At 40.1% G+C, this 126,113-nt stretch overlaps 4 protein-coding genes across 13 annotated transcripts in view; 1 reads left to right on the forward strand and 3 right to left on the reverse strand.

The window, feature by feature from the left end:
- Window positions 1-22,225: 22,225 nt before the first annotated feature.
- Window positions 22,226-72,224, forward strand: kif13ba (kinesin family member 13Ba). 3 transcript variants are annotated; one of them, XM_037541917.1, is made up of 40 exons: window positions 22,226-23,511; window positions 27,705-27,798; window positions 40,105-40,117; window positions 40,277-40,337; window positions 40,759-40,851; window positions 41,030-41,210; window positions 42,281-42,368; window positions 42,978-43,112; window positions 45,361-45,473; window positions 45,918-46,029; window positions 46,996-47,208; window positions 47,663-47,773; window positions 47,948-48,082; window positions 48,620-48,750; window positions 49,089-49,175; window positions 49,348-49,541; window positions 49,710-49,959; window positions 50,447-50,609; window positions 50,725-50,871; window positions 50,958-51,107; window positions 51,296-51,421; window positions 51,985-52,158; window positions 52,573-52,730; window positions 53,018-53,150; window positions 53,311-53,457; window positions 53,619-53,648; window positions 53,787-53,886; window positions 54,270-54,396; window positions 54,700-54,755; window positions 54,879-55,003; window positions 57,456-57,632; window positions 57,780-57,872; window positions 58,620-58,772; window positions 58,908-58,985; window positions 61,312-61,365; window positions 61,521-61,659; window positions 62,245-62,378; window positions 65,381-65,446; window positions 66,095-66,851; window positions 68,270-72,224. In XM_037541917.1, the coding sequence occupies exons 1-40, from the start codon at window positions 23,442-23,444 to the stop codon at window positions 68,491-68,493; spliced, it is 5,592 nt and encodes a 1,863-aa protein (XP_037397814.1). In that variant the 5' UTR covers window positions 22,226-23,441; the 3' UTR covers window positions 68,494-72,224. The 3 variants fall into 3 exon arrangements, with proteins under 3 accessions (XP_037397814.1, XP_037397816.1, XP_037397815.1); XM_037541919.1 differs by having other exon boundaries at window positions 62,281-62,378; XM_037541918.1 differs by having other exon boundaries at window positions 42,284-42,368.
- A 3,295-nt stretch (window positions 72,225-75,519) lies between these two features.
- Window positions 75,520-94,216, reverse strand: hmbox1a (homeobox containing 1a). Of its 7 annotated transcripts, none has more exons than XM_037542057.1 (10): window positions 93,901-94,216; window positions 87,532-88,098; window positions 87,308-87,393; window positions 85,456-85,566; window positions 83,427-83,583; window positions 80,633-80,715; window positions 80,422-80,517; window positions 78,906-79,021; window positions 78,654-78,710; window positions 75,520-77,751 (listed from the first exon to the last, which is right to left on the reverse strand). In XM_037542057.1, exons 2-10 carry the CDS (start codon window positions 88,095-88,097, stop codon window positions 77,425-77,427), a joined length of 1,599 nt encoding a protein of 532 aa, XP_037397954.1. In that variant the 5' UTR covers window position 88,098; window positions 93,901-94,216; the 3' UTR covers window positions 75,520-77,424. The 7 variants fall into 7 exon arrangements, with proteins under 7 accessions (XP_037397954.1, XP_037397953.1, XP_037397955.1 ...); XM_037542056.1 differs by having other exon boundaries at window positions 78,906-79,024; XM_037542058.1 differs by having other exon boundaries at window positions 78,906-79,018; window positions 93,901-94,215.
- Window positions 94,217-97,281: 3,065 nt separating this feature from the next.
- Window positions 97,282-103,200, reverse strand: kcnk13a (potassium channel, subfamily K, member 13a). Its single transcript, XM_017715080.2, has 3 exons — window positions 103,081-103,200; window positions 101,672-102,101; window positions 97,282-100,234 (listed from the first exon to the last, which is right to left on the reverse strand). The coding sequence occupies exons 2-3, from the start codon at window positions 102,009-102,011 to the stop codon at window positions 99,333-99,335; spliced, it is 1,242 nt and encodes a 413-aa protein (XP_017570569.1). The 5' UTR covers window positions 102,012-102,101; window positions 103,081-103,200; the 3' UTR covers window positions 97,282-99,332.
- A 10,459-nt stretch (window positions 103,201-113,659) lies between these two features.
- Window positions 113,660-126,113, reverse strand: part of tdp1 (tyrosyl-DNA phosphodiesterase 1) — a 53,619-nt gene continuing 41,165 nt past the window's right edge. For both annotated transcript variants that reach the window (XM_037541717.1, XM_037541716.1), the window contains exon 16: window positions 113,660-114,724. In XM_037541717.1, coding sequence (XP_037397614.1) covers window positions 114,651-114,724 — 74 coding nt within the window. In that variant the 3' untranslated portion in view covers window positions 113,660-114,650. The remainder of the gene's footprint in view (window positions 114,725-126,113) is intronic.

Consider the following 126,113-nt stretch of genomic DNA (forward strand, 5'->3'; position numbering starts at 1 on the left):
AAAAAATGCACAGACTTTGGAAAAAGTCCCACTCCAGCCCTGAATGTGCTAAAAGAAATGAATATCATTACAGGGGTGTTTTTCCTCGTTTTTCCAGGTTTTGACATTTGCGGCCTCACTGAAGGCCTGGCCTGTTTCTAATAGTCATGGTCTGCTGCTTTTTATGGGTGCTCTGCTAGAGATCATTGGGTCTACCGAGGACCGTGCAGACTTGACTGCTTTCATTGTTGCCTAAAATTTGCGTTTCATATGAACTGTCCCCTGAAGCTGAATCAGACATTTGAAACGTGCTGTACGATGGGTCCCTCTTTCACAGAGGCAATCATCAGCTCACTGGAGCATAGGCTGCTCCACCCTCTACACTCTGCTCGTCCTCGCTTTACAGACAGGGACGTCACAAGATGACAAGGCACCGTGGGCATTCGCCCTGGACAGTGGGATGTTTTGACAGGCCTTCTAAAGATAGAAAGCACCCCATTATAAATATTCCCAATCGACTTAACACTGTACCGCTTGATAGGTCCCCAATGTACGTCTCTGGATTTAGCATTGCTGCAGTGCAGTGATGAGGAGACATTTCTGGAGATGATGTTCTTGTGAATGAGAGAGCTTTAATCAGCAATGAGAAATAAAATGAGTGGCAGCAAAAAAATTCTCAAGATGATTAGATGATGCTTATCACCTGATTAAAAAAACAAGGCAAAAATAATGCAATTAGCATCCATTCAGCCTTGTTTATGATTCCTTAGACTCAAAAAGCACTACTGGGGGAAAGGCCAATTTGACATCATGAAGCAAATATAATTTTATCATCATCATCAACATCATCATCATCATCGTCGTTAACCGCTTAATCCAGATATGGTCGTGGTGCAAATATAATTTGCGTATTTGAATTTAAATAATAATAATAATAATATTATGATGATGGTGATGATGATGCTTGTTTATACAACATCTTTCATGTGAAATGCACTTCAAAGTGTTAACAGCAACAGTCAAGTCAAAATGACCATAAAACAGTAAATACTATTGGATTAAAAATAAATATTAAGTGAAAAAATATATAGTGAACCATGTATTTTTACAACCTGATCAGTGTACATTATAAGACTGTAGGCACTTGCTTATTCAGTGTTTAATCTAAAATCAAAGGAGATTGCTCTTCTTTGCTGCAGTAACAGCATCTACTGTACTCTGGCTATGAGGATTTGATTGCATTCAGCCTCAAGAGCATTAGTAAGGTCAGGTACTGGCAGGCGCAAATCATCCATTTGTTTTTATGGGCACATGCCCAGAAGCCTGAGCCACCAGGGGGCCCCATGAGCAATTATAACAAAATCTAAACAGCTGTTTTGACTCCCAGTAGGGGACAAAACAGCTCCCTAATGTACGTAGTGTCTTTCCTAAATGTCCACTTCATTTTTACACCAACCATTGCTTAGTAACAGTTACTCTGTCCACCATTCATTTTGTTCAACCTTTCAAGTTTTTAGTAGTGAGCTAGTGTTCCTGTGAACGTGTTTTGAGTTTGAATCTCTAAATATTCAGTGGATGTGTCTGGGGACCCTGTAAAAGTAACACCTGAAACTTCAGCAGAGTAGAGGTGGCCAATTTTCAAAGCATATAAAATGTCAGCCAGAGTAAATAAAATGCATTGTCGTTGTTGGAAGGAATTTGCGAACTGTCATCAAAGGTCAGATAGAAATGAGAGAAAAAAAAACATTTTCCACACTCGTCATGGCAGTATGCTTTAGCTATGATACCTGATGGTTTAGCTTTTTAAGTTTGTCACTTTTTTTATGTGTTTATGTACATAAAGCTGTAGCTGCCTCATTTTAACCCATGCTGTATTCATTGTCATGTATGCTTTATAGGGAAATGTTGCATTAGTTGTTGGTTTTGTGGTAACCTGTGCTTTCATTACTGTGTGTAATCTTGTTATTTTTCGCCTCTATTAGAAACAAATATGTTGTGTATATCAATGACATGCCCAAGATTGTGGTTAGGTTGCTGCCATTGTCATTCTTCCTAGCCCTCATGTAACCTGCTGTGATGATATAAAAAATTCACAGAGGACCTAGAAAAAGTAGCCAGGTAGAGCCCACCAAATATTTGTGCTCTGGGGCTAATAATATGATGATCTATTCCTGGGTATTGATATTAGGTCACTCCAGATTATCTCAAAAGTGTTGAATGGAGCTCCATCACCACAGAGAATGCAGTTCCACAGTCCAGTGCTTATGGATTTATACCAGCCACAATTGGACATAGGCTCACCTGCAGCTGCTTCAGAGTGTCCCATTCTATTGGCCAATGCTTTTCTATTAAGGTGATACAGTTGAACACTTTTGTCAGCAATGGATGCATCATAAAGTAGCTGAAGGGGAGTCTAGACACATTTGGACGTAGGATGTAGGATAGGTAGGATAGGTGTGATATATATATATATATATATATATATATATATATATATATATAGCGTATAATATATTGTAATACATGTAGGATATTATATAGGATGTAAACCTTCTATAAAGGCAATACAGAAAACAATGCAAAACAGAGGAGATCAAATAAAACAGTAAATAATAAAAAACACAATTTTTAAAAAGATGACAGAATAAAATCAGAGAAAGACCTACTTTAAAAGTATGTTGGAAACTCATTCAGTAGAATGCATTCACATGTATACTTCCACTCCCATACTGGGTAAAAAAAAACCAAAAAAAAAACCTGGAAAACACATAAAGAGAGTTTTCCATTCACTTAAGTAAGTGATCCAAAACCGAGGAGTCTGTTCATTAACTGGCTTGGTGAACACGGTAATGGTGGACAGCTGGCCAGGTTCAAGGTCCAGAGTGAAAGTGTGGAAAGAGGAACAAACAAGAAGACTAACACACCACAGACTTGACATGACATGAGTAATGAATAATTCACCCAGTAGACTGACATGTCAAGTTTAAGTCATCCTGGTGCAATTTCCTTCACATAATCCACATGAGTGGCTTCAATGGCCTCAAAGGCTTTTTCAGCACAGGTAAGCAAAATGTGCACAGGTTGAAGTGATCGGTCTGGACATCAATACTGTACTTGACCTCACTTCATGCTTCAGGACACCTCAACTCTTCAGTGATGGTGAAGAAATGTAGATGATACAAAAAGAAGCAGGCCATTATTGCTCAGCGCAGAGCTGTGCATTGACTTGGCTTTAAAAATCTCTAATAGAGGCTGAAAGTCTTCAAGCACACAGTGTTGAAATATGACAGGCCTCCTTGGATGAGAGCGTATACCTGTTGGGTTAAATATAGTGCATTTGCAGAAAGTGCTTATAAGCAGCAAGGATCTGTCCTTATGTGGCTGTGGTGTGGACAGGACTGTCGCAGAGGTGATGGCCAGAGATGAGAGGAGCTAATTGGGGTCAAAAGCATTTCTGCTGGCTGTACAGATGGCAGCAGTCTGGGGCTCATGGGACTGAAGCATCATGGTGATAGTTTTGGGAAATGGCCTTGAATCTCCTTAGAATGTAAATTCTGCTTCAAAAACAGCTGGTTACGCTAGATATGGACTTACAGTCAAAGGCATATATATCAGACCTCTGTATATCAGAGAGAGAGCCACACAAATGGCACATACAATAATACACATTGTGTTATGCTCTGCCACAAACTGTCTCATAACCCCTTAAACCCTAAGGATCTGTATATGGACCCTCTCTTCAGTTCATCAGCAATTACATATTAATTTTGAATTCATAGTCAGATGCATTACTGAAAAATAAGTCTTAAAGAAGCCATATACATTTTCTCCCCTTGTCCACTTATGAGGCTTGTGTGGGTTTATGTACGAAAAACAGCAATAATTTAGTTTTAAGGCAACCATTTTCCGAAGTTCATTCAACTCCACAGATTTTTCAATATTTGTGCATAATTTAAGATTCAGAATGCTTTGATGTAAAATGGTTCACTCGTTCAAATCTTTCTGATAGGAACCAGTGGTCACAAATATACATATAGCCAACAGAGAAGGTAAAAACATATAGAAAAGGAAGGGAAATAAAAATGTAAAACAAATTGTGAAAATGAACATTTCCAAAAGTAATAATGATAAAAAATGAATACATATAAAAGATAATAATGAAGTGGGATGACAAAAAAAGAAAGACATTACAAAGAAACATTTAAAAATCAGTTTAAAAAGTATTATAAAAGGTCAAACGATACTGTAAAGGGTCACTTGACATCGGATTTAATTTATGTTGCCAATTACAGTTTAATATTTTGCTCTAAGTCCAATTGATCCAATAAGCAGTATTAATTTATAAGAAACTGTGGTTCATTCATTTAATTAATGACAATTAACATCAAGACAAGACAATCAATAGCACTTGTGTCATCAGGTACCACAAAGATGTGTGTCTTCTGCATAGCTGTGGAAGTTGACTCCATGTTCGCTGGTGACATGGGCAAGTGGTGGCCTAACTAATGAAATAGAAATGACCCAAGGATAGACCCTTGTGGTATTCCACAAGCAATGTCATGCTTTACAGATATAAATTCACCAAGGGTTGTGTACAACAACAACAACAAAAAAAAGGTCCAAAGGGACAAAGATTGGTTCTGGTAATAATTGTAAAATGGTTGTAAATCTGAAAGAATTTTTTTGGCACTATTGTGCCTTAAAGCACCCTGCATGTACCTCTCCATCTTTCATGTGTTTTAAAAAATACATTTAATCCAGAAGATTATTGCAAAGGCATCAGGCAATGTAATAACTCTATATGAGGGAGCTTTTAGAGGCATTAAACTGAGATGTTTAGTTCCTATCACCACTGCAGTGGAAAGTTCTGACTTGATATGTTTCTTAAGATAAGCATTTCACATCAATCTATAACTTTGTTTACATCTGAACAATTTAATTATGCAGAAATTCAGAAAGATTTAAATTCTCTTTTAAGGTTGGTGACTTCTTTTCTGATTGGCTACTCTGTATTGTGCCTCACATAAAACTTCACTGTGAATGGACAGGGCTAATTTGCCTTATTGTGGCAGTCATTCACAGTATTTTTATCTCAGCCCAGCTTTCTCTGTGGAGAGGAGTGAATCATTTTCACAGCAGGGGGTTCTCACCCTTCCCTTTCACCCCTCATTGCTCACTAGCAGGTCAACATTTCACACAGAGAGCTAACAGCGTCCTTAGGAAAATATTAAATTTGATTATTTTAATTAAAATTATCTGAATCAATTTCCATTCTGCTGGTCTTAATGGCCACTAGGGGGCCTAGCAGAAAGAGACTATGCTTACCCATCTTGCATTGTAACAGTTTAAAACATGCAAATAGTCTTTTTCAATTGATTTGTTTTAGTTTTCAAGGATGCTTCTGCCTGACAGTAAAGGGGAAGAAGCAGAAGGATAGACATCACAAACCTGACCACAGCATTTTCTCACATACTGTCCTGTCCTTATCAGGTTGACCACATGACTGGTCTACCACAGAGCAAGAGACGAAGGTCTTCTCTTATCTGCCTGCATTTCTCCAGCTGCAGGACAAGGCCCCGTTTCACTCTACTGCAGCTCTAAACTTCCTTATGTCACCCAGAATAGAAACGCAAATCGGTATGAATCCACATTAGAAATAATAGAGTTCAATCTTTCTAATGGAAGAAAAGGAGAGAGGAGTAAGTTAAAGAAAATAATCTGTAGAACAATAACAGTTTGTCTCATGAATGTTGAGATTAACATGCAAGATTTGCCTGCCACATAGACTGCACAGTGATAGCCGAGCATTGATCTTAAGACGTTTCGTCTAATTATCAAAGACCATTTCATTTAATTACCAAACATGAGTAAAGATTTGTTAAGCCACCCCCTGTCTCTCCATGGCTCTGAGCAGAAGCAGAAACACATGGACCGAGGGAGAGGACAGAGCTCCTCTCAGTGCATTTGACGCACAAGCAGACCGTTGAATCAATGGCTGAATCAATGAGACGTCACTGGTGTCTTATCATCGTCTGGTGCAGCCTGAATCCGTTTCCTTCCCTGCTGCTAGAGGTCATGCTGGGAGCTTCCTCTTCTTCTGCTGCAAACCCATCTATCTCACTGCTTCAGCTTTTACCAAGTTCAGAGTGTAAAATCTCACAAAACCGACATAAGTAAAATAAACTGTCCAGGAACATTACCTAACTGCCAGTTTACACCTTGCATTACATCACAGTCATCACAGCCATTATATCACAGTCATCACAGTCATCATATCACAGTCATCACAGTCTTTATATCACAGTCATCACAGTCATTATATCGCAGTCATCACAGTCATCATATCACAGTCATCACAGTCATCATATCACAGTCATCACAGTCTTTATATCACAGTCATCATATCACAGTCATCACAGTCTTTATATCACAGTCATCACAGTCATTATATCACAGTCATCACAGTCATTATATCACAGTCATCATATAACAGTCATCACAGTCTTTATATCACAGTCATCACAGTCATTATATCACAGTCATCACAGTCTTTATATCACAGTCATCACAGTCTTTATATCACAGTCATCACAGTCTTTATATCACAGTCATCACAGTCATTATATCACAGTCATCATATCAGTCATCACAGTCATTATATCGCCGTCATCACAGTCATTATATCGCAGTCATCACAGTCATTATATCACAGTCATCACAGTCATCATATCACAGTCATCACAGTCATTATATAACAGTCATCATATCACAGTCATCACAGTCATTATATCACAGTCATTATATCACAATCATCACAGTCATTATATCACAGTCATCACAGTCTTTATATCACAGTCATCTCAGTCGTTATATCACAGTCATCACAGTCATTATATCACAGTCATCACAGTCGTTATAACACAGTCATCACAGTCATTATATTACAATCATCACAGTCATTATATCACAGTCATCACAGCCATTATATCACAGTCATCACAGTCATCATATCACAGTCATCACAGTCTTTATATCACAGTCATCACAGTCATTATATCGCAGTCATCACAGTCATCATATCACAGTCATCACAGTCATCATATCACAGTCATCACAGTCTTTATATCACAGTCATCATATCACAGTCATCACAGTCTTTATATCACAGTCATCACAGTCATTATATCACAGTCATCACAGTCATTATATCACAGTCATCATATAACAGTCATCACAGTCTTTATATCACAGTCATCACAGTCATTATATCACAGTCATCACAGTCTTTATATCACAGTCATCACAGTCTTTATATCACAGTCATCACAGTCTTTATATCACAGTCATCACAGTCATTATATCACAGTCATCATATCAGTCATCACAGTCATTATATCGCCGTCATCACAGTCATTATATCGCAGTCATCACAGTCATTATATCACAGTCATCACAGTCATCATATCACAGTCATCACAGTCATTATATCACAGTCATCACAGTCATTATATCGCAGTCATCACAGTCATCATATCACAGTCATCACAGTCATCATATCACAGTCATCACAGTCTTTATATCACAGTCATCACAGTCATTATATCGCAGTCATCACAGTCATCATATCACAGTCATCACAGTCATCATATCACAGTCATCACAGTCTTTATATCACAGTCATCATATCACAGTCATCACAGTCTTTATATCACAGTCATCACAGTCATTATATCACAGTCATCACAGTCATTATATCACAGTCATCATATAACAGTCATCACAGTCTTTATATCACAGTCATCACAGTCATTATATCACAGTCATCACAGTCTTTATATCACAGTCATCACAGTCTTTATATCACAGTCATCACAGTCTTTATATCACAGTCATCACAGTCATTATATCACAGTCATCATATCAGTCATCACAGTCATTATATCGCCGTCATCACAGTCATTATATCGCAGTCATCACAGTCATTATATCACAGTCATCACAGTCATCATATCACAGTCATCACAGTCATTATATAACAGTCATCATATCACAGTCATCACAGTCATTATATCACAGTCATTATATCACAATCATCACAGTCATTATATCGCCGTCATCACAGTCATTATATCACAGTCATCACAGTCTTTATATCACAGTCATCACAGTCATTATATCACAGTCATCATATCACAGTCATCACAGTCATTATATCACAGTCATTATATCACAATCATCACAGTCATTATATCGCAGTCATCACAGTCATTATATCACAGTCATCACAGTCTTTATATCACAGTCATCATATCACAGTCATCACAGTCATTATATCACAGTCATCACAGTCATTATATCACAGTCATCACAGTCGTTATAACACAGTCATCACAGTCATTATATTACAATCATCACAGTCATTATATCGCAGTCATCACAGTCTTTATATCACAGTCATCACAGTCATTATATTATCACAGTCAAGACATAAACAAATTTCTCCAAAATTGTAACTTTACACAGGAAAGAAAAGACCTTCTTAACTTTGAATGGAACTTAATGGAACAGGATTTTCTCTAAGTAAATTTGGAGCATTGCTATTGGACGTATTCATGCCAGGATCATATCTGGATATACTTTGGAGCCTATACACCTTTCACTAAAAAGTATCCCTGTTGTGACTTGATTTTACTTTCCTGCATGAAAATCACATCAACATGGACAAATATCTTTAACTTTTGATGGATGTTACAGAAACAACATGTTACTTTAATAAAAACTGTATGTTAATAAATGCAAAATTCAAAAATGACATGCTAAACATACAATACAGCAGAAGTACTGTAAGTAAACAGTAAATTACGGGTGAAATGGCTGCCGGTAAAGTACTACAATTGCTCACTAAACTTTTTGTGCTGCTTTGAACCCATGGTGGCTCTTTAAAGAGAGATTTCCTGTTGCCAACAAACAGCAAAAAGGCTGAACTTTGGTCTATGTGTTATACAGGCTTTTAGTGGCCAGTGGATAATAGCAGCTTTCAAACAGAGTCAACGGTGCTTGCGCCGGGCTCATCTAAATCTATCATGCCTCTCTCTGTTTCCATGAAGAAATTTGTTTTCACTTACATTTTATGGGCACTTACGAATCTTTTTGTCTCTGCTGTGATTCACATTTCTTACATTTATTAGTGCACTGTCCTCTCGCTCACCTCACTTGGTACCGTGTGGGAAACCCACAAGCCTAGAGAAAGCCCTGAGGATGCTCTGATTTCAGCAGCGTCTGCATCATCCTCAGCCTAATCTGAGGTGTGAGTGGTAAAGCCATAGATTCTCCTTCATAAGCAATGAGTTCTTCTCATAAACTCCTTCAATTCATTTGTCCTGATAGAGTCTTCACCTAATGGTGAAACTATATTCTGCCGGCAGGCATGAGGGAAGCCCATAAAGCCCACCTGGCCCTGCTGAATAGATGATTCCCTCATTCATCCATACATAATCAGGCCATTACTACTTCAGATACTTGCTGCTGATGGAAATTGGTGTGAGTTATAATCATAGCCATGCAACACACCTGATACTTGCCTGCATGTATCCTTGTCCTCATGGGAAGTGTAAATAGACAAATTTATCTGCAGTGCTTTCTATTTTAGAGCCTAATCTTCATCCAAATTACAGTGAACACTGTTCGAGAAGATTCAGAAATAGATTTAATGATGTGTAGTACTATGTCTGGACAGTAAGCCTTTATTAGGAAAAAAGAACAAACAACAGGAGCGTCACTAGAGGTTCATGGATAGGGGGCTTAGCTTGTACTGTGTGTCTGGAGGCATCATCTCACAGGACAATATTTTTTATGGGCCCAAAATGTTCATAATGAACTTTTAGAGTATCAACAGCGAGAAACTGTATAAAAATGATCAAAATGGCCACAGTTGATCTGTCTTTTTGTAGTTTATATTAAACACATGGTATGGCTAAAACGCTATATCCATTCACTTATAACAGGCACCGATCAAGCAAAATCAAGCAATGCTACCTCCTCTCTAGTTAAGCTGCAAGGTCCTAAATATATTACTCAGATACACTGATTATAGTTGGTGCCACCAGAAAGAGCCTGATTTTGCTCTGTAGGCATGTTTAATAAGCTAGATGACAGCATTTTATGACCATAGTGACAAATATTATATATATTTAAGTTCAATTAAATTCAGTATTAATTTTCATTGAAAGCTTAAACAACTCTTCCTTGCTTACTTCTTGATCACTAACCTCGATCAGCTCTGCTTCTTCAGCCCTGTCAGCCTCCTTCAGCTTTTTTCTCTCCCTCTCTTTCTGTCTTTAGTATTGATTCTATTGAAGTCAGATTTACAACAATTCAAGCAAATAATGAGAGATAAATCAAAGACATTTTTTTGTTTTAACTGATAAAATCTTCTCAGTTGACTGGCCGTCAGCTTTCTCCGCTTAATTAAACATCTGTGTGATGACAAATTGAGGACGACCTCTTACTTACTGTAAACAACAATATATGGCAAATACTGACGCCATTGCTTTCACATACAGAAGTGAAATGTTTATACAAAGAATATAAAGAGCTGTCAATAATATTATTTAAATCTCTCTGTCATTCATTCAAAGTCTCATACTCACTATGAACTGTACCAAAATTATCAGAGAGTTGGGTTCGGTGGACATTCGGTGGACATTTTAAACAACCACTTCAGACATTCTTTTTTACAATCAAGCTTACAATTTTGCATTTTTAAAATTGTATCGATTGTTTTAATATATTCTTTTTACTTTAACCATTGTTCTAATTTTTTATTTGTATGTTAACTATCTTTTTTATTTTATTTTGTATTCCTTGTTCAAATGGCTTTGTTTTTTTATTCATATGACTTTCACTCTTTTATGCATTTTATGCCCCATTTCTAGTATGGCTTTAAATTGTTGGATTCGTTTTTTTCCTTTTAACTGTTCAGTTTTTTATTGTGTCTTTCTTTTCCTACTTATTTTTCTCTATGTTTTTATTTCTCTCTTTTGCTTTTATTATAAAGCACTGCATTTAATGTATGAAATGTGCTCTATAAATAAAGACATTATTATTATTATTATTATTATTATTATTAAACTAGTTGGCTTGCCAGCTACCAAGCTAACGTTAGTGTTAGCCTAACTGTAACATGGTGGAGCGAGGAGGTGGACACATATGCCGACTTTTATTAAGGGCAAAAATGAAGCAAATCCAAAATCGGGGTCTAGACGGTCCAGGTTCAGGTAGCCAACACAAAGATAAGGTGGGACGGATATAATGAAAATAAACAGGTCAAATAAACAACAGGGCCGGAAGATCAAACAACCTAAGACATCAAACCTAAAACATGAAACATATCAAACAAAGACCAGCCAACACAAGGGCCAAACACAGGGTTTAAATACAAACCAGGTTAACGAGGGACAGGTGGAAACACAGGTGGAGACAATCAGGGGTGGAGCCATGAAACAAGACGGCAGGACTGAAAACTAAAAAGCAACCGAGTGAAAACTCAACAGCTATACTGACCATAATTTACAACAAATCCATATTGTCGGTGGGTTTCTTCACTCTGTAATTTCTTGGCTCCTCTACTATGAAGCTATCATTGTCACATTGTGATGATCGTATGGTTGCAGTGGAGTCAGTCAGATTTTGTCTATTTGTCAATTTTTAAATAATAAATAAAATAATTTGCTTGGTTTGGAGGTGCTCAACATATTGAGGCCTATATCTCTTCACAGTCAGGGTTCCCTCTGACAGTATAATAATGAAGGATAACAGAGAGGACTTTGATCTTTTACCTTTCTGCAGGAGATTTTAAATTACTTAGATTTTCTGTTTTGGGTTTGGTTGTTATACAGTTTGGTTATTTTTGTACATTCTTTGGTAGATTCATGGGTTTTTTTAAAACACACTACCAACACAGGGTGTTCTCAAGGTGTTTCCATCTCCTGCCTATAATTACACCCATCCATGCGCAAATGTTTTTTCTGCAAATCCACTAATCCATAATCATGGATCAAAGCAAACCTTGCACAAAGCAAGAAAAAACTGTGGAGTAGCTGTATGAGCTGCCACAGGAGCGATCAAAAGAAAGTAGAGTAGAAGAGTGTAGAGGAAGCTGCAGCCAATGAAGTCAATGAAATTATAATGAATGAAATTAGTCCTTCATTGGTGGTCAAAGGACGCTGCCCAAAGGATTCTGTTGGCTGGATATTTCTGGTTGGTGGACTGGGTCTCAGTCCAGTAGTGACACTGAGGTGTTTAAAAGCTCCGGCAGCACTGCTGTGTCTGTAATTGTAGAACTACAAAGTGCACCTATATAGTAAGTGGAGTTGATAAAATGGACAATGAGCATAGAAACAAGGAGGTCACAATGTTATGCCTGATCAGTGTATGTACCAAAATAATGCTGTGGCAACAAATCAAAAAACACCTGTTATCAGCTTCTCCACTTTTTATTTGCTTGAACTAATGTCTCTTTTTCATCAAAATAAATGATTATTTATGTTTATTAAATGCTAAATAGATCAAATGAACTTGTTGATCAAATGAATCAAATGACTTGTTCAGAAGGGAAGATTAGGCAGGTGACAGGGATGTACAACACAGCCTTCCATTACTCTGGCTTTAAAGAAATAGTGTTGCAAAAAAATCTAATTTACAGAATTTTCCGCTTTATCCAGATGTAGTTGATCAGCCAAGGCATGTTTTGGGTCCAAATTTTGCATCTTTAGTTTTGAAATGGTGTTTGAAGATGCTGAGATTTTTGTTGGGAGTGACAAGGATGGACAAGATTAGAAATGAGCAGATCAGAGGGACAGTGAAGGTGGAGCAGTTTGGAGATAAAGCCAGAGAGGCCAGGTTGAGATGGTTTGGACATGTGTTGAGGAGGAATAGTGGGTATATAGGTCAAAGAATGTTGGAGATGTAGCTGCCGGGTAGAAGGAGAAGAGGTAGACCTCAGAGAAGGTTTATGGATGTAGTGAAGGTGGACATGGAGATGGTTGGTGTGAAAGTAGAGGAGGCAGTGGATAGGGCAAGATGGAGGCAGATGATCCGCTGTGGCGACCCCTAAAGGAAGCAGCCGAAAGAAGAAGAAGTTTTGAAATGGTGTTAAATGGCTAACATTGCTAACAAACACTAGAAGTCAGTATTCAAATCATTTTTTTCTGTGAATATGTCCAAAAACATCTCTCAACCCACATCTTTGTTAAAGCCACACTGACTTATTGATGGATTAGAACACAGAACAAAACTTCAATCGATGAAATTTTTTCTCAAATGACTACACCTGTTGTCCTAAATCACATTAACAAATCTAAGAGCCTTTAATGAAGACCTGGATGTGGTTTGAACTTTTGCTGTCCTCCTGCCAGGCTGTACAGAAGAGCTTTTTTGTGCTACTGCATCCACTGTCTTTGCTGCTGTTCCTCAATGCGCCATCTCTTCTTCCACTGTCTTTGGCCTTGCAGGCTTCTCAGCTGTCTGTTGACATTGGAATGGAAGCACCATTCCTTTCCAGTCTGCTGAAGTGGGCTGCTTATCCCACTTCTGACACCAGTGTGACATCAGCGCAGAATAAGATGCAGAAAATATTGTACTTAAAAGTCAAATGCTCTTTTATTGAACGGGCAGTAAGGGACAACAACTGCTTAGTGCCAGTTGACATTGCCAGGAAGCAGGCAGGCTACTTCTAGCCATACACTTTCATCTGAAGACATGCACTAACACTGAACCAACTACCCCATAGCCCAGTACAAAATAGCACAACAACACAAGTACGCATCATTCCTACGGGAAGCACATTGCCTAATAAGAGCCTGTGCACGTGGCCACTCTGTGAGCCAGTAGTGGAATACTAGTACATATAGATAGGCCAACTGAGTACAACTTGTACAATTTGATTTGCCTATTAGCAGAATACATCATCATATTAAAATTAAAAAACACCGTATTAAATTGTTTGTTACATTGTAGCACTAAAAAGCACAGAAATTGCAATACATTGTACAAAAGTTGTAGTTGAGGTAGGTTCACCCTCTTCATGATTGAACACCAATGAAGCAATGCAGTATTCTCTCACACCTTGATGAATGCAGATATATCTAATGAATCTAAAAAAAGCACTATAAAGGAGATGTGAGCACCAAATGCTGAGTGATGTTAGAGTTGTACTTGTCCTTACCCCATTATTCTTGCATGGGGAAATAGAGAGATAAATCTATTATGATGATCACACATTCAGTATGACATAGAACAAATGCAATGCTAACAAGAAATGCTCTCTTCCATTAAGAAGCCCACTAGCTCCTCAAGCTACTTTCAGAGAAGGAAGATGGACATTCACCTTTGATTCTCTGTCTTTTTCACCTCCCTGAAATCCACTAATCCTCCTTTCGGGCAGCATGACTCATCTCCAATCACACATGTTCGCGCACACGCCCTTCCTGCATTCTCCATGGGGTGAAAAGGCCAGACAACCCAAAGCATTTTCAGTTTTGCCTTTCCTTGAAATATTGCTGACGTCCACTATTGCATCATTTCCCTAAAGTCACCACTGTGCAGGCGGAAGAAACGACCCTCAGCTTCATATATTCAGTATGGATACATCTGTGTATGCTCAGAAATAAAAGCACCAAATTGTTTATTTGTTTTTCTGTAATTTAGTTGCGGACAATTTCCACCGGTAACTCGACTTCATCGGACAGCTCAACACACTTGGTGTAGAACAGTAAATGCCAATATTTCAACAAAGTGATGGGGATGCACTAATGCCTTCCTCCCCACCCAGACAGGATACGTACAAATATGCTCCCATGGACTTCCAGAAACGGATGGCTGTGACAGCAATGCTGGGAATTGAGCAACTTCCAGACAATAAGAACCTCCATATAATGTAAAGATTCTATCTTAACGTGAAAACGTCAACCTGAAATCAAACTTACTTATTTACCTTGTTAATTTATAATCATATCATCACAATCCCCAAAACTGAACTTTAGAGGAGACAGAAAAAATTTTCTTAGCTTTCCATATAAGTTAATGGAAAGATGTATTATCTGAAGGAATTTTGGAGCATTTCTGTCAGTCCAATCATAATAGTTTTTACACAGAGTAAAGGACAGTTGCTGAGAACGAATTATGCAGAAAACTAAAAACTGGAAAAAATTTAAATACTTGATTTTTGGACAGCGATGATATTAAGAGTGATTCATCATGTCACACTATTTAAAATTATTTTTACTATTTTTACTCATTTCATAATAGTTTACTAATTACTTACTAATTTTGAATGTTTATTGTTAATAATAATAATAATAATAATATGAAAAATGCATGAGGAAATTAACATTAGGAAAGGGAAAAGACATCAAAATGTTGGGTGAAGAGGAAAATTTTGCCAAGAGGCCAAAGCCAGAAGATCTCAGTGAACGGTCAAGAGTGTTGGTGAAGCAGGTCAGCTATATAGTGTCATATAATGCCCCCTCACCCCACTCCTACCACCCAACATTTTTCTTCATGAGAAAATTGCCCAAAATAGCTTAGACACCAAGTCTATATTCAACCCAAGAACCCTTTAGGAAGCTTCATGTTATATTTTGTGCTTGGTTCAGCTTATATAAAGTTGGTGTAAGACACATACAGAACAGATCTGTCAGACATTCGTCTAAGAAAAAGTTTACTCTTTATTGCCCAATGCATTGTAGCCTTGATGACCCCTCGAGACCCCCTACTTCTCAGCCCAAGGCAGAGCAAGTTGATTATCCCCCCCCGCCACACACACACACACACACACTCTCTCTCTCTCAGTTAAGATAAGTGTCGTCCCTGAAATCGAACTCATTCCTTGCCACTGTCTGATTAGCAGCCGGAACAATTACCCTAATCATGTCATCTTAACGAACCCCACGATAAGACGCACTGGGCCCAGTAATCCAGAAGACCTTCGCCTACACACAATATTGGCCCTTATCGGCCTTTATAATAAAGACGAATCACTTCAAAAAAAGCCTAAATCAAACATGTAAACATCCTGCCTTAATTAGGCTTGGTTCATTTGCAGTTTATCAAAGTGATGTTGGAACAATGGCCTATGAAGCCTATGTCTATGAAGTCCTGTTCGTTTGCATACTGTACTGTGCAAAAATCAGAGATCCCTCTTCATTTATGTAATTGCCAGTAAAACGTCTATTGGGTACAGGTTATTAATTCTTCAAGATATAGATAATAATCCATTTGCATATCAGTGCTGTTGGACCAGAACCTCGTATCTCCAAAATGGCAACTTTACAGGAGAAGGAAATGGAACCAAACAGTTTTCCAAGAAATTTTGCGCTGTTATTTTTGGTCCATTCATCTTAACATTTACACACAATGTAAAGGGCGACAGGTCATTTCAAATTATGTCAAAAGCTGAAAAACAACAAAAATGGAGACACAAGGATTTGGTAAGACAGCAGCGATACAGAAGAGAAAAGTTAATGAAAAACTGGAGTTAAAAACGTATGCAGTAAACATTATGGAGAAAATATGACTCCTGACAACCGTGCAAGACCTCGTAGGCCACCAGAACTCTCACCATCAATGACACAGCACTACAAGGTGTTTCTGTCCATCCCTCCATTGTGAGAAAATAGCTTCTTGAATCTGAAAGTATGTGTAGCTGTCAAGAATCCCTTACTGACAAAAGAAAACAGGCAAAAAAGAAAAACATTTGCAAATCGATGAATCTGCTTGTGTTCTCAGAGCTTGTGATAATTGTCAGAAGCATAAAATATAACCAGCTTCTAAGACTGAACTAGAAGTATTTCTGCAGACTTCTTAGAAAAACTGAAAGTAAGTCTCCTGAAAAGACCAGAAGCTGTAAAGAGAGCTAAATACTAAACACTTATGTAACTAGATGCTTGAATATACAGCATGAGATGAGAAGAGAGATTTTGGATGTGACATGGTTAAAATGACTGTTTCACTCATTCACCCCAAACTTTATGGGATATTTGATCATTTTGTACCTTCTAGTCAGTACCATCCACAACTCAGGATCACAGGCTACTTTGAAAAATGTTAAAACTCAGGAGCAGCAGTGAGGTCACAGATATATCCACGCATTGGTGCCGTGTGCTGATCAGCAGCTTTAAGTTGCTCGGGCTGATGGGTGCAGAACGCAGAACAGTGGGGTGGAGGCTAGCAGCGTCACAGGGTTCAAAGCAAATGCCCTTTCCTCAGGATGCCTCGGCTGAAAACATCATAGCGGCTTCCTCTAAAGCCCAGTAAGAGCCCAAACAGTGTAACATTTACACTAAATTAGCAAGCTTCAAAGAGAGCACTCTGTATCCAGAGACAAATGCACACAGTGTGAATCAGTCTGTTAGTGGCATTTATAACTGATGTATAGCAGAAAAGATAAGTTCTCTGAGTTACTCTGTACTCAGTGGAGCTTTCTGACGAACGCTTAATTTCAGCATGGTGAGATGATTGATGCTATGCTGCATCACGCTGATGTGAAACTGCGGCACAGTCTTTTCCTTCTTGTCTTCTTTTTCATTACTTTTTTAAACTTGCTGTCAGTCAACAAAACAGCTTTCTTTGTCCTGAGGACACATTCAGCTGTAAAGCTTTTCTGAAGACTGGTACGAGTGCCAGCACAACTTCAGCACTGTGACATTTCAGACAGTGAATCTGACTCTAGTAAGTGCAGTGGGAGGGACTCCAGCAGAACAGTGACTCGTGTTTATGCCTGCCTGGTTTTAACAGTGTTTGTTTGATGTTCAAAAATCACTCAGATGTCCTAACAAGTCAGCAGCCAAGTCAGTGTCATTCACCACTGCAGCTCTTCCTTTACAGAAGCTGAAAAACAGAAAGCTTAGTATTGCTCATGCACCATTCAGAGGAGGTGCTTCTTTAGTCTCTTTACCTTTAGTCCTGCATTTGTAAATTCATTTACATATTTAATGCACATACTTTACATATTTACTGCTTTGTTAGAATATGTCAGAATAAAACTGTGCTTTATGGAGTGTTGGACGCACAATATTCAGTATTAGAGGATATGGGAGGTGTTGGGCCAGTAGCATGTTTAAGAATCTAACGCCCTCTAGTGCAGAAACATACAATAGCTGTTTTGTTTTTGTAGGAAATAGGGATGATAGCAGAAACAAAACAGGCAACGCCTATTCTATTTTTTGTCTTTGTTTAGTTTTTTTGGCGCAGTAAAAATGAGTCAGTGTTTATTTTTAACATTAACTTTTAAGTAAAAGTAAATAAGCTGGTTTTCTTAAAATATTGAGTTAATTGAACTGTTAAAAAGTCAGTGAACTCAAATTTTTAGGTCAACGGGTTACTGACTTTTTAAAGTTAAAACATTTCTTTTTTTACAATGTAGTGTCTGTGAGCCCCCTCACCTTCGTCATAAGGGGGAGTGATACAGCCCACCCCATCCTGTTCAGTCATGACGTACGTTATTTAGTTTGAAATTACTAAACATTTTACACAAAATCAAGTAGACAACCTGCCATTGTAAGCTTTATAAATTAGAATGTTTAAAGGGGAATTCCACCAATATTTCAAACTTCCTGCATTATTGAGTGGTTGAGATGTAAACAAAGTCATTCAGAGTGGTTTGATTTAACACCATCTCTTCTGGGTGATAAGCTGACAATGATGCAAGTAGATGCCCCCCTCGTGTCCTGGATTGTTGACTACTAGACTGGCAGACCACAGTATGTACACCTGCAGCACTGTGTGTTGGACAGAGTGGTCAGCAACACTGGAGTTCCACAAGGAACTGTCCTCTCTCCCTTCCTCTTCACCCTCTACACCACGGACTTCAGCTACTGCACAGAGACTTGCCACCTTCAGAAGTTTTGTGATGACTCTGCAATAGTTGGATGTAACACCAACAGACTCAACAAACTGAAACGAGGCCGGTGATGTTTGTACTGTTTATATGTATAATAATAATAATAATAATAATATAATTATTTTTTTAATTATTAGTACAAAACCTCAGAGGTGCAATCATTTGAACTGCTTTATACAGTATGCTTCATAATTATTATCACAGTCACTGCCACTTTACTGTATTCATAAGAATTTAAACTTGTACATGAGAGCAAATTTTTCTTTTGTTTTAAATTATTAAAGTGTTTATTCTTTTACATAAACGGTTGCAACTGTAGTAACTGTTTCCCTCTGGGATGAATAAAGTATTCTGAATCTGAATCTGCATCTGAATCTGAATCTGAATTAATGTGATCAACTCTGCTGTAACAAATGCAATATCAAGTTTCTCTGCGCTGCTCTGAGATGAAAAGGGTTAAACTTTATTAATATTCCTCAAAGGGTAGGAAGCTACTTTAGTGTTTACATGCAGATAAAACAGAGTCTAAGAATAAAAGTCTAAAGATCTGAGCTCCACATGAAGCATTTGTCTCCGAGTTTGAGTACCAACCGTCATTGTTTCAGTTTTTTCATTGTTAAGTTGTAGGAAATTTTATGGTAAACCTGTCTACAGAGTCTTGATTGGGCTGAAGCAGTTTTGATCACTTGAAAATTAGAAGTAACTACACTCATAAAAAGATGTTTCTTCAATGGTTCTTTAGCAAATAAAATGTTTCTGTAGGACCATGAACACTCAAAGAATCTTTTGCATGATTTAAGGGTTTGTGCATCATGAAAAGGATCTTCAGATTGATGGAGAATGTGCTATAGATGTTTCTACATAGAACCTCTTTGAAAAGGACATAGAACATACAGCACCCAAAATGGTTCTTTTGTTATAAGCTTGACATTGTAACAGTAGAAGAATCCTTTTGGGTCCCTTTTGGGTTGCATGTAAGGGTTCTTTGAGTGTTCATGGTTCTATATAGAACTACTTACTTTACTAAAGAACCATTGAAGAACCACCTTTTTTAAAAGTGTTTAACTCAAATACAAGGCTATTAAGTAACTTTACTTACATTTTTTGAGGCAATAAGTTTGGTTGATTTTTTTAAGTCAGGGGGAACTAGAGGTACGAGTCCTCATCCTCTGGGACTTTGGAGCCCTGTCGATTGCTGAGGAGCAAGCTGAAGGGTATGAACGGTGAAGAATGCATTTTCTGCAGTGCCCACAGAACATGATAGACCATGTTTAAACCAATTATAGCCCAGTGTAAAAAGTACAGTCCTGGCTTGTCAGCTGAGAAGGAAAGGAAGTTTATTGCCACCAGATGTCGTCCCATCATTGCAGTTCCAGCTCTTTAGTTGTTCCATATTTTGTGTATATTAAAGAGCATAAACAAATGTGCTGTAAGTGTGAAGCATATTTTGTGAGGCCTTGAGAGGAAACAGAATGAATACAAAACAAGATTTGCCAAATGAATAGATAAAAATTCCATGTTAAATAAGGCTAAAGGTAACTTATTGTTTTTTAACTCCTTAAAATCCCAGACTTATTACTTGCTAACAGCTATTATTCAGTAACTACATGGAAAACAATGCAAACTGAATGAAAGATTCTTGATGAGGATTTTGATCTGCTGCATTCTGTTACATGCATTCCACCAATGCAGCATGGATTATGGATTATTAGTAATTAATCCATGAATTATTAGTCATTTCTATTTTTTACATATAATTTAAGGCGAGTGGGCCCAAATGGCTGTTCCTGTAAGCAGCGAATGACTTTTCTGTCCTGCCCTGAACTTTCCCTACAGGCACTTCTTAGCTTCTGTTAATTTAAAATCACAGACTGTAGGCTACCATTAGCATATTTATATAATCAGCTGTAAACAGGAATGGCCACTGGGGTAGGCTGTTCTTTAGCCTAATACAGTGTTTCCCTGCTCCAGTCCTGCAGTCCACCTGCACAGTTTCATGTTTTACAGCTCCACTATACTTAATTAAGCTCATAAAGAACTTGATCATTAGCTAATGATGTGCCAGGGACTGTGCAGCTGGAGCCTCCAGGAATGGAGAGTGTGGAGACACTGCTCTAATAAAGTTAATCAAATCATAATCAAAGCACTTGAGATGATCATTTTCAGCAATAACATGAGATCGTTTGACCCATGCTCTGGAGGGAACATTTCTGGGAGCAATGAATGGCGATTTTTGGTGGTCGCTTCCCTAAACATGCCCTTCAAGCGACTTCTTTGATTTTTTAAGCTTTCCCTCTAAGCATTTGTGGAGGTTTTCAGCAGGTCATTTAGTTGTAGTAGTGAATCTCCAGGGTCTGGAGTGGATACAGAGAGGCTGGAAATTGTCAAGTTAAATTGAATTATGACTATTATTGGTACATAAACATGCCTAAATGTCAACAATGGACCTCAGGGAAACAGAAATAAGAAAAAAGCAAAAAAAAAAAAAACCCTTTGCTTTTGCTGCCTTTCCTCCAGGGGCAAAAATATTACAGAAAAATTATAATCCTACTCAATTGAAAGTGCAGGTGTGAAGCAAAAATATACTCAGGTGAAAGTAAGAAAGAATAAACATTTATTTAGACAGAAAATAAAATAAGATATTCATGTGTATAAAAATAAATATTTTAACAGAATAACTAGAAGTTTGTTTGGTGATGAGTTGCACAGTGGTGCACGATCAGTGGTAGCAATCCTCCAACAAAGATGAATTAACAGTTCAGGACAGTATCATTTTACATTAACATGATTTTTTTTTTTAAAGAAAATGCACAGGAGCTCGACAATCTGCTGGTCAAGCTATCTTTTTATTTGGAAATGCAACCGAGTGAAACTGCAAGCATTTTCCACCCTTGCTTTCCCTACATAAGGGAGAATATATTTCTGACACTGACATTTTTTTATTTTGCATTTTATGTTTTATTGAAAGATTCATGTATGGGGGTAAGTGCATGGCTCCAATTATATCTTGGAAGAATAAAACATACAGATTTATATTGAACCTGTTCAAACATATGGACAATGCATACATCCACACATAAATAACAAAATAAAATAAAATAAAAATGGGTTATACATGAATATCATCTATGTTACTCAATGTAGTGCTTTACTAATTTCATTTAATGTATTTCCAGGCATTTTCAGCTCTTTTTGTTCTGCTATGTTAGTAATAAGGAATTATAGCCTTAAAGGCTGTCAGGCTAATGCAGAGTGAGGTCTTTTAGTCTTCGACCTCACGACAATGGCTAAAAAGCAGTTCCGGCTGTATTGGAGGAGGTGGGGCTACAGCGCCCTCGCCGAACTGGCTGGCTGAACGCAAGACCCCAAACTGGAATCCGCCTCAAATTTCGGTTTTTATTTGGTCATTCTTCTGATTTTTTTCCCTGTTAATATGACACAGCCAAGAAACACCATTCTGTTACCTTGGAAAACCTGGAAGATGAGTCACGGCGGCTGGAAGTCTTTGTCTTAATTGTTTTAATAATGGGAAGAAGAATGGATCCGTTAGTTAGCCAGGCAGTTTTTGTCGCTATGTAACGGCAGCTAGCGCTCTAAGCTAACTACTGCAACAATAATAACAGCAGCAACGGTTTTAGTCAAAATTTGTGTTCGTGTTTAACTTTGTCTTTCGAAGGCATCTGTAGCATATCATTGTTTTCGTTTAGTTAACTAATTTGGGCCGCGAAACTTTTGGGGGTTTGGGGTTTAGCGGCACATTAGCTAGCTAAACTGGCTAATACTGTTTTCTTATGCTTAAGTCAGTCGGTTTAGCAAAACAAGCTGAAATAGTTCACTGAGTTTAGCGACCTAAATAACGAGCTGACCGGCTTTAGGAGTGAACACACCCGGCCAGATAACTTGCTTTTGCTCAGCTGTGCATTAACAGCCGGTCTCGACTAGCTAGTGTTAGTTGGACGATTTATACCAGTTCACTTGTTACCAGTTGGTTATGTGAGGTGACTGTATGGCTTGACAGTTGATGTAAAACTTGGCCAAATAGTTAGTGGTAGCTGCTGGACCGTAAGGGCAATGAATAATTGAGGCCCTGCTTGGTTTTCAGTGGACTGGCTAAGATTTTCCTGAGCTCAGTTTAACATGGAGCAAACAGGGAGTTGGCTGTGTTAGTCCTCTGCTGGACTGGCTTTTGCTCAGGAGCAGCTTCTAAACAGACAGCAGGGACTTCATCTCTGAAGATATTCTTTTGCCTCCAGCCAAACCTTTTTTTTTTTTTTTTGAGTGTGTAGAGGAAAATGGATTTTGTTTCGAGTTCAAGATGTTGGAGACAAACAGTCCTCTCAGTCCTCTAAGGAAAATGCTGACAACGTCTTTTTGGGTGTTTTGCTGCTATGAATGCTGTCAGTGAGATGATACAGAAATAAATATTGACAGCAGACATTATTTAAAGGATTTCAAGGATTCTGGGTGTGTCTGGCCTAGATGCTTTGACTGAATATTTGTCATCCAGACCATCTTCGGTGGAGAGAGACGTGCTGAATTTGTCTGCAACTAAAAAGCAAACAACATGGGTGAAACCAACCTGAATGACTCTAATGTGAAAGTGGCAGTCAGGGTCCGTCCCATGAACCGGAGAGGTGAGCTATGGATGTTTTCACTTTTGCAAAACTACAACACAACGGGCGCCTCATTGTAAGTTCTGCCTCAGTATGAATGACTGCATGAATAACTGAAAGGCCAAAGTGTGGCTGTATCACTGGTATCACTGTCAAGACGGCTGGTAAATTATCTGTTAATCTCTGAAAAACTCATGTCTTCTTAGGTAGCACTGTGGTATTAATATACCAGTATGACAGTATAAGTTCAGTGCAAGTTCAGTATCCCAATATTTTCCAAATATTAACTGATATCAGTGGATTTAACAGTTATCAACAATAACATTGATGGCCCAGTGGTTCCTGAGTGCTGTTAATGTCTTACAAATCTGATGTAGCTTGTTTTGATTTTTGATTGAATTGTATTAATGTTTTCTTCTCTTAAAACAATTCTCATTCTTCTTCATCTTCTTCGTCTTTGTCTTCTTTTTTTATACCAAAAGGAATCTTACATGCTATTGTAAGTGTTAACCAGATACAAACCACATTTTCCAAAAGGAAACTTTCTGCTTATTTGAACTTTTATGTATTTTAAACAGTTCTTTTTAACAGTCTGAAGCCACATGACATTCACATCAACATTATATGCATTACAGTTAACGTTCAGCTCCTGGACACCTTTTAATAACCTGCACAAAATACAGTAAGAAAACAAGCAAAATTAAAAACAAACTGCTGACTAACAGTGACATTACTACTTTATAAGCATCATATCATGATCTCAGTGTTTGCTGTGTAGTACCAAAATTGGTTCTTTGACTTTTAACAATACTCTTGGAACCCTTTTTGCTGCCATAGAAGCACTTTTTACCTAGTTAGTGACCTAAAGGACCATATACAGCAGTTTCTTAGTCATGGAGAAGAACCATTTCACCCTGCAATGAACCCACTGGTTCTTCAAGTTGTCATGATTCTAGATATATAAATATAAATATCTGTTGGCTTCACTAAAGAACCAGTGAAGATCCCCCCTTTTTAAGGATGTCTAAATATTGCTAAAGCTGACAAGCCTGGTCACTGTACAAGTCGCAATGGACATAATATGTTGGACAGAACTGTTCTTGGAGCTTATTGCAACGTGGACTCTTCTTTTGAAAGTGGTGACATCATGCAAAAATAGTGTTTACTTAGGAAAAGACAGTCCAGTGTTCTGTTCCAGTGTTATGCCTGTAATCCTCAGCTCTCCGACAGTGATATGCCTGTAATCCTCAACTCTCTGACAGTGATGATACATAGTACAGTAGTTTATTTTATGAAGCCTAGACCTCTCAAATGCCAAAATGTAAGTTTTATAAAAGGCTGTGTAAATCCTACAGAAATGATGATCATTAAATTCTCTGTTCTGAGCTGCTGAACAGCCGCAGCTCTGAGGCTTCACAATGTGCTGTAGTGAAGACAGTGTTGTTATCCAAAAGCCTCAGTTGTATGGAAGTGCTGAAAATTGAGCTGTCACATGTGCTGTTTGGGCCTTTACAGCTCTTCTGAAAGTAGAACTTGTGCCTCTGAAATTGAAAGCTGTTGAAGCAGAAAATGTTTGTGTGCGATTTAGTCACGTGGCAGATTTGAGCGTAAAATTCGGTCACAAGACTTGTCGGCCACGATTTGTGGCTCAGCCACCCAGTCCATTTGAATGAATTGAAGCAATCAGCTGTGTTAGCTTTGGAGATCAACAATAATCTCTTTCAGTTTCCATTTTAATGTTTGGATCTGTGCAGACATTTAGTAGATCTGCATCTGAGTGATTTCCAAAGAGATTTTTTTGGTCACATGTTTAATTAGTTTAGTTGTACATGATGGTAGTGTGTTTTCTTTATTGAAGGGAAGCTGAAGACTTGGCTTATATACATTTGTAGAGCCCTTAAAGTGTAGGCTAGCTTACTGTCTCTGCCTTCACGCTCCCTCCATAGCTCTGCCCATTCTCAGTGTGTGTGAGTGCACTGGACAAAGGCAGGAAGGGAGTCTGAATGGACTATAATGGACTGTTTGCTAACGTTGCATAACAGAGCATGTTCCCATGGCCATCGGAGTTTCGGACCTTCGAAGAAAAAGTATGCATCCACACCTTTGTCTGAAGACCAGTGTGCCAAATTATTCGGACACACCATGGCAAGGAAGTGTCTAACTTGTTAATAATTTCCTGATGGTCCACATGAAAAGTAAAGCTATGACATCACCTTCTTATCTATTGTCATGTCGCCGTCAAGGGCCTGTACAGTTCGTGACTAATGAGGTGCTGCTTATGATTTCACTGTCTTTAATCAGATGCAATTAGAAATAAGAATTAGAATTTACTGACATTTCCTTTGTTTTCAGACCATATTAATTTTGCCACAGGTCACATGTGATTGCTGACCTTGAAACATGCTACAGAGTGTGCATTAAGCAATAAACATCAGCTTAATGAGTCACTTTTACCAGCCTTTTACCATGGAGTTCTCTCTTGCTCTGCTTCTCTCTTGTCCTCTGCAGCACTTTAAGAGAGTTGAAAAATGTCTTATTTTTTCCCCTGCTGTTATCCGTGCCTTGGCTGATGCTATTTAGCAGGCTTGAGCCACCAGTGGAGGGAGGAAGCCTGTGTTTCCTCTTTAAGCCTGAGGTGGTCAAAGGCACTTTGGTTTCATGGTGTATCCTCTCCAAGGATTTCTGAGTCAGCTATATATCCTCTTAGTTCTCCATTGGTTTCCAACAGTGGTGCTAAAACATTGGATGTTTTTGTTGAATTATGTTTACTTTCCATTCACTGTTCAAATCTGGTGGTTAACGTTATATAACCTTTTCTTTCCATTTACTTTGGCTAACATTTGGCTGTGCTGGCTACAGATGGTGTTGGTGTCTATGCCAGCTGCTTGAATGAACATGTGAACACACTGTTGCTGTCGTCTCCAAAAATTTTTCTTTCTTCCTTTTTTTTGTTTATGAAATTTTAAAATGCCATTAATTTTCTGTCAAAATTTTATGGTGAATGATCCAATTCAAATCCTGAAGGATTTAGAGACCTCTCTGGTGGAAATGTGTAATTGCAAGCAACGTAGAAGAATGTATTGTAGCATTGAGAAGTCGATCAAAATGCGGAGAAGAACGTGTCTTTAGAGGATGTTAGTGAATCGTCTATTATTGTCATCATATCTTCATCAGTAAAATGTTGATTTTGCATTTGAGACCAGAGCATCGAGTCAGACTTTCTATGAGAGCCTGCGCTCATGGTGTTAATATGTTTATTAATTAATTAATGCTGTATTCTTTTTCCTGCTTCAGTAATGTTACTTGTTTCAGTCCTAATTAAAAACTTACATAGTGCAACAAAAGTTAAGAATGTTAAGCATTTTACAGATGCAAGGTTTTGTTTAGATAGTGACCATGTGCCATGCAGTTGCACATGCTGCATACTAAGGTTGTGGCAATTTCAGTACAGCATTAAAAAAAAAAAGCTTTGCTGATGATTCACCCCTTGTGTCTTGTGAGGGTCTCATGTCGAGCCTTTCTCTAATACATAAAATATTGAAAATCTCGATTTGTTGAGAGTATTTTTCTTGATGATTCCATGAAAATGACTAACAGTTGTTAAGTGGACATGGGATGTGCCCATATTTAGCCTGGTTGTACAGCTGGAGAGCACAGTGATTAATGCTTTTGTTAATAAGATTTCCAAATGACAGTACCATTTGCATTTACCATGTGCAGACCGGCAGGCTTGCTCTAGTTAGACAGATTTTTGTAATTAATTGAGATGAATTTCTCTCTGCTAAGCCTTGTAATCACCATATCAAATGTGTTGTCCTAAAATGCACTTCAAAAAGCCGTTTAAGGACCCTTTTGTGTTTTATTTTTTCAGTGTGTTTTGCCTTTGGTATAACCTGTTTCAAGTATCTTCAGACACGGTCATTATAGTGGTCTTTTGTGTTTTCCCTCTTGTTTAGACCCCAGTTTTCTGACAAACCAATGTGTACTGCAATACGTTTTTCTGCTTTTGCTTCATTATTTTGTCTGTAAGAAGAGCAATGTACATGTCAGCAGGTCACAAAGGCATTTTATAACCATGTAAACAATGCAACATTGTGAGACAGCTTGCAAAACAGTAATAATAACTTTGATTAGTATATGGAAACTGTGTGCTGTGTATGTGATGCAGCAAATTGAATGAATCCCCTCCTTCTCTTCCTGTTTTGCCTTAACAGAGAAGGAACTCAACACGAAATGTGTCGTAGAAATGGAGGGCAACCAGACCTTCCTGCACCCAGCAAGTGGAAACCTGGGGAAAGCAGATTCGAGGTAAGCTCACATCTGAACGCCTTGGGTTTCTGTAAGGGTCTTTAGAGGTCAGATCATTTGGGTCATGCATCACCTGCTGCTGTTCATTTTGTTTGCAGGTGTTTCCTTTAACCCTTGGTGTTGTCATAGCCTTGGCCTTGGCTCTAGTACTGACAAAATCTGTTTATATTATGGACTATTCAAGTAATTGGATTGTTGGAATCATTTTAGTTAGGGTTAAATTAAATGGATATGTTAAAAATGTTGAATTAAGTGGATCTATGTGTATTAAGCGCTTAAATGCCCATGAGCTGCCTCTGGGTCCAGATTACCATTCTTCACCACTGCAACCCGAGAATAACTTAAGTTTGTTTTGTTTTCCATGTATTTACTTACAGATGTAATAAGTCTGGGAATATTAAGGGGTAAAATATTATAATGATATATTATTTGTTATTATTGTTATAATGTCCCAATAAATAAATATAACCATTTGTATAACACTCAGCTGGTTATATTAGTCGCTCAGATTTGTGTCCAGAAACAGTGAGTCTTTCCAAGTCATTTGACCAAGAGTGACTCTTACAGCATTTCCTGCTACAACTGGACCTCAGCAGAATAACCTTGACCCACATTTAATTGAAATGCCCTACAAGCTCAGGATCGTAGCCTTTCTAAATTCTTTCAAGGTTTTCAGCCTGTAGAAGATGTTGTGAAACACTTTGAAAGGTGGCTGTGAAGTAGTTACTTTTAAAAATGAGTCTGATGGAAATCTCATACTTTGTTGTTTATTTTTTCTCGAAGCTGATATAACATTTTGTTGGCCCAAGTAATAATCATTGTGTCTCAAACACGATAATGTTGCTTGTCTTAATAAATGATCAGTGAGGTTAGCAATCACATAAGGTGAAGGAAGTAACGAATGAGCGGCTTTTTGCATGATTTAGGCGTCATATAGAGAGTTGAAAAATTCAGTAGCCACATTGGTCCACCAGCTAAGCAACTCCAGAGGCCAACCCGTGTAACGTGACTGATGTTGATAGGTGGATTTCGGTTGGGAGATTGATGGGTCTTTTTAAATTAGGTTTGTGAAGTGCATTGCCTTGTGAACAGGGCTGTGTTTTTGAGCAAGTGATTGTGAATGGTATAGATGGCATGGTGGGGGCAGGGCAGCAGCAGTATAGGCATGCGGCCCTCCGTCCTGCCGTGTGTGAGAACATAACTCTCCTCTGTCTGACTTCCTCTCTTTATCTCTGCCCTCTGTCGCTATGGCAACGCAGAGGGAGGTTAACCCCAGGTCATCCACAGCTGAAGGACGGTTTTTCGGGAGAAGAGAGGGATGTACAAGTTAGCTTTAGCATCTGTCGGCCATAAACATTTTTTCTGACTTTTATGGGGGTAAACAAGAGAGCACAATTATTCCTTTCTCGCTCCCTTTCTCTTGCTGCAGTGCGCAGACAAAGGGCGAGGTGGAACAGGTTTTAAACTTGGAAGTGAATGGTCGTGCCGCCTGCTGCCTTCACACAAGAGACAGTTTAATAGCAGCTGAGTTCATGAGCTACAGTGCTGAATTGCTGGCCCCGTGGACGCCCCCATGCAGCCCAGATGCTTCAAATGGCATAGTTCACATGGGCAAAACACTGCTTCTGTCCTACTCACTGATTCATATTTATTAATAATCTACATGTTAGACAGCGTAAGATGCGCCTCATCAAAAAGGACGTGCCTCTTCCTTTTGTGATGCCATATTTGTATATGACATTGCATGCTTAGAAGTAGGCTTGCCATCCTTTGTGTGAGCATATTCTTCTCTACATAGCCTCAGGCAGCTGATACTAATGACTCATATGGGTCTTAGTACCTGCATTTTTACTGTTAAAAGAATAGGGCCCCTTGCACACTGAGCAATACACGAGTAGAGTAGTTTTATGCATGTCACGTGAGGGACTTAAATAAAGTAGGCAACCTTAATCCGATGGTTTACGCTGTAATGGCATAACACCTTATACATGCCTGTATTAATTTCAAACAATGGCCTAATTAGTTTCTCGTTCTTGTTGGTTTCACTGCAGGGCTGAACAGTTCTGAGCACCATTCAGTGGCATTTCCTCAAATGAGCTCAGTTTTTTTTTTTCTTCAACATGGTTGGTGTTTTGGGCTAAAGAACCGTTTGATTACTGCTCACTGATTGGTTCTATTTTTATGTCGACGCTGTGCCACGGCATCCTGAGTTATTTCAAACCTGAAAGCATTTCAATAAGTTCAGTCCGCTTACATAGGCGCTAAATAAATGAAAGCAGTGCGCGATTTTCAGTCCATGTTCAATAAATGCTAAATGTTGAACAGTGCTGCTAACTGGTTAGCTGGTTAGTATTAGCATAGCTGCATGTTGCCAGCTCAACTAAAGTACTGTTTAGTTGTATAGTATTAGAAGAAAAGAATGGCAAGATCTCACAGTGCAAGACGCAGTGCCTTCATAATAAGACATAAAACCAGTAAGACAGTTTGGCAATGCATGCAGGCCAGCAAGGAGTTGCAGTAGTTCAGTTGTGCTATTGTTTTAATATTATTTTATAGAGAAACATTGTTTGGCTCTATTTGAATTTCAGAAGCTGCTGTGGCATGACAGAGCTTTAAATCATGTGGTGTTTACAGTCTCTTCAGAGAAAAAAAACAAAGAAAAGCTGTGCTGTACTTGTCTTTTGGAGGTGTGATTCTTTGAGACATGCCCAGCAGTCCTAGTCGCTGACAGCTAAACTTACTAATCTCTCAACAGTGCCTGTACTGTCAGTGTCCTTATTTGCAGGGAGTTTATTTATTATTGTTTATTTATTCAGAGCTTTCAAAACATCCCAACATATGTTTACTCAGTCCTAAGTTTACAAAAAAATCAGTTATCAGCTTGTTGGTAAGAACTGAAAGTTTAGAGCAATCAGCTTTTACAGGTTTTACTCATTGTCCAATCATTTTAAAGCGAGAATCAGTTCTGTTTTTAAAAGATACACATCAGTGATCTCAATTGGGGTGTCATCACCAGTGTAGACTGTGTGGGTGTGTGTGTGGCTGTGTGGGAGGAAGGCAGAGAGACAGACCTGACACACCTCATTCTCAGTCATAATGAGCTCAAGGAACCGGATGCCATGCTGCACTTTGCCCTCCTGATAGAGTTCTGCAGTCTGAGCCTAGAGGACATCTAGGCTGCATCTGTGGCAGATAGTTTACATACAATAAACTTACTAAAATCTTTACAGTGAGTAGGCTACTAGAAGAGACAACAGAGAGTAATGGGTCTTCTAAGGCAATGAATGCTATAATTTTTTTGTGACGCTTTGAACTTCGACAGTCGTTGTTGAATTTTTTTCAAGCAACAGTGTGCTTACTGTCCTAGCAGGGACTTTCCTTTCTGTTTCTGTTGTTTTGCTTCATTCTGTGCGTTGAGTGTTCAGGGTGTCGTGTTTGAAAATATCAAACCTTTAGTGAAGAAGTTCTTGAGTGTCATAACCCCTCTTGATACTCGACATGAACAGAGATCATCAATCTCTTGTTTTACACTCTGCTGCTGATCAAGTGGTTTCAACATGTCTGCGCGGACCTGCGTGGTCCAACCAGCGTTTTCAGTCACTATTTTGAATGTTCATTTGTTTTTGTTCTTTTTTTTTTTTTTTTTTTTTTTAATTTTTGTCCATGTTTCTCAATTTTTAGTGGACAAAATTTTGGCGCATCTCTAGAAGATGTGTTTAAGAAAAGGTTTCACTGCCTCTTTGGCTTCTTAAGGCCACAGTAGGTCATGTTCTGCATATCTGTGAATGTTGTCTGCTTCAAATCAAAGCATAAGAGAGTTTAGTACTCTATATTGACCTCAACCTGTTCAAGAGCATCAAGTACAAATGAGACCCATTTCCCCTCCTATGTGTTAATTAAATAGGACATGTCTGGGTGATTGTAATTTAGGTCACGTGAATGTCATTTTTCCAGTCGTGGACTACGTATTTGTGAACAACTGAAGCGGAAACAAATTTTTTAAATGATGCTGATCTGACTGGAGGGAAGAAGGGGTGGATTAGTGTGTGTGTGAGTGAGTGAGTGAGCATGCAAGCACAGTAGTGGTCAGACTGTCTTTCTGTCATGTGGGTCCTGGTCATGAGGTGTAAGACAGAGTTTGGTGTGCCCTGTAATGACCTCACTGACTTGCACTGACAGCTGTCGCTATAGTGGATGTCTGTACACCCTGAGAATGCGACTAGGGGCCAGGCTTATGGTTCAGTTGACTCCCTTACAAGGCTGTAATGATAAAGAAATTTCACTATGTAATATGTATTGTATGTTTTGCTCAACAATATGATGCATTTTAAGTACAGAAGGAGAACAACTGCAGATATTAATCAAAGTCCAATTGTCAACTGAAGACCTTAATAACTTGTGAAAGCATAATTAACACGACAAGCACATTTAAATGCACAGTGTGCAGATGTTTGTTTCTGTGCAGGGGAGACTTTTTTTTCTTTATGGACTAAATGTGGAAGATTTTGTAACAAACCATTTCAACAGTTTGTAATAAAAGTATTTTTGTTGCATAAAATCTTGCTATATTCATTTCATAGCACATAGTGATTAATAAATTCATAAATAGTAATTAAAATAATTTAATATGCATTTAATACCCATACTCTTTTGCCTTTTGAGTTCTTTGCAGACCACAGGCAAAGACAGAGTTTTATGTGCCAGGACGAGGGTCTACACTATCCAGAAGTCATCAGTTCCGTGTGAGAGATTTAAATGATTCTCTATAGGAAATGCACTCTGCAGCTGAAAGAGACCATGCTTACTTAGAAGTGCTGTCAGTGCTATCGAGGCTGTGGATAAATCTCCTATCTTGCACAGCAGGGAGCTGCCAGCACGTTCTTCATTTTGTAATTGCTCTCTGTAAGAAAAGCTGAATCATGATGAAATTGAACATGCATTTGGAGTAATTCTGAGGTCCGTCATTTATTCCACCAGTCCTGGATTTACTTGGAGAAATTCTTACAAGGATTTCCTTTGGGACTGTATAATATATTGTCAACCAATATATTGTGTGCCAGTAAAGGGGAATAATTACGTCATCATTGAATTATTCAACGATATTTGCAGACAGATATTTTTCATGTGCAGTAGACTATTGTCCACCTCCTGGTCATAGCTAAATGATGACTGAAATGGCTTGGTAGGCATCATGGAAAGCAAACGAGAGCCACTTTACAACAAAGAAGCCTGTATAACTGTAAGGAGAAAAAATGCTTGTGTTTTTGGACAGAAACTTGTAGGTTAACTTATTTCTTGGTATGGATTGGTGGTTCTTGCTGTAGGTTTAATTAATCACTCTTTAACAGGCTCTAAATTGCTTCTTGTTAAAACAGTAATATAGGCTAAAATGTACGATGTTATCATATAGGTGACTTATTGTTATTGGGCTGAGCTGCATTAAATTGCTGCTTCTAACAGGCCTTTTTTCTGTTGAGAGATTTTTAAAATCACCTTTTTGCTGTTTTCTTCAGTTCTGTTTGAGTTGGATGGGACTTAATTTAACATAGGTAAAATCATATCTGGCAAAGTCCCAGTCAGAGTTAGAAGTAAGTATACGTCAAATTCTTCTCTTCCTCTCCTCATATAGTGACTGCTCTCCTGCTGCTCTGAGTCCCAGGTGTGGCACACAATAAGGCATGAGACATTTCTTCACAGTGTATGACTGTTCTGACTCGTAATAGGGTGCTTAAATGAAAACATGGAAGCAGTAGGCTTGCTCGCATAGGTTAGGGATATAAAGAACCACATTGGCCATGTTTACATACAAAAGGTTTTGCCAGTCCGACTGAGTATATTCCGATTATATTAAAGGGCTGAGGTGTTTAGATCCACACTGTCCTGAACAGTCTTCTGAAAATTTCCATTTACATACCCACTACAAGTAAGCTGAACTAAAATTACATCCATGCAGACTCCCATTTAGTATAGATGTTACCATCCAGTGAGTCCAGTCAGAGTGATTCGAGCAGCCCTTGTGTTTTAAATTACTTTGAAGTTACAGCAGTCTCAGGAAAATGTACTCCAATAAAGAAGGGTGAGAGGAGGACGCCATGCTCCGAGACACACAAGCAGGACGCCTGTCCCACTGCCGTCTTTTAAAGCTCAAAGCATAAACTTCATCTCCTCTGCAGTTAATGCTCCCACCATGTAACACACATGCACAGAACATACAGATACCTTGCGATTGGGAATGTAATGGGATACATGCATTTACCTGGCAGTTATTCTTCTATGTAATTGATTATTTACGGGAGTTCAATCAGATTGTATTCCAAATGGTCTCAATCGGACTAGTCTATTCTGATTGAAGTGTTTACATGGACGTGTTCTTTTCCGATTAAGCTATTAGTCGGATTATTGACGGTTTATGGGGCTACTTGTAAACGTGGCTGTTGATTGTCACGCCGCACACCACGATCCCTGAACCTGGGTTGTTTATGTTGCCAAGGAGATGGCACTGTCAGTCCACACATTATATTGTGTATTTCGGGTGGCATGACGGCACGGTGGGTAGCACTGTCGCCTCACAGCAAGGAGTTTGCATGTTCTCCCTGTGTCTGCGTGTGTTTCCTCCGGGTTCTCCGGTTTCCTCCCACAGTCCAAAGACATGCAGTCAGGTCAGGTCATATTGGATATGCTAAATTGCCCTTGGGTGTGAGTGTGGGAGTGACTGTGTGTCTGTCTGCCCTGCGATGGACTGGCGACCTGTCCAGGGTGTGTCCTGCCTTCTGCCCGATGACCACTGGGACAGCCTCCAGCACCCCCCCAAGCCCCCCACCCCCACGACCCTGAGGGAGAAGCGGCTTAGAAAATGGATGGATGGATGGATGGATGGATATTGTGTATTTCTTGTATGTAACACTTATAAATGCTAATTCCGCTGCATCTCTTTAAGCATGACAGGGGCTTTAACATGGTCATATTTTATTACGGAGTACATTCCATGCAAGGAAGGCTAATCCACAGCCTGTCTGTTTTGCAAGCCTGACCAGAATGCATAGCGTTATAGAATGATGTTTAGTTTGGGGGGGGCCCGTTGGGTGATAACTGGCTGTTAGTGAGGTCCTATGGATTTATCTGTATTGGTGAAATTGCAACCGATAAAACATCAAAGTGTCATTGTCTCGTGTTGTATATTGTAACAGTGTTTTTCGACTTTGCCAGCTCCAAATGCCTCTTTAAAGCTATGCAAGAGTGAAATTAATATTACGCGTGGGTGGGTGGGTGTGAGAGAAGGAAGGAACAACTGTGCATGTGCACTGTGCAGGAGATTAGCAGCTGTAGCTGCAAGCCTAACACTGTCAGTCTTCCTTCATATAAGAGCTCACCCAGAAACAAAGATGAAAGTGCTGTTCACTGAAGCTCAGAATGACTTGCACGGCTGCTAAGTGACATCATGAAAGAAATCCTGTAAGTAATAGACAGTAAAAAGCTCAAATGCACTAAAGTCTATGTAGTTACACTGATCCTCTAGCTTGGTTATCTCCTATGATTGGTCTCACCTGTCGCCAAGGCATTTTTTGGTAATAACAACCATATGCTTTGCTCTCAGGATCGACATAATTCATAAGTGCATCTTACAAAGCAGACAGACAGAGACACTTTAGAGGGCTGGAGTGCATATTTCATTTGAGCAGTTGGCACAGAGGCATTTTGATGCTGTGCAGATGCACACACTGCAGCTGTGTTGAGACAACACAGGCTGAAAGGCTGCGTTATGTGTCTAGCAGAGCAATGGGTGAAAGCTGATGGGACGGTGAACAGCTGAAACAGATTACTGAACTTGAGCAGGGAGTTTCATGCTTGCCATCAGTGGCTGACCTGACATAAATTTTGCAGTGTTCATAATCAGAGAGCTACAGTACAGTAAATATCAGCTGGTAATTTGTGTGGTAATGAGCCACACAAATATTGCAATAATTTTAAGTGTCTATTTAATGAAATTGAATGGTTTTCTCTTTCATGGGCCATGTCTCTCTCATTCATTCGTTCGTTCGTTCATTCATTCATTCATTCATTCATTTATTTACATTCTCTTTGTACAATCATTCTAATCTATGGTTAGTTAAAAACTGTAGGCTATACAAGCAGAACAGATTCTGTAACACATTTTCAGTCTCACAAAGACTGCTGGGGAACATTCAGATGAAACAAAGAAACTCCAGTACATGAGATCTACCATCCTGAAAAAGGAAATGGGCTAAATTGTCCAGAAGAAGGTAGGCAGTTTAGCTGTTTGGTAATATGTTGGCTTTCAGTCAAATTGACACAGTGATCCACTGGTTATAACAGTGTCTTGTGCCATCTGTGCAGAATATAGCTGTAATTATAAATAACATGAATTAATGTAGCCCTCTTTAAAACAACAAGCTGTTTGAACTGTTTAAGCATGTATGTACTTCAGGCTTTTTATGTAGTTAAGTGTATCCCCTTAGCAAATGTATTCAGGTATATGTACACGGTTATATGTTTGTTTTTATATGTGTATGATGTTTTGCTTAAATAAAAAAAATAACAAAACTAACCAAATCCAACAGAAAGAGCATTCACTTAAAGTGACAGCCTCTTGACATCATTAAAGTGTTTCTGCAAAATATTAAAATGCTTTTTGGTCTAGGGGTTATGGTAATAAAGCGGGTGCTAATTTCAGATGCATTGGGAGTGCATGCAGGCATGTGATGTAACCATGGCAATGCATTATTCCAAAGATTCAAACAGGCGTCGATACCAGCCCGAGAACGCGCTGTAGTGGCAGTAGTGGGTTTGTATCCCACTTCCTGTCGGCACTGCTCAACTATATGCTGGGTTAGCTTAGTTAACGTAGGACGCTGAACCGTTGCACATGGGTCCCAAATTAAATTCCAAGCATATATTAGCACAGGTTTAGTGTAGGTTGGCAGTGCCCTGTCCTAAGCTTCACACAGGAGGGGAAGGATGTTTTTTATTTTATTTAATTTTTTTTCATCATTTTTTTTAAATTATTTTATAAACTAAATATTTTAATTGTAAATAATTACTAAATCATTAGAATATTGTGGCACAGTTTAATTAATCAGTAGGGTTCGGTGATATGCCTTTATATCAGAATGGCCCATTCCAGCAAAGCTAAAACTCCCGATTGGTGTCTGCATTGGTTTGCATGATTATGTATAGTATATTTATTAAATGTTCAATATATTTAAAAATTAAACTTAGTATTGTTATTGTTATTAAATTAGTGTTGTGCTCTTTCAGACTGAAGCTGATTCTGACTGAATGAAAGAATCATGCAAACGATAACGGTTTATCTTGGCAGTGTAGCTCATTACAGAGAACCAGTATCTTATTTTCACAATTAATCTCAGTTTTATAAGGTTTTAAACGTACCAGAGGGATAAAAAGATTCTTCAGATGTGCTAGATTATTCATTTGTTTGGCTTCTTAAGGGCCGCCACAGTGGCACAGTGGGTTGGTCATTTATTCGTCTGGGTGTTAATGAAGGAATATTAGAAGTTAGCAGTGATGGTAATTGTGTGGTAATTACACCAGTAGGCATAAGGCTCTGTAATGCTCACATGTGGCATTTTGTAACTGAGTTGATCACAATGATATCATTTATCACAATAATTCTGCAGATGATAATGCCTGTCTAAATTTACCTTACATGGTTTTGTGAAAATTTTCTGTTCAATTTTTTCTTTATTCTGTTTTAGAAATATCTGATTATGTACTAAAAAGAGAGAATTTATAAGCAACTTCGGGAATAAAAGACCAGTCATTTGAGTGTTGGCCTGCTCCACTCTCCTGAGTTTAATAGGAAAGAGCCATTTGACTGACATGCAAAAATGACAAAATTCAGGAATTTTTAAAAACAGGATAACATGAATACCTTCCAGTATCTCGCTTTGAAAAGCTCATTGCAATACAGACATTTAGGTTGATAAATCATTTGTTTCCCATCGGACTGATGATTGTTTGGTCATAGAGGTACCACGGTTTTGGTGACTATGAGCTACAGTCGTAACTCCCTGAGATCTTTGTCTCTCACATACACATTCAGTTGTGCACCTGGCAGTAGTGGGTTTGAATCCCGCTTTGTGTCGGCACTGCTTTGCTGGGATGGTTTAGTTAGTATAGGACACTGGGCCATTTCACATGAGGCCCACATTAATTACCCAGCATATCTTAGTCTAGGTTTAGCATAGGTTGGCATTGCCCTGTCCTAAGCTTTTTAATGTACCGTGGTTTCAGTGACTGTAAGCTGCAGTCATAACTCCCTGAGAACTCCGTCTGTCACATACACATTCAGTTGCACACTGAACAGCAGGAAATCATCTGGCCTTCGGATGTTTGCCTGAAATAATTTAAGACCAAACACATGGAGACTATGGTTTAGAGACTGTGGTTTAGAAAGCTTTAAAGCTTTTGTAAACAGTCACTCAGTTTGATAGCCATTATAAGAGACAATAGAGAAAAAGAATGCAATGCATTCTTATTCTAAGAATAGGCAGGTCTCTGCCTCCTTCTTTGCTCAGTGTCAGAACTGAGGGTTTGTCTCTAAAAACGGACTTATTTTGTTGCAGTGAGTTTCTGCCTCCAGCCAGCTTCTAACATAGCGGCTCTGTCAGTCCTTCCCTGTGCCTGCCACCCAGCATACCTCCCTCGGCGCCCCAAGATGAAGTTCATCCTGACACTTCCTGCAGGGGGGCCGATTCTCTCCCAGCTATTTCTGCGATGTGACGGGAGACGTTGTTGTTCCGCTTATTATACAGTGAGAGAGCGTGGCGTGGCATGGCCTGATTTTAAACGACAAGCTGAGCCTGGGGTCATTGGAACTGAAGCAGGGCATATTTTTCCCCAGCATTCACTCGCTCTCTGCCCTGCTCTGCTGGCTGTGCCGTTCCTCCACATGCTTCACTGACTTCCATGCTCTTTCTCGGAATTGCACGCATCAGATTGGAGCAACAGAGATCGCTGCCACTGAACGTGGTCATTAAGGCTGTTTTTGAATATGGCGTGTACAGGAGGCAGAAATAAAGGGAGTGTAATTGCACTTCATTAGTGATAGGCAGTATAGCAGTAATGGGAGTTTTTTAATAAAAGGCAGAAGCAGACAATCTTAAGCAGAGCCTTTTTCATTATCTTGCAAACATTATAGTTGAAATAAGGTCTGGATGTGAACCCTCTCAGAGAGATTAGCTTCCTTCAGTTGTCCCCCACAGTCTGTCAGAACTGTTTATATAGGTCATTGTATTCGTGTGTTGCTGTGCAGAGCCATCGAGCTCTCCTTGACAGACAGCACAGCTCTGAGTCAGAGCTCTGAATGTGTATTTACTCTGTACTTCCAACCCTTTCTCACCGAGTGATGATCTGTTTGTGTTCAGGTCCACTGAGCAAAGTACAACTGATGACATGGACTCTCATGATTTTTGTGAATAGGAGCTCAGTTCCTGGGTCCTATTGCCCGTTCATGCATGTCACTGATAGTGTGCTAATTTGGTCCCCCTTGAGTCACTGGGTTCAAAGAATGGGTTTAATTAATATTTATTGACCATACTCATTTTTCTGCAACAATTAAATACACATTTATATACAATTTTTAGGAAAAATGTGCCTCATTTTTGTCTTTTATCTCTGAATGTCAGCTAGTGGTCCAGCACAGTCATGCATGAACAGTAGGTAATTCCAGAGTAATAATTATGCTTTAAAGGGGAATTGCACCAGTTTCTTAGATTTATATGAATGTTTACATCTTAACAATTTAATTAAAGTAAAATTCATGGTGGTTTGGTGTGAAATGCTCCTTTAAAGGGAAACTTCATAGTCAGAATTGTTCACAGTGGGCTGATGGGGATCAGACATTGTTTAATGCATCTAAAAGCTTCCTCCTAGAAAACGATTGCATGCAGTGCTTACCAATACGTTGCTTTATGTCTGAGACCTTGTTTATTATTGTTTTGCGATATTTAAAAAAAATTGAGATAAAAAAAAAAATTATTCCTGGTGGAAACACACAGATTTTTTTCCCTAGGATTTACCACTATTTTACTAATCGCCATTACATATAAAACCTCTGAATACATTACACAAAAAATAAAAAATGTACTAAATAGTAAATAAAATGGTTAATAAAAGCAAGTGTAGACATTGCAACACCCGGTTCCCATTTCACCATTGATAAGATGTCCATGTCGTCACGTTTTTCTACAATGAACCATTTCACCTCACTAAATATTTTTCTTCCCCTTATGTGCAACCGCTCCATGTTGGAATGTTCGGGAGCAGAAGTCAGCCCAAGGTAATCTGTCTCTTCGGAAAACTCTTGAAATGAAATGATTAAATTAATATATATATATATATATATATATATATTAATATTTCATAATAATAAAGTTAACAGACCATTATATAATTAGTGTATGTATAACACTATCTGTGCATTTCATGTGCATTTTAGGTCTTTGCCTATGACTACTGTTTCTGGTCTATGGATGAATCAGAAAAGGAGAAATATGCAGGTGAGCTCTGACTGTCCTTTGTACTATGTTTTCTTTCATAAGCTCTTAGCTTAGGGATCACAGTAAACACCCTGTGTTTCCGGTGTCTCAGCTCCCTGCTGGTGACAAGGTTATGTTTACAAATCAGAAGCTTAATGTGACAGATTAAGTTTTTTATGAGCAGTGCTGTGTCACCTAAAATTATCTATATTTAGATACTGTATCCAAGGGTTCTATACTCAAAAGTGAACAGCGTATTTTCCACATGAATTTACAGAGATGATAATGTCTTGTAATTCTTGTAAAAGCAAATGTAATAACTTTCTAAGAATGTGACTTTGATGTGTGTTACATAAACAAAGCTTTGTTGATGGTTTCCTCTGGTCTCTGCTGGTTTCTCTGACTGTGGAATTTTTTAAACTAACTTTAACCTGATTTACAGGTCAAGATGTAGTGTTCCAGTGCCTTGGGGAGAGTCTTTTGCACAATGCCTTCCAGGGTTACAATGCCTGCATCTTTGCATATGGGCAAACTGGTGAGACTGGCTCCTTATGCTGCATATAATGCATTACAAAGTCACACAATCAATATATAACCCATTTGTGTCCTTGTGATTGTGTTATTTATTGATTTATATTTTGTAAACGACACAAAAATGTCAATCTGTTTATTTATTACAGCATTTTAATATCATTTGTCTTTGCTGTATGTAGGCTCTGGGAAGTCGTATACCATGATGGGTTCAGTGGACCAGCCAGGTTTAATCCCCCGGCTCTGTAGTTCATTGTTTGAGCGCACAGTGCAGCAACAGAGAGAGGAGGAGAGCTTCACTGTAGAAGTCTCCTACATGGAGATCTACAATGAGAAAGTTCGAGACCTCCTGGACCCTAAAGGGTGAGGGTCATCATACATGATGTAATCGGTTAATAGTGACAGGCACTACTATGTTTAAAGAGATTATTTAGCTTTACTATGAAATTTGATTGCAGTGAATGCAATTTGGAAGAACTGACCCCAAAATCAACTGGCCCTTCACAGCTGAATAACATGACATTGTAATCTGTGGTGAGAGTAGAGGGCAGGTGGAAGAGAATCTGGAGAGGTGGAGGTTTGCACTGGAGAGGAGAGGAATGAAGGTCAGTAGAGATAAGACGGAATACGTGTGTGAATGAGAGGGAGGCAGGTGGAAAGGTGAAGATGCAAGGAGTAGAGGTTGTAAAGGTGGATGACTTCAAATATCTTGGGTCAACCATCCAGAGCAATGGACAGTGTAGAAAAGAGGTGAAGAAGGCAGATTGGAGTGGGTGGAGACGGATGTCAGGGCTGATGTGTGACAGAAGGATAGCAGCAAGAGTGAAAGGGAAGGTTTACAACACAGTAGTGCGTCCTGCTGTGATGTATGGTTTGGAGACTGTGGCTCTGTCTAAAAGACAGGAGGCTGAGCTGCAGGTGGCGGAGATGAAGATGCTGAGATTTTCGTTGGGAGTGACAAGGATGGACAAGATTAGAAATGAGCAGATCAGAGGGACAGTGAAGGTAGAGCAGTTTGGAGATAAAGCCAGAGAGGCCAGGTTGAGATGGTTTGGACATGTGTTGAGGAGGAATAGTGGATATATTGGTCAAAGAATGTTGGAGATGGAGCTGCCGGGCAGAAGGAGAAGAGGTAGACCTCAGAGAAGGTTTATGGATATAGTGAAGGTGGACATGGAGATGGTTGGTGTAAAAGTAGAGGAGGCAGTGGATAGGGCAAGATGGAGGCAGATGATCCTCTGTGGCGACCCCTAAAGGGAGCAGCCGAAAGAAGAAGAAGAAGATCTGACTACATCCATCAATTAATGAAAGTTGAAGTTGGCAGTTAGAATTATGCCATATAAGTAAATTGCTGTCCAAGGTGCAGGCTGGTGTGGACAGTAATTACGTTCCATCAGAGGTTCTGTTCCAATACTTGAGTGTTTTTTCCACAGAAGTCGGCAGGCTTTAAGAGTACGAGAACACAAAGTCCTTGGACCGTATGTGGATGGACTCTCTCGCCTTGCGGTGGCTAGCTATAAGGTAAACTGTGCCTAGTGTTGACAGACGACCAAAATCTTATACAAACTGATTGACCGCTTTACCATTTTTAGACTTTCACAGCTGTGATATTTTTATTTTGCAGACAAAAAACAATTAATCCATATTGAGTTATATTATATTAAATATATTTTTTATAGTATGAAATGTTATACAGTTGATGTTATTTTGAGTTTTTTTGCTAAAGACTAGCTGATGCCTGTCACCTTGCGTGATGAGAATTATTGATATAATGGCTCTTTGATGAAGTACTGCTGATGAAAATCATTCTCACGTGGTTACAGTTGGCAATTCTCTCACTAGCAGTGGTGATAATGGATCTCTAACATTATTGACTGTGGGACTGGCAATTGTGTGTGATGAATGTACCTTTCATCGCTACATTGCTTTGCAAATTAGGCATTTGCATGGTCCCTTATGCATTTTTATGTGAGAGCCAGTAGGATTCCCTGCGGTGTTGGTCTACAAATGGTACATTCTCTAATATTTGAAGATTTACGAAATACCATTCATAAGTAGAAGTACAGTGTGTGTACAAACACTAAGTATAAATGTGGAACTTAATCTGTCCCTGTCTTCATTTTCCTGAAGGACATTGAGTCATTGATGTCTGAGGGGAATAAATCTCGTACTGTGGCTGCCACCAACATGAATGAGGAGAGCAGTCGCTCCCACGCGGTTTTCAACATCATCCTCACACATACACTCAAAGACCTGCAGTCTGGGGTAAGGTCTAGCCTGTCATTGCTGCACTGCTGCTGATGTTTGGCTTTATCAGTGGCCCTGCATGCAAATGCATTTTAACTTTTTCCTTTCACCACCTTCTGTAGTGTGTAGTGTTGTGTCTTTTAGTTCCCGTTTCTCCTAATCCTGGTCATAGATCCCACATTCTTTGCACATTTTTTCTGTTTTCACTATTTAATGCAACTGGTTCAGGGCTATTAGAAAGTAAGGGAAGCAAGGGAAGCTCAATATACACATGAAAGGCCTTACTTTATCCACTCTGTATCACTCTAAGTCAAGAGGACTGGGACTTCAAAAAGCAGGAAAATCAATGAATAAGTTATGCGTTTTCCTTACTCAAGTTTCAGCTTATCTATAGCCCGTGTGGTTTTGTTGCTGCGTCCCTCTGCACTGCCTTTTTTGCTATGGTCACCTGATTCAGCTCACTTCCCTTCCAGATCAATAATTCAGCAGTGACTGAACCATGCCTCTTACTCAACAGGTGCACTGCACTCAAATGCAGATGTGGCTCTAAATATAGTAGCAGTCCCACCATTCAAACAGACTCAGAAATAAAGGCTAAGCATGTCTCTTAACTGCTTACATCTTTTTTACCCTGGTTGTGGATATTTGGATCTTTAGACAAGAAATGAGTGCAGAATGGCTTTACATGAAATTTCCCTATGCAAATTACACTCTGCCATTGTTGAACTTTGAGAGCAGGTGTGGCCCTCTGATTCATGTTTTCTTTGTCCTCGTCTGGTATTATAGTAGCTCAGCATTGTGTTTGCTAACCAATTTACCTGGTGAGTGAATAAAAGAGTAAATAAAAGGAAATATGGCCCCCACCTTTATATTTTACAGTACTGTGCAAAAGACAGAGACCATCTTTCGTTTATTTAATTTCAGTCAGAATGGCCATTAGGTAATTAATTTATTCATTTTTCAAATGATATGTCTGAAAAAGGTAGATCCAAGATAATGCACTTGCATTAGAGAGGAACATCAAAGAGGGGAAAAAATATTTAAAACTACAGGATAAACTACAGGAAACTACAGGAAAAATTTGACTTCTTACAATAGTGCAAACAACCAAAACTGTCCCCATCAGATAAACATCTCTTAAAGCTTTCATCTTTGAGAGGGGAAAATTAAGCTGCTTCAGATCTGAAAACTTCCACAGGTGTCCTGTCCAGCCTTCCACTGTGAGAAGATGACTCAGTCTGAAAGATGTGTAGCTGTAAAGAAGCTCTTACTGAGAAAAGGAAATTAGCAAAACTAGAGAAAATTTACTAATCAAACAAAGAAGCTGGATCAACAGATTGAGCACCCAAGAGCCCAGACTTCAGCATTAAGTGTGTTTGGGGTTACTTGGACTGTGAGAAGCAGAAAGTGCAACCAACTTCTAAGACTGAACTTTAGAGATGTGGAACAATATTCCTGCAGATTTCTTTGAAAAACTTAAAGCAAGTCTCTTGAGAAAAATGGAGTAAATGCACACAAAATACTGGAAAATGTGTGTTATTGATTTCTGCTTTTTTCTTGAGACTGAAAAATGAATAACTTGTACTTAGCCATTTTACTGAAACTTGCATAACTTGGTTGGGTGCTCTCACTGACTTTAGCACAGTGCTGTTGTGCTTTACTTTGAAAGACCAGGAGAAATGGTCTTTGGGAACATTACTTGGAATAAAATGTTATATTAAAGGTTAATTAAATTATATTAAAGATGCAAGGTTTGGTTACAACAGTGACAGTGTAAGGCTTTAACACTTTTAGTACAAATACTGTTGCACTGTGGTCTTTGTCTCCATCCCCTCCTTCCACTCCCCCAATTGACCCTCTTGTGTCCTGCCCCTCTCAGCGACACTTTTTTCGGATGGTAATGTGAGTAATGGTGTTTATGGTAAGGTCTGTGCTCGTCTGGCTGCTCTTCATACTGCAGCAGTGCGCTGGACAGAGGAGAACAATGGATACTTGTGTCCTTGTTGGCATGGCCTCATTTGCCTTTGTTCATGCTCTGTTTGACAGTTTAGCGCAGTTTGGGCAGCATGGTCATTCATACACAAATATTCAAACAGTCTCTCTATTTTGGGGAGGAAGGATGCAGGGAAAGCCTGACAGGCATGAAAATGCTTAAATAGTGAAGGCTGCATGAAGGTGAAGTTTTTCTGCTTTAATCAAATCACCCTGCAGCCTTGGATGTTTGAATGTAAGTAAATTTTCCATGTCTTTCTTTCTCTCTGTGCAGACCAGTGGGGAGAAGGTGAGTAAGCTGAGCTTAGTGGATCTGGCTGGAAGTGAGAGAGCAGCTAAGACTGGTGCGGCTGGCGAGAGACTGAAGGAAGGCAGCAACATTAACAAGTACATAACCATTACACTTCTCTGTCTCTTCGAACACAACACCGTAGTTAAGCTTTGATGTGCCACTTTCGCCATGATGCATTCGTCTATTTTTGTCCTGTTTTTTTTCTCACGTGGTTCACAGTTTCACTAATGGTCTGTGTTTTTGATCAACGGTGTAATTTTGCAGTTATGAGTGGTTATGGTATTTATTTCGGCTGCTCTTTTCTTTGGCTGAGAGGCAGCTCATTTTCTGGAAAGCCAGATATGTGAATGTTAAACTGTTGAGGCACAGTTTGTCCTGATGTTGATCATTAGGTGGTTAATAAATCCAGCTAAGAGGTTGGCTTTTGGTTTGTGTGCTCTGTGTGTTATGAAAGTGAGGAGGAGAATGTGTGTGGGCACAGAGGGGCACTGTATACTCTCTCTGGATCACTCTGTTTCTCCTTCTGGCACCCTGTGCAGGTCTCTAACCACTCTGGGGTTGGTGATCTCAGCGCTGGCCGACCAGGGTGCGGGGAAGAACAAGAGCAAGTTTGTGCCGTACCGAGACTCTGTGCTCACATGGCTGCTCAAGGTAACGCCAGCGAAGCTGCCACATCAACACAGGAAAAATTTCCACAGGGTTTCCCATTTTCCTCTTAGTCATTTTTGCCCCCTCTCTCTCTCTTGCTCTCTTTCTCTCTGTCTGTCTCTCTCTCTCTCATTCATTTTCTCTCTCTCTCTCTCTCTGTTTTCTTTCCCCTCTTGCTCTCTGGCTTTTCCTCTGGCTTTTCCTCTTTTTCTCTCCTCTCCTCTCTCTGTCTTTCTTGCTCTTTTTCTCTTTTGTCTCCCTCACTTGTACTGTCTCTTTTTCTCCCCAACTTCCTCTCTCGTTGTTGCCCCCCCCCCCCCCCCCCCCCCCGGCTCTGCGCTCTCTCGTGCTGTTAGGTTCTTTTGCAATCTCTCTCTTGTTCTATACACTTTCTCTCTCGTCCTCTCGCTCCCTTTTCTCTCTCCCCACCTTATACTCTCTATGTCTCTGTCTCTCGTTCTCTCTCTCTCTTTCTCTCTTTCCCTTTTGCTCTGTCTTTTCCTCTCTTCTCTCTCTTGCTTTTTTCTTTTCATCTGTTCTGTCTCTCTCTCTCTCTCTGTCATGCTGTTTCTTTTGCTCTTTCTTGTTCCCTGCACTCTTTCTCTCTTGTCCTCTTTCTCTCCTTTCTCTCGCTCTTTTTTTCTCTCTCTCCCCACCTCATGCACTCACTCTCCTTCTCATGCTGTTACTTTCTTTTGCTGTTTTTCTCTCTGCTTTCTCCCTTTTCTCTCACACCCTGTCCCTTGCTCTCTCGCTCTCTCTCTCTCTCTCTCTCTCTCTCTCGCTCTCTCGCTCTCTCGCTCTCTCGCTCTCACGCTCTCTCGCTCTCTCTCTCGCTCTCTCTCTGCAGTACATAGATACAGTCACACACAAAAACGTTAATGATGTATAAATCACGGAGTATTGTCTGGAAAGTGACCTCTATGCTTCTGTCCCCTAATCTGCACTCCTCCTTCCCTCTGACTGCAGGACAGTTTAGGAGGGAACAGCCGGACTGCCATGGTGGCCACAGTGAGCCCAGCAGCTGATAACTATGATGAGACCCTATCCACACTGCGCTATGCTGACAGAGCGAAAAGTATAGTCAACCACGCTGTGGTGAATGAGGACCCCAATGCCAGGATCATCCGAGAGCTGAGGGAAGAAGTGGAGAAGCTACGAGACCAGCTCACACAAGCAGAGGTACACCCTAACCAGACATGCCTCAGCAGGCAGTAAGGGTTTCTATATGCATGGATGCATTCAACCACAATCATTTTGGAATGTTATAAATAATGGATGATAAGAACATTTGATGAACTTTGTGCTCATCATTTGCCAATTATATTTTTCATTGTTAATATCCATACAAAAAGGATTCATGTAATGTTTTATGGACTCTCTTCTCCCTATACTCATATTGCATCCATGTCATTTACATATTTTTAATATATATATATATATTGTACCAAAAGAATTGAATCTAATAAAAACAAGAAATTACATGATGCACAGAAGAGCTTCTTAAAGAATTGTAATTAATTATAATTGCTATCTAAGGTCTGCACCTTTCGTAGGCAACATTTCAATTGGAATATTTAGTCCATGACCTGAAAACTTGTAGGCTGATGCTGTTTGATGTTTCGGTCTTCTTTAGTCCATGAAAGCTCCAGAGTTGAAGGAGAGATTGGAGGAGTCTGAGAAGCTGATCCAGGAGATGACAGTCACCTGGGAAGAGAAGCTTAGGAAGACTGAGGAGATTGCACAGGTAACGTTTGTCACAGTATGGCCCCTTCTTTGAAAAGTGAATCAGTCACAGCCTGATTGGGGTGGCTGTGATGTTACATAAAGATGTTATCATTCAAATTCTGTAACATTGTGTTTTATAAATGCAGACCTGGACTAAATTAAATCCTGACATGCTTCTCGCTTGCTTGTTCAGGAGAGGCAAAAACAGTTGGAGAGCCTGGGTATCTCTTTACAGTCGTCAGGGATCCGTGTGGGAGAGGACAAATGTTTCCTAGTGAACCTTAATGCTGACCCTGCCCTCAATGAACTGCTGGTTTACTACTTAAAGGTATGCTACTGTTTGCATAGCCGTTTTCTATAGACAGTCTATATCCAACTATTATCCAAATACACGGATGCTCTGTATTTCATATCTTCTTTGACATGTTATAAGTACTTAATACTGCTTACAAGATTTGTAAGTCATTGCATGTATACGGAATATTTAGATGAAATGACTTACAGAGTTACATTGCATGTTCTCCCCGTGTCTGCGTGGGTTTCCTCCGGGTTCTCTGGTTTCCTCCCGCAGTCCAAAGACATGCAGTCAGGCCAATTGGACATGCTATATTTGCCCCTAGGTGTGAGTGTGTGAGTGACTGTCTGTGTCTGTCTGTCTGCCCTGCGATGGACTGGCTCCAGCACCCCCCTGCGACCCTGAAGGAGAAGCGGCTTAGAAAATGGATGGATGGATGGATGGATGGATGGATGGATGGATGGATGGATGGATGGATGGATGGATGGATGGATGACTTACAGAGTAGTTTGTGTAGAAGTAGCTTTCAGTTCGTTGTTGGTAGATAGCTAATATGGGATTGTTTTGTAGGAGCATACCAAGGTGGGCTCAGCAGACTCCCAGGATATTCAGTTATGTGGGATGGGCATCCAGGCTGAGCATTGCGTGATCAACATCACTCCGGAGGGAGCTGTATTCCTCAATCCCTACAGAAACTCTAGGTAATTCAGCATTCAATCAGTAGGCTGCCTCATTCTTACAGTCATTTAACCAATTTGTCTTTGCTCAGTCAAACTGTGGGCCTTTTTTATTGTTTATTGTTGTGTTTTAGGTTAAGGATTGTACTGTCTGAAGAGCTGAAAAAAGACATTTTTATAACTGCACAACAAGCTTAGCCAGTGGTTTTTGGCAACTGAGAATTTTTAGAAACAGTTTCTAGAAGAGTTTTTTGAAACAGTGAACCAGTTCTGCTACTTACAGTTCTGCATACTTACAGCATTGAAATGGACTCAGTCAAGAAAACTGTTTTGTTTAAAATAACTCTTTTGTCATGTTGCAGGACATGTGTAAACGGATCTCCTGTCACAAGCCAGCAACAACTGCATCATGGTGACCGCATTTTGTGGGGCAACAACCACTTTTTTAGGTCAGTCTTTTTTTCAGTGAAGGACTGCTTCTGATAAGTGAGGTTAAAATATACTTTAATATAGGAGCCTAGTTCATTTTGGTTAAAGTCTTTTGATTTCTGGTCATTAGCTGTTGTAGTCATTTGCGTACACTAATGTGTCACCCTTTTGGCCCTGCTGTCTGTCCTTCAGGATAAACCTTCCAAAGCGACGTGCACGGCCTGCGGCTGAAGAAGAAGAGTGTGAAGGGGGCAACATGAAAAACAGCAACAGCAGTGAGCAGCTAGACGCAGATGGGGACACAGCCAGCGAAGTGTCTAGTGAGGTCAGCTTCAGCTATGAGTTTGCACAGACAGAGGTCATGATGAAGGCACTGGGAAGCAATGGTGAGTCCAAAGAAAGGAATGACTTCATTGAAAACAGTGTGCTAAGTTTAAGACTGGACTGATTAATCCAATTACTGTTTAATTATGTAAGTATTTTTGAACATGCATGCCTTTTGTGATTTCTGTGATGTTCTTTTTCTGATTTGATTTCTCCTTGTCTCTCTGCAGACCCCATGCAGGCAGTCCTGCAAAGTCTGGAGCGGCAGCATGAGGAGGAGAAGCGATCTGCTCTGGAACGCCAGCGGCTGATGTACGAGCAGGAGCTGCAGCAGCTGCGCAGACGACTGACTCCAGAAAGGCAAAGCACACAGGCCTTGCCCTCACAGCAGCACTACCGTAGTATGGAAAGGCTCAGCCTTGGTGGAGTGTCCTCTTCTTCCAGTGCCCAAAATCGCCTACGCCAGTGGAGCGAGGAGAGGTTGGAGCCCACCTTACTGAAAACAGACATGATGGGCTGCAGTACAAGCACATTTATGTCACTCTGTTATTGTTTATTTTAGTTGTGTTTATTAATTTTATTTGTTTTATAAATACATATCAGGGATATTGCACACTTAGTCAAAGTAAAAATACTGGTGTTTTTGTACCAACTGAATCATTTTCAACTGTAATTCCAGAGGCCTGATGTTATAAACCGTACACCATTCAAATAATGCAAATAAGACACAACATAAAGCACAGGCAAGACACCGCAACGACGTGTATGCAGTCAAGTCAGTATAGTAATATAAAAGATAGGCCTTGAGATAAATAAAACTTTTCCATAGGTCTGTTATGTTTATACGTTCTCCATGCAAGTAATTTGACATTTGACCACATTTATGATTAAGGAAAATGGTAGGGGGGCTTCCTCTATATTTTTATTGATATAACGAGTTGACCTGAAGACCTCTGTCTTGGTCTAGGGAGGCAGTGCTTACAAGAAGCTTACGGAAGCTTCGAGAGCAGATTGTAAAGGCCAATCTACTGGTACAAGAGGCAAACTTCATTGCTGAAGAACTGGACAAGAAAACTGAGTACAAAGTCACTCTTCAAATCCCTGCTGCCAACCTAAATGCCAACAGGAAGGTAACCTCATCTTCCTCATCCATGCCAAGTATATAGCAGCTTAGGCTCTCAGATGTTTTTACAATGTGATTATATACAACATCATGCAGTAAAACATTTGTTTCTGTTTGTGTAGCGCGATGCTGTGCTGAGTGAACCTGCCATTCAAGTGAGGCGAAAGGGCAAAGGCAAACAGATCTGGGCTTTGGAGAAGATGGAGAACAGATTGGTGGATATGAGAGAACTCTATCAGGAGTGGAAGGACTATGATGATGACAACCCTGTAAGTGCTGGAGCATTTCTGACATCTAGTGGAATATTACTCATAGCCAGCTGACAAATGATCCTAACAAACCCACTTCCTTCCAGGTGATGCGTTCATACTTAAAGAGAGCAGACCCCTTCTTTGATGAGCAAGTCAATCATAGCCTGATCGGAGTGGCTAATGTCTTCCTGTCCTGCCTGTTCTATGATGTCAAGCTGCAGTATGCTGTACCTATTATCAACCAGAAAGGAGAGGTACATTGAAATCGATAAATCTATCGTCACCATTTTTTTTTTCTGGAAAGCTACCTTCATGTTCAGGTTTCACCTTCAAAACAAGACTGCAGAGTCCATATTGTTTTGTGTGAAGGTGTGCAATCTAAGATGTCAGGACTCGATCTGATGGATCCTTGAGGTGTTACACTGGCTTGTGTTTGGTTCAGGTGGCAGGACGACTGCATGTGGAAGTGGTGCGTGTTGCTGGAGGGGTTGATGATAGCATGGCTGGAGGTGATGACAGTGATAGCAGCCCTGAGGGAGAGAATCAAGAGCGTAAGCTGGTCTGTATGGTAAGTACAGTAATGTTCTCTGGAGATAATCTAGATAATTCATCTGGATAATCCAGAAATCAGTGCTTACTGGCCACATTATGGGACAGATCTAACTTATTAGATCTTGCAGATGTACATTTAATGATTACAGCTCATCTTTTTTTTTGCAATGTCTTAGTCTTCCCTCTATAAGTTCACCAGTTTCTGACCACAGAATCTCTGTTGTTGGATGCAGCAGTAATGTTGAGGTGCTTGAAAAAATTGCTGTGCTGAGAATGGTCTACCACTCTAACGATGTCTGGTCGGTGGTGGAACTGTGGTGGTCCCTTTAAATTGATGGATGGGGTAGAGGGTAGCTGGCAATTGTGCATCAGGTGATTGGCTACAGCAGTAACTGTATACCTGCAAAATGCATGTAGAAGTATCTGAAAAGATTGTATGAGTGTAGGTACAAGATAAGTATATCCACTCAGCCAGCAAATCAGCATTTATTCCTTTTTAGTTTACGCTACCTTTGTTGATGCTTCACAAGTGTTTTTTTTTTTTTTTTTTTCCTCTTGACATCCATCTCGCTCTAACAGATTAAGATCCTGCAGGCTACAGGCCTTCCCCAGTACCTGTCCAACTTTGTCTTCTGCCAGTACTCTTTCTGGGACCAAGCTGAACCCATTATTGTGGCTCCGGAGGTGGATCCCTCTGCCTCTTCACCCAACAGCAAAGACCCCCACTGCATGGTGGTGTTTGACAGCTGTAAGGTAATAACCAGTCTTTATTAAAAGTTTTGCTGCAGAATATAAACATTGTTCTTTCAATATGTACCTTTTACTTTCTAGTCCATATATGGAAACTAAGCTTCAAAAACTGCCCATCTTGAATTCACAATTTCTGATGTCATGTAAAACCAGCACATTTTTATATATATTTGCCTACAACAACCTTCCATTCTTGCTGATGTTTTAAGCAGTGTTTCAGCCCAGGCTTCTTATTGATAGAGGCACAGTACCAGGCAGCCAAACACTGTTTAATTCTAAGAGATAAGGAGAGATTGGGAAATGGTTATGTAAAAATGAGTTTTGGCAGTTTTTTGGACATGACACATCATAAGTGGACCTTGGATGGGAAAAAGTGCAGGTTTTAAATTTTTTTTTTGCCTGTGTTGTGTGTGGTAGGAGCTGGCAGTGGCTGTGACAGAGGATTTCATTGAGTATCTAACAGAGGGTGCAGTGGCCATTGAAGTGTATGGTCACAGGCAGTCTGATCCAGGCAGAAACCCTGCCCTATGGGACCTCAGTATCATTCAGGCCAAGACTCGGACGCTGCGTGACAGGTGAGTGATGGGTGAAAATCCACCTGCACACCCGTCTTGTGTGGTTTTACATGTCTGCTGATCCTGTTTCTTGTTGTAAGTTCTTAATTCTGCTGGTTCGATTTTGCAGTGTCTGTGATAGCTTTTGTTGAGCCATTGTGAATACTTTACAAAGCAGTATACAGCAGTACAGTGCAACTTTATTAATCCCCTAGAGACAGTTTGTCTGTTTCTGTACCCGGTACATCAGAGTGGAGCATGGTGTTCTGTGTGCAACTGTACATGTGCTTCTTTCATTCTTTCTCCAGGTGGAGTGAGGTGACAAGGAAGCTGGAGATGTGGCTGCAGATTCTGGAGTTGAATGAGAATGGAGAGTACATGCCTGTGGAGGTCGTGCCAGCACGAGATGTTCGTACAGGAGGCATCTTTCAGCTCCGACAGGTGACTTTCACTCCCAATTATATCAATGCTTGTCTTGGGGCATTTTGAGCTTTATGATTCATATGGGTTATGATTAGAGATATGATAGAGATTAGGTGTATGGGAAAAGTACTGGATTGTGGTGTGGCTTGAAGGGTATGTGTGTACACGTGCTTTGCAGGGTCAGTCTCGGCGGATACAGGTGGATGTGCGTTCGGTGCAGGACTCTGGCACAATGCCTCTGATAGCTGAGATCATCCTGGGAGTGTCCATTGGGTGTGTGGAGATCAGACAAGCTCGCCCAGCTAAAGCCAGTGAATCACAGGAGGTGATAAACAAAACCTTGGAGATTATTATATATTTATTATATACACACACACACAGACACATATTTATTTATTTATTTATTTATTTACTTACTTACTTACTTACTTACTTACTTACTTACTTACTTACTATGTTGTAATGAAATGTTTTCTTATTTTGTAGCCGGAAGGTGATGAAATGGACAGCTATCAGGTATGTTTGTTTGCAGTATTGACCTCTTGAATTTTATAGATGTCCTCTATAAAAATGCTAACAGGTTGAATGTCAGCCATGTTATAGACAATGTTCCTCTAGTGGTGTAATATTTAGTTAGTTGTATTTCCATCACAGGAGCGAGACCTGGAGAGGCTGAGAAGGCAGTGGCTTGCAGCTCTTACTAAGAGACAGGAATACCTGGATGAGCATCTCCAAACCTTGGTCAGCAAAACAGGTATAAAATGATCACTCTTTTATGCATTCATTCACTTCAGCTGACAGACATTCTGCTCTGCTCATGTAAATGTGCCTCCACTACATGCAAAAAAATCAATAAAAATATTAAAGCTAAAGGAAATGGTAAAATTAGAGGTGAGGTGCACAGTGAAGTAGCTTACTGGCTACTACCTACAGCCTACAGTGTTCTGTTATCACCTGGGTATAAAACATTGTGTGGAATAGGCTGGATGCTGTTTATTAGGTTTCCAATATTCGTATGGTCTTTTCTGGGAATTGGTGAACCAAATGTTCTGACGGAGGAGGTTAGTTACATTAGACTACATGTTAACATGGTGTTATGTGACTGTAAAAGATCTAATCTTGCCTGTTTATGGTCAGATAAGTCAGAAGATGATGTGGAGCGTGAGGCTCAGCTGCTGGAGTGCCGCTTGACTTTGACTGAGGAGAGGAATGCAGTGATGGTGCCCTCTGCTGGTAGTGGCATCCCAGGAGCTCCTGCAGAGTGGTGAGACATTAGTGACTGACACTGCATCCTGGTTCTTAATACGTGATGTATTCTCCTATCATTATTCGAAATAGATAATGTACTCTGTTATTTATTTTTAGTTGATGAGTTCAGTTACACTATAAGAAATAACACGATATAAGGAATAAAACATGCTGTGGTCAGGGCAACTGTTCTTTGTATTCATTATGTGCAAGATGTTTTCATACTTAACTGGCTATATTTAGACACTAAAAAGAATTTTCATGCCTTAATGCTTTATTTCAATTGAGCATGTTTTGATATTTTGCCTGGTCTTGGCAGGGTACCGGTGTCTGGGATGGAAACTCACATTCCAGTCCTCTTTCTTGACCTGAGTGGTATGTTAACTCTTGCTGGCTACTTCTTTAATGTGAAATACCCATAAAAATCTCTGTCTCTCTGTTTATCTCTGCCTTTCTCTCCCCCTCCCTCTTCTCTCCCTCTCCCTCTCTCCCCACTAGCGGATGATTTTAGCTCTCAAGAAAACCTTGAGACACCTGAGGCTGGTGGCTGGGATGCCTCACTCAGTGGTGAGGATGAGGACGAGTTCTTTGACTTGCAGATCGTCAAACATTATGATGGAGAAGTAAGTGCATGACCGAATCAGTAGTGGGAGTCCCCATCTTACAGATAACACACATGCACACAGCGTTACCATATAGCCAACATGGTCCAGTCTCATCCGCATAGAGGTGGGAATCTCATGTAGGCACTATGCCATTATAAAATGGTCCTAGATTATAATGTAGGACATAAGCGCTTAAGATTTAACTGATTCAATGAAAAGTTTTAATAATGAAATTTTATATTAAATATATTGTTGAGAAATGTAGCATTTTTTTTGTTTTGAAAGTTAAAATTTGCGACTTTCTTCCATTTTAGATCGATGGATACTTTATTGATCCTGAAGGACATGTAGCAGCCAGTATCAGTAACACAAAACAGGACAGTAATAGTAATAAGGGTTTGAAAAATATAACAGGAAGAATAAATATAAAAAATCCTATCTATATATACAAATAGAAAAATACAAAAATCTGGAATACTGTCTGTAACCTGAGATGAAATGGCAGTGCAGTAATGACTGTACAAGGAGGCACAGGCAACAGCATATAATGACAATACTGAATAAATATGTGCAGATGTTGGTACCAAAATAAAGTGTCTAGTGTTGAGTGTGCAAATGACTTGCATGCTAGTAGAACCCAGTACTGGAAAAATGTCAGGCTGCTACACTTACTTTTGTGAGTTCCCAAGCTGTGTCCAGTCCATGACTTACATATTACAACCCCAACTCCAGTGAAGTTGGGACATTGTGTAAAACATAACTAAAAACCGAATATGATGATTTGCAAATCCCTTTTCAACCTATATTCAATTAAATACACTACACAGACAAGATGATTAATGTTCAAATGGATAAACTTTGTTTTTTGCAAATATTCACTCATTTTGAATTTGATGCCTGCAACATGTTCCAAAGAAGTTGGGACAGGGGCAACAAAAGACTGGGAAAGTTGAGGAATGTTCAAAAAACACCTGTTTGGAACATTCCACAGGTGAACAGGTTAATTGGAAACAGGTGAGTGTCATGACTGGGTATAAAGGGAGCATCCCTGAAAGGCTCAGTCGTTCACAAGCAAGGATGGGGCGAGGTTCACCACTTTGTGAACAACTGCGTGAGAAAATAGTCCAACAGCTAAGAACAATGTTTCTCAAAGTGCACTTACAAGGAATTTAGGGATTTCATCATCTACATTCCATAATATCATCAAAAGATTCAGAGAATCTGGAGAAATCTCTGCAAGTAAGCGGCAAGGCAGAAAACCAACATTGAATGCCCGTGACCTTCGGTCTGCATTAAACTGCATATCACTGCATTAAAAACCGACATCATTCTGTAACGGATATTCCCACATGGGCTCAGGAACACTTCAGAAAACCACTGTCAGTGAACACAGTTCGTCACTCCATCTACAAGTGCAAGTTAAAACTCTGCCATGCAAAGCGAAAGCCACATATCAACACCACCCAGAAATGCCGCCGGCTTCTCTGGGCCCGAGCTCATCTGAGATGGAATGACGCAAAGTGGAAAAGTGTCCTGTGGTCTGACGAGTCCACATTTCAAATTGTTTTTGGAAATCATGGATGTCGTGTCCTCCGGGCCAAAGAGGAAAAGGACTGTCCGGATTGTTATCAGCGCAAACTTCAAAAGCCAGCATCTCTGATGGTGTGGGGGTGTGTTAGTGCCCGTGGCAGGGTAACTTGCACATCTGTGAAGGCGCCATTAATGCTGAAAGGTACATACAGGTTTTGGAGCAACATCTGCTGCCATACAAGCAACGTCTTTTTCAGGGACATCCCTGCTTATTTCAGCAAGACAATGCCAAGCAATATTCTGCACGTGTTACAACAGCATGGCTTCGTAGTAAAAGAGCGTGGGTACTAGACTGGCCTGGCCTTCATTCAAAATGAGTGAATATTTGCCAAAAACAAAGTTTATTCATTTGAACATTAAATATCTTGTCTTTGTAGTGTATTCAATTGAATATAGGTTGAAAAAGATCTGCAAATCATCATATTCTGTTTTTATTTGTTTTACACAACGTCCCAACTTCATTGGAATTGGGGTTGTAAAACAACATGCAAAAATATATCTGTCTGTGGAGAGGACAGCATGGTGGCAGTGTGGGTAGCACTGTGGCCTCCCAGCAAGAAGGGCCTGTGTTCGCGGCTGGGTGACCAGGGTCCTTTCTGTGTGGAGTTTGTATGTTCTCCCCGTGTCTGCATGCATTTCTGCTGGGTGCTCTGGTTTCCTCCAACAGTCCAAAGACATGCCAGTCAGGCCAATTGGAGATGCTAAAATCTCCTGTGTGAGTGTGTGTGTCTCTGGGTGCTTGTTTTAAAGAAAATCAGATTGTGATGCTTTGTGAAATTATACTGATTCTTGTGATGCATCTAAGAATGAAGTTTTTTTCCCCCCCCACCCCTGTTAGCAAGCAAAATGTTAACACTGACTGTTTCTGATTTGTCCTCAGGTAAAGGCAGAAGCGTCCTGGGATTCCACGGTTCACGAGTGTCCTCAGCTAAGTCGAGGAGGAGCTCCAGACCAGAGGGTTTACCTGACTGTGCGGACTGTGGTGCAACTCAGCCATCCAGCAGAGATGCAGCTGGTCCTACGCAAGCGCATCTGTGTGAACCTTACTGGGAGACAGGTGAGCAGCGCTGTTCTTTCAACTGTCTTTTTGCTTTGTGCAAATATGGAACAGTGAATATAAATTGAATTCTTGGATCATTTATTCTTGTTATTATGAAGGGCAAACTACTATAATCTACTGTCTTTTTTGTCTCTGGGGCTGCAGGGTTTTGCTCAAAACTTCCTGAGGAGAATGTCCACACGGAGCACCATCCCTGGCTGTGGGGTGACCTTTGAGGTTGTGTCCAATATCCCAGGGGTAAGCATGTAGAGTTTAATGCTAAAACAAGCAATAAAAACATCTCCACTTACAGTGTAAGTTGTAGGCTAGTGTTTCTTAATAGTACAGTTCCAAATTGTCCTTTTTTTTCTACGTAAACACACCAGATTCAGCTGATTTATGAGCCTGATCAGGAGCTGGGAAAAAAATAAATATTTTTGTTCTGTTAAGTCTTCGTAGGTTTATAATGTAGGATATCAGAGGTGGGCGATATGGCAGAACTTCTTAGACTTTAACATGGTACTGAATTTTGTCATGATTTTTAGATTTTGACATTTGTGAACAAAAGAAAAAAGCTTAAAATAAAAACTTTGAGCACATTTAAGAAGGAAAAGGAGGAAAATTTTGGTCCAAAATTACATTGAATATGTTATATTTCAAAAAAGTATCACTTTTCGCTAATAAATCTTTTAAACAGTGATACAGAAGAGTTTCTGAGTTAAAAACGGCTAGGCAGGGTCTCTGTGCTTGTTGGCCATTTTCTCTCAGTGATTGGGTGGGAGGGTGGTCAGAGTGACATGATCAAAAATCGAATGACTTTTCGAGGCAGGCAGGCAGGCATTTTTGTCGAGATGACGAAAAAACAAGCATTTTGTCTTCTGAATGAAATGATGAATTGTGTTTATGACTAGAGACATAAAACTAGCAAGATAAAAAGGCTGACTTCAGAGAAAAATATGGAGTTTATGAATATGTGTAATCAAACCAAATGAATTTGCCCATCAGGATGCTCAGAGCTCAGAGGACAGGGAGATGCTGGCCCGGATGGCTACTAGCGCAGAAAACCCGAAGTCCTCAGACAACGAGGCAGCCATTGAAAAATATCTGCGCAGTGTTCTTGCAGTGGAGAACATCCTCACCCTCGACCGCCTACGGCAGGTACAAACTAATTCTCATTGTGATTCATTCGATGTTGTGTATTTGAATAAGTAATTGTGTTATTACAGATTTGTGATGGTTATTCTCCATGTCCTGTAATGTGTCTGTCTTCTTTTTCCCTGCGTTCATGTTCAGGAAGTGGCTGTAAAAGAACACTTGGCAGGCAAAGGGAAAGGAAGCAGACGGAGTCTCAGCTCCCCCAGTGTGCACAGGGTAAGCCCTCACAGCTGCTGTTGCTGAACATGCCTGCAGCGAATGCCCTACTCCAGGGATTAGAGTGAGAACAATCCTATCAGATTAACATGTTCACATGACCAGGGCCGGATTAAAAGAATGGGCTGAAAGGGCTGCAGTCCCGGGCCTCGCCACTAGGGGGGCCTCCGGTCGCTGAATGTCAAATGACAAAAATTAATAGAAAAAAAAAAAACGAAACAAGCGAAAATGTCGGGCCAAAGGAAACACGAGAGCGGAGCAAAAAAACGAAAATTACAATCAATAAAAAAGGAAAGAGCGACAGAATTATTACAGAAAACACCCAAATTAACCAACATGTGGAGTAGTCAGCCTGCTGTAGCAGCTACCACCAGCAAAGAGGCAACTGTCAGCAGGGCCGGATTAAAAGAATGGGCTGAAAGGGCTGCAGTCCCGGGCCTCGCCACTAGGGGGGCCTCCGGTCGCTGAATGTCAAATGACAAAAATTAATAGAAAAAAAAAAAACGAAACAAGCGAAAATGTCGGGCCAAAGGAAACACGAGAGCGGAGCAAAAAAACGAAAATTACAATCAATAAAAAAGGAAAGAGCGACAGAATTATTACAGAAAACACCCAAATTAACCAACATGTGGAGTAGTCAGCCTGCTGTAGCAGCTACCACCAGCAAAGAGGCAACTGTCAGTGATGGACAGCAGCCAACCACCGCTAGCCAACTAACCAGCCCAACTAGCCAGTCTGCTAGCAATAGTGCTACAATCTCTGAGGAAACAAGTGATGGAGAAGAACCAGTGGGTAATGTAGCAGATGAGCCTGTTGATTCTGAGGCAGGGGCGAAAATAGATATATCAACAGATATTGCATGCTGGGGAGAAGTTAATGAGGAGATGCGAAGCTATTGGGTCGGAAAGGGAATTGAAGCACCCACACAATGTCAACATAAAGATGCCGATTTTTCGGCTTCTGAAAGGAGCTATAAAAATCAGAAGCGATGTCTGAGCAAAACATTGTTCAGTCGCTCGCTCAGAAATGGAGAGAAGGTGGCAAGAGAATGGTTGTCTTACTCCCCATCTACTGGAAATGTGTTTTGTTTTTTTTGCAAACTATTCAGTAACGATTCAGTAATGATATTAAAGCTACCCTTGAATTGAAATGAATTGAATTGAAGTGAATTGAATTGAAATCATAATACCAGTTCACTTTAAACGGTAGTCTGTCATAGATTGGTACTGTGTACGCTGATGTGTCAGTGGGTTTGTGTGAGGTCATGCGTCAGAACATCATATGAAGGGCCTCATCCTGGTAATTAGCCCCGGGCCTCAGGAAGTGTTAATCTGGCCCTGCACATGACAGCATATTTGTGTGCAAATCACCTGGCCTTTCTCTGACTTTTGCTTGAGTCAGAAGTCCATTATTAATTTGAGTATTGCAGTAAGGCCTGTGAAAATAACAGTGTTTTGAAATGATTGGTTCATATGATTTTCTTATGGTGTAGAGTTGAAAGATGCAATATCCCTAATATGAATTTCCCCAGATGTATTGATGTAGTTTAACTGTGCTGTTTCTCCTGCATGTCTTACACCAATAGTTGGTTGAAACCAAGTGAAGTTAAAATTGTGTGAGAAAGTCTTTAACATTTAATACATTTAACACAATATACATTTAATAAAAAAAAATCAGTCAATTCTTTATGAATGTGAACTGTGAATAATTCTTTACACTTTGACTTGAAATAATTCTTTATTACTGAGTGAAATCTATCGTATTCACATTACTGAAACATAATATCTACTTCCTTTTATATCTCTCTCATTACCATTGTTCTTTAAAAATAATCAAATATTTGTCAAATTTCTATATTTTGTACATTCATAAGTATGGTTAATTAACAAAGGATGAGTCATTTTATGTTATTTATGTTTTTGCTAGATATAATAAACACACCTGACAGGTGACTTATGAGGTTTATCATGAGCAGCCTGCTGATAATAATGGTGCCTACGCTGGGTAACTGTTTCTATTGTGCCAAAGCCCTTTTAACATTCCTAAATGGATATGCTTTGGAAGTAATATGAACACATGCCCTGTTGTGAAGTGAATATTTAGTAAGTTAAACTCTTCTGAAAACTATTTTATTGTACTATTCTGGTCTTCTCATGTATCCGAATGTCTAAATGTGAATTGTTCAACGTTGTGGCGTTATGATAATTTGATAATTAATTATTTTAAAATATATAGTCTGTATTGTCACCTCATGTTTGATGACGTAGTGTTTGACATTACTTGGACATCGTTTTGTGAGATCACCCTTATGTAACTCTTTCCTTAGTTATCTGGGAGCAGACAGGATTTATCTCTAAACTCCAGCCTGGAGGACAACAAGGTAGGAGTCCTGTATGTTCTGTGTGCCTCATCAGCAGTAAAGGACAATGCTTTGAATTCTAATGTGGTGCTTTAAAAGGGACCTTGAAGGACCTCAGATTAACCTCACTTTAACTGTCTTTCTCCTTTTCTTTTTTTTTTTTTTTTTTTTTTAAGAATCGATGGGAAAGCCAGCAGGACATCTTCATGACGTCTCCTCAGTTCAGCCGCACACTACCTCGGCCCTCCAGGGAGCCGACGCCTCCACCACAGACCCAAACTCAAACCCAACCACAACCCCAGGATCCAGAGCAAGGTAAACCAGCCATGCTTCTGTTCTCAATGCTTTGAAATGGAGTGATGTCTGATTGTCTTCACTGCAGAATCTTCATCTGCCTTGGCCAGTCTGTCCGTGAACTCTTTGTCAGTCTACTGAACTATGCTAGTGACTTCTATGCATGTTACATAAAATTAATCTTGTTAATCCAGTCGTAAAATAGTGATCCTAAAATTATAAAATTGTGTAATTGCAATTTTTTGAGTATTTGTAATTGAGTAATTCACTTTTAATTACTTACGTGTACAGAGGTATTTGTAGAACCTCAAAATACAGTTCAAATCATTTAAACGGAATATAATAATCAAACTTCTGTTTCTAGACATATCACTGTTTTTTTCCATTGCTTCTATTTGTCTTGTCCAACTATTTATGTTGTTGTCGATGTGGCATTTATGTGTGCTTGCCTTCAATTTCTTGCACCCTTCCTGTCCACCTCCACCACGTCCGTCCTTGTTTCTCTGTCTCTGTCTGCCCTCTTCTTATTTTCTTTTCTCCACTTCTCTGTTGGCCTGTCCCTGGCTCCATTTGTCCTCCTCTGGCTCCTACCCGACCTACCCACAGGTCTTTCAGGGCTTGCTGCTTCTTATCTCTCCCCAGTCAAGGCCCTGGTCCCCCAGATGCCCAAGCTGCTTAAGTCCCTGTTCCCGGTTCGCGATGACAAGAAGGACCTCCGTCCCTCTCCTCACTCTCAGCAGGTGCGTCTGACTCTTCCTTTTTACTAACACAGTTTTCCATAGGGAGTGGCACAAGTTCTTCTCTTTCTTTGACCTCTTGGTCAACCCCAAGAAACTGCCGTTTTCATTGGCAATTACAAAAGTGTGGAGGAATTTGATGTTGATTTATTAGATTATTTAAGGGCTGGGACCACTTATTGATTTAGCGCTATATATCAATAACTGCCATTAAATTATTTTACCAGAATTTATCCAGGAAAATTACACCAGAAGCAATATTTTTTTCATGCTGAATTCTAGTTTTCATCATTGTGACGTCTTGTCACATCAAGGATTATTTATTTGTCACTGAGAACACGGGAAGAAGATGCAGAGGCAGAAGAAATGGATTTGTTTAGTAACAGGGACAAAGTCATAATTTTTCTTTTAGTGTGACTCAAGGATGCAGATGCTGGGTAAGAGCTCATTTTGTTCAACAAACATGAGATCTGATGTGAGAGATGGCATTGGACTTGGAGTTTTTTACATTTTAATAACTTTTTTCCATTTGCCAAACTTTGACTTGGTGTGAAAAGGCCTTAAACAGGCCTGATAGTTTTCAGGCGCCACGCCGGAATTCCGGTGTACCGACGTGTCTGCCAGAAAAAAAAAAGGTTCGCCTAGTGCAGGGGTCGGCAACCTTTTTGACTCGGAGCCATAAAAGCAGAATAATTGGAAATTTATTTCAGTGAGAGCCACATAATATATTAAAACGACGCCGACATGTGAGTCAAGCAAACCGAAACTAAATACCGGACGTTTGTGATATTCCGCCCCAAAATTTTTTTAAGTCTCAAAAATAATATACGTTAATTAAATTAATTATTTTCAAAAGCTGAGCCGCATCAGAGGGATCAAAGAGCCACATGCGGCTCCGGAGCCGCAAGGTTGCTGACCCCTGGCCTAGTGATCTGACCATAGGATCTGACACTTCTCTTGATCTGACATGCGCAGGTTTCACTGTAACCAACACCAAGGCCTAGCCTACTAGCCATTAAGCCAGTCAGAAACAGGGGGGCGGGACTTGCTTTGACCAAGCAAATTGATAGATTCAGTAGGAAATCCCGGGAAATACACGTGCGAATTTTTTTCCACTGTCAACGCGAAACGTATAAACTCAGCCTTGGAACACAACTATATTAAGCCTATATTAAGGGGAAAATGGAACTGAATAGTAATTTTAGGGCTGTAGTATTATTTGAGTTTGTTGCACTGTAACTGTTTCAAAATATTTAAAATAAATGCTGCATAGTTTGCTATTATATTTTTAAAAGAAATTAATGTGTCTTGTTCATGTCATTTAGTCAATGGTTAGGCTACTAATCAATTCCTAGTTTACTTTGGAGGATTGTTATTGCCACCTGCTGACCGTTCTTGGTATGGCTGTAGTATCTGTAGTCTCCTATGCTATAGAAGCAATAAGGTATGTGACTAGTTAAAAACGGGTATGGATTCCTGAACAGGCCTGCTAGTCCCAAGAGTTCTGGTAATCTGCACAAGCTTCTGAAATATAGGCTTATATTGGGTTTGTTTATCTCATGTCTGAATGTTGTTCATGTATTTCAACAAAATTCAACACAATCTATCATTGAAGGGACTAATTCAAAAGCAAAAATTCTTTGACAGTAATGAAGATCAGGGTTATACATAGACGTATATCTGCACCCAGGGGCCAACAAGTTATGTCTTAAGTGTGTCGCATACATAGCACCCCCCACCCTACTCACCTCCCGAGCAGAGAAAAAAAGTTCAGGCTCAGGAATTTTTCCCACCATCACCCCTGCTTAAAGCTTGCAGATCTGTATTTTTTGGATAATTTTATTTCCATCGATGTTTTAAAATTGCTTTTTGCCCCAGACCTAATTTACTGATTGATAGCTTATTGAAACAAGCAGAGGAATTCTTTTGAATGTGTAGATTGCCAGCTTACTTTCTATGTCACATTTGTGGTCATAAGTAGAAGAGATGATTCTGTTATGATTTAAATATAATAAAAATTTATTGTTTGACAGTTTTGCCATGTTTGTCATTTCTGGGCATTTGGAAAAAAAAAAGCCCTAAGTACAGACTCGTTTCCTGGCGATACAGAATATAAACTCAGTGTACATGTAATAACTGTCAATCATATTCATCTAATTATATTCTTTAATAACTTGCAACCTCTGCTTAAGCTCACTCACACAGAACTGGAGGCGCATATTATTTATCTTATACAGAGGAACAGCAGGTATAAGAAGAGCATACATTTTCAGAATAACTCAGTAGCAGCTGTCGGATGAATTGTGTAATCCATAAATTAATCTCAAGCATCTCTAATTAAATTCTAGCAGAATGATCTCCTCCTGTTCTGCCTGGATTTTAACTATGTACTATTTATTGGTGTTTCTTGTATGACCAATTTAATTTCACTTGACCATTTCAGTACTTGGGTATTGCTTCTCTGTGTTCCTATTACTTAATTTCCATATAGAGAGCTTTGGCTGCTGCTGTATTGCCACTATTTTTCAAGCATGGTGTTATTCTTCATAGACTATGGCAAATTAAGTAGTAAATGTAAGACTTACAGGCTCCAGTCATCTGTTTTTTTTTTTTATAGACAATGTTTTTATGAATTGTCTCTTTTATCTGTCATGTTAAAGGAACCTGCTTAGTATGCATGAGCACTAAAGGTCTAGTGAATAATTTCCTCAAGATTAATTTTCCTGTCATAATCTTTGATCATATTTGCTGCAGCACTGTGGGCTGACTATAGATAGATAAACATTTTTGGCAGTATTTGCACGCTCACACACACACACACACACACACACACACACACACACACACACACACACACACACACACACACACACACATTTCACACTCTTACATTTGATTTCTCAGTGTTGTAGATCAAGCTTATCCTGCAGTTTATTTGCAGCACTGTTCAAATCTAATTACTCCACAATTATAAAAATGTAAGCAAAGATTTTCCCTCTTTCCAGCATGTGCCCCGTATTATGATGCAAACCAGCAACAATCCTGATGAAAACAGAGTTCGAGTAGAGCCGGTAAGAGAATCTGAACCCTACATACCTTGCCTTCATCTAAATGAAATATCCCAGAGATAAATAAATGGGTCATGTTTTCAGGGAATCAAGGGCCCATATTATGGAAAGCTACATTATTTGGTTTGGAAATAATAATTGTGTTTGATGTAGTGTGTCACAATTTAGTAATGTAGTATTTAACAACTGAGAATTATTAAAGTCTCAAAATGTACTCATTTACATATATGGCAGTTAAGCTGCAAAAAAATGTTATTTGTGATGTCACAAAATTAGTACATTTACATATATACGCATATTAAGCCTTCAGCAGTTTATTCTGCCTATTCAGGTTAAACTTCTATGGAGTGTTTCAGGCCACACTGCTTTTTGAATGTGGCACAATACAGGGTCAGAACAAAGATCATTTACATATATCAGTAACAAAAACTGGTTGGTTAATTGTGAGGGATTAGTACAGGTTAGTAATTATCATAGAAATATGATAGAAAAATGTAGCATATGGGCCCTTTAACTGATTTAGTTGTCAAAAGCATGGTCTGCTTCTCCTGCATGTTTTCCACTGTGCATGCCTTGAGTCATTTAGTTTTCTAGCATGCTTTTGATCATCGAATTATAGATTAAGTTAGCTGTGGCCATGCCTTCCCTCAGGTGCAAGTAATAGGGAGAAATCCTGGCTCAGAGAAACCCTCAGACAGCCCTGATGCCATGCCCTCTTCCATGCATGATTCGCATGACCTGCCCCTCAGCCCCATCAGTGAAGCTTCCAGTGGCTATTTCTCCACCAGTGTCTCCACCGCAACCCTTTCTGAGGTCTCCACTGCTTGCGGGGAACTTACCCCCACCCCCATTACCCAGCTGGGATTAGAGACAGCCAGACAGGCAGCGGATGAGGGCGAAGATGGTTTAGGCACCCTGGTTAATGCCTCCATTACTCCTGCAGAAGCTGGGCTAAAGTGGGGCTCTGCTGATCTGCTTAGAAAAGAGGAGCCTCAGCAGACCCTACATCCCAAAGACCCTCAGGCTGCTTCAAGAAATGGGGTTCCCTCCTCTCACACTGAAGCAAAACTGACAGTCATCCCTCCTTTAGTACCCAAAGCTGCTACAGATCACCCTTTCTCCCTCCAGAGGGTCAAACCCTCAGACCTCAAGTCATTCAGTCGTATTCTGGTTGAGGAAGAGCGAGGAAGAAATGTTACACCTGGGAATACTCAGCAGGCGGACAGTATCGAAAAGCTGGAGATCACATCTGATGAAGAAACAGGCAGAGTTGCTGAGCTTCCTCACTGGTTGAAAGTTGGGGAGAGCGTCATGGTAGCCGGCAGTAAGTGCGGCACTGTGCGCTATGTTGGGCACACAGACTTCTCAGGCGGCATCTGGGTCGGTGTGGAACTCGACACACCTGCAGGTCAGTTGCAGTCATTTTCCTCCTGGGATTTAATTTGTTTTATTTCTTAAGCAACCGTTCAGCTAAAACTCAGACATATATAGAGTTCACTTCTTTAGTTTTGCCGGAGAGCTACATGGGCAATGCAGCGAATAAGTAATGGAAGCATATGGCCAAGTAAGCCCTAAGTTTTGCCTTATGCAAACTGTGCCTAAATCATCACATACTTGCCTCAAACCACTTCAGTAGTTACATAATCTCAAATAGACTTGCTTATGTGGTTTATGATAGTTTAACATACTGTTATAAAAATGGACAAAACATTACACCACATACTAAAACTGGAGATGCACTGATTTTTACAGCAAAACTGGCTTTTTTTTGCTTTTTATTTGACAAAATACTCACATTTTAAATTCTTGAACAAAAAGTCAGTTGCTTATTAAAATAGCATGAATCAAATAAAGTTCTGCATCAAAAGTAATCGTATGCCGGCCTGACACTAAATGAATTTTCAAGTGATTTCACTGTTGCAGACAAATTTGCAATGCCGTGCTACAGTTGCGTCACACTTGTCATCGTTTAATGTGAGTCTATTGAAGAATCATCTGTTTTTTTCCTTTTTTTGCTTTCCATTACAGTGGTTTCTTATTTAGTTTGTTTTTTATGGCTTTCGTTTCGTTAGTTCATAATGTCCAGCTGCATGTTTTGTTGATGTATAAATCCTTATTTTAAATAAAAAAGTAACTGCACATTTTACACTACAGTGAACTGGGCTGAGCACCAGATCTTTACACACCCTGCCAACTTATCTTCCCATGTATACCACTATAGAGAGGAGAAGGAAATGTGTTTCTTTTCTTGAAAATTTCCACCAGGTGCATGATGGAAAATAATCTCAAAAATCTAGTCTTGCAAATAGTGGCCCTGTAAGATCCCCAGTCTTTGCAAAATCTTAGTCTGTGACTAAAACTCAGTGACATTGCCTTTATGTGTGAGAGGCTGTCTGACTTGGAATTTTGAAGCCTCTTTTTACTTGTTAGCTACAGCTCCATTACAGAACTAAAGAATCACTTAAATTTTGGGGCAGTCATGGGCTGGAGGTTAGGGAACCAGCCTCGTGACCGGAAGGTCTCCGGTTCAATCCCCGGAGCCAACAGCACATGACTGAGGTGTCCTTGAGCAAGACACCTAACCCTCAACTGCTCCCCAGGCGCATGCAGGTTGGGCTGCCTACCGCTCTGGGCAAGTGTGCTCACTGCCTCCTAGTGTGTGTGTGCTCACTAGAGTGTATGTGGTGTTTCACTTCACAGATGGGTCAAATGCGGAGGTGAAATTTCCCTGTTGTGGGACTAATAAGGGTCACTTAATCTTAACATTTTGCTTTAACACACTTTCTAGTAAAACTTTTTTTTGTCTTTGTTTTTATTTCCCCCCAGGAAAGAATGATGGCTCGGTAGAAGGCCGTCAGTACTTCCGCTGTAACCCTGGTTATGGAGTGCTGGTGCGACCAGATCGAGTCAGTCGACGAGAGGGGTCCAAGCAGCATGGGGAGAACCGGCGCAGTGGAGAGTTCAGTCAGTCTGCCTTGTTACCCCAGATAAGGGGAGGTTCTGGCGCAACGATCCAGAAAGGACAGAACCGAAAATCCTGGAGCAGCTAAGCGCTGTCGTTCCAGACCAAGTGGAACCTCAGCTTATGTGTGCCTGCCTGAGGAAGACTTGTGTGCTCTGTGCTCTTCCTCAGTCTGCTGAGGCTGCAGTTCTGGTGCTCATGTGAGCTGGTACAGCATTACTTCACCCACACCTCAATGGCTCTACACCAGCTTAAGTGCTTTCAAGACGTGTAGCACCGAGGAACGGCAATACTGAATGAACTGTGGGAGTGTGATGGGTCACCTCAAGTTAAAAAGACCTTAAACTAACTTCAGAACTTTGACCGAATGAGGCTTCCAGATCTTTGGGGTCAAACCATCGTTCTTGTCCTGCCCATATCTTTTCCTCAAGAATCCTTTTGTAGACTTTTTTTTTTTAAGTGATTTATTCATGATTGACCTTCTCTGTTCAGTCAGAAATCCTCGATAAGTTTCCAGATTGTGCCTTTTGTGAATTCAGCTTTTATTTTTATAGACATCCCCTTATTCCTTCTTAACACTAGTGAGAATGCCTATTGTCAGCGCAAGGTCATCTCAGGGACTGGTCAGAGATATTGGTTGTGCCTGTCATAAGAGTCCGAAGGTTTTGCACCCTAAGCTGCCAACAGTATGACTGTAAGCAGGTATAATAAGTGATCCGGTTTTGAAGGTGGTTTTGTTCATATTTTGTCTTTATGTAATGGTAAAGTGGAGGCAGTTATTAGTGCTGTGTTGTTGTGAAGTACTACAGTTAGTGGATCAGTAAGAGAAAAGATGGAATTTTGGAGTGGCATTGGGATAAAAGTCTAGGAGTAGTTTACAGGGAAAAGGCCACTGGATGCCTCTGTCCAGCAGAGCTCCATGCATGTTGATTTAACTGTGATGTAGTGTGATGGCCTGTGTTTCTGATTCAAGTCAGTTTTGGACACACAGGCTATTAATGGTAACTGGAAAACTTTTAAAGGATTTTCAGTATGAAATGGTTAGATAAACTGAACTGAGCTGCCTTGCAAAGGTTTTAAAGTTGCACTGGAATAAGGTCCTTTATAGGGGCGTTTGTAATGATGCTGACAGAAAATGTACCTAATGAACCGTTTGAACAGTTACTGAAAAATTAGGATTTTAGTGGCTCATGAAGTTCAGTCTTCCATGAGAAATCTTCTGTTCTGATTAATGCATTTAGCAAGGACACTATAGAAGACAGTATGGACAAATTCCTGACAATACCTAAACTGTTTTTTATTTGTATCATCAAAAGTCATTTCCTGAAATATATCGAGCATTTTGCGCCACTACATAACAAAACATGCACACAATTTAATGCATAAGAAGCATGATTCTGTATAATTTCCTAAATAATCTTTGCACATCAGAGGGGACAAGAAGGATGGGTTATACCATTGCATTTTTATCCTTCAAGTCGTCATGTGATTTCTAATGCAATTTCAGATTATTGAAATATATTTTAATGATTATAGGTAGGTGTAATGATTTTCCTAAAAATGTAGAAATTCGTTGAATTAAAACTTAATTTGCACATTGGATTTATATTAGATGTGTGCCCACCCAGTGGGTATTTTATTTTCTAGCAAGTTAATCAAACCACAGAAACTCTGCATATTGTAGGACTTGGTGCTGAAGTATAAAGCCATTGCATTTTACTGTTAAACCTGACAAAATAAATATCCTGTCCCTAAAAAGGGGTACAGTTCCATTAAAGTAGTATTTATTTTCTTGATATTTTTCCATTTGATAAGCCCAGAGTCTTCTATTATAAGAAATATATGCACGCAATACATGTGTGCATCATCATTAGACACTGTTTCTTCCTCTCCTCATTGCAGAAAGAGACTTCGAGACTTTTGAAACTGTCTCAGTCCTGAAAACATATCCTTATTCATATCTGTGCCTCGTGCATCAATAAATTAAAACGCACAAGTAGCACAACTGAAACGCTGCTTTGATCAGACTGGTGTGCGGAGACATCAGACAAGGGAAACTAAAGTTTCTTCGTTATTCGTCGTTGTCTGTCTGGCCCATGGCTCTCACGTTACACTGGTGGAGTGTTGTATTAGGCGTCTTAACAGCTTTCAGTTGAAAGACCTAAAATATTTGTTTTTGTATGCAGTGAGTTATGAGGATATTTCATATCATCTTGAGTGCTGGCCACAGTGACCTTACATGCATACTGGTTATCATGAGAGGGGAAGTGACCTTAATGTTAACTGTTTGGTTCTCAGTAAAGGGATCCCCTTCCACATCTTTCATTTCAATGACCAACATGGGTATTACTGAGGCAAAATACTGTATTTTGCAAGGATAGCATGTTTTAATGTTCAAGTGCAATTTGATTTTTTTTTTATGATTTACTGTTGATTTATCTAACCCAGTGATCACGTGATTTCATGACCTTGCATTGAGGTTTTTCCTAGGGCTGGGTGTCGTTCAGTACTTCGATACCGATACAAATACAGATTCCTCAACTTTGATTACAAATTCCTGAACAATAGTTTTTATCGTTCAATACAAAACTATATTAAAAACTTCACATTTTCTAAATCTATAGCAAAGATGAAAAATTGTACACATACTTTTTTGTTTATTTTCTTTTTAATTATCTTTCAATTGGCAGCAAAAAATATACATTCCAACAGTTCCAGTGCCAGCGTGGTACCCAGCAGTCTCGGCTTGGAAGACTAGTGGGGAGTGTCCAGCAACACTGCTGTTTGTATTTATTCAGCAGACTGCTATACTGCAGGCATGTCAAACTGGGGACCTCCCGGGCCAGAGTGCTGCGGATTTAGCGTTTACCCCCCTCATCTTACGCTCTGAATTCAGTTCATGAAGGTCTGGCTAATTAGCTGATGAGCTGAATCAGGTCTGTTTAATGAGGCTGAAATCTGTGGTGTTTTGGCCCATGAGGACTGGATCCTGACACCTGTGATTTACTCTGCATTCCGCTTTATTGAAGTAATTTGGTCTGTGACTTTAAAGTATTGAATTTGGAGACCCAGCCCTAGTTTTACCTTGTTTGCAGTGGCGTATGTATATTAATAATCATGTGTTTTCATGCTATTAATATTCATGTCTGGCCTGCAGTTTCTCAAAGTGATTCAGAGCAATATTAAAGCGACCACAAAGTGGCCTTTCAGCTCCTCTCCTGCTGGGTCAGTGACTATGTTGGCGTCGTGCCAGCGTGGATAAAAGTGCTCTCTTCCGATTTAAAAATCACCCCACAGGGACTGTGGCGGAGAGAGTGGGCTTTTTGGGGAGAAAAGCGCTCTGCTGTCTCTGTTTACACAGATGTGCAACAGCGCTCTTTGCAGAAACTCTGCCCTTTTTGCTCTCTCTCACTCTCTCTCTCTCTCACTCTCTCTCGCTCGAGTGCGGTTCCCTGTACACTGCTATTGTTCTCCGACACTGGTCTGTGCCTCGTCCTGGAGTTTTCAGTGTTTTTTTTTTTTTTTTATAGTCATGAATCATTTCCTCACTTGTTGATTGTGTGAGTGTGTCTATTGCAGAGTATATGTTTGTGTGTGTGTGTGTGTGTGTGTGTGTGTGTGTGTGTGTGTGTGTGTGTGTATATAGGTGCATTCTGAGACTCCAATCTGAGCACAAGTTTGGGATTAATTTAATTATTTGTAATTCTATGCTGATATCCAAAGAATAATCATGTATAATTCATTTATAATTTCTTTTATATCAATTGTACAATAATCTCCCTGTAAAGGAAAAATAAAAAGTGAATTGAATTACCAATATTAATGTGCTTGACTCATTTAATTGGTCACAGTCTTTAGGTTACCAGGTTTGAGTGAAGTGGCACAAATTCAGTTGTTTTGCCTTAATGACACAGATCTGATGTTTTCAGAGCTGTGTGAATGTGAATCTTTTCAGGTGACCCATCAAAGCAGAAAGATTACACAGCAAAACGTTGGAATTGTGCAATAAGTCTTGTGAGTGTAGCCAGTAGCCAGGCTGGCCCCGGATCAAATTATGTTCTAAGTGAAAATAAGTTTACATCCTCAAATAACAGAGAGCAAACGTCTGGGGCACATTTTATACAAGTTGTGTAAAGGTTATGGCATATGTTTCCCAATATGTACATTTGTGCAAAAATATGCAGGAAAAAAGTCACATTTAAGTTGAATCTCTTTAAAAAACATTTTCACTCAGAAATAAACAAAACGTGATTTCACCAGGGCACCCAAACTTTTGCATATGACTATATCAATAATAGAGTTTTCACAACAGAAGTGCAAAATTCACAGACAGTCTCATTCGTCATTGATCAGTCTTTATTCTCTAGAAGATACAGTACTAAAATAAACACAAGTCTTAAAAAAAAAAGTCTTAAAAAAGTAATAAAGCATACATATACTACATATTAATTACTGAACAGTCTACTGTCCAAAAAAGGCACTAAATTCTGAAATAGGAGATACATGATTTAACTATTTTGAGTTGATACAACAGTATTTGTCATATAATTGTATATAATATTTATATATTTCTTAATATATTCACATATTGAACATGGACAGATTAACAGGACAATCAAACTCCCTCATGGTTTCCCTCGAACAGAAACAGTCAGTTACAGCCGATTCTGCCCCGAGCGGGCGTTCGGGTTCTTCTCCGCAAGCGAGGATTTAACCGTGGACGTCATGAAGGTTGGAGCATGATATCGATAGTAAGACGACAGAGTTATAATGAATAAAGGGATTACATTAAGAGAGGTCACTGATGTCAGATTTCCGCTGACAGTAGGCAAATGATATAAAAATCACACCGCGCCCTTCTGAGCACAAGGACAGGACCACGACAGACCCGCATCAAATAAAGTATTTAAGACGAACCGTTGGCACTTTCTGAAGACTCTTCGGTGACTCGGGCCTCTTCTCATCGTTCCTTCATTAAGGACAGATGGACTACAGCAATTAAATCTTCAATTTAGACCTGCTTGAGACTAAAACAGAAACGTGGTATAATCAGTTTGTCCTTTTTCCTCTTCTTTTTTTTTATCTTTTATTTTTTAAGTGGAACATGCTTGGAAATTGAGATTGATTGAGATTGTCAAATGCCACTTTCTGCTTCCACTTGTCTCATTTACTCAAGCAGTGGGAGGAGATTCGTAATCCTCACAGAGACTGCAAGTCCTACAGTGAAATGTGATTAGGTTCCATCTGATACTAATGACCCCTTGTGCGAAAAGAGCGCAATTTAGCTCTGAGAGTGTTTTATATTCCGAGAGAACGAAGAGAAATGAAACGCGAGGTTATGAAAAACGACACGAAATACATGCAAAAGCATTTCGCTCAGTCATAATTGACACTCCTGCTTTGCAGGATTGTTGCCTTAAGGTGAGAAATTCATTTTGTCATCATTTCTCTTTTGATTGCTTTCCAAAAATAACTCAAAAAGCCAGAAATTTACAAGCTTAGAAGCAGCCTGCATCTCAGATGTTAGACCTTATGCGATTCAATCGTTGCGTTTAAATCTAAAGAGCTTATCTTTGACCATCACTGTGTATTTCACATTGAAATTAGCATTTTAAGAGACTGAAGAGCGTTTAAAATAGCAGGCGGTGGGTATCGTTCTCTAACAGCACTGCACTTGATTCGCGAAGCGCAGCTGAGTCTCTTCTAAACTCTCCACTTCTCTCTCTGATTGGAAAAGTAGCAGATAGGAGAACAAAAATACATGATTATGAGGAGTAAGATCATTGAAATCATATTTCGATCCACTCGGGCCTTCGTCCCTAAAGTGACATTGCGAGAATCTCTACATCTACTCATGATGACACTTAAAGTGGATATAATTTAAATAAAGACTGAATTGGGAATTTATTAAAGTGGTTCATTCCACTGCAGTTCTCGATATCTATTAATTAAGAATGACACAATTGTAACCATTTACAATCATCTTCTCAAATCAAATAAGATCAACATTAATCGGTATGTACCTTAATATTACATTACCACAAAACTGTGGAGTCCATATTCCTGCTGAACATTCACCTAAGCTGCTGCTACATTCTCCAGTCCTGCGCTGCTCGATCCGTTCGCAGCTCCAAAGCTTCGCGCTCTTTAGTGTTCAGTACAGCACCCAACTATAGAATACTATGAGGTTACACATGGCGCAATTAACAGCATTTGTCCGATTGCTTTTTAAGAAGCCTGTAGAAGAGCCGACCTGACCCTGGTCAGGTGATGCTGAAGCACATGAGCAAGGCTCAGATCACTACAGAAGACATACATACGCATTCACAGGTAGCTGAAGTACAGGAGGCTACCATGACCAACAACCACAGGCCAGGAGGTGGTGGCAGCATCTAAGAGCAGTGTGTCCCGATCCCACTGCACGGTACATTTTAAAGGGTCCATATTGTGTATTTCTCTTATATTCCACTTTTTCTCAATAAAGCCAACCTATATGTGTGGGTTCATAACTCCGTTTTACATGACCTCTCTTTATCTGCTAGACTTAAAAACAGGCTGTTACTGCATCTAAGACACGTGTAACCGAACCTCAATTGAAAACGGGCCATTTATATAAATGCTTACTATATATATTTTCAAATAGTCAAAAACTGAAAAAACACAAAATTGATGCAACGTTGATTGATCATTGACTTCAAAGCACCATATTTTCACAACTGTGAGTCTAGGCACCATTTCCACACCAATTGAAAGAGGGTCATAGAGTTTCTGAGGAGATGGAGACCCCTGAGCAGAAAGCGTTCTGCGTTTTCCACGTCAATAAGAGTGAATCCGTCATAACTGCGCAGGGTGATTTTGTCAGTGAACCTCCAACAAGGTTCCACAACACTGGCCGATCTCCGAAATCGCACTGAAAGAGCCGTGAGTGCAGCGACACCCGACATGCTCATTCGAGGATGGAGCTGGAGGAGGTTCATATTGAGCACTTGTAAAATTACATAATAAACTTTATGCTCATTTAAACCGTTTACAATTTACTGGATTGTTCTGTAATGATTTAGAAACTGAAATAAATCATTTTGAAATCGGATGAATCTTTTCGAATCACCTGGTATATATATAGTAATATTGAATATATTGGACTATTTGTGCAAAAGTTATACTGTATGCTTTTTAAAATATTTTAAACTCAATAAATGGACAGAAATTGTGCTCTAAAAATTGCAGAAAAATTAAAAATGCCAAATCACTTCCCTGTACAGGACGTGTTTCAAAAAAAAAAAATCAATGAAACATCATTTGTTTGGGGCGTTCAAACATTTGCATACAGCTGTAGTACATCTGGTGATACCTCCACAAACATAATCCGTCTATTTTCTGGACTACAGTGTTTCAGCATCGTAAAACCATCAAACACAGAACACTACGTTTTGAACCCTTTCCAATGATCTTGCACAATATGGGCCCTTTAATGGTCTCCCTGCTCTAACACACTTGACCCAACTCTGTTTCACTACGTGTGTCAGAGCGAGGAAATAAACCAATCCACAGACTCGGAGGAGACTTGAGGAACACTGCCATAGAGGGAACAGCCTTGTACTGCCACAGGTAGAGCAGGGAGAGGGATCATATCACTCTCGAGAAATCGAAACTGAAACTGAGAGGAAAATGTTTCCTTGCCGGCTGTGAGGATGTTCTCTCATATAGAACAGTTAGCCAAAAACATGAACGTTGCTAAGAGTGAATGAAAGAAACCAGCAATCAGCGTAAATGATGTCACGCTAATAGCCACTACCTTCCATTTACTGTTAACAACATTTAGTCGAGTTATTCATTTCTTCTGTTAAAGCTTTAAGCTTCTGTTTATCTGACTTTATTCATGGAGCATATATTGTAACTGAGGACTTTTGGTGGGGCACCATATGAATATTATGGTACTGAGGTGGCAGTTGTAGGAGGGAAGTAGGTGGGGGTCATGTGGGGTTTCTGTCTCTAAACTTCTGCACTAGCTTTGGCTATCAGTGGCAAAGCCCCGCACACAGCCGTATCACAGCATTTCCACTCTTATCTCTCTTCAATAACACAAAGCTTACTTGACTCGCTGCCCCCACCCTGACCCCATCTCCCCCTTTGGCAGATACAGTGTACAGAAAAGTATGTAGTACCATATTGTGTACAAGTCTTAGGCCAGCCAAGGACACTGTTTAAAGCTATTTATCTGGACATTACATTTGTTTTGCATGTAAAAACATATATACTATTAGAATAAATACAAATAAGCATTAATAGACTAAAACGTAACAAGAATTTCTTAAAATTACTGAAAGCCTGGATTTGTTTAATCCCACCATCGGGACACCTGATTTATCTTAATGAAACATAACTTAATGAAGCACTGCTTAGTTGAGGTATTGAAAAGATTCTGCAAATACTGAGCTTATTTGAGGAGAGGACTGGAAATGGTTGATACGCTGACAGGAATAAAATCAAATTTACTGAATGTATGTTTATTGATAGCCTTTAGCAGAGCAATAAATAGGGATGCTTGATAATATTGTAATCATACTGGCATCGGCAGACAACTGCTAAAAAAAAAAGATCAGCATCAGACAGATGTTTAGAATTTACTGATGTTTCAATATTTGATGAGGTATTTACTGTACTCTGGAAGAGCAGACTGTTTAGGTGATGCTGGGCTCCTAAAATGCTAAACCATCTGTATTTTATTCATTTTCCTGTATTGCTAACCCTAATAAACAAAGATATTACATTTCTCTGTAATGCTAATCCAGACAGACGCAGTCCCGTTTTCTACTTTTTATAAATGTTTACGTGTCAGCAGATATGTACATGAAAAGTACTGGATATCAGCATCGGCCCACAGTCCCCACATTGCTGCCTACAAAGAAATACTCACTGCCCAGATAAATAGCCTTTATGATAATACTCTCAGATGGCCTACGGCTTGTGCGCAGTACTGTGAGTGTGTATGCATATGCGTGTGTGTTTGAAGGGGTCCTCAGTCGTCATCGAGCACCTCTGCCTTGATGTCGTTGCTGCCCCTTCCTTGCTGGGCCAGCGCCAGGATGGTGTGGTTGACCGCCGCCATCTCCACAGCCAGGGTGATGGGGTCCTGGTGCTCGCTGGGGCCCGTGCCATCATCCTGGGGGGAGGAGGGAGACCAGGAGACAGCAGTCAGTCTGGAGCTCTCCGCCTGCTGCCCCGCCCCACTGCCCTGACGGCCCGGCCCCGCCCCTCTGGGAGGCCCCGCCCTGCCTGGGCCCAGACCCAGACCCAGACCCAGGCCCGGCCAGGCAGCCAACCAGCCGGGAAGCAGAGTGGGCACCTACAACCGCAAGAATGGCCTTTTAGATCACTCCATTCAAAATGGGGCCTGCTCTCTGGCTTGGTTTCTGGTGTGCAGAGGCAATAAGTAAAAAGCTGTGATAATTTGCCTAACTCATACTGGTGTGCTGTTAAAGCGAACAAAGGCTACAACACTGTGCAAAAGCCTTCGGCCAGCCAAGAAAACCGTTTAAAAAGTATTTATTAGGGCATTAAATATGTTTTTACTTGGAAAAGCTCATGATATTAGAATAAATACAAATAAGCATTGATACAGTAGAAAAGTTCTTGTTTGCTGGTTAGAAGAATACTGATTTGGTTCTTCTTGTCCAACCAGCCATTGCATGGATTTATTAAGCTCCATCACCAGCACATTTGACGTAATCTATTGAAAGATTAGATAAACTAGGTTCTGGCTTTCTTAAGGAGAGGTTTGAAAATAGTATGACATTAATATCTCTTTGTATTTATGCCAATGTTAGTGCGTTTCCAAGCAAATAAATGCATACTGCCCACATTAACAGCCTTCTCAACGGGCCTAAGACTTTTGCCCAGCACTGTACATTATGGTTACACACGAAAAAGGCTTTGTTGGGTAAATCAGTTGATTTATCATGCATGTGTTCTTATATTTTGAGTCAGATGGTAATAAAGGGTGCTTGTTCAGATGCAAAGCTATCACACAAACCAAGTGAGCATTTACACATGTGTAATAACACATGCATAGCAGTTTTCAGTTTGTTTTTGTCATGCAGTTAGGGGAACGCCAAGTGCATGTATCCTATCGATCATCAGTAGGAATGAGTGTAATACCTCCACATGCAGTGGTAAACGTGAGTGAAGCCTTTGTGTTGTTAACTGATTTTCTGTCTGTGTTTCCAGCTCTAAGCATGTCCTGCATACCTGAACGGGGGAGGACAGGTCCCCTCTGCTGAAACCAAAGCCTCTGGCCACTGCTCTCTTTTTAAAAAAAGATGAAATCACAGCTCTATGATCGTTTGAATCTGCAGTCATTTCTGTTCAGGCAAGGCAGTCTTCTCAGATCAATGTTTGAGATTAATGACACTGGATCGATGGAGGCTGGATTGCAGCAGACTTGAATGTTTTTAAAATAGTGCGAGTAACTATTCAAGGTGTAATAAGTGCGGTCCTTACCGGCCCTAACCCCTGCTCAGCCGCTGGCTCACTGTAGTCGTTGCCATCAATCTCGTCGCTGTTGGACTGTCCCCCTGGGCTCTGCACATCAATCCCATGGCTCTCCAGGATTGCTGCTTCTTCGAAAAAACACACACCTTGCCATAACATATCTGAGGTCGCAGAAGACGGGAAGCAGTTTTCTCTATTTCTGACAAAGATACTTGAGTTTATTTATCTCATAAATACTGAGATAAACAATATGATTCACCAAAGCATCATTTTACATGAATGCTGCTGTATAATATCCAGAACTGTGTAACAGCTATGAAAACTCTTCATTGTGGCACTAGGTATTTTTTGCCAGTCACAGACCAGCAGAGACTAGAGCAGCTGATCACCAACAAAGCCAGCAAATCGCCGCTGTCAGAACTAAATGTTGTACTTCTAAAATTGTAACATTGTAAAGGCGATGTAAAAAACTTTCTTAACGAAAGTCAATGCAATTAGACTTTTTATTCCAAGCAATTGTGGTCAATTTCTATCGGTCCATTCATCACGAAATTATAAGACAATGTAAAGACCAAGTGGAGCCTAAAATGGTGCAAAAAAGTAGAAAAACGACAAAAATGGAGATTCACTTTGTCGCAACAGCAACAATATGTTGGATGACCAGCTAAACCAGCACCAGTTAACCACCTGAGGTGCCAGCATTTAAAAACGTGAAATCACTATTCAGGTATTTGCTGCATTTCATCACGGGAAGAGAAAGTATACAGGACAACAGTTCCAACAGTTTTGCTTATTTGTGAGTATATAATGTTATATTTCACAATTCCGAAACGTGAGTGCCTGAACATGAGCATGTTCCTTAGCTCATTCACTTATAAGAGGCTGCCTCTGTAACTCACCAACATAAAAAAACCTACTGATTTTCCTCAGCAGTGTTTTGAATAATCAAGCGTGTTTTCATTAATGCTGCTGGTTTTTTTTTCTTTCTCTACGGTTAATCAACTATCTGTTCATTAACTCTTACAGATACTAGAATATCAAAAGTAATTGGAATATGCATTCCTGGTAAATCCGTTTAATAACATTAAAATAAATACAAAAAAAGATCAATACTATAAACACAGTGAGAATCTTTGTTTTCAGTAACGTTATTATTAGTAAGAAGAATGCAGTTGGAAGACCACAGGTTTACTTCTTGACTTCTAGCTGTACTCCAGTCTGTACTCCAGTCATCACATTGATTTGTTAAGTTCCATCAGCAGCACATTTTTTCCAGATAAACTAGGTACTGGATGGCAACGGTAAATACTAGACTTGCCTTCAGGAGAGCCCTGGAAATGGGATAAGCTAAAACACTCACATACATCAAATTACAGTCTATTGTTTACTTACTTATTTTAAATGTCAGTTCTAACGTCAGAACTTCTTGAACTGCACACATAAATGGTTTAACATCTCACTTTCGCAGGTGATTCCTGCACAGCACTGTACATCAAGCCCCGTCCCCAAAGGCCTTCAACATTACCTATATTGGCTCTTCTCTTTATCTCCTTCCTCCGATTAGCAAACCAGTTGTACACTTTTAGAGACGTGACCCGTTCTAGATCAGAAAGCTTCTTTCCTAAACAGAAGGGCAAGGCACAATTCACCAGTACATGTTCAAAACTACTGTACAAACTCCAGCCATTACAGTTCAGTATTAAAAGCCTTCACCTTGTTTTACAGAGCAGTCCTACCTGGTTTCTGTATAACTGCATTGCAGGCATTGGCTATTTCCTCCCTCTTAGCCTCATCAGGGTACTGATTATCATTAAAGTAGCTAGAAAGAAAACAAAAACAATGACATGGTCCAGACCGAATTAGTGCGCCAATAAACTAGGCATACTTAAAGTAGGAGAGGTCAGCTTAGGTCACAGAATTCACAGCACAGTTAGAGTTTTCGAGTTTTCCCAGGTCTAACATAGTCAAGTTAACTTATCAGCTTATTATTAAACTCTACTCAGTCAATACTACAAATTATGGTTAGGCAACATGGCAAAAATACAATATCATGATTGTTGTAGACATTTTCACAATATAAAATGTTTTGTAATATAAGCCCTGATTAAACAGGACTAATTATGTTCTCCTTGTAATAAAGCATCATGGTGAAATTATCATCCATCCATCCATCCATTTTCTAAGCCGCTTCTCCGTCAGGGTCGCGGGGGGGTGCTGGAGCCTATCCCAGCAGTCTTCGGGATACACCCTGGACAGGTTGCCAGTCCATCGCAGGGCAGACAGACAGACACAGACAGTCACTCACACACTCACACCCTCACACCCAGGGGCAATGTAGCATGTCCAATTGGCCTGACTGCATGTCTTTGGACTGTGGGAGGAAACCGGAGAACCCGGAGGAAACCCACGCAGACACGGGGAGAACATGCAAAGTTGCATGTTCTCCCTGCATGTGAAATTATCATGATACAATAAAATACTGTAATATTGCCCGCCCTGTCCCTACTATAAAGACCCTTTAAAAATATAAATAGCAATATAGCAATTGCAGATTAATACTGTACGTAATACCAAATAAGTGCTAACCACTTTTTGAACTTGTGCAAGATCATTTTGGGGGTCGTCGAAAAAGTGCATAGCTGAGTAGTGAAAGAGCTGCCAGATATCAATTATTATACAGCTGTCAATTACAGTTTAAAGCTCAAATATTACATTAAAAACCCAACATAGTCACAGTCAGTAATGACAGAAAGAAAGAAACAGTAAACAGTCCTGGAATTGTTTCCAACACATTTTACTGTACACTCTTAAAAAAACATGGCTCTTCAAGGGTTCTTTAGTCAGGAAAATGATCCTATACAGAACCTTGGATACTCCTAGAACCCTCTGCATGATTTAAGGGTTCTTTGCATCATGAAGGGGTTCTTCAGATTGATGGAGAATGCATTGTAGATGGCTCTGTACAGAACCTTTTTGAAAAAGGTTCTATATAGGACCAAAAAAGGGTTCCACTATTGCTACAAGCCAAAGAACCCTTTGTGCTAAGAGTGTACTATGATCATTTGTTGACTTATGCCATAACAGTTAATAATAGTGCTTCTATTTTCTTCTTCTTATTATTATCATATTCATTATTTGCCATCTGGGTGTTTCACTAAAGTACGTAGAGCAACGTACCAATCAGACTAATTACTTAAGTGACACAATGGTAAGCGTTCTACATTGTATTCGTACATACTTAAAAACAATGGAACTTCAAGGGTTCTTTAGTAAAGAAAATGGCTCTATATAGAACCATGAACACTCAAAGAACACTGTGCATGATTAAAGGGTTCTGTGAAGCATGAAAGGGTTCTTCAGGTTGATGGAGAATATACTGTAGCTGATTCTATATAGCACCCAAAATGGATCTTCTACTGTTATGGTGTAAAGCTTTTCAAAGAGGTTCTAGATAGACCCGACTACTGCACGTTCATGAACACTTCCCACCAATTCAAAGAACATCAAAGCAAAGAACCCTTTAATCATTAATAATATTATTTGAGTTTGTTTTAATATTGACACATAAAGCATTATATATCAACAGAAGTGTGTTGGTATTTGTACTTTGCTTACTCAGTTTTATGTCTAAACTGCTGTATGTAAACTATTGTCGGTCCCTCCCACTCGTCAGGGCAATTGTCACGGTTTCCCCTTGTTCTTGGGTTTGTTTCTTGCCCTGTGTTGTTGCCATGTGCTTGTGTTTGTTTTTGGTTCTCTGCCTTTTCCCCGCCTTCCCCATTAGTATCTTCACCTGTCTGCCGTCTGTCTCCTCCCTCTCCCAGGTGTTCCCCATTTGTTGTAACCTTTATCTAGCCCTTTGTTTTAGTCAGTGGTTGTCTGGTCTACTTGTCACTCATCACTTGTGACTTTGTCTTATGTAGTTGTTCTTTCCTTACCTCGTGTTTTGTTTGTGCTTTGTGTTTCTTGGTTTAAGCCCTGTTTTTTGTTACTTTGCACTTTGCTAGTTTGTTTTTGTTATTAAAGTCTGCTTGCAGACTAAATTAAACTCTTTCTAAGCTACATTAGCCTCATCGCTCCAGTGCAAAACTACTTAAGCAAACTTCAGACTCCAAACATCTCTGAATGCGTTTGGGGTGGATTGTGTACAGCTTAATTTTTCCTTTAATGAGTTTAAAGTGGGGAAAACCATTCACTGCTGTGGTTGTCCAGGACTATAAGTGACCATTACACTGCAAACATCAAACACTGCAACACTGCAAACAAGAATAGCTTTTGTTTCTACCAGGAGATACTCATTCAGAACTGTTCACTGTAACCTCTTAGGTCTTTTACCCTAAAAATAGACTAAAAGACTTTTCTTTTTCAGTGACCCACAATCTCTCCTTATTCTTGTTCTATTTTAGCTGCCAGCTGACTTGAACCAAATAATCAAGGGCTGCAGAGATTTATGCCAGCTCCACACTGAGAAAATGGATTTGAATTCACTCATTTCTGGAGCTGTGTTTCCATCAGCCGTCTCCCTCTCACCTCTCCATCACAGCGAGGCACTCTTTCCTCCAGGTGAAACGGCTACCACGGCGCAGACGGAAGCTGCCTGGGCTGCAGTTGATGGGGGGAGCTGTCTGATGCCACTCCACAATCTCCTCTAGGGCCACCGGAGCAGGCCGCATTGCCAGAGTAGCACCTGAGGCACAAAAACATCACACATCTTCGGTGCAACCCACACTGCAGCTCTTATGTTGTGTGTGTATAAGCACACGAAGCTTGGTGGAGCAGTGAAGTGGTGGACTGCTCCTTTTTCACAGCAACAGTTAAGTTCAGTGGTCATTCATTCTTATCTCTTTTCATTTTATTTAGCTTTTGTGTTTAATTTGATCCATGTTGACTGCTCACCTTTACTGACCAGTTATGGTGCCAATGGAGCACACTGGGTGTGAGGAAAGCAAAAGTGCTCCAGACCTTTCAGAACTCATCTCCAGATGACTGTTCTGTGCTCGGACACACGGCAGATGCCATCAGAAACAGCACTTCTACTTTTTAATCATCAGTTACTGTTTAGTCATTGTGAGACCTTCTCTTCTTACAGCTGTGGCTTCTTACAGCTGAAGATAACAGATGCACTTTTTAGCACACCAAAACTTTGGTTCTTAATCAGTCATGTGAAGAATATGACGCAGAAGAATGGATTCATTTAGCAGTAACAGTGACAAAGTTATCATTTGTTTTTTAGAGAGTGAGACTCGCTGGTTAACAGCTCTCTCCCATGTGATATACACCTTTAGTGTAACTGTTTGCTTTTTTAGAACTTGTTCTGTTTTTTTCTGGTACGTAAAACTCTGACTTGGTGTGAGAAGAAATTATACATTTACATTTACGGCATTTGGCTGACGCTCTTCTCCAGAGCGACTTACAGTTTGATCATTTTACACAGGTAGGCCAAGGCAGTGTTAGGAGTCTTGCCCAAGGACTCTTATTGGTACAGTGTAGGGTGTTTGCCCAGGTGGGGATTGAACCCCAGTCTACAGCATAGAAGGCAGAGGTGTTAACCACTACACTATCCCAACCACGACCAAGAAATGGTCGTTCTCTTGCTCCACTGTCCAGTGTGTTGCTGTTGTTGGACCAAAACTTTGTATCTACAAAATGGTAACTTTACAGGAGAAGGAAAAAACGTACTTTACTTCTAACTTTTAAGTGAATGGAACCAAACATTTTTCCAAGAATTTTGGAACATTTCTTTTGGTCCATTCATCAAAAAATTCACACACACAAGCCTCAAATGATGTCAGAAACTGACAAACGGCAAAAATAGACATGTGAGGTTTTGTTATATAAAAAAAATAATGAAAATATCACTGTTTCTCTAATTTTCTTTAAAATATAATATTTTAAACAAAATTAAATATAAATATTACATTTAATTATCTATATATAATTACTCATCATCCCAGCCATGAGATATTTCGTGTGATCACTGCACTGATCGAATCTTGAGTCGTTTATGTTTAGAATGAAGTGTAGTGTTTATTTTAATGAACGCTGCAGTTTCTGCTGACAGACTGCAGTGGAATATTCTTCTCACATATTCTCATATTTGTTTGGACTCCTGGCAATTATTATTGGCTTCTACACAGCCTTCTGTGATCTTTAAATGGATGCCGACCCTATCCTAGTGAAAGAGTTACATATTGACTACTTCTTTCCACTGTTCGCATTCATAAATTAAACATTAATAGAGCAAAATTTTAGATAGCATACAAAGTGTGGGTCTATGAAGGTGCCTTTCCAAGCTGTCTCAGTCCTGTAGACTTTCTTAGTATAGTCTACTACACAGTGCACAATAAATAAACCCAGGAGTGCCTTCTAACACACTGCTGCATACAGCTGGTGTCGTCTTTTGCAAAATACCGAGGACTAACTAGACAGAGACTAGGACACAGTGGATGGACATGAGCGCTTTAATAATGAAAGGATTGAGCTGAACAGCTGAAGAGGGACTGCAGGTAGGGCAGCAGGGTTTAGCGGGCCTGGTGGTGGGTGTGGGGTTGGGCATTACCGGGCGTGGTCTTCTCCAGCTGGTACCAGCGGTAGAACGCTCTCTTCTTCTGCTCACTCAGGTCTGAACCCTGCTGCAGGAGCCAGTGCGAGATCCGGCTCTGACTGATACCTGCAGAAAACATTAAAAACACAGACACACAGGGGTCAAATCGATGTCTTAATACAGCAGAGAAACAAAAAGGGTTGTGGCGTTAGCTACACAGACAGAAAACAAAAACAAATGCTAAAAAAAATTAGTTATTAGAAAACAAACTTAAGCTCAATGCAAGTCTGACGTTTTACGTGGAAAACTGACCCAAACTTAATATCTTGTCAGGCTCTGTTTGGTAGCAGATCTCTAGTACGCGCTTCCACACACCGACATTTATCCATCTCTTGGAAAACAAAGCTTAGATTATCAGGCTAAATGCTGGCTAGCAGCACTGCAGCTGCCATTTATCTCGGGTTATTATAATCACACACCTACAGAAATTAACTGTAAATTCATCACCAGGCCTGTGTGAAATATAATCATACTTCATGTGCAAAATTCCACATGCAATACGTGTAAATGCCCTAATAGTGTAAAGATTATTTTGATCATTTTATTTATGTATATATTGTTCAATTTTGTGAAGGATAAAGTTTATTTTTATATCTTTAATTTATTTTTTAATTTTATGCACATTGTATAATACAGTAATAAGTGAAAAACTAAGCTTGTTAAGAAAATAAGATTAATACCTCATTTGTCAATTCTCTTGTTACTCTTTTCTTAAGTGCCTTGCACTGTTTTAAAACTGACTGCCCCTTTAAGTTATGCAAAAGAAAGGCTTATGATTGGCTTAATTGCTTTCAGATAAAAAGCCCCTTCCTGTCAACGTAGACGGTTGTTCACCAAGCTAAGTGCAGAAACACACCAGGCTTTATGCCGATAGTCATAGGTCTGGTTTAAGGTCTGGATGCGGTCAACAATGTCAATTCTGGGGAAAAAGTCAATGTCTTGTTTACTTAAAAACAAAAGTACTCTATCCTGCTCCTCAACGTGTTAATACATGCAGTCAATCTTCTAGATTGTTTCACAACTGTTTCACAATAGTTACACTATACTGCCAAAAGTATCCGCTCGTCTGCCTCCACACGCATATGAACTTGAGTGACATCCCGTTCTTTTGGCAACCACCAAACCCAGACTCATCCATCAGATTGCCAGATGGAGAAGCGTGATTCGTCACTCCAGAGAACACGTCTCCACTGCTCTAGAGTCCAGTGGCAGTACTGTACACCACTGCATTTGATGCTTGGTGATGTAAGGCTTGGATGCAGCGGCTCATTCCATGAACTCATTCCATGAAGCTCTCTATGCTGTTCTTGAGCTGATCTGAAGGCCACATGAAGCCTGGAGGTCTGTAGTGATTGACTCTGCAGAAAGTTGGTGACCTCTGCGCACTATGCCCCTCAGCATCCGCTGACCCCGCTCTGTCATTTTACGTGGCCGACCACTTCGTGGCTGAGTTGCTGTCGTTCCCAATCGCTTCCACTTTGTTATAATCCCATTGACAGTGGACTGTGGAATATTTAGTAGTGAGGAAATTTTCACGACTGGACTTGTTGCACAGGTGGCGTCCGATCACGGTACCACGCTGGAATTCACTGAGCTCCGGAGAGCGGCTCATTCTTTCACTAATGTCTGTAGAAGCAGGCTGCAGGCCTAGGGGCTTGTTTTTATACTCCTGCAGCCATGGAAATGATTGGAACACCTGAGTTCAATGATCTGGATGGGTGAGTGAATACAATACTTTTGGCAATATAGTGTATAAAGCATATAGAACTGAATGTCATGCATCTCTTCTGTTATCAGTTGTACTAACCTGTAACTTGGGCAACAACAGCCTGTGAAATCCGCCGGCTCCCTAAGAAGGCCTTGATTTCCTCTTTAATGATGTTACTGTCCTTTCTGGAGAGATAAAAAGAAAGACAACAGAAAAAGACGGAAAGAGGATTTAACAAAAAGAAACATTTAAAATCATCCATGTGACAGAGTGCAAACTGTGTCAGTCTGGAATGTCCAGTCATGCCAGTCATGTCCACTGACCTCATCAGCTCCTCCACCTTGTCATCAATGTCCACCTCCTCCTCCACGGGTTCAAATCCAAAAGGCCTCACCGGGGCGGTGCTAACAGGGTACTGGGGCGGGGAGAGCGTTCCGTTGCTTATGGGCACCAAACTGTCCCGTCCATTCTGAGCCGGCGGCGCCATCAAGGACATTGGCATAGTGACTGTGGGGGGTGGGGAGGTGTCATAATTGTTAGACAGCGGGGAAAGAGTGTTGCCGGGGAAAACAGTCTGCGTGGATACAGAGGCGGTTGAGGATGAGGCTGGAGCGTGACTGGAGGCTCCAGTGGTGCTGGAGCTCCCATGACTGTTATTGGACTGGGCTGAGGCACCTCCTGGCCCGGATCCTGTTACTCCTTCACCTCCTCCGCCTCCTCCTCCATAGGAGTGACGGTGGCCAAATTTTTGCACATGCTCGCGCTCCAGCCGGTCCAGCGTGTCCAGTGCATGCAGGATCTCCCGCTTGGTCATGCCACTCCTGCGCAGCCGCTGCAGCAGATCGATCTGCTCGATGGTGAAGCGAGGCTCCTCCGTGTAATGAGACATTCTGTCCAAAACAGAGAGAGAGAGAGAGAGAGAGAGAGAGAGAGAGAGAGAGAGTTTTCAAACTGAAGTGATAATTCCGATCCTCAAACATTCACTTCTACTGTGGAGTATTTGGCCAGCAGTGGAAAACTGTGACTATTAAAGCTGGGCCTTTCATTTGCACCATAAACATTAAACTTCAGAAGTTCAAAAACTAAGATAAAAGCTAACTTCTTATAATGCTAATTTCTGCTAGCTGCCCAATGGGAGCACTAATATTATGTTAGCGCAAAGCTAACACATGAAGGCGCACATGAATATTACAGTGTTACATTTTCCTCCTTGTTCCAGAGTGTGTGGTTTCTTCCCCTCTGTTGTAGCCATGTGCCTTTTGCTTTTTTGTGCCATGTGCTTTTGTTGTTGTTTTTTTCTGTCTCTCCTCCCTGGTCCTGCCCCCTTGTTATCTGCTCCACCTGCCTGTGGTTCCACCCTCTCATTGTATTTATACCCCTGTGTTTCTTCAGTCTCCTCATCTTGCATTGTGGATGTTACGTTTTCACTTGTTTTCTATAATCTTGTCATTTGGTCTTCACTATGGACTTCGTGTTTTTTTTATGGACATTATGGTTTTTCCAATCTCGGCTACTCAGTTTCTGGACTCGCACTTGCATTCTGCCACGTCACCTCCAACGTTAAATTTGGGCTGTTCTAGATTGCACACAAACATTTGAAGCTTGTACAACACAGTCCACATGCTTTATTTGAAATTTGCAACAAACATTGACCTATATTTACCTTTGATGGTGCAGTTTTACAGTAAAGAGACCTGACAAAAAAGCCACTGCTCGATTTCTATTTCTAACAACTAACTGAAACCTGGTTACAGCTTGTACTCACTCTCAGTGACAAATCTAGAACTTCCAGAAGGCCTGGAGTGACATTTTCTCAAAAAACTGGTGCCACCCATTGGAAATCAAAGGGTAAACTGTCTTTGGTAGTTAACCTAATGCTTTAGGCCTTCAGTCCAGCTCCTGAAGGCCTAAACAATGGGAGAGCTTACTTGGTTGTATCATCCCAGATACCATGGCGTGGGAGAATCCTGACTGGATCATTTTCCATTTGGACATTCAAGATTTTAACCCTTTTGTGTTCAATCAGGCGCCATGGCGGCTCAGTGGGTAGCGCTGTCCAGGGTCCTTTCTGTGTGGAATTTGCATGATCTCCCAATGTCTGCGTGGATTTCCTCCCACAGTCCAAAGACAGGCAGTCAGATGAATTGGACATGCTAGACTGCTCCTGATGTGCGTGAATGTATATGTCTGTCTGTCTTCAATGCAATGGACCAACGACCTGGGTGCGTCCTGCTTTCCACCCAATGACCAGTGAGATAAGCTTCCTAACACCCCCTGTGAACCAGAAGGAAAGGCGGCATAGAAAATGTGTGTGTGTGTGTGTGTGTGTGTGTGTGTGTGTTTTCAAATCTAAACACTGAAATTACTTGCAGTGTTTAAATGCAACAAGCATAATGATTCTAACAAATAAATACGAACTCAAACCTACAATGTACATATTTCTTTTTTAGTTCCTCAAAATCATTAGGCCTTCTGATGATTTCTCTGAAGAACTGAGGATTCACCAGTTTGACTGCAATTCTTTATGAAACAAGTCAATGTCAATTGTTGTTTCACAACAATCTGATTCAATTTGATTCCATTCTTTTGCTTAGACTGAATTATTTTTGTTTCATGAAAAATATTCCGAACACAATTATGACTAAAGAAATATATACAATAAACAGAATACACCTTTTTACACTAGCTCAGTAATTGTACACTATACCGCATATTATAATTCTAATGCTCCTAAACTGACGCAGCTGAATCACCAGTTGTACGTCCCTGACTTACACTAATAAGGACACTTTGATCCTCCAACGTTCACTTCTACTGCAGAGCATGAAAAAAGTGATGTCAAATGTAACAGTAATACAGCACAAGATCTGCTGCTCATTTAAAAGCAAATTAAAGAAGCAGCCAGCCAAAATACTGGGGAAAGATGAGGCCATTACAGGCTGACACACTAAACCAGAGCTAAAATTACTAGTTGCCAAATCTCAGTCTTGCTGTTTCTTCAGTCATTGCCTCAATCAGCGCAATGGCACTCACTGCCACTCTTATCCTGAGATCGCTGCGATGAAGTATGGAGCCTCTCCGAGGTGAGGGCAAGGATAATACATGCATTACTACAGGATTTTAATGGCCTTTACACAGCAGCACAGGCAGAGAGCTGAGACTGCAAAGAGGAAAGGAGGAGGTTAACTTAAGGGAAAACTGCCAAGAGAAATTTCCATCCGAGATAGCCAAGCTACTTTTAACAAAGCCACCAGCGGATGAGTCACTCAGAACAGGCGTTTTATCTGAAAATAATTCTTTTACTGCTGAGCGCGGCCCGCGCAGGCGCACACGCACAGCGCTACAGTGACTGAAAATAGCAATAAGAAGGCAGACATTTAGATCTGGAGCGTGCATGCACAAGCACAAACCCCCACACGCATTTACAGCCCTGCCTTGATTGCAAATGTGTGCTCCATATGGAACATATAAGTCATGTAATCAACTGTTCCTATCAGGAACTGCTGAATGTGCAACAGACTTTTCACGAGCAGCTTTGCGTTTTATTAACAGAGACCAGACGGCGAAGGATAATCCAGGCGGCTCTAACATTCATATGCGATTTTTATCTTTTAGTACAAGCCAAGGTGGACTATGGAAGTAAAATAGCAGCTCGGCTTCATTTATCATACCTACATGTAAGGGCTTTCAACAGAAGACCTGCATTAGCAATGAAGTTCAACTGGATCCATTTTTGAACATTTCTGCATAAATCAGTGGGTGAGATGTAAACAAAGTCACTCCGAGTGGCGTGATGTGAAATTGTTTGCTGTGGAAAATGATACTGACTCAGACTTCTTTACAGTGGTGGTGACGGGAACCAGGGCGCACAAGGTCTCCAGCACCATTACACGGTCATTTAACTTAGCATGAAAATGACCAGTGACCCTGCACATGTTTTTATATGTAATGTTGATGATGGAAAAGTATTAGTCAAGTTTTCCAGGGCCTTTCTTGCCTTACAGCACCCTGTCTGTGATGAACACATTAAACAAAACCTACATTTTAGCCCAAAACCTTCTCATCTACGATAAAACCACGTCTCAGGCTTTAGACAGTGAATTCAGATTTAGGCAGCTTTAGGAAAGGGAACTTTTTTGTAACATTCAGAATAGATTTGAAAGTTCTGTTCCTGGTTTTTAAGGCCCTGAACAACCTTAAAGCACCGCTTCCATCAGAGCGTTCGTTTATGTTCAGGCACGAGATCTTAGATCTGCAGGCACCTTCCACAAAACACAGAAAACATGGAGAGACTCTTTCAGGTATTCTGCTTTTAAACCGTGGAGCTCGGTTCACTTTTTATTAGACAGTCACACTCAGTGAACACTTTTAATTGAAAACATATCTCTCTTTAGCTTAACACTGAACTAAAATCACACGTCTCTTTGTATTTATCTTTTGTATTTGCTCTGTGTCGTTGTCTTATATGATTTGGAATTAACACTCATAGTTTCATCTATTACTGTTATGCTTTATCACCTGTCTGTAAAGCACTTTGGGTGGCCTATAGTGGTATATGAATAAATATTGTTGTTGTTATTATTATTATTAGAGGTATTAAACACTTCACAACCATTCTGAACAACTTTGTTTACATTTTACAGACTAAATTCCAACGTTTTGGGAAAAAAGGTGGCATTCTCCTTCAAAAACAACTAAAAACACTAAACCCCAAAGTTGGGAGTCCCCAAAGGTGCATGGACACTGATGGAGATCATTAGGAAATTAGCAACATGATGCGCTCAACCATTGTGCTAGAACATAAAACAGCAAAACGGTTCACAACGGACCCAACTGCTCTCAAGTCAGTGTAACGGCGTAACAGCTGATCTTACAGTGTCTGTCGTGTGAGATATTCTGAGCATTTAAGCTTTCTTTATTCTCCAAAACTGGCACAGGTCAGTTTTCTGTCTAAATATCTGGTCAGCAGAAAAGATTTCTGCTCACCCAAGCACCTCATCTCTACAAAGAGGTGTCTGGAAGTGTTGGCGGGCATCACATATTGCAATTTGGCAAAAATAATAATAAACCTACAGATTTCTGCAGCACTGTGCGTGTAGCACATGACCCCACAGGAAACATGTCACACTGTTAAGGTGTATCACAGACTATGTTCGCTTGTTCAGGAGCAAAAGAGTTCATTCCTGGCAGAGCTGCACCTACAATATGGACACCCTGCAGCTGTACAGTTTGTGCATGTTATACAAAAAAGCAGCCCACGAGAGACCCCGTTAGCCCCCGGTAAAAAAAAAACAAAAAAATACACCAGTCTAGCCAACTATGACTGCAACTATGAGTACCAGTAAAGTGAACATAATATTAAAATTAGAACTTGTTAATTACATACTTTACATATGACCATAACCTAAGGATAAGCCAGCCGGTTTGTACTGTAGTACATGTAGTTACTGCATAATAAGCTTTAGCATGCACTAATCTACAGGTAATAAACTTTTTATTAGCTGTTATATCAGTCAGCAAACCTGGCTCAAAGTTGTTGAGCAGTCAAGCCATCAATTCTCTGTCTTCTGCTGTACTTCATAGTTACAGTCAGCAGTTTGTACCGTCAGGATTCAAGTTACTCTTACAAACTTCAAGTCTCAATGACTGCAGTGATGGCTACAGCCACATACAGTCCAAGAGCATTTCATTCAAATCAGCTTCCCTCTATATCAGCTTCGGCCCCCCAAACGCAAGGAGGATCAGTATGATGTGTGCCGAGGAGTGGTGAGGTGTAAAGCTGTAGAGGTGCTGACACCCACGGGCCACTTCAGTAAGTCCACCTGCTTGTATTTACACACTGTCCATTTTTTCAGCTCCGCTAACCGGTGCACTTCGCAGCTCTACAGTTACAGACTGCATACTTGGTTAGCCCCCTTTTACCTTCTCGTTTAATGGCCAAATGACCACCAAGGAGCAGCATCACTGCTGTGTCTGATCCACTCACACCGGCACAACACCCACTAACAGCACCACCGCTTCTGTGTCACTGCAAGGCTGAGAGTGACCCACCATGCAAATAACACCTGATCTGTCTGGGTCCTGACCACTGAAGAACAGGGTGAAAGGTGGCTGAAAGTATGCAGAGATACAGATGGACTACAGTCTGCAGCTGCAGATTCATATAGTGCACCTATATGAAGGTGGAGCTGATGAAACGGACAGTGCAGTGAAGGTAGAAACAAGGAGGTGTAAGTGAGTTAATGAAGAGGCTGGTTGGTGTATAACAGTGATTGCAGCGCCTTTGCAACTGTGGCTGAACCAGACTGCAGATGCTGAAATATGATGTTATCTTGCAGGCTGAGCTGAGCTTTGCTATGCATGATGGTGAAGATGTTATCCGATCCGTTTTCTGCAGCTACTGCATCAAAACGATCCGCGGATCAATACAGAGATTTGCAGGTATGGATGTCATTTCTCTTCTCGGCTGGCTTTACAGCAGGGACTGCAAGAAGAACAAGCACATACGCTGGGCTGAAGCTGCCTTCCTATTCGCCAGCTTCTTGCTCCAACCTCTCCGGTCCACCTTAAACGCAGCCGTTACATTCTGGCGCCACAAGGTCCAGAACGTAACTGCTGCACCATTTAAGGTGGACCGGGGAAATTCGATAATAAGAAGCTGAGTTCAGCTCCGTCTGTTCGTGCAGACCTACCTTCTTCTGGAAGTGCTGGGCCTCCGTCCACCACACCATTTAAATGGATTGATAACAGATCGCTCCTACTGCAAGGGTTTCCTCGGGTGCCCCGTGTCCGAACACGCGGCAGACATTCTCCGAAACCCCCACCCCGGCTCTCTCTCTCTCTCTCACTCCCTCTCCTCAATCACACCGCATTTTTCCAACAGAAAGGGTTCGCCTTTGTGCGACTGACAGAAGCCATGTTGATAGGAGCAGTCGGCCATGCGCGGCATCATGGGAGTTGTAGTTCCCGCGGCTGCCGCCTAACGTTGAAGTGCACGGAACTCTGGAGGGCTGAAAACTACAAATCCAGAGGAGAGATGTCACACCTTCATCATCGTCAACTGTTTGCAAAGACTGTACTGCAGAAAAAAATGTAGCATTATGTTCTGACTTCCTTTGCCACGAGAGAAAAAAAAACGATCTTTTTTATTTTTTTAAATGCATGTTATTAAAGTTTGTAAAGTTTACTTTTCGCAGCACACGCTCCTGTATCGTCGGGGACGTAAACCAATGCAAAAAGCGGGATGTTTTTTTTCATTCATTAGTTTAGAGAATGTCCACTGCTTTACTATGAAAGAAGGTCAGATTACAGGGATAATATCATAGGAAACATAGCGTAAACGATAGGAAAAGTTTCTAAATATTGTGGGTCTATTTTGCAAAAAAAAAAAAAAAAAAGGTAACTGGTGAAAAAAAAGATCAGCTGCAGCCCAGGAGCAGTTTTACCTGAGTGCAGGTGTGTCCTGTGTCCTCTGATCCACAGGGCAGAACGATTTGGGTAAATGATCTTATTGCGATTTTTCTGACCAGTGTTGTAACTGCCCTACTGGTGACATCCTGTGTTAATGAAAATAACGCGTGGCTACGACTTAGTAATGAGAATGAGGTAATTAAGCCCTGGCCACAGCTTAATAAGGTATTTTCTTGTTTCCATATCACATGGCCACAGTCTTGTTCCCATGTCTTACTAAGTCGTAGCCACATATTAGGAGCTCATTCCCACGTGTTAATACGACATGGCCTTGCATTAGTTTTGTTTACGCAGGATGTCACCAGCAGGGCTCTGCTTGTATAACTGTGATTTAAACTGTGATTATTTTCTTTAAACTGAGATCCAGGCCTTTTTTTGGACTAAGAAGACCAGAATGTTCAGTTTGATGGCTTTAGGCTTGAACTCTCAGCATGGTGCACCAGACTGCCATTTGGTTGTGGTTGTGATGTCACAGCTAATGAGTGTTTTGTTGCTTTTGATTGATCTAACTCAAGATCTGTGTTATTAGGTTAGATATAACTGCTTAAGACACAAGCCTACATAGTTAGTAATATTGATTAATATCGATTCATTGAAAATTGCTTTGATTATTATTTCAAATTCATCCATCCATCCATCCATTTTCTAAGCCGCTTCTCCATCACGGTCGCGGTGGGGTGCTGGAGCCTATCCCAGCAGTCTTCGGGCGGAAGGCAGGATACACCCTGGACAGGTCGTATCGTATTTCAAATTCAAATTATTCAAATTTTGATATGAAAATGAATCCTTGTCTCTATCCTTATGAGTCTTCTGACAGATGCTTAGAGCTGACCTTTACAGAGAAGGCAGAGATTTATGTAGTTACATGTACTGAAATAAAAATAATAGAACCCCCTTTGGAAAATAAATGTTTGAAAAGTGAAGACATTTGAAAATGTTTTGTTTGATGTCCTTCAGTCTTTATAGTACAGTTTGGAACAAATATGCTCATATCCATCCATCCATCCATTTTCTAAGCCGCCTCTCCATCAGGGTCGCGGGAATATGCTCATATATTCTTGCTATATTGGAGATTTCTTGTTTTCAGCATGTCAAAGGATGAAACCTACTTTTAGTTCCTATTCATCCTTTACAGTTAGTTACTAATTCCTTTTCTCGTTTTTCTTTATGGGGACAGAAGGCATTTGGACTGCTTTGCTGTTTCTCACACTGTTCACTTGTGAACATCATCCTTTTATCTTAGACCAAAAGAATCCTGAAATAGCAGAATAGCACCTCACAAACTTCACTTTCAACAGTTGTGTGCACACGCTTGAACACCTCTGGTCAAATTACATGTTTGGTTGATTTAAAAAAAAAAAAAAAAAAAACCATAAAATATCAAATATGCCGTACCTTTTGCACAGGCCATCTTTTATTTTTGCTTCCAATATGTTAAACTCCTCAAATAAACAGTAACTGTGCATTAACATGTGCAGAGAAGTGTGTTTTGTTTTCACAGAGAAAATCAAGAAAGCATATCATTTGACCAGGGGTACCCAAACTTTTGCACAGGGCTATGCCGATAGATGCTGAATGTTGTAAGACGTTCCACTGCAGTTCTGTGCGGAACTCAGTGCTCAGAGGTGGGAAAAGAACAGAGAAATTATACTTAAGTGAAAGTGTGGATAACAGAAACTTGCTGTATTAAACTGCATAGACCTAGTAACATATGAGTGAAAGTAAAAAGACTGTATTTAAAATATTTCATTACATAAAAAAATAAACATTTTAAACAGATACAATGTGGTGACCAGTGGGCAGTGCTAGTCTTTGTGTCGAGTGAAGCATAAGTAAGAATTTAGAAAGGAATCTTTTGACATTTAACTGTACTTTGTAAACGCTACAAAGTTTGTTTTTCTTGGAAACGTCTACACATATTCAGTTTCAGTACTTGAGTAAAGTAAAACATTGCAAAATAGTACAGTCCAGTCACTTCCATCTCTGTCAGTGTGATAAAGAAGATACTAGCATTTTTTGGCTGCTCTTTGAACAGTTAATATTCATACATTATATGAACCCCTGCAACATTGACAATGGCGCCCTCTAGTGTCTACACATATACAGTAGAGAGGGTGGCAGAGTTCAGCAGTGCAACTCTTCATGACACATGACTGAATCTTGGCTGGCGAGGAGAAAAGGGACAATCACAAAATGTCATAAATCATAACAAAAGTTATAATATGAAATGTAGAAGCTGGGAATAGGACAAACTGAATGGATATAATTTGATTTCTATGGCTAATATTAACCAAATATGAAGTTTAATCTGTACGGAACCAGGCCACACCATTCAAAATGATCCAGTTACTTCTTCTTCTTCTTCTTCTTTCGGCTGCTCCCTTTAGGGGTCGCCACAGCGGATCATCTGCCTCCATCTTGCCCTATCTACCTCCTCCTCTACTTTCACACCAACCATCTCCATGTCCACCATCACTACATCCATAAACCTTCTCTGAGGTCTACCTCTTCTCCTTCTACCCGGCAGCTCCATCTCCAACATCCTTTGCCCAATATATCCACTATTCCTCCTCAACACATGTCCAAACCATCTCAACCTGGCCTCTCTGGCTTTATCTCCAAATGTAAGCTATTCCTCTAAAACTGAGCTCGGTATCTGTTCTCTGAGGAATAACCTAACTATTTAAATCAGCTGTTACATAAGGCAGCTATTTTTGCATTGTTCTAGCACGCAGTGAAGAGGTGAGAGCCACTCCTTTAAACAGTAAAAGCATTTCATCTTCTTTCATCTTCATCTTAAAACAGCACGTCTTTACAGCCCAAATAACCCTGATTTAGAGTCCAGTCATGTTTAGCCGTGAGGTCTGGAGACTATTCATTACTGAAGCCCATTTATCACCATTTGGAGAGCTGGCTTTAATGCAACTGAGCAATCTAGGCAAAAAAAAGCAAACTGAGGTGGTGTAATGACACAACTGTAACCATAGAGGGCATTATATCCTCATCGAATTGAGCTTTAACCTGTTTAGTCACTGATGAAATAAACTGCACACTCAGACATGCAGCTCAGTGCAGAGGAGGTCTTTAATCTTTACGTTCTGCTTTCTTATGCCTTTAGCTTCAAGGATAAATATGACGCTGCTGTAATATAAAGCACAGTTTTTCCCTGGCACTTTTACAAATGAGAATAAAATATGAGCATCTAAAATTTCTGACCCATAATCATGGACAGACAATGTGGAGTAAAACCTGTAAAATAGACTTTTATTCATCATGCAACTACACATATAACATCTCTCATTCTCAATATTAATGAACCAGCTTTCTCAATACAAAGGGCTGAAAAATAGCCTCTTTTTTGATGTCCTGCATCATATACATTTGGCTTTGCCCACAGCTGACCCATAACTCCCTTGTTTCTGCTTCCACCTGCATAACGAGCATGTCTTGCTTGTAGTGCTTGAAATCAAGCATCGAGCAATTTATACTTCAAAAGGTACAGCACTGTGCAAAAGTCAGAGACCACCCGTCATGCATTTAATTCCCAGTCAAAATGGCCAAACATGTGAGTTATTCATTTTCCTGCAGTGGAAAATTAAAACATATTGAACAGAAAAGTAAACAGCAGCTTCAACGACTACATGTCATGTCAGCATTTTTTAGTGTGTCAGTTCTGTGCCTTTTTTAGCTCTTCCATTCTTTTTGGAGATATTTTTCCACACCTCCAAAGTCCATTCTTAGAACCTGGTTGCTTCTCAGGACCCGGGTGATTCCAAACACATCCAATGATACTAAGAATTCCAGTTTTGGGAACCCCAAACTCCTGTTTTTTTTAAACGAATTTTCCTTGGACGTTCTGTTTCCTCATGCAAGTGGATGATACCCACTTATTTTTAATCTCCTCAGAAACATCTCCGTAAAAATGCCTGTGTTTAATGGCCATTTTTACTGGCAAGAAATAAATGAAGGGTGGTCTTGATTCCGCACAGTACTGTACAGCTATTAGCATCTAAATTATACATTACTATCATCATGAAATGAACGGAGGTCTAACTTAATCATGTTCTTCCGCCATGTTCCTTATATCTTTTCAAATATGTTCATTTAAAAGGATAGTGGGCTACAGAAAAATGCAAATTGCATCACGTAAGTGCTCACATGATTTCCCAAGATCGTTCACCTGTTCCAAAGGCTTTATGTTCCATCAAAGTAGTGGCAGATGGCATCAAAGTAGATGGAAGTACATGAGAACGAATTATTAAAGACAGCAGCTTCATGGCGCAGCACAGATCGATGGCTGTGGAGTTAAGCTCAGCTCATTCATTTCAAGTAATTCTAGGGAACAAGCCGATTTGACAGGCGTCAAACTGATAAGCTAACTTGTACAATGGAACACTGGAACTGAGGAACACTGTATTTCCTCCAACTCATTTCAGAACTAGTTGTGCTTTAAGTGGAAAAGGACTGATGCAGCAAAGCCTCTAGAACAACCACACCTGAGCATCTGTACCACATTCAGAGCAGCAATGCATGTACAGATCCACGAATGAAAGGCAGACAAATCACTAACTGCCATAAAACAGTTGTATCTGTAGTAAGGACAGCACAGTATGGCCTCAGTTTTCTTGTGCAGTCGTTTTTCATTTGGTCTGACTTATCTGTCCACGCTGGTCTCAGCCAGCCTGTTGTTCATGATGCCCAGAGCCCCGACTCCACCAGAGAACTCATTGTGCCGGTTAGCAGAGCCAGATGGCCGTGGATAGCCATTGGCTGTCTCGGACAGCTGCTTCTGCATGATGGCCAAGTTGACCTTATTGGCAGCCAAGAAGTCTCTCATAGAGATCATCTCCCCGGACATCCTGCGGCCGTCCGTTTCACTCTCGTTCACAGCATCCGTATCTATGGAGATGTTGCGGACCCGCGTGCGGAAGTGTCCAGGCACCACCGCGTTTCGGCCCGGCCGCAGGGACCTTCCTGGACAGTGTCGACATGGTATCTCCAGCTTCTTCAGAAGCCAGTTGAGAACCTGCTTGATGACGATGGAGATGACATTGAAGAGCGAGTAAATGCAGCAAGCCCCCAACAAGATGAAAAAGAAATTCCCCAGGCTGTAGAGGGTCTGACTCTGGTAGGTGGTCCGCTGACCGCTAACCATGTCCCCAAAGCCAATGGTGCTAAATGCTACAAAGCAGAAGTACAGAGAGTCCAAGTATCCCCATCCCTCCATAGAGGAGTACATGGCCGAGGCACAGCAGGATATGATGACAGCCGCTACACAGAGGATCAGCATCACGCAGTAGACTGACGGCTTCCACCCTGCTAGACCGTCCTCCCCATGCTGCCTCATGTCTCCTGGGCCTTGCCCGGCGTCGTGAGGTAGCACTCCTTTCCGCCGATGCTGGACCTCATGGCAGGACTTCAGCACAAAGGCCAGCACGGTTATGATTCTCTCCAGGAACAGGTTGAAAAACAAGATAGTGGCCGCGCAGCCAATTAGCCCGTAAAAGATCAGGAAGATTTTCCCGCCGACTGTGGCAGGTGTGGTCATTCCAAAGCCTGTTGGACGTGAGAAGAGAAAGAGCTTTATTGGCCAAGTAATGTTTCACATCATGGAAAAATGTATTTACTTTGTATTTGCATAAAGAAATGTGATGTAGCATGTAAACTCTGGTAAGGGTTCAAAACATACAAAAACATACAAAAAATATATATATATATATATACATATATATATATATATATATATATATTTTTTTTTTTTTTTTACATTATATTTGCATTATATTTACATACAGTTTAGCCCCACTCATTTATGTTGAAGTTGAAAGGGTTTCAGCTTAGTTTGCTTTTCAAATGAGCAACAACGCAGGCCAATCAGTACAGAGGTAATTTACATATATCAGTCTTAAAGGCACAGTAACACAAACAGCCTGTTTAATTAAGGGATAAAGAGACTGGAAAACGGACTTGTAAAAATGAACAGTTTTTGGTGTAATACAGCCCCAATTTCATAAGAGGTCCTCAAGGGAAATAAATTTAAGTGTAAGAAAAATGTAGGATATGGACCCTTTAAACACTGTTGGCCACTTAGGCTAAAAAATATCATTGCTACTTTGCATAGCCACATGGAAATCTATCTCAGCACTGACTATCTCTTGCTTCAACTAGTGAAATAATCACTTTATCTACAATTCGCCGAGAAAAACTACACTGTATATATTACTATGCGCACAGTGTTCTGTTCTTGTGTGCTTTCACAATGTAGGCTATAAATTGCTCATTAATAAAACATGGTCTCCAGATTGAGGCAGAAAATATTGGTTGAACATGATTTATAAATAACTTATACTATATATAAAGCTTCAGGCAAACACATCAATATCCGCGAAGGTAAATTAACACACACAGTGTATTAACCACACAGTGTGGAGTCCATGGGTTGTGTACAGAATCCTTTGGTTTCAGACATGAAGCAAAGTCCAGTATTTATAATCTTTTGCTGGTTGGTGAAGCAGATCATATTCTCAGATTGTGGCTTGAAAGCCAACACAACCTTATTTTATTAATAAAAGCCAGACTACTACTCTATTTTGATGAAAAAGCTGCTAAATCAATCCCATTTTCCAATAGTTCTGGCCCCTTTTGCAATGCAAGACAACAAAAGCTTGCCTCTCGCTTGCCAAATGACACAAATAAGTAGTGTAGGATCCTAAGGGCCTTGATACAAAAGTATTAATGGGTCCCCAAAGTAATTTGCTTGTTGAATCACTATTGCTATATGTCAGCTAGATTACCCTAATGTAGGCTAATGGTTGAAGTGGCTTATTAAGTTATCACAGCTAGCCATACGTCATTGGGTGTGAAATTGCCTTGATATAAGGGGGCCAAAAAAGACAGAAACCACTAACCCCATTATGTTACAGGGCCTAGCATGAATGCCTCGCCTGCACTGACAATAAGGACCCCATTGCGGCTTGCCAGACGCTCTCTTACCAATAGTGGACACCACAGTACCCACAAAATACAGCGCTCCTGGGAAGTCCCAACGAGCTTTGAGTCCGTCCACCCGCACCCCAGCCATGCTGGCCTCCTCGTAGTGCCTAAGGAAGTTCTCCAGGTCGCTCCGGCTCAGATTGTGCTTCTGACTGAATTGCTCGAACCTCTGCATCCACCGGGCCTTGGCCTGCTTCTCTTTGGGCTGCTCCAGGGCGGAGAAGACGGCAGCCCCACAGAGAAGGTACAGCAGGATGAGCAGCGCCAGCATGGCGAACCTCGCCGTGTCTTGGCTCACGGGGGCAAAGCCCGAGCAGCCTGCACCTCGGCATGCCATCATGTCCCAGCCGTGGCAGGACACAGCGGGGGGGTCCACATCCTACAGCTGAGCGCACTCGCCATCACTGGTGCTCCTCACATGTGACAAAACCTTTTTTTTTTTTAAATAGAAGAAAGCACATCAGGGTCAAATGGTTCTTTTGCGAAGATCTCCATAGACATGGCAATACATCCATTGGGTGGCATCATATTAAGACTAATTTTTTCTATACAGGCATTAATATTTAGCACACATAGACTACACATGCTTAACCCATACAGTCAGTACATACGCCAGCATCAGGTAATGCACAATACAGTATAATACATGCAGACTATGCATATGTACAGCATGTGGGCATACATAAGTGTAGTTCATATGATCTTTGAACATGTTTAGTAATAACAGGCATGCATTTAGCTTATGTAGGCAGATGGGTTTTGTACACATAGAATATGCATATGTTTAGTTCATACAGACAATCCATAATGCTTATTATATATAGAAGATGTACACACTTATAAGCCATGCACATGTTTAAAAGACGCAGGCTACGCATAAGTTCAGCATACGTAGAAAATGCATGTTTAGCTCATATGGATTATACATAACATTTATCAAATATAGGGTATGTTTAAATTGAGCACACATAGATTAGGCATATGTCTAACTTCCATGCACATATGTAGCATACTTTACATAATGTTAAGTGATAATAAGCATGCGTTTAGTTCACATAAGCTGTGTATATATTTAGCAGATATGGTTTATGGGCAAGGTCAGTACATGTTGACTATGCATAGATACAGACCGTGCATGAGGTTTAGTAATAACAGGGACTTATTCAGCTCAAACATTCAGCATAAGTGGAGCAGATACATGCTCTGCATCTGCTGTGCAATAACAGGCATGCATACCTGTAGCTCCTACAGAGCGTTACGTTTAGCAAACAGCAATAATAAAAAAGCCATGTGTTCAGTTCATACAGACTATGTGTGACTGATATATGTGGCACGTGTAGACTATGCATATGTTTTAGCAGGTATAGCGCGCATAAGGCTGACTGGCTTTCACGCATCTGTTCTCTCACCTGTGATCGAGACATCCATTAGCGCGCATCGCTTCAGCCTGAACTCTTCCAGTCTGTCTGAAAGCACAGCTGAGGTGATGTGGCGAGGCAGCCGCGACTCTCTTTCCGTCTCTCGCTCTCCAGAAACTTTCACAGCTTCGTCCTTCTTTCTCCACCCGTATTCGGATAAACCCCGCCCCCCTGAGCGTGGATTGGCTGATGGCGTTGTGGCTGGCTGTGAAAACGGGTGGGAAACAAAAGGCCACGGAGTTCTCATTCAAATGTCTGCCTTGCACTGAGTCTGTCTTAAAGGGGAATTCAGACTGGCTTGGTGTGACATGCTCAGTTCTAGAGAAACATGCCGAGCCACAATTGTTCACAGTGTTTGTGATAGGAACCAGACGTCCAGCTCTAAAAGCTCCCTCACACAAGATTAGCACACAAATGATGGTTATGAATACACAGAGTGATGTCTGAAACCGTTTTTTTGTGATACAGTTATGGCCTAAAATGTCTTGTTAGTCCATTTATTTGAATCCATTCATGGTGGAGGGATACATGCAGGGCATTGTGAGGTTAAATAGTCCCCAAATATTTTTTCAGATCTATGACTATCATACCTTAATATTAGATATAAAAACAAGGCACGTGTGGGTTCACTGGTGGTTTTGGATAGTAAATAAAATCTCTATATTTGTGTTGTAGACTGGGGGACCCCTGGTTCCTATCAGCACCACTGTAAAGAAATCAGAGTCTGTAAGTCTGTTTACAAATAACCATCTTACATCAAGGCACTCTGAATGACTGTGGTGTAAAATGGTTTTGATGTAAAAAGGCCAATGATGGAATTATGCTTTTGTAAAATGTGGAATTCCCCATGAGTTTCTTTCAGCCAACCATCAGGTTCTGTCTCAGACAGCAGCCTGATTTACAGCTCCACAACCCCTCCTAGCTACGTGTTGAAGGCTTGTGGCTGAGGTTAAATGAGGCTGCTTTGCCACAATTATACAAAATGCCAATTTACATTGCAGTTTTCAGACGCTTTCATTTCCAAAAATGAAACTGAGAGGGAAAAATATTCAGACATTATTTTAAAATATACATATATCTAAAGCTTAAAAATAAACATGTATAAAGTTCTACATATTAATGCTGCAAAAAGAAAAAATACTATAAAACACACAAAATGCACCGGAAATGTCTTGTCAATCCATTTATTTTAATCCATTCATGGTGGAAGGATGCATGGACATACATACATTTCAGAAAAAACACATTGTCGTTGGAAAAAAGAAAGCATTGTGAAGATGAAGGAGCTTCATACAGCCTCCGTAACAACATTACTGAACAACACTCAAAGGGAAACAGCTACAGGGCTCAAGCAAAGACCTTCAACAACCCTGTCACTACATGTGGCTCAATATGCAATTGAATAGTTCATGAAACCACAACTAGTCGTCCTTGGATATGTATACCATGCAAGATTTCTTTCATGTTCATGATAAGGGAGGTAAGAGAGGAGCCAGCAAAATGACTCGCAGGACGACCTGAAAGCAGCAGAAACAACAATCATGCAGAACAATAAGCAATAAATACACTGCCGTTATCTCCGCTCCTACACCACATGCAGAACTCCTCTGCTAAGCAAACAAGCACAAGGATGTGCATCTAAAATTTGCACACGATCATTTAGACAAATCAGAGCTCTTATGGAATAATGTACTCGGGTCAGACGAGATGAAAGTAGAAATCTTTGGCTTGTCAGTTTGTCATGTCTGGAGAAAGAAAGGTTATACATATGGTCCTAAGAACACCAACAGTGAAGCATGAAGGTGGGAGCATCACAATATGGGGTTGCTTCTCTGCGAACAGCGCTGAAGTATTACACACCATCGGAGGAAACATGAATGGTGCGATGAATCAGGAGAGATTAGAGAAGAATTCATGCTCATCTTGCAAGAAGATGGATGTTTCAACAAAGCAATACAAGTGTTCCAAACATGCAGCCACAATAACTCAAAACTGGTAGAAAAAAGGAAAATGAATGTGCTTACATGGCCTAGCCAATCCCATCACTTGAATTCCATGGATAATGACTGGAACATTTTAACATGGCTAATACAACAAAGAGACCATTTTAATCTCGGGGAATTGAAGACAAGAGGAGCCAAGGAGCCAAAATTGAATGACAATGCTGTAGAAAGCTGATTACTCCAAACCATATGCGTCTCAAAGCTGTAACTGCAAATGAGTTTGCAGCAAAGTACTAATTCTATTAATTTGTGGTGTATGAATACAATTCCAATGAAGTTGGGATGTTGTGTAAAACATAAATAAAAACAGAATATAATGATTTGCAAATCTTTTTCAACCTATATTCAATTGATCACACTACAAAGACAAGGTATTTAATGTTCAAACGGATAAACTTTATTGTTTTTTGCAAATATTCACTCATTTTGAATTTGATGCCTGCAGCACGTTCCAAAGAAGTTGGGACAGGGGCGTGTTTACCACCGTGTTACATCACCTTTCCTTTCAACAACACTCAGTAAGCGTTTGGGAACTGAGGACACTGATTGTTGAAGCTTTGTAGGTGGAATTCTTTCCCATTCTTGCTTGATGTACAACTTCAGTTGCTGCAGATGTGCAAGTTACCCATGCCATGGGCACTACCACACCCCCACACCCCCATCAGAGATGCTGGTTTTTGAACTTTGTGCTGATAACAATCCGGACAGTCCTTTTCCTCTTTGGCCCGGAGGACACGACGTCTCTGATTTCCAAAAACAATTTGAAATGTGGACTCGTCTGACCATAGGACACTTTTCCACTTTGCGTCAGTCCATCTCAGATGAGCTTAGGCCCAGAGAAGCCGGCGGTGTTTCTGGGTGTTGTTGATATATGGCTTTTGTTTTGTATGGCAGAGTTTTAACTTGCACTTGTAGACGGAGTGACTCTGTTCACTGACAGTGGTTTTCTGAAGTGTTCCTGAGCCCATGTGGTAATATCCGTTACAGAATGTAAACAATAGTGACTGAATACCTGTGTCCCCTCCCTGTAAGTGTGGACAACAAATGCATAGAGTACAAAAGCATAAAAGACCACAGAAAAGTGGTCATAGCCAGTGCTGTTTCTTAATATAATTGCCATAAGCAGTCAATCAGGGCCACCATGGCCCGTCCAAGGCCCGTCAGTATGTATTTAAGATTGACTTAATCATTTGTCAAAAAGAAATGCAGTCTGGAGATTTTCTCACACTTTTTTCTTTTTCAAAATCAATTAAGTTTCAAATCTTGTTTTATTCTTGTATACAAAAGACTATCATTGGGGTCTATGGAGCCCTTGCATTTTAGAAACAGGCCTGGACATAACCCTCCTGCTAGAGATCTATCTGGACAGGAATGCATAGTAAGCGCAGTCCCTGTTGTGGACACTGGAGAGGATGCTCGTTGTTGATTGGTCAGGTGCTCTTTATCGCAAACACCACTGCACATTCAGTCATTAAGATTACGGATTTTCTCGTTCAAAGAACAAAGGTATGGGTGAGTAACACTGGCTTATCACCAGGTTGTGTTTTCTTCTCCTTATGCTACATCCTATACAGTAATGACTGTGTCAACAGCCCACTATGCACCTGAGTAAATCTGGAGATGATACATACTCTAATTAGTCATCCAGCAGGAGGTTCACCATGACCCCAAGGCCGAAGCCTACATAAAGCAGTGCAGTAAGAAGTAACCTGTAAACAGTTATTCAGAGTGGCTTGATATGAAATGTTCCATTCTAGAGAAATTTACTGAGTTAGAATTGTTCACTGTGATGGGAACCAGACATTTGAAGCACTGCACGCCTCTCAAAGCTACATCGCAGAAATCTATAAAGATATATATACATATATATATATATATACACATTATATTTCCAAAAGTATTCAGTCATCTGCTTTCACATGCATATGAACTTGAGCAATATCCCATTCTTAATCCATAGGGTTTAATATGATGTGGGCCCACCCTCTGCAGCTATAACAGCTTCAACTCTTCTGGGAAGGCTTTCCACAAGGGTTAGGAGTGTGCTCATGGGAAATTTTGATAATTCTTCCAGAAGTGCATTTGTGAGGTCAGGCACTGATGTTGGATGAGAAGGCCCGACTCAGTCTCCACTCTAGTTCATCCCAAAGGTGATCTATCAGGTTGAGGTCAGGACTCTGTGCAGGTCAGTCAAGTTCTTCCACATCAAACCACTCACCAATGTCTTTATGGACCTGCTTTGTGCACTGGTGCGCAATCATGTTAGAACAGGAAGGGACCGTCCCCAAACTGTTCCCACAAAGTTGGAAGCATGAAATTGGCCAAAATCTCTTGGTCCGCTGAAGCATTAAAAGTTCCTTTCACTGGAACAAAGGCCCAACTCCTGAAAAACAACCCCACACCATAATCGCCCCTCCACCAAACTTTCCACTTGGCCCAATGCAGTCTGACAAGTACCATTCTCCTGACAACCGCCAAACCCAGACTCCATCAGATTTCCAGATGGAGAAGCATGATTAGTCACTCCAGAGAACTGCTCTAGAGTCCAGTGGCGGCGCTTTACACCACTGCATTTGATGCTTTGCATTGCACTTGGTGATGTAAGGCTTGGATGCAGCTGCTCGGCCATGGAAACCCATTCCATGAAGCTCTCTACGGTGTTCTTGAGCTGATCTGAAGGCCCCATGAAGTTTGGTGGACTGTACAATCTGCAGAGAGTTGGCGACCTGTGGGCACTGTGCTAATCCTGCTCTGTCATTTTACAATTGCTGTCGTTCCCAATTGCTTTCACTTTGTTATAATACCACTGACTGTTGACTGTGGAATATTTAGTAGTGAGGAAATTTCATGACTGGACTTCCACCTTGTAGATGTAAAGTCAGAGACGATAGCTCATCTGCTGCATAGTTTGTGTTGGTCATACTCTAGTCCTTCATCAGTGGTCTCAGGACGCTGCCCACAGGATGCTGTTTGCTGGATATTTTTGGTTGGTGGACTATTCTCAGTCCAGCAGCGACACGGAGGTGTTTAAAAACTCCAGCAGCACTGCTGTGTCTGATCCACTCAGACCAGCGCAACACACACACTAACACAATACCACTATGTCAGTGTTACTGCAGTGCTGAGAATGATCCACCACCCAAATAGTACCTGCTCTCTGAGGGTCCATGGGGTTCTGACCAAGTGCAGCTATACAGTAAGAGGAGCTGATAAAATGAACAATGAGCATAGAAACAAAGAGGTGGTCATAATGTTATGTCTGATTGGTGTGTGTGTGTGTGTATATATATATATATATATATATATATATATATATATATATAAAGGAAAGAAATACATCAATCATAAACCTACTTGGCAACAAAAGAAACCTAAATAGCTCTGGAGCATCTTTACAGCTGGGAGTGTTTTCTCAAGGAATGGAGAGGTTGTTATTGTAAGCCGAAGCTTGCAAAAGACTGGAAAGGTGACGCAGCTGATGAGGAGGAGGAAAAGAGCATGTTTTTGTCATGTGAGTGTTTTAACAGATTTGTATGAAATGTATGAAATTTTGGTACAAATCCAGTCATTTATATCACTGCTACATTTACAGTGCCGGTGTTCTTGCCCCGTACTCTGGCACACTGGAAATAAAACAATGCCTCTGAGGTTAAAGTGCAGAATTTGTGCTTTTTTATATCTATATTGGGTGAACCATGTACGGATCACAGCTCTGCCATAGCAGTTTCAAGAAGTCACAGTAACTATAGTGCGTTATTGTTCATGGATATTGCTGCACTGCATGCTAAATAACACTTACATACTCCTGAACACAGAAACAGTGGCATAACTATTGGGGCTGTGTGGGGACAAGCGCACTGGGGCCCATGGTGCAGGGGTGGAGTCTGTGATGTTCAGGCCCCATACATCTTTTTTGGGTCCCAGTATAATTACGCACAATTGACTCGCAAATAAGTTCTTATTTGGTCAGTGCGTGTCAGATAGCTAAATATAATATGATGTGATTGAAATATGCAGTGTAATATAAACATTTATATTAACACTAGAATCGAACAGGTGGAGTGGCATGCCTGGTTTGGGACAAAAATAGCATACCAACAAGAAACTAGTCACTATTGAAAAACTTTGAATTGAAGTTCATTAAGCAGGATATTTTATTATTATATTTCAAAGTCATTTTGGAATATTTCTGGGGCAGCACCCTGACAGCAAGGATACAAGAGATACAAGGAACAGAGATAGTGGAAGACCAATTGCTTTATTCATTGAGTTTTCTGTCTAAATGAACATTAAGTACAAGTTATTCATTTTTCAGTGCCAGGAAAGATACATTTAACAGATAATTACACAGAAGCCTCAACAACTACATGAGCCTTTTCAGTATTTCTCAAGCCCACACGGTGCCTCTGTTACAGCATCCATTCTTTCAGTAGACTTGATTTCAGTTTGTTGAAGGAATCTGCAGGGGTATTTTTACACACTTCCAAAGGCTCAGAGGTTGGTTGTATTTTCTGCTTGTCACAATCCAAATAATTCCAGCTACAAATTAGACTCATCTGTCCATAAAACCTTACTTCATGTCTCAGTTGTCCAATTTCAGTGTCCTACACACCCTTTCACACCCATAGTGCTGAGTTGTCTTCTCACCGTGGAAGGATGGACAGAAACACCTGTAGATGTTTTCAGATCTGAAGCAGCTTGATTTTCTCCTCTCTCTCAAAGATGAAAGCTTTAAGTGCTGTTTGTCTGATGGGGGGGACAGTTTTGGTGGCCTTGCATGGTTGTTAGGATTCTGACATCTGCACAGGACTGTATGAACCATGGCGTGTTTGTCCTTGTATGACACTAATGTATACAGTGTGATCAGTGTTGTTGTGCTGTCCCCTTGTCTTGTTTATCCTGTATAGATAGCTTTGTCAGTAAAGCCAATCCACTCACTGTCAGTTACTGCCAGTCTAATGCAGTTTCCGATATACCTAACAATTGTATTACCATAATCTTAAATAAAACATGAATAAACTAAAAAAATAAAACTTGTTTGTATAGGCCATTCCTGCCTTTTGCCCGATAAACACTGGGATTGGCTCCAGGACCCTTCCGCAACCCAGAAGGGTAAGTGGCTTAGAAGACGGATGGATGTATAGAATATTTTACTTTTTGGCCAGGAAAAAATACTATAGTTGTATCTTGTTGCTGTCAGTGGTCATATTATTAATAAAGTGAGCCAGTTCTACTGACTGCTATATAAGCCTGTCAGCATTTGTATTTCAAAGATGTTTCCACTGGATGTTCTCCAGTCTTTTCTTGTTACATCACTCTGGTACAGGCCGGTCATCTCAAGTGTATAAGACTAGCAGAGCTCCACAGGCTGTTTAATGCACTTTGTAGCAAATTGGACTTTCTGTTTTTAAGGCTTAGCAGAGGTTTGTGTCTTGAACTATGCTTTTGTTTCCACCTCTTTATGCTTCGAGGCTTTGAAACATTATGCCTGCATTTTTGATCTGCTCTGGACTGGAAGTATTCTTCGTGCAGTGGTCTTTCAGCAGCCTGCCAGGTTGTTTACTATTACTGAGCTCACCAGTGTGCTTCTGTGCTCTGTTCCAAACACATGTGCCTGTCCTGACGCTTTGGCTCTGTCTCTGATTGATTTACTTGCATTTTTCAGCCTCTTGATGTCCTGCTTTACCAGGACAGACACGTCCTCATGGTGAGAGGGAACAGCAACCAACTCCAGATGCAAATGGCAAACCTAGAATCAATCCCAGACTTTCGTTAGCTCTCTTGTGTGTGAACTATTGATGCAACAACACACAGCTGGCCAAGAAACAAGTCAGCAGCCAATTATAGTCTCTTGCATATAAATAGCCTGGAATTAAAGCTGGCACTTCAGCTTACAGATATTGTTGCATTTGAAATGTGATACAATACAGCAGCAAAAAGAATAGGTCAATATACAGTTGCTTATAGATTGCACTATCCATGCAACTCAACTCAGCTTGATGTTGGTGTCTGCTGTCCATGGTACTGAAGGTTTTGATGCTTAGCTTCAAAAGGTTTGGGTCATTGGCACACTCTCTGGAGGGGCTTAGTGTGTGGCTTGTTCTAACATGTTCTTAGCTGGCTGGCTGTTTTCTTTTTCTTTTAGCTACTGAAACTGTCGTGACTCAACCTGTAGACAGTGGTGCATATGGTTCCCTTAAACAGCATGTCATTAAACACACAAAAGACTTGTCAATTTTGACTGAGCCTATAAAAAGCATTAACCCATTCAAAATCTTAAGTATTAGGAGAAATGCCACAGAACCTGTTCTGCTTGGTTTAAAAAGGGGTGGAATTATTATATAGTTAACATATATTAACATCTAACTGGACTCTAAATGTAATTAATGTTTTCATTATGTGTCATTTTTCATTATAGGTCATTTTTTTAAGCACAGATGTAGGAATCGTGGGCTTATACATGTGCATATTGATTGTATATTTGGGTTCATAAATATTAACATTAATATGAAAAATCTAAACAAACCCATCAAAGAACCAGCAAAAATATTAGGTGTGGCCAAACCATCCATTTGGAACATTCACCATCAACACCAAAACACTGGAAAACAATGGGGGGAAAAAAAACACACAGATTAATAACGCCCTCCTGGAAGATGATGCATCTGTATCAGTGATCAATAGAACACTCAAAAAAAGGAAGACCAGATTAGAGGTTGCCAAAAATATCTCAAAAAGCCTGCTGCAACATCTTACAGACAGATGACAGTCAACTTGCATTATAATGACAGGAAGGGAAGAGTATGGAGAAGGGAGGGAACTGTTCATGATCCAAAGCCCATCACCTCATTTGTCAAACATGGTGGAGGTAGTGTTATGGCAGGGGCATGTATGGCTGCCAATTAGAACTAGTTCCCTTGCCTTTAACAATAATGTGACTACTAACAAAAGCAGCAGGATGAATTCTGAAGTGTATAGCGCTAAATTATCTGATTCCGACTCACTGGACGGTGCATCATAGTGTAAACGGACGATGACCTCAAGCACAGAGTGAAAGCAACCCAAGCATTTTTTAAGGCGAAGTGAAATGTTCTATAATGGCCAACCCACATCACTCGACTTCAATCCAATCAAACACGCGCTTCACTAACTGAGGGCAAAACTTAAGGTAAAACACTAAGAACAAGCAATTAATATAACATCAAATATCTAAACATCTGTACAAATGTCAATAATTATTTTTATTTATTTTGCATCCCTCATAATGTTCAACTTTTTATTTATAATACAATGTTCTCTCACTTTTTAGCAATATGGTTAAAAAGTATACATTTTTTAAAATGTTAATTTCTTCAGATTTTTGCTCAGGCAAACTCAGACAGCATATCAGACCAGATATTGACATTACCGGTTAATTAAGCCCTTCCAACATAAAACACATCTCTCACCCATTCTTCCCTTTTTTTGGATTATCAGTTATTTTGTTTTCTACTTCTTGTACTACTTTGTACAACCTTCTACTTTAAAAAGCCAACCTATGCTTTATTTATGTTTTAGGATATTATATTTTACAGAAAAAGTCATGGTTTTCTGTTGTAAGGGTTCAATTGGTGATATAAATCAGGCATATATCATGGCAAAAAACATAATTGTTGGTGTAAGGAATAAACAATTTGAACCTGGGTAACCTTTCCATAAGGTCACCCTGACTGGAAAAGATGTTATGCGCCCACCATTTGGTTGTTCTCTCCTGATAATGGATAGAAACAACCAAACTGTTCCGAGATCAATACTGAATGACCTTTTTAGGATGGGAGACAGAATTTCAGTCAAAGCCAAAAATGGTATCTACAAATGTCACAAATGTCCTTGTAGGCTTTGAGTGACATCCATAATTCATATTCCTCTCTCAAGCGCCATGCACTCAACTGCTTTTTCGGTTAATGTATGCAGATCCTAGATGTGCTCATTTGGGAAAGAAGTAGCAAACAGGTCTAAATCGAGACTGAGATCATACCATATAGCCCACTGGAAACCATGGCATTATCAATGCATGGTGAGGTTTTTTCCCCCCACTGTTGCTAAGCAACAAACCAATTTCCATATAAGATGACTGAATAATGTGCAATCATGCAATATATAGCCATCAATGTACACATTACGACGTCATGGTAACATAAAGCAAGAAACCAATCACCACACAAAGTCGCCATGGCACCTATTCCTGAAGGGAAGCATATCCAGAGCTGAAGAGTTTTCTTTCCCCACATCATTTATTTCTCTCGTTTGCCCTCTAACAGATTGGTCTGTAATGTTACACAGCAAACACACTGAAAGTACACTCACAGAGAAGTGATTGCAATAAACGGCGTCTGAAATGATTGGTGGGTCTGGATGCAAACTAATTCTCAGTGCTCAGATTTGAGCTGCAGCGTGATTATTCCAGCCTCATCGCTTGCAGCTGTCCTTCAAACAGAAAAGCAGCACTTTCTCGAAAGCAGCCACTGGTCTCAAGAGGTGCCGTTTTTGCTATTTGCATCTTGCTGAAAGACTCAATGGAAAACCTGTGCAATTCAAAATAGGTTTTATTACAGAGCTTATGTGCACCCCATACTGTTCAGGCACAAAAATAATACTAGCTAAAGAAATATTCCAGGGGTAATCATCACTACAGTAAGAACTAAACAAAACAGACATAAAAATACAGTTTCAGCACATTTACAACTATTTATTTATTACCTAACAATATTAAAGAGGAATTCCAATGATTTGTCAATATTTCTGCATAATTTAGAGGTTGATACAGTATGTGAAGACAGCTATTCTGAGTGGTTTGAAGTGCACTGGTTATTTGTAAAGAAACTTACAGACTCAGATTTCTTTACAGTGGTGGTGATAGGAACCAGGGGGCACAATGTCTACAATGCAAATATAGCCATTTTATTTACTATCCAAAACAAACAGCAAACCTACACGTGTCTTTTTTATGTACATGTTTTAACATGTATTATTGAAAAAAAGAAAAATGGAAAAAGGCCTCTTTTGGGGACAGCCTTTGTGTATGTCTCCACCATGCATACATTTTAATAAATACATGTAGGCAGAAACCCTCTCAAAATTATCATAAAATAATATTTCAGGCATCGGCCAGGTATTTTTACCCATTCTATGTGATGATTTTCCAAGATGTAGCTTTTAGAGGTATTAAACAGTTCAAATGTCTGGTTTGAATAATCCAGATTCAGAAAGTTACCCTAGAACTGTATACTTCACATTAAACTACTATGAATCACTTCACAGCTAAATCATTTAATTATGTAGATATTTTAAAACTTAGTGGAATTTCCCTTTAATAGCTAAAAACTAAATGTAGGTTTAGAATAAAAAATGTTTCATAGTTTTTTTAAAAAAATTTTTTGTCAAAGCACCATTTTATTAGCCTATAGGCTTCTAGTTCACATGTGAGAAAACAATGTCAGTCCATACAGTCAGAAGCAGCAGCAGCAGCAGCAGCACCTTCCTGTCTTGCTTTTGGTCCATTGCAACACTGCAAGGTTTTCAGGACGGGACCCATATATTTCCATGAGTGTCTGGTGCTTGTGTGTAAGGGATGTTCCAGATCCATGGCTGATCTAAAGAGGGAAAAAAAGGATGTGCAAAGTAACACTGATAAGTTTCACAATAAGTAGTTCTTTTGAAAGTGACCACATGTTCTTTGAAAAACATGCAAACATGATGCCAACAGTGATGCAGAAACTGCAACCAACTTCTAAGACTGAACTTTGGAGGTGAGGAAAAACAAACAAAAAAAAACATCAGATTTCTTTGAAAAACTGAAAGCAAGTCTCCCAAAAAGAATGTACGCTGTATTAAAAGAGTACAAACTAAATACTGAAAAAAAAAAAAGATTTCATTGAGGCCTCTGTGTCATTTCTGAATAATTTGTGCTTAATGGTTGTTTTGACTGGAAATCAAATAAACGAAGGGTGGTTTCTGACTTTTGTGCTTTACTGCAGTGACAAACGAGAAAGGAAAAAAAGTGTGCATGTGTGAAAGGATGTAAACCATAGGTGACGGTCTTTGCAGACCTTTGGGAGATTTTGGACTGATGTGTTAGGCGCCACTCTCTACCACTACTGTCCAAAAAAAAATTAAAAAGAGGAAATATCCTTTGGAAGAATGGTGTTCTACCCCTCTAGTACAGTCTCAGAGACTTATAGGATCTATGCAAATGTGTACTGTAGCTGCTCTGATGGCTCAACTCCTTCCTAAGACACTTATGTCACTCACGATAATTTGTCACTCATCTGTATGTTACTTATTGTATCCACCATCCGAGAAACTGTGAAATGTGAAGTCCCTGTTTTCACATATACGGGCTCACAGATTTGTTGTTTGATGAAGGCACAACAAGCAAACATCCTGCCCCACTCCAATAAACACTCCCATTCACCCTGCCTTCATACTTTCACTGTCACAGCTGCCAGTCCATATACAGATATCTCCGATGGACAGAACAGGACTGCGGAAAACAGTGAAGTAAATGACAGAAATCGCACGGAACTTTCGATTCAGCTGATTCCCACAGGGATGTTTCATGGAGGCTCACTGTCGGCAAACTGGACCTTATTCTGTCTCCACTAAAGTAAGTTGGGCATATAGCTAACAAGCTCATTAATATTCAGAGCTAATTAATATTCAGAGACGGGCTTTGAGTTTAAATCTTAACTGAAAAGTTGGTACAACATCCATATTGTAACATTCAGAGTATGTTTCATCTGGGAATCTTAAAAATCGTATTAAAGTGCCAACAGAAATTGACAACTAAGTAAATAACGTCACGGAATCTCCTGCCTGATGGCAGGACGGTGAACAGGCCGTGTGCTGGGTGGATTCTGTCTGACCGGATCTTTTTGATCTTCCTGAGGCAGTGGGACTGGTAGGCGTCCTGTAAGGCTGGTAGTTTGTTGCCTATGATGGCTTCTGCCGTCCTGTAGATCTTTTCATTCAAGTTTTGTTTGATAATGTTGTCCCTGAGAACTTAAAGAAGCTCCTTCAGCTGCAATGTCTTCTTTTATGCCTCCAGGTGCATTTTGCAGTATATATTTACAGTATTTTAAACAATATATAAAAAAAATATATCTCGTTGCTGTCAGAACAAAACCTTGTATCTCCAGTTTGTCATTGTTCAGTTTTGACATAATTTGAAAATTTTACATTGTGTGTAAACTTCATGATGAACCAATGAAATGAGCTTAAATTGATTGAAGAAATGTCTGGTTCCATTGACTTATGACTTACATTAAAAGTAAAGTGAAGCTTTCATTTTGGAGATACTAGGTTTTGTTCCGACAGCAGTGATGTATGTGTATATGTATATGTATATATGTGTATACATCATTGAAAGTTATCTGAAACACTCAGCAAATTACATATCACCACCAAAAAAACTTGCTCTGTACTCCTCTTTACTTTTGTTGACGGCACTAATATAATACATTCAACTGCCAAGTCTTGGATATGATAAACTGCACACAACTGATTTGAAAAATGAACTCCACAAACGGTTCGGCAACAGGGCTGATGAAACAGATTGTTACTGTTGATATAATAAGGCTTGCTGTCCATCAATACTGCAAAAACTGAAAATCAATATCACAGTGTAACACCATCACTGCTCTACTGACATAGTTAATACATCACCCAGCGCTATCTGGAACTAAACTGCCCTCCAAAAGCTGGGTGTAGGGTATGTTACCAAGGACGAAAAATGCGAGGGAGACACGCAGCTCACTGCAAGCATCTCACTGACATGCACCGTCACATTCACTTAGTAGTAAGATCCAGATTTCCAGAAATAATGGCATGGGCTGTACAACAGTGTCCATGGTAACCAGCAGACACAACAGGATTAAACTGAACCATGAAAACAGAACCCAGCAGTGTAGCAAAACATCTCCATAAACACATTAACAAACCAACAGGGCTTATGAGTCACCCTGTACATTGCTGAATACGATTCAAAATAATAGTGCTGACAGGGGAAATTTGCGTGCGCCTGTGTCTCCCACAAGACGTCCTAAAGCTCCTTATCATCTGTAAGGGACCTCCGTTTTCAGCAAACCAGCACCATGAAGTGGGTTCAGTGCTTTGCTTTATACCTACGATTATGAAATCCTTTCAATAAAACATTCTCAATAAAAAAGAAGCTGCATGCTCTGAACAAAGGCTGGAACGAGACCTACTTTCAACACTGTGCACACATACAGCTGCATCCTCGGACTGCAACTACACTGAACTGCTAATTATGACCGGCATATGTACGTTATGTACATTAAGTTTATACGTTATGGTCAAGGATGGCTACTTCTTACTGTCTAACCACACACAGAAGAAGCCTTGCACTCCTCTATTAGTATTAAATATTCACAAACGGGCATAAATGTCAAGGAAAGAGCACAATTCTGCTTTCAGAGGGAGCAGAATGTCGCTCATCACGACCACTAAAGTATTCCAGCAGATGTGATTTGCACATAAAAAAGATGACAGAGTAATTATCTGAATGATCAATAAGGAGAACACCTAGAAACAAACTCTGCGTATGAAAATATTCACACTTAAAATTTCCCCTAATGTGTCTCTCTTTCAAATGGATTCAGAAATGCACTAACCACATCCACAACACAATCAGCATTAAGCATTGATTTACACGTATCATCATTAGTGCCAATTTTCATTATTTTCACCGGTCGGTAAGTAAATGCATCTCCATGGACTAACAGCAGCGCATCATTCTAATGGTAATCCATACTCTGCTGCTCCCCTGACATTTCCTGCAATGTGCAGGGATTGCGTGTGTGAAACTCCCACAGTGATTTAGAGCCTAATTAAACCGTGCCTTCCTCATCATGGAGGTAAGGTGAGGGCAGCAAGGGCAGACTCGTCACCTGTCTACATGAAAGGGCTGACAGGCACACACTAATCGACAGAAAGGGACCACTGCCGACCAGATATTATTTGGGTGGTGGACTGTTTTCAGCACAGCTGGGATACATGGGAGTGTGTAGTGCTGGTACAAGTGTATCAGACGCAGCAGTGTTGCTGGGTTTTTACTGGCCACACTTATGAAGCAAACTTCACATTCTGACTTCTTCACAACATCGCAATTCAGAGAGTGCTTTCAGCATTTGACCCACAGCACAATTTTAATCTTGTTGGTGCACAAAATTGGTGGACTGCAGCGCATCTTTTTCTATGCACAATTAATTTCAGCCATGCTCCAATCCTTCACTAATGGCCAGTTTTAGACCACAGCCACACTCTTGGCTTGACTATTCTCAAGCCAGGCCTGACACTGAGGTGTTTAAAACTCCCAGTAAGACCCTTGTCTTGTACCAGCGTCACACATACTACTCGGGCCTACCGTGGCACTAACATGCCATGCTTGCCCACAATCCAAATAATACCCGATAAGGGGTTGCCATACAATGATCTGATCCCACTGATGGGCAGTCTAGAGTGGGGGCATTCTCTCCTGGTCCTGGAGAGCCACAGTCAAACACATCAGCTTCAGCTCCTCTGTTAATTGGAAGGTTTTGTAAGTGAGTTTGCCCAGGGGAAGCACAAAGCTGCTGGAACCGCGTCTCTCCAGGACTGGGTGTGTATAACCCTGGCCTAATAGTGGCTGATACCCTGTGCAGAACAGATGGGCAACAATCAGTAAAAGTAAACCTACACAGCGCACTTATATAGTAGCTGTTTCTGATCAAATACACAATGAGTGCAGCTACGAAGTCTAACTAATAAACCAACTCAGTACAGAACGGCAGTCTTAAAAGTCTTCACATAAAATTATTTTTCATTGCATTTTACTAGCTAATTGTTTACTGGAAGTTGTACTGGGGTGATGTGTTGGAACGTAAGTGAACACCAGCCTATTATGTTCATAGTATGCTGGGGAATTTTGGTTCTAAGACAGTAAAATAAATACTCAGTGGTGACCTCTGTTATGAAGCAAAAATAAATAAATAAATAAATAAATAAAAAAGCAGCCTTCATGCAGTGCAGCACTAAGCGAATTCTACTGTTTATATATTATACATTACTCATTGACTAAGGGAGTTATCTGATGGCTATAGAAACATAATTTATGCTATAAATACTACCACAGCTTTAAAAAGCCTTGTACAATCGCTCGATGTATGACAAAGTTAAACTCTGCAAAACCATTTCTGCAAAATCATTCTTTGTGCAGCCTCTTAAAATCCGTAGTACCACTGGTGGGTCCAAAACGTACTTAGTCATATTCTTCAGAACTTTCATATTTCATAAGCTACATTCAAAAAGTGGGTGTCATATGAGGCTGTAACTGTCTTCTTGGGGGGTTGTTGTAACTATTTGACTGGAAACCCATTTTTCGACCCATTTTTGCACAAATCTGGGCTATAAACTATAAACATATGGCGTCTCTTCATATAGTATATAAATTATTTTTTATAAAATACAATACAAAGAGTGTCTAAGATTTTGGCAGTAAATTGTAAGTATATAGCAACATGCTTATGATCATAAAACACATTTATTGTTAACTTGAGAGGAGCTTTTACAAAATAAATAAATAAAAATCTGCATTTATTTCATACAGTTACTGAATAATTTGGTCATGTAAATTAAGATGGAACAACCAAAATATACCCTGGGGAATAAGAGGTAAAAAAAAAATTCCTTCTTGGACTGTATGGACAGTGAAGAAAATGGCATGTTTTCAGACTTTGACAATCTTTAAACATGACATTGAAATATAAAAACAGTGGACAGAAATGGGCCCTTAAAAATTATTAATATTTTTTTTTTTTAAGTAAAAGAACATTTAAAGCATACAATTCACTCTTGAGTTCATACAGTGTACATATGAAAAACAACCCATAACATATATTTACCTATTCAGGCTACAGCAGTTTAGTCCCACACATTCATTAAATCAGTTAAAAGGAGTGTTTCAGTCTGAACACACGGCAGCCACAGAGAGCAAAAGTTATAAACATATCAGTCTTAAAAAGACACAATAACCAAAACAGCCTGTTTAATTCTGCGGGACAAAGAGAGAAAAATATGAATGTAAAAATGAATTACAACTTTTTTTGGTACATAAAAAACATAACACACACACACACACACACACACACACACACACACACACACACACACACACACACACACACACTCACACACACAAGCATTGTACGTGAACCTTGAGGGGGAAAAAGGTAAAACACAAGAAAAACATAAGCTATAGGCCCTTTAAGCCTCTATGGTTGGATAAACAATAAACAGTGTAGAATACTAAAGTGAAGAGGGGGCATTTAGCAAATTATCCACATCCACATATACATTTCTGACCATCTCACACCACTATTAACACAAATAATAACATGGTTAGAACTGTTCAAGCTTTTAACTGAGAAAGACTAGAACAAGAAAATGAGTTAAGGTGTTATGACTTTTTTTTTTTTTTTTTTTTTTACTCCAGCCAGTGAACCTGGACGAAGCTCTTTCTGAAAAAATGAATCCACAGGTTTCTTTGAACGTACATCTCAGGAGCAATCGACTGAGGAACTAGCTGTTCCGAGGATGAGGCGTTCTGATAAGCACAGCAATATAACGGTCTCAACAGAATAAACATGAGCACATACATTATTATTGACCATCAGTTCCACTCATTTTCCCCTCTGCATGTACTCTGGGTAGTAACATGACTTGTAATACTTTCAATTAACACTTTATTAGGAACACCAGTACACCTACTCATTGCAATTATCTAATCAGTCAGTCGTGTGGGGGTGCATAAAATCAGACAGTTACAGGCCAGCAGATTCAGATAATGTCCACATCAACCATCAGAATGAGGGAAACATGATCTCAGTGATTTTGACTGTGGCATGATTATTGCTGCCAGACGGGCTGGTCTGAGTATTTCTATAACTGCTGATCTATGGGGATTTTCACTCACAACAGTCTCTAGAGTTTACTCTACAGAATGGTGCAATAAAGAAAAATATCCGGTACGTGGGCGGACAGAAACACCTTGTTGATTAAAGAGGTCAACAGAGAATAATTAGGCTGATTTGAACTGACAGAAAAGCTAAAGTAACTCAGATAACCACTCTGTACAATTGTGGTGAGCAGACAAGCATCTCAGAATGCACAACATGTCGAATCTCAAGGTGGATGAGCTACAACAGCAGAAGTTCAAGTCAGGCTGCACTTCTGTCAGCCAAGAACAGAAAGCTGAGGCCGCAGTAGGCACAAGCTCACCAAAACTGGACAGCTGAAGAGTGAGAAACGTAGCTTGGTCTGATGAATCTTAATTTCTGCTGAGGCACACAGATGGCAGGGTGAGAATTTGGTGCCAACAGCAAGAATTCATTGACCGAACCTGCATTGTGTCAACAGTCCAGGCTGGTGGAGGTGGTGTAATGGGGGGGGGGGGGCAGTTAACACCAATCAATGAATGCCACAGCCTATTTAAGCATTGCTGCTGAGCTTGTACATCCCTTCATGGCCACAATTTACCCATCTTTCAATGGCTACTTCTGGCATGATAATGCACCATGTCTGAAAGTAAAAAAGTCACCTCTAACTGTTTCAATGAACATGGCAATGATTTCAATATTCTTAAGTGGCCTCCAGTCACCTAGTAGAGCACCTTTGGGAAGTGGCAGATTGCGAAATTCACAGCATGGAAGTGCACCTGAAAAACACAGGAACTGCATGATGCATTCATGTCAACATGGACCAGAACCTCAAAGGGAATGTTTCCAACATCTCGTGGAATCCATGCCCATGTTTTGAGTGTAAAAGGGGGCCCTACCCTGTATTAGTACAATGTTCCTAACAAAGTGCTCTTAATTCAGTACTACTGAAAAATTAAGCAAACTGCAGCCTAATTTCCAGATGATATGTAAAGTATGATAAAGCAAACGCCATACCAGTCATCTATACCAGATGCCTTTATAGAGAGTATTTAAACTCAGTTTAAGCCTAGGGTAAGAAAACATGCTGAGATTCTTGTTTTAGTCCTCCAAAAAACAGTGAGCATAAAACATTCTTACAGTTTAAAGCTAATAGAATGTCACAGGCTGATTCTGGATTCATTCAGCAAAAGTCAAGTTGTAATTATGACACTATTATACTCAAGTATTTGTTTTTGAAATAAAATGAAAATGTGAAGTCAGAGAAGGATAATCTTAGATAATAGGGACCAAAAGCTCCCAACAGGTATGCTTTAAACATTCTGCCTGTGAATTTTGATAAATATTTGCTGTTGTATGCTGCTCTCCCATCATCAATATGAGCTAGGGACCAGCTGAAGTATCACAAACGGTCTCATCTCTATATCAACAGAGCTATTTCAGTATTTCGAGCTTAGGTCTTCTGCGTTGAATATTAAATTAGGCATGCAATGTTTTCAAGCCAAAATCAACTCAAAATCAAAAAGGACCCTTTTGAACTGGTTAGTTCAAGTCCCTGCTCATATTAAGAATGGTTCACGATGTACGACTCAAGAGACAAAATCTTGTCTTGCCGCCTCAAACATATTCTACATATTCTGATTTTCTATTACAGCACTTCGCATCAGCAAGTGAGATCAAATGACAACCAATAATACCATGTTTCACCTCCATTTCCCACCACTCGACACAGCGGTAAACAGGATGGCCTCTCACAAATAGAATTTAAACAAAAATGTTGAAAGGATTGTTTGCCTGCTTTGTCCTGCGTGGTGCTATCATAATCAAAAGCTTCTCTAAGTGGGTTACGGACACCCGAGTTGTGTGAAAGCTCTCAAAGTTCCAGCTCTTGAATGAGGAGAAACTCTGTGCTTCTTTCACTTTCTCAAAATGGAAATTAGGCCACCAAGTGTCATTGTTTGCCTGTTTTGTGAGGAGCAAACTGTATTTTTGCACATTCAGCCCAGCTGTTTGTTCTTATTTTGTGCAAGCAACATTGCAAATCTGCCCAATAAACAGGTCTGATAGTGTACGGTTTTGTCCATTTGCCATTTTTGTGCTACATATTTGCATCATGTTTAGTGTGTAACGACCTTCAAATCAACTAATTTGGCTATTTAAGTACCTGCTGGACATAGCTCACCCCACAGGTTGACATGAAACAATACACCGCATTGTTTCACACTCAATCACCAAAATGTTTATAATTAAAATAAAGTTAAGCAAAGCATCATTTTTTTGTCTCTTCACAACAGCTATCTTGCTTACTACAGCTTAACACTAGATGTGTTGACAACACATGTCTACCATTACACAGAATCATGTATAGCATCTAGTCTAGTGTGAAAATATAAGCACAACAAAAAAACACTCATTCTGTGGAGGCCAGCATTATTGATTATAAATCATGAAGGTTAAGTAAAAATTCTAAAAGCAGCAATCAGCACCAACATACCACTGTTGGATTCATTCTTGGATGTGCTGACTTTGTCCTCACCTGGAAGAGTAAGGGACATGCTATTATTGTTGGCTACAGCTGCAGTGTTACCAGAGACAGAGGAGAACACAATTAGGTTCTAAGTAGGTACCAAAAACCATAAAACTGGAAGCTTCTGTCTTGGACTGATGGCCAATGGAAAAAGCACAGCTTTAGTTTTCTGGTGCTAAAGCTTCCGATACTTTGTGCAGCAGAAAGCCCTTCAAAGACCATTATGAACACAGGTGTCGACCCATAGATTTAGCTGTCTAAAACAGTTTTGCTGTAGCTTTGGAGGTATATGACTAGGATAAGGGAAATGTAGTCTAATACAGGTTCCCAATAACCTCTAGTCAATAATTCTATCACGCTCAGATTTGTTTTATTTATTCTGTTGTTTTTTTAAGACTTACTGGCATAAACAGTAATCTGTTCTGATTGCAGATGCAAGGTATGAGCACTGACATGACTTACTGATATACTTCTCTCACATGCATGTAAGAAACAAGCCATTAGAGCATCATTCACCAGAAAGTGTTATGCTGTATTAATCAGATCGTCGTTCCATCTGATTGGGGGAAAAACAAAGCTGCCGTGTCTGGAGTGGAACCTTCTTGAAATGCATGAACAAAGATATTTTTAACTCTCAGTCTGACCTTGCACATCATCACAGACTTTTTCGTGTCTGTTTACCGCAGTACACAGCCTGACAGGGTCTCTCGGTCTCTCTCTCTCAGTCTCTCTCTCTCTGATTGTGTTTATATGTGTCCTTCATTGCATGAGAAGCTGTTTAACTTTAAAATTGAAAACCTTTGTCAAATAACTTAAACATATATTTCTCATTCTTTATAAAAGAATCCACAGTTTGGAGGCCATGAATAAAAGGTTTGTTGTCTTATATATATATTATATTTTACTTACATTACTGTGTATTATATTAAAAAAATGAAACTGACATTCTGAAATTCGAACCATTCAGCTGTTATTACATCTGCTTTCTTGATCTCAGGAAACTGATTTACACGTGTAAACATTACATTTCAGCTAGTAAATTTAAGTACAGTGTCAGTTAAACACGCTGATCTGAAATCCTGCTCAAGCAAGTCTTCTTCCTCGGGTTCTCCTACAACAACACTTAAAATGTTTCCAGTTAAATTAGCGTCAAAGAGCTTTAGGCCTTTATTTATTTATTTATTTGCATGACCGTGTTGTTATGAATTGCTGCTGCCGCATGCAGTGCCTCACATGGCACAAGCAGAAAAACATGCCGGGAATCCTCATTTGAGCAAACGAGCAAATCTGTTACTGCCATGCTATTTGCTCTCAGTGCGACTGTAAATGTGAGCAAACCCCTAAACGCTACACTATTTGCTCTCAACCTCTTAACGTCACGGTAAAACTGTCTTTGCATTTCATGAATGTGACTCAATCTCCACCAAACACATGGTTGTCAAGATAGTCAAACAGAAATCATAAGTAATGTCATCTAATTTCGTTCAAACCACAAAAAGTAAAAACAACTGAAAAACGCAACTGACTCTTCATGGAGCCATTAGGGTGGGTGTGTAACTCCAACAAGGTGTTGTCCTGTTATGGTTTGCATTAAAAACATTTTTTTTTCTATATTTCTTGCTCCACTGCATGATCTTGATTACTTAAAACTCAGCCAACCGCTCACAGGTGAGTAATAGCTAAATAAAAGTTGATTTAAAACCCTGTCTGTTTAAACTGATACAGTATGTCAACTGCATTGTTTACCAATGGACTTTTATTCAATTTGGTTCTACATGGCTAATTTATCTGAAGTGCTGCAGTGACAGAAATGTGCTCATTAGTTGTAAAGCAAAGAAGATAACACTGGGAAATGTTGCTTGGTTGCTATGGTGCTCAATGGAGATTTTGCGACTGCCTGTAGAGTCCACAGGTTATCCGTCTGTTTCCTAAAAGCTTTAATTGCCTGTGTTCCACTCCTGTGGCATTGTGCTGGAGCACAAATTCTCTGAGACGTGCAAGGTTTCTAACAATGTGCACCTCTAAAAGGCAAAGTGGATACGTGAGTTCACTAAACCCGTCTGATTTACTGTACAGATACAGACAGCAAACCATTCCATGAACCACTGAATCAAGGTCACATTATGTGATCAAGTCATAGACAGAAAGAGGATATGACTAGTTTTAATTAACATGCAATTCGATTTACTGAGACATTGCAGTGGAGAATTGGTGACCCTAAGAGAAAGAAGTCATTAATCTTTTTTAATCTCACTATATGGCTACTGAAGATTTATAGGAAACATACAACGATCTGATGTTAAGCGCTCTGCTCAAGGGCAAAACGGCAGCTGTGTTTTCAATGAAAAATACAGCAGAGCAAACACTGCTTACAGAAGGCAGCATGTACTGTGAAAAAAAGGAGACTGACTGCTTTTCCAAACAAGCGCAAGGCCAAAGAACCCCATTCTAATAACTTTCAGCAGAGTCTGTCCTTGTCGTGACTCCAGAAAATGAAGATTTTGCCAAATGTTCAGAGTCTCC

Source organism: Pygocentrus nattereri, chromosome 10 (assembly GCF_015220715.1).
Source record: "Pygocentrus nattereri isolate fPygNat1 chromosome 10, fPygNat1.pri, whole genome shotgun sequence".
Taxonomy (NCBI): domain Eukaryota; kingdom Metazoa; phylum Chordata; class Actinopteri; order Characiformes; family Serrasalmidae; genus Pygocentrus; species Pygocentrus nattereri.

Excerpts from the sequence above, each read along its gene's own strand:
- kif13ba (XM_037541917.1), top strand. The coding sequence starts at position 23,442 with ATGGGTGAAACCAACCTGAATGACTCTAATGTGAAAGTGGCAGTCAGG. Across the intron at positions 50,872-50,957 it reads ACTATGATGATGACAACCCT|GTGATGCGTTCATACTTAAA; the intron begins GTAAGTGCTGGA and ends ACTTCCTTCCAG. Across the intron at positions 53,458-53,618 it reads AAGCCAGTGAATCACAGGAG|CCGGAAGGTGATGAAATGGA; the intron begins GTGATAAACAAA and ends CTTATTTTGTAG.
- hmbox1a (XM_037542056.1), bottom strand. The coding sequence starts at position 88,097 with ATGTCTCATTACACGGAGGAGCCTCGCTTCACCATCGAGCAGATCGAT. Across the intron at positions 79,025-80,421 it reads AAAGAGAAGAGCCAATATAG|AAGCAGCAATCCTGGAGAGC; the intron begins GTAATGTTGAAG and ends GTTTTTTCGAAG. Across the intron at positions 77,752-78,653 it reads ACCTGTCCTCCCCCGTTCAG|GTGCCCACTCTGCTTCCCGG; the intron begins GTATGCAGGACA and ends TTGCGGTTGTAG.
- kcnk13a (XM_017715080.2), bottom strand. The coding sequence starts at position 102,011 with ATGATGGCATGCCGAGGTGCAGGCTGCTCGGGCTTTGCCCCCGTGAGC. Across the intron at positions 100,235-101,671 it reads TACTGTGGTGTCCACTATTG|GCTTTGGAATGACCACACCT; the intron begins GTAAGAGAGCGT and ends CACGTCCAACAG.